Source organism: Mauremys mutica, chromosome 8 (assembly GCF_020497125.1).
Source record: "Mauremys mutica isolate MM-2020 ecotype Southern chromosome 8, ASM2049712v1, whole genome shotgun sequence".
In the NCBI taxonomy this organism is placed as follows: domain Eukaryota; kingdom Metazoa; phylum Chordata; order Testudines; family Geoemydidae; genus Mauremys; species Mauremys mutica.
In genome coordinates, this window is record NC_059079.1 from 28,614,025 (window position 1) to 28,722,925 (window position 108,901).

General features: G+C 44.7%; 2 protein-coding genes across 7 annotated transcripts; both read right to left on the reverse strand.

Moving 5' to 3' along the window:
- Nucleotides 1-396: 396 nt before the first annotated feature.
- LPAR3 (lysophosphatidic acid receptor 3) lies at nt 397-40,131 on the reverse strand. Of its 5 annotated transcripts, none has more exons than XM_045026907.1 (4): nt 39,928-40,131; nt 32,924-33,031; nt 22,429-23,185; nt 397-2,221 (listed from the first exon to the last, which is right to left on the reverse strand). In XM_045026907.1, exons 3-4 carry the CDS (start codon nt 23,162-23,164, stop codon nt 1,890-1,892), a joined length of 1,068 nt encoding a protein of 355 aa, XP_044882842.1. In that variant the 5' UTR covers nt 23,165-23,185; nt 32,924-33,031; nt 39,928-40,131; the 3' UTR covers nt 397-1,889. The 5 variants fall into 5 exon arrangements, with proteins under 5 accessions (XP_044882842.1, XP_044882840.1, XP_044882841.1 ...); XM_045026905.1 differs by having other exon boundaries at nt 32,924-33,042; XM_045026906.1 differs by lacking the exon at nt 39,928-40,131 and adding an exon at nt 39,464-39,530 and having other exon boundaries at nt 32,924-33,042.
- A 17,521-nt stretch (nt 40,132-57,652) lies between these two features.
- MCOLN2 (mucolipin TRP cation channel 2) lies at nt 57,653-105,744 on the reverse strand. 2 transcript variants are annotated; one of them, XM_045028914.1, is made up of 14 exons: nt 104,966-105,744; nt 94,841-95,000; nt 87,170-87,343; nt 76,681-76,834; nt 76,013-76,106; nt 75,828-75,924; nt 75,343-75,442; nt 70,947-71,059; nt 69,467-69,616; nt 65,922-66,023; nt 65,682-65,804; nt 62,049-62,255; nt 60,300-60,418; nt 57,653-58,267 (listed from the first exon to the last, which is right to left on the reverse strand). In XM_045028914.1, exons 1-14 carry the CDS (start codon nt 105,091-105,093, stop codon nt 58,231-58,233), a joined length of 1,758 nt encoding a protein of 585 aa, XP_044884849.1. In that variant the 5' UTR covers nt 105,094-105,744; the 3' UTR covers nt 57,653-58,230. The 2 variants fall into 2 exon arrangements, with proteins under 2 accessions (XP_044884849.1, XP_044884848.1); XM_045028913.1 differs by having other exon boundaries at nt 70,947-71,062; nt 104,966-105,743.
- Nucleotides 105,745-108,901: the final 3,157 nt, after the last annotated feature.

The following is a 108,901-nucleotide window of genomic DNA, read 5'->3' on the forward strand; positions in this document are numbered from 1 at the left end:
CTACTCCGGCCTGCTTAGGCCTCAACTGGAATATTATGTCCAGTTCTGGGCCCTACATTTCAGAAAAGATGCGGCCAAATTGGAGAAAGTCCAGAAAAGAGCAACAAAAATGATTAAAGGTCTAGAAAACATGACCTATGAGAGAAGATTTAAAAAATTGGGTTTGTTTAGTCTGGAGAAGAGAAGACTGAGAGGGGACATGATAACAGTTTTCAAGTACCTAAAAGGCTGTTACAAGGAGGAGGGAGAAAAATTGTTCTTTTAACCTCTGACAATAGGACAAAAAGCAATGGGCTTAAATTGCAGCAAGGGTGGTTTAGGTTGGACATTAGGAAAAACTTCTTAACTGTTAAAGCACTGGAATAAATTGCCTAGGGAGGTTGTGGAATCTCCATCATTGGGGATTTTTAAGAGCAGATTGGACAAACACCTGTCAGGAATGGTCTAGATAATACTTAGTCCTATCTTGAGTGCAGGGGACTGGACTAGACCTCTCGAGGTCCCTTCCAGTTCCATGATTAATAAGTTACATTATCTTTCAACATTACATCATCTGCTATTGAGTTTGTTCTCTGAAGGCAAAGGCACTCTGATCTTGATTGATCAGCTTAAGATTCTTTGGGCCTGATTTTCTGTAGTGCTGAGCACCCACAGCTCTGTTGACTTTAAAAGGAATTGCAGGGCTCAGTATTTCTGAAACTCAGGCCGAAGGGGCTTCAAAAGTTGGGCTCCCAAACACTGAGACATGCAAAAATTAGGGACCATTTCTGAAATAGGTGCCCTAGAACTTGAAATATGTCCCTGATCTAAACGAAATCCACAGGTAATCCAGCCACTTTTAAGAACACAAAGAATGGAAGTTATTCCACACATTAAATTTGATTAAAAATAAGAATTTATTAGTGACTAATCTAAGTCTTCATTGTCTGCAGTCTCCTGGCCTCTCCCACAAGATCCTCAGCTCTAAATCAGAGGATTAAATCTGGTCCAGTCTGATTTTTATACAGTGTATGAGAGATCCATTCATATTCTGGCTTGTATCGTTCCAACACACTTGGCTTTACATTCATATTAAGCAGGCTTTGTTCATGGTGTTTTTGTAAAAATTTGAAAGTGAAATCTATTGGGTGGGAAATGTGGCTGAAAATAATGTCCAGAATTCACATGTGCATGTGATCTTGCCCATTGGCCAGACTGGGGGGGGGAAGGACTTATTACTTCCAGCTAGTGCAATCACTCCTGCTACTCAAGTAGCAGTGGCTTGTGCTTTTGGTAGTGTTCTACCCCTGCCGACAACCCATGGTGGGGGTAGTTGCACATGCACACCATGGGTTGCTATTATAGACTTGCCCTTGACTGCCAAGTTGCTGGCATTAACTTGTTTTAAGGGAGTATAAAATTATTTGTGCTGAAGTGGGGGAGGGGTATGTATGAACTAGTATATACATTTTGTAAACAGAGGCAGCAAACAGGGCACATTTCTGGCCTACCAGCCCCAAAAGTGTCCCCTTGAGATACATAAAAACTGATCAAATACATAACTTCAGACAGCCACACATGCATTGTTTAGCAATTAATTCTTCCTGCAGGTGTCTAGCAAGGAGAGTTCCATTATATTGTTTGTATTTTGTTTCCATGCATAGAAAGTCTCTCTCAACAAGTTTATTCCTCTTATAGAGAAAACAATCTCATGTACTTAAAAAAAACAGCACAGAAAGTTTTTTTCTTCAATACAATGTATTTTCCCTTTGGGTAATTATTTACAAGGACTTCATGTAACACTGTGGAGTTTGGGCTTTGGAACAGAGTGAACATATTCAACGATCTCCTGTTACAAGCCACTCCCCTCCTACCCCATATCTCTTAGGAAAAGTATATCCCAGGTTAGCTCATGAGTTTCCTTTGCCACTGACAGTCCCTTGAATAATGCTGTCTTCAATATATTGACCGGTAGTATCTGTGCTCCTGCTGAGCACCGTTGAAGGAATCCTTGAAGATCGTCTCTCCTGGCTTTTATCATCAGAAGAGCAGCACATGATCCGTCTCATGGTGTTGGACATTTCATCATCTTTGTAAGAGTAAATGACTGGATTCATGACAGAGTTGAGCAAGGCCAGGAGAAGGAACCATCTTTTCACATGCTGAACCCCACAATGAGTGCAGTTCAGACCATCAAGCAGCAGAACCACCAACCCAGGGGTCCAACAGACAACAAATGCACCTAGAGAAAGAAAAAAAAGAGTTCAGACTTAAATAAATCCTGGCTTTGGGCACACAAGTATTTTTTCCCCTCCATGAGCATCCGATTAATTAAGAACAATATACACCAAATTGTACAGGGAAAAACAACAACAAAAATTACGTCTATTAATTTCCACGGAAAGCACTTAAAATGTAAGAGCTTAGCAAATGGGATGCTAAGAGTCCATTGCCTCTTACAACAGGCAGTGAACGGCCCTTATAACACTAATTTGGCCACTCTGACTAGAAGACACAAAGAATTCTTTGGCACAAATATAACTGAGCTGATGCAACTGGTGCTTTGGCAGGTAGAAGGAACTCCTGTGTTAATCACATCTCTACTCTGTATGCTGGAGGGAAAGAGACCGCCATGCTACACCCCAAAGAGACAGCAAATCTACTGCCTGTTAGACTACAACTGATTGTGTTTGCAAAGTATGCTGCTAATTTCATTCAATAGGAAAGCACATACTTTAAATATGCACAGGGAAATGGCCCAGCTACCCCAAGCTGCAGTGCTCACTGTGGTATAAGCAGTATTGAACCCCAGAACTTTTTGGGTACCCTGCCACACAGCAGCGTATTATCGCCTAGGCCAACAAAGCCTAGGCCTAGGGCGGCAAATTTGCTCATGCCCCCTCCCCAACTCTGCCCCTTCCCCAAATCCCCGGCCCGCCGCCTCCCCTAGGCCCGCCGCGCTTCCCTCCTTCCTCCCAGGCTTGCCATGCGAAAGCGCTGGGAGGGAGGGAGAAGCGAGTAGCGGCACGATCGGAGGAGGCAGAGCAGAGTTGAGCTGGGGCCCACGGGCGTGGGGAGTAACCCAGGGGGGCCGGGAACCGCTCCCCACCCAACTCACCTCCACTCCACCGCTGCCATCCCCCGAGCAAGCCACATCTCCCCTTCTCCCCCTTCCCTCCCAGGCTTACCGCACAAAAGCGCTGAGAGGGAGGGAGAAGCAAGTATCAGCACGCTCGGGGGATAGCGGAGGTTACCTGGGGCCGGCGGACACAGGGAGTAACTGTTCGGGGGGGGAGGGGTCAGGGAACCGTTCCCTGCCCCAGCTCACCATCACTCCATCTCCGCCATCCCCTGAGCGTGCCACAACTCCCCTTGTGCCCCCTCCCTCCCAGGCTTGCCGCGAGGGAGCGGAGGTGAGCTGGCACGGGGGTGGGGGGAGGCGGCAATTTTTTGTGGGCCTAGGGGCGGCAAATTTGTTAATCCGCCACTGCTGCCACACCATTCCATACTGGGAACTGTCTCTCCTCACAGCCCACTCTATGATCTTGTGCTATGAGTGCCAAGGCTACGGGCATATTTCCCTGCAGGATGAAGTGCATGCCAAGTACCTCCCTCATCTCCCTACCTATCTTTCTCCACAGGGAGCAACTGAGCCAAGAGGGAGTTAGGGAGGAGATTTTGAGAAAGGGCTCCTGGGGGTAGAGTGGAGAGACGAGGGTTGTGAGGGGAGGAATTAAGATCTAAAATGGGGGAGGGGAAAAAACAGAAGAGATAGAAGAGATAAAGGGAAGTGAGAAATGGGCTGGCCAGGAGACAAAGGTCACCAGAAAGAGGACAAATCAGGAATAGCAGAGGAATAAATGCAGATAGACCCCAACATTGAGGAGGGCGGAGAGAGAGAGAGAGGAAGGACAAGAGAACTGGGAATGGGAAACTATATGAGAAAACATGGGGAGGATGAGGAGTTATTTTATTGAAGAGAAAAAGGCAACAAAAGGAAGTGAATGACAGAGCTCATGCCAGGCATCTCCTCAGCAGCCAAAGTGATGGGACTGAGCGAGGAGTGAAGAAACCACACACCCACACCCAATGCAATGGCCACCCGTCCTCTACACAAATATGCAAAGCCAGTTCAGGGGGGAGACACTACACAGAAAGGAGGAGAAAAGAAGAAAAGGGGAAACATCCAGGAAGGATGAAAATGGGAGAGAAAGAGAAATTAAGATGTAAGACTTATTTACATCTCTACAGATTACTGCTATCCTTGTCAGAAGGGGCAGGAAAAAAAATCACACTTCTACAGGAGAAGGTGCAAGAGGAGGAGAATCTTCAGAGCGATTGTGGCATCAAACCAGTGATCTCTCTCCACCCCAACATGTACACTGCCAGCTTGTCATTCTTTGCTTTCAAGCCCAAGAAAAAGCAGCCATGTGTACCATAATACTAACCTAGCACAAGCCACAATTGCTGCCTGACTTGCAAAAATAGAAAATTACAACTCTGCACAAGTCACTTTGTGGATGACACAGTAAGGAAACTCTGCTTATGTATAAAGATATAGTTTCCCTTTTTTGGGCTTTAAAAATCAGCAAACAAATAAGAACACTTTTAGCATTTATGCACGTCCCTGTTGAAATGCTCTCCAGATGGTCTTGGTATCCATTCAACAGCTTTGACATTAAAAAGGAGTCACCTTCATTTTCATAATACTGCTAGTTTTCCTAGATATAAACTGTGGGTGATGGAGTGGACTAAGCCCAAAGGCCCCCTGCTGGACGCCTCAGGGTTCTGCCACACCATCCCAGGAAAGGAGCAGTAGAGAGGCTGCAGGGCAGGCGTCAGCAACGTGTCCATACACGGACACAAGTGTCCATGGTAAATATTTTGAGGTCTGTGGGGGCGCTTACCTCGGGCAGCTCCCTGTCCCTGCTGCTGCTGGCAGAGGCACGGCCAGGTGGCTCTGCAGGCACCCTGCCTCCATCCCCCAGCGCTGACGCCACAACTCCCAGCCCATTGGCCGGGAACTGCGGGGGTGGTGCCTGCAGATGGAGGCAGCGTGCCTGCAGAGCTGCCTGGCCCCGCATGCCTCCGCCAGCAACAGCAGGGACAGGGAGCTGCCCTGCAAGTGGCTCCCCATCCCTGCTGTTGCTGGCGGAGGCATGGGAGGCCAGGCAGCTCTGCAGGCTGCCTCCGTCCCCCCTCCCTGAGCAGTGACTCCTGAGCTCCCAGCCAATTGGCTGGGAACCACAGTCAATGGGAGCTGCAGGGGCAGTGCCTGCAGACAGGGCAGTGTGCAGATCCGCCTGGCCGTGCTTCCACATAGGAGCTGAAACTTGCTGCTGCTTCCAGGAGCTGCTTGAGGTAAGCGCTGGATGGAGCCTGCAAACGCATACACCCTGCACTCCACCCTCCTGCCTCAGCCCTGATCTCCCTCCCACCCTCCAACCCCTTGGTCCCAGCCTGGCGCAACCTCCTACACCCCAAACCCCTCATCCCCAGCCCCACCTCAGAGCCTGCACCCCTAGCTGAAGCCCTCACACACCCCCACACCCCAACCCCCTGCTCCAGTCTGGAGCCCCCTCCCTCACCCTGAACCCCTCATTTCTGGCCTCACCCCATAACCCGCATCCCCACCCGAGAGCCCCAACCACCTCCCGCAGCCCAACCCCCTGCCTCACCCCAGAGCCCCCTCCTGCTCCCCGCCAATGTCTTTCACTAAGTCCAGTAATTTTGCCAAGTGTCCATCATGCAACATGGTGGTACTGACTCCTGCTGCAGGAAAAGCAGCCAATCAGGGCCCAGCATGGCCATATAAAAGGAGCTGCAGAACAGAGCAGTAATTAGTTGCTACTTGGAGCTGGAGAAGAAAGGACTGCATGCCTGGCTGGAAGAGCAGGAGGACCACGGGCAGTCTTCTGGCAGGGACCAGGAAGCAAGAGGTTTCTGGCTGGCTGCTAGGACTAAGCCAAAGACAGTTTACTAGCAGAGACCAAGGGAGCAATGAAGTAGCTCTCGGCTGGCTACTAACTGAGAAGGGAGTGAGCCCGGGAAGGGCCACAGGAAGATAGTGTCTCCAGGGAGGAAGCCCTGGGGATACAACCCCATATCAGGGCCAGGACTACTTAAAGACTCAGCTCAGAGAGGGCTAGACAACCACCACCAGAGGGGTACTGAGATAAACCTTAGTGGACTGTATACCCCAGAAGGGGTTTGTTCTGGTTCACATGCAGATAGTGTGTGTGTGGCTCAGTCAGAGGGCTGAGTCACTGAAAACCCGCCTGAGAACCACCGAAAGGGGTCTCCAGACCTAAAGAATGCAGACACACCCAACCAGCAGGGGGCACTCATGAGAGGTGGGTGCCACTCCCGTTACACTGTGTAAATACAACACTGAGGATGTAGTGCACAGTTCATATCAAAGAACTGGGAAATGCAAGAGTTATGATTCTAACAGTAACATCAAAATACTGCATTGTACATACAATCCACACACACACCAAGCTACACAAAGAAGTACATGGCCTGATTTCAGAAATGTTGAGCAGCCATCACTCCCATTGTTTTTAAGGGAAACAGATTGCTCAGCACCTCTCAAGAGCAGGCCAGAAGAAATGAATTCAAAAGCTTTAATAAGTGTTACAATTTATGAAAAACCATGCACGAGGTAAAAATGTTGTAATAGTTGTTAGGAGACTGCAAAATACTTTCTAGACTGTCCTGCCACTAGAAACCACTTCCTAAAGTAAGGAAAGAAAATTCACCCACCAGATTTATATTCTTTTTTGGATAACATACCATGGAATGGAAAGATTAAAGGCTGGAGCTTTCATAAAAGATGCATTTAACTCTACTGTAGCTTGAGTCTGGCTTTTTGTGGCCCTAAATACCAATTTTATAGGTTAATTTTGAATTAGTGGTCAGTAGCAGTTATTTGTGAATTCTGATGCTAGAGGGTTATGAGTAGATCTCTAAGCAGGGTGTTCAGAGCTGTAGCTCAAAACATCAGTTCTGGTAATCAACTTTGCAGCATGGATTAGGGTTCAGAACCAGAACATTGCATAAATAGAGGTTTATTGCACTGAGTCTTGCCCAAAGCCCACTAATGTCAATGGAAAGCCCCCTTTGACTTCAGTGGGCATTAGAATAGGCCCCAATTAGGAAGAGACCACACTCTACATTGACATCAACTGTCATTGAATGTTTCTGGGCCTCTGGGGTCTCAGTGCAAATTTTTATGAAACATCAGGGGCTAAGGGAGGATGCCAACTCTCCAGCTCCTTGCAAAGAAATAGTTTAGCATGTGAACCATCTCTGCATCCAAGTAAAAAAGGGGGAAGCAGTTTACCACATTACTTATTCTTTACCATATTGCAGGACCCCATCCTGCTTCCACTGACATCAATGAGAGCAGGAGCAGGCCCCAAAATAGTGTATAAATGTGTTTTTTAAAAAGTGTCAGCTAGTAATATTTTGCAGACTAAACATATGACAAACTCTAGGAAATGCATCTACTTGCACAAACAACATTGTAAAGAGTGTAATGGCAACCACTGGACATAAAAAAAAATGTTCTTTGCAGAAATTTCTCTAGTATCTGTGTGATGCACAACATCCCCTCACTTCCCCGATGGAAAGTTGGAACTCCAGACATTTAGGCAAGGTCTACACTGTGAGCTAGGGGTGTGATTACCCTGTCCACATTCATGCTAGCTCTCATAGCATGGGTATAAATAGCAGCATAGCTGCAGCAGCTGTGCCAAGTTTCAGCCAGGTTCGTACTCGGCATGCCTAAGCCAGTGTCTCTGCTGCTGCTACCCATACGACCACAGCCACGCTGCTGTTTATACTTGTACTAGCTTGATGACAGGCATGTGCATGCAAGAAGGGGAATCACACCCCTAGCTCATAGTGTAGATATAGCCTTACACAGCTAATGAAATAAAGGCTGTAGTGCAGTACACGGCAAGGAACACCATTACAATTACTGGGCAGCTCTTTCAAGGGATTGTCTTACTTTGGATCCACTGCCACCAAAATACATTTAATCATGTGTACAAACAAGGTTAGTGTCACACCCTATCCTTAACATTGCACACACAATGGGTTATGGTCCAAACTTGTTTCCTTTCTAGGATCTGCCTCTATTTTTACCTTATGCAACAAAGCTTTCAGGCAGACTGTACTTAAACTGCAGCCGTGGCTCCCTATTAATTTGTCTGTTCCTAGGATTTTCACCCTACAGTATCTCTTGTTATTCACTCTAGGTCTGCCAAGGCAGAATCCCCACTCTGTCACTTCGAGTGCAGAAAGTGGGGGCCCACAAGGATTTTAAAAATTAATACTTGTCACTCCAGAATTGTATTAAAGTCCCAAGGTTACAGCTTCTCTCTGACCTTGCCTTGGTAAATGCTTCCACCACGGAATGCAAAAAAAACCTTGAACCCAGGAAGGAGAACTTGGGAATTCTTCCCTGTGAAGTACCCTCAAGCCCTTTCACCCACCCTCAGGGGAAGAGCTGAGAAAGAAAACAAAGGAGATTAGCTGTGGCTATCAGCTAATCAAACAACATGCACAAACCCCAGGACACTAAAAATCCAATCCTGTTCTTAAAAAAGGTAAATTTTATTAAAAACAAAAAGGGAAAAAAATACATCTGGAACTTAGACTTTTTGCTAGATCTTAAAAGAAACAATTACAAAAATTAAGCACCCAAAATAGCTTTCTTGGGGGTTCAGCTTAAAGGTTACAAGCAAACAAAAGCATCTGTGGTTAACAAAGAGGAGATCCACAAGCCAAATAAGAAATAAACCTGATAGCGTCTAGCTAAACATTCCCTATACAAATTATTTCTTCTAGGTATGGAAAATACTTACACAGCAAACCTTACACAGTATTTTTGCCTATAGCAATGCTGCTCCGTGTCCCTGCAGCCCAGAGCACAACAGACAAAGGGAAAGTTTCTTCCCCCTTTTTTAAAGTTCTAGCCTTCCCATTGGCTCTTTTGGTCAGGTGCCCACTTCCTTTTCTTTACCTGGGGGACTTTTAACCCTTTACAGGTAAAGCAAGCAGAGAACAGCTATCAAGAAGGATTTTACAGCTAACTGGCAGGTTGGGTGTCCATAAAAGGGAGCTACTCCCTGCTTCATTTATTACAAGGTCTAACATGCCTCAGAGAAACTTTCAGCTTTTCATACCTTTTAGTAGGACTTAAGAGAGCCAGCTGATCTGGATGGCAGGGTAAGTCAGAAGAATAGCTCTGCATCTCACATAGGATATGCAAGACTAGGGACATGTCTACACTTACTGGGAATCGACATTGCTGTGATCGATGCAGTGGGGTCAATTTAGTGGGTCTAGCTCTCCGGTCAACTCTGGAACTCCACCAAAACTAGAAGATTAAGGTAAGTCAACGAGAGAGTGTCTCCCGTCGATGCAGCACAGTATAGACACTTCAGTACATCGACCTAAGTTATATCGACTTCAGATACATTATTCACATGGCTGGAGTAGCATATCTTAGGTTGACTTAGCCCGGTAGTGTAGACAAGGCCAAACACCTGGTCTCAATGTGCCATTAATTGTGCTACCAGATCAATATGGGGATTTTCCACTAAGCCTACAGTGAGTTTCCTGTATATTGCATCACTTCAGTTGCAACGAATTCCTATACATCTGGAAGATCTGCATTTTTTATGCTTCTGCTGTGCCCTGCCATAAAGCTCTCCATATACTAGCACTGCCTTTCAGGACCTATGTTTAGGGCAAGGAAAAAGCTTTTTAAACAACTGCCTTAACCAGATGTGCATTTTTGGTTAAAATGGTAGAAGTTATAAATTTAAATTCTAAATGCATTAGACTAAAACCCCTGAACCTCAAAGTAATGAATGTTTCTGCTGAAATACTGGTAAGCTCGAATGAAGTTTGCCTGAACGAACTGAAAATCATGTATAGACTTGCATGGCAGTCATGCCCTTTCCTTTCAACATATGTATGTTTAGCTGGGATGATGCCACAAAATGAATCAGTGCGAGATTAAGCCTTTTTCAGACCTTCCATCTTCCAGTCTACATAAACCAGACACTCTTCAAAGCTCAGTAGGTCTGAGAAGGAATCATGTCAGCTGCTCCTATCAAACTCCCCGTACCGTACATCACCACTGAACAGATCGGCCTCAGTCACCTCCAGGGCCGGCTCCAGGCACCAGTGAAGGAAGCAGGTGCCTGGGGCGGGCAATAGAAAGGGAAGGCACTCCGTCCGTTGTTGGGGCAGCACGTCCAGGTCGGTGGTGGCAGCACTTCGGCGGCAGCTCAGTCAGCCCACTTCAGTCGTCTGCGGCAATTTGGCGGCGGATCCTTCACTCCCTGTCTTCCTCTTTGGCGGTAGTTCAATCGGGGTTTGGGGGGGGGTGGCAAAAAAGCTGGAGCCGGACCTGGTCACCTCAAATTATACCCAGTAATATTCCTCTTTCACAAGAGACAGGATCAATTGCCCCAAAGAAAAAAAAACAGTGAGTGTCTGCCCCCTCCCCCCAGCAGGGCTCAGGGAAAGGGCAGAGAACAGGAACTGGGTTGTCTTTAATTCTCTACTCCTGGGGGACATTTTTGGTGTGTCTGTATTGTTACAGACAGACATACTTGCCGACAGGTATTTTGAAATAAATTACCAAAATAATTGAAAGTGGTGTGACTATGCGGTGTTATTCTAACAACTAAAATTTGCAGAATTTTAAAATACTGTGCACAGAATTTATTTTTTGGCACAGAATGCCCCCAGGAGTAACACAACTACAAGCCATCTTCCCTTTGCATATCTTCTGCTCTCTGCTGAGCTGACCAGTAGGATTTCACTGCAGCCTCCCAGCTGATACTGACAGCTGCTTATTATGCTTCCTCCTGCAGCAAAGCGTATCTGAGATATCACAGCTAGCAGCATTGTGATGTCACATGTGCAGCACTATGGTTTCGCTGAGAGGTCAAATAGAGCAGGGGACCTGTGAGTGGAAATCAGTGTTTAAAAACACAAGCAGCTTTGTAAATGGCAAGCAGAGTAAGCAACGAAATCAGAAAACATGAACGTTCAGAGTGGTTTTTTATATCTAAGTCAAATATGCCTGAAGTTTCTCCAGCAGAAGAGTCCTTAATTAATAAGAAATCCAGTCTCCTTGATCCTGCTCACACTCAAATCAATGGCAGTTCTGCCACTGGCTTCAGGCTGAGCTGGACCAAGCCATTATACTGCATCTAGTTCAAGTAATTTGTACCAGCAAAACACAAAATACAGCATGCTAGGAATTATCTCTTTTTGTTAGGTAACGCAACACTCTGTAAAGAATGCAAAGACGTGCAGTAGAGCCTTAGCCAGAACAATTAGTTTTATGGAGAGGATACATACAATGTAATTATTATAAACAGTGCTTGCTAGAACCACTTCTAGTTAAGGCTGTGTCAGGCACTCTCTATTTCAGAATATCTTCAAGGATTTAAGCACATAGCCCATGGGAGTTATTTTTAATGCCAAAATCAGCACTAAGCATGGTGACATGTTGGTTCCACAATGTACAAAATAGCAATATTTAAACTATTAGTTGGGTAGATTATTTTGCACCTGAAAAAAAACAGGAAAGAAGTTCGTGATTTAGTTTCCACTACTTTTTGCATGGCACGTTTAAAAAATAGCCTGCCTGGTCATGACTGCATGTTTTAGAGCATCCTAAAAAATTATTTCCAAGATAGCTTTAAAAGCTATTTGTTGTGAAGTCAAATTTTAATTGCTGATTTGAAGGGGTGTTCACCATGCAGTACGATATGCTCACTACAACATGCTGATGTATATTTCCTATGACATCAGTTGGGACTCATGGTGCACCCAATGAAGTTAATGCCCAACTTGTTGTCGATTTCAATGGGAGCAGGATCTGTTTTACTTAAGCGATTAGTGAAGCAAACTGTGAAATGATACTCTTTACAATTATTGTGTAGCCTTTCTGAAATTTCAGGAATAGTTTTGTGCTGGATCAGAATAATATGATCCACAGTTGTGTCATCGTTACAGTTCAAATGGACAGCAGTAGGACCATATCTTATGAGTGATCTTAGCTGCAGAAATTAAGCTAAGAATTAAGGCCATATACTCACTGCCTTCCCTCCCCCACCCCAATGCTTTTTTGTGCTAGAAACAGGGCCGGCTCCAGGCAACAGCGAAGGAAGCAGGTGCTTGGGGCAGCCAATGGAAAGGGATGGCACGTCCAGGTCTTCGGCGGCGGGTCCCTCAGTCCCTCTCTTCCTCTTTGAGCTGCTGCCGAAGTGCCGCCGAAGAGGAAGAGAGGGAGCAAAAGACCTGTTGCCAAATTGCCGCCAAAGAATGAAGCAGCACGATTGAGCTGCCGCTGAAGTACTGCCGATCGGATTTCTCTTCCGCCCCCACCCCACTTCGCCACTTGGGGAGGCAAAAAAGCTGGAGCCGGCCCTGGCTAGAAACAAAGTGGCTGGTGCTTTCCCCACTCCCAGACAGTGCACATTTAAAAGCATCCTAAAAAATTATTTCCAAGCCAGTCCATAAAATTTTAACTTATCAAGTTATTCGTTAATTGCTGATGCGAAGGAGTGTTTCACTGTGCAGCACAATTTGCTGTGTGTTTTAAAGAAAAGGTGAGATGCTAAAACAATCAGTGGGACTAGACAGAAACAGGAGAAGATTCATCCTGACACAAAAAAACAGAAATTTAAACACATTTTATATGTCCCTTTTTTCTGGGCCTTGGGCCTGATCCTACAGGGTGCACTTGTGCATGTGTCTACCTAATTACCTATTTTATATGGTTCTCGTCACCACAGTATATGAGCATCTCACAACCGTTAATGGATTTTTATCCTCATAAAACCCCCAAGGTTTGTTAACACTACGGAGGTGGAATTGAGGTACCGAGTAGATGAAGTGATTTACCCAGTGTCACACAGAAAGCACATGGTAGAGACAGTTATTGAACCCAATCTCCTGAATCCCAGTCCAGTCCCTTATCCACTTCAAATTATGATCGCCTTTGGCAGTAATCTGTACCGGGACTCCTGCCCAGTGCCAGCTGAGGACTAGTGGTGGGAGGAGAACTGTGCCCCTTCTGCCAAGTCTTGTACCAAGCAATCAGTCTGAGCTGTGAAGAATCTGGTCCTATATTTTTTGCTGTGTACTACACAGAAGACAGGAAGCATCAAAACCTAAGAGTCATAATTTCAGGATTAAGCACACGCTGACTTATTTTGTTTTTGTGATGTCAAGAGAATATTAATATAAATGAGAAGCCTTTTCAGAGTGTGTTTATTTGTGTATGGCTTCCCAGAACGAAATGTGCAACTATGGCTTGGGCAGAAAGGTTCGGATAATTGCTTATTATGAGTGTTTTTAAAAGCAGCACTTATTTACAGTCTACTGCACAGTTAAGCATCTAGTCAAGATCATGTTTGGCATATGTTTGAGAACCTTGCAATGGCAATTTTCTCCTTCCAAATGGGAGGGTTTTCTAAGTTGAGCTTCATTTCATAAACGTCCCACAGAAAACAAGAGAGAAAAGACTTCACGCTGCTCCCTCAAAAAGAGTCCCATGGACTTTCATCAGAGCAGGATTGGATCCAGCATTTCATGCCATCGCTCCCAACATGTTGTAACGTGAAAGAAACATGGGAAAGTAACAGAGGAAAAAATGGTCTAACAATGGACGAGTGAGTCTTTGAAAAAAACATGAACTTTCACATCAATAAACCATTATTCTTTGCTTTAACCACTAGTCCATGCGTGTCCTGACAAAGCCCTGTGTTGTTAGGCTGGCTTACAGCACATTGATGTCCTTTCATGGAAGGTGCTATACACAGAAGTGCTAAATATTATTTTGTCATTTTCGCCATGATCACCAGGTGAACAGGGCGGGTGCAAGGATGTTTCACGCCCTAGGCGAAACTTCCACCTTGCACCCCCGATCCCTATGGCAGCTCTCCCGCCCCCCCTCTGCCCTGAGGCGCCCCCTCCACCCCACCCGTGGCAGCTCCCCCCAGCCCAGGGACCCATGCGGCAGCTCCCCGCCCCAGCTCACCTGTGCTCCACCTCCTCCATGAGCACGCCGTTGCTGCTCCACTTCTCCCACCTCCCAGGCTTGCGGCGCCAATCAGCTGTTTGGCGCCACAAGCCTGGGAGGGAGAGAAGCAGAGCGGGGCAGCGTGCTCAGGGGAGGAGGTGGAGCAGAGGTGAGCTGGGGCAGGGAGTGGTTCCTCTGCATGCCACACACACCCTTACTTGCTGCAGGCAGCCCTCCCCACGCCCCCTGCTCCAGGTCCCTCCGCCTAAATGCTGACGACGACCGGGGTGGCTGAAGATCCGGCCGCCGTGGTCACCGCCGCCGGACCTGAAATGCCGCCCCCCAAATGCTAGCAGGTGAATTTGTCTAAAAATGCCAAGACAAATCAGTAGCCAAGTGACTCCTGCAGGTACTGTGAGCTGCACAGTGTGATCCCTACATCCTTGTGGTTCTTAGTGCTGGATCAGAGTGTTAGGGTGTTACTTTGGGAGTTCAGTGCGTAAAGAAAGCAGCAGCATTCCTGATGGTTTTTACCCCAACATATATAGAGAAGACTTGGATTACAAGGATGACAAAAGATTACAATGGTTTAGGAATTTTCCGATGGATACAAGGGAAGTTAAACATTTAAATCTTAACTTCTTTTCTAATCTGACATGGTTTTATAGATAAATATTGCTTGATTTTTGGTTAAACATTAAACAGATAAAGTGAGCTGCAGGGCATAAGAATCAGAGGATTCTTTATTTTGCAGTCATTCATTCTCAAATATCTAAATTCTTCCCTTCTATTTATCTTAAAGGCTGGCTAACCCCATCTGCATGCCTATCCCCTAGAAAGGACAGCAGTTTGTATCTGCAGCTTAAAGTGATGCTGTTTTCTACCCAGCCAAGGAGATGATAATAAAAAGAGCCAGCTGCTTGCAACACAGGGTGTTTAAGCTAAATGCAATACCTTCGTGTCGCATGCAATCTCTCGCAGGCCGGAAGGAACTGATGTTACCCATCTGAGTAAGTGGGGAAAATATATTAAAGGGGACTGTGAACAGATGCTGAGTAGTTTCTGTTGAAAAAGATCTCCCTCTGAAGAGTTACTCTGTGTGTGCATAACATTAAGAGGTTGAAAGCTTTGTCCCCATGCCATTTATAACCCAGTGTTATGATTTTTCAAAGCCCAAACACAAATCATCAACACATTATTAGGACAGCAACAGTGTATTAATTACTGATTAACCTAAACTAGAAAGGGATGAATTAATTTTAACAACAGGTTTGGAGCAATATAATATTGGCCACAGATGACAAAAGCACTGTATTCTCGAAATTCCCTTGAAGGACTAGTGATAGATCTGAAAATCAGGTGTTATTTAGGTATATTTCCATATATGCATAATCCATGATATTTACCGCAAATGGTCCTTTAACACTACAACCTTCCACTTGGTGTTTCCACTAGGACCAGAGATGCTAGTGCAAATCAGACTGCCAGACTCTGTAAACAATGCCCTTGGGCACAGCCTAAGGAAGATAACTGTTCTTAGTTTGTAAACTTCTTGTGCTGGAGACACAGGCCTCCTCCATAGCATTGCTATCTGAGAATTATATAGTACAGACAGAAACTGTCTTCTTTACAACAAAGCTATTCCTTCTTAATAGCTGCTACAAGACAAATGCACTAAATACCATTATATGTGCAGGATGGTTATGAAAGAAGCTATTCATTGTTGGACAGATAAGATATATCTCTACCAGTTACTAAAGCAGGATGCTCAGGGTCATCTTGTTTTCCTTAGCATTCTTAAGCGCTTACTGCACAGCTTGTATCTGCAACTTTTAAAATCCTAGGAGCCGATTTATATTTGAAAACTGAGGAGTCCAGTTAAACAAAACATAAACCTGGCTTTTGCACTGCTACAGCCACTGAAGAATCACGGAACCACCTCCCACGCCCCTCAAGCCTCAAAACCAAATGTTCTGTGCTGTCTTTTATGGCATCAGAGCTGGACAAAGTCTTTACTAAGTCAGCCCCAAAGAAACGGAAAGCCTTATTCATAGATTTTTAAGTCTAGAACAGACCATTAGATCACCTACTCCAACCTCCTATATAATACAGGCCACAGAATTTCCTCCAGTTACTCCTGCATTGATCCCCATAACTTTCATTTGACTAAAGCATATCTTCCAGGAGGCATCCAGTCTGAATCTGAAGTTTTCAAGAAGATAAAGAATCTACCACTTCCCTCCATAGTTTCTTCTAATGGATAATCACCCACACTGTTAAAAAAAAATTGTGCCTTATTTCTCATTTGAATTTATCTGGCTTTAACTGACAGCTTCTTATCAGCTGGTTATGATTTAATTACTGGTGAATATAAGATGACTGAGCTATTAAAGCAGAATGGATATTTTCAATATCCTTTTAGAAAAAACAATTGTTGATTAAGTGACACAGAAACGGGATGATACAGGGGATTCATAATGAAATTCTGAGGCTGTTTGTTTCTGGGTCACTAGATAAAATCTGGCCCCAGTCTGTAGGAACTAAAAGTTGTTAAAAATTGATGGAGTTAGTGGAGTATTTGAAATGAGTTAGAGATCTCAGACTGGATTCCTCACTCTGTGAAGGCCACTTTGCATTGTGTAAGGAGATACCTGGCAATCTCAGCCAGTGGAAAGCTGCAGAAAGTGATTCCACTACCTGCACCAACTGCAATCTTCCTTCCCCAGTGGAAAAAGGGTTGCATTAGGGGCGGGAGAGCTGAGCTGTATCCTCCACGGGGTACAAGATAACCTCAGCACAGCACCTGTGCAACCCAGACTGTGATGGGATGGGCAGCCCTGACTCAGAGAACTGCAACTGGCTCCCTACAATGCCCCCAGACCCCTTCACTCCCTCCAGACGCAGCTTCTCCTACTACTTCCTAATTACACTGTGAAAGCACCATCGCCACTGAAGCTGTTTGGCCCCTGAACAGTGAAATTACAGAGGCAGAGATCCCAATAGGTAGAGTCTCTTTTTCTCATTTCCAGAAATGGAACAGGGCTCAGGTACATTGGTGGGATGGTGGAGGCTGATAATACCGGCACCCTCTGTCAGTCCCTTGTGGCCAAGTGGATGCAGTGTCACCAACTCTCCTGATTTCTCCATGTGTCCAGCTAAAGCTGGAGTCATCTTGCCAGGATGCCAGCAGCTCCAGCACTCCTGTGAATTTCAACCCTGCCTACGAGGAGAAACCCACTCTGATTGGCTGCCTTCACCACTTGCCCGGGGACGAGCAACCAATGAGGGCTGCTGTTGGAGGTATGTATGTAACCCCTTTGGGGTTTAGAGAGCATGGCCCCTTTAAATCTTTTTCCCGGGGAGAGGGGGAGAGTAAGAAAAAAGGAGGGAAACTCCAGGGGGCGGGGCTGGAGCTCCAGGGAGGGAGAGGCAGCCTGCAGGCCCTGGAGAAGGACAGGCCCGATCGGGGACAGCCCAGGACAGGAGCCAGGAGTAGCCCTGTGCCAGGGAGGAATCGCCCCAGAAGGACAGGCCGGAGCTGGACCCAGGATCACGGCTGCCCGGAGCTGCCTGGGGCTGTGAGTACTGGGGCTTGTGACTCTGTGCTGGGAACAAGGGGGGAGGTTGTAGCTAGTTAAGTGGGGAGGTGGTTGCTCTGCGTGGCTTTGCAGAGAGCGGCAGAAGAGGGCACCGGATGGGTTTGCTGGGGAGAGTTCACTGGCGCCGAAGACGACCAGGAGCCCCCAAGACTCACCACTGGACTGGAACTTTGCTCAGGACTCCTGAACTCTGTGTGCAGACACATTGCTCGGTGTCTGCCCTTCCAGACTGTGCTCCCACTGGGCCTGTGGGGCCTTGGCTTGGATGCAGCCCTGTTTTACTGCTCCCCCTATATTTCCTCCTGTTGTATTTCTCCTCTCATCCCTCTGTAAATACATACCTCCTTTTGTTATATCCATTGTACTTTTCCTGTGGGTGTGTGTGTTCACTCTGGGGGGTTTGGAACAGGTGCCCCTGGGGTGGAAGGGATTTCTCCTGCTGCATTCCTGCATGTGCCTTCTCTTGGCCAGAGCTGCCTGCAGAGCAGACTCCATCTTGGCCACGAGGGCACTAAAGTTACACTTGGTGGCCTGTACGGGGAACTCTGCAGTACACCCCCCCCCACACACACACACACCTATATTGCGCACCCTGGGCTCTCCTTCACAGAGCAAAGAAACTCCTGAGTGACTTTCATCTCAGTTTAAAAAAAAAATAAAAATGGAGAGAGGATTCTTAGAAGACCTGTGCTGAGGGGCACGAATTCCAGTAACCAAAGCTGTGCTGGTGGCAGGGTTTCCAGAAGAGATGGAACCAAATGAAATTGAGGAAAGCCTAGATGCAGCTGAAATCCTGGGGAGGGTAAAGGTCCACACCTGTATTTACAACCGCAAAGTGCAGGGCATGGTAGCACTATGTACTCACTCTAAGGAAACAGATCTTGATAAAGTGCCCAAAGAGGTGCAAGTAGAAGGTATCCCCTGGACAATTCTCGGGGCAGAGCAGTCCCCTCCTAGTGTGCCCATGTCACTTGAGGTGGATTCTTTAGCGCAGAAATTGCAAGCTCTCATGGTGGATGAGAAGCGGACAAGAGAAGAATTAATTTTGGCATTAGGAGGGGCTCCAACACCTATGGCACCCAGCCTGGTGGGATGGGCCAAAGAGCTGGGAAACGCTCTCAAAGATGCATTGAAGCCGGTATATGACAGTGCTCCATACAAGCGGTTACGTTCTTTCTCAGGGGTGTCACCTCAGGGGAGGATGATTACGAGACCTGGAGGGATCTTACGGTGCCGCTTGTCCAAGAGTGGGAATGCTCTGATGCTGAGAAGCGGAAATGTGTGCTTGAGAGTCTGAAGGGACCTGCCATGCGAATTATCCGAGCCCTGAAAGACTCCCAACCAGCTGCCACAGTGCAAGACTATTCAACTGCTCTTGAAAGTGTCTACGGTGCTACTGATAGCGGTGAAGACCTGTACTATCGTTTCCGCCATACCTATCACCAGCCCCATGAACGATTGTCGGATTTCATCAGGAGACTAGAGGATTTGCTACAGCAGGTAGTGCGGAAGGAGGGCATCCCCATCAAGCGCATTGATTCTGCTAGGTTGGACCAAATCCTTCGGGGCACCCGACAAGATGGGTTGATGTTGTGGCGACTGCAGCTGAGGGAGCGGGCCCAAAACCCACCCCCATTCCACAAGCTCATTCGAGAGATACGTGAAGAGGAGGAGCGATTGTTGCAAGTGGATGCAGTGGTGCAGCCAAAGATGGCAGCGAGTCACACCGCCACAGTGCTTGGAGAGATGGAAGACGCCCCATCAGTGGCAGCAGCACTGAGAGATTTGACCCGAGAAGTGGCCATGATGAAGGCTCAGGGACATACTGTGCCATCCTCAAGAGGGGAGAGTAGCAGGAGGAGTGACAGCTGGCAAGAAGGTTTCTGTTATAACTGTGGAAGAGATGGTCACTATGCCTTGGACTGCCAAAACAAGACAGATCATGCAAGGGTATCTCAGAGATTGCAGCAAACCATTAGGAAGTTTCAGGGAAACACCAACAGGGCTTGGGGAAGGAGCAACCCAAGACCCTTGAAATTCCAAAACCCCCCCAGAGTGAACACACACACCCACAGGAAAAGTACAATGGATATAACAAAGGGAGGTGTTTATTTACAGAGGGATGAGAGGAGAAAAACAACAAGGGGAAATATAGGGGGAGCAGTAAAACAGGGCTGCATCCAAGCCAAGGCCCCACAGGCCCAGTGGTAGCACAGTCTGGAAGGGCAGACACCGAGCAATGTGTCTGCACACAGAGTTCAGGAGGCCTGAGCAAAGTTCCAGTCCAGTGGTGAGTCTTGGGGGCTCCTGGTCGTCTTCGGCGCCAGTGAACTCTCCCCAGCAAACCCCTCCGGTGCCCTCTTCTGCCGCTCTCTGCAAAGCCACACAGAGCGACCACCTCCCCACTTAACTAGCTACAACCTCCCTCCTTGTTCCCAGCACAGAGTCACAAGCCCCAGTACTCACAGCCCCAGGCAGCTCCGGGCAGCCGTGATACTGGGTCCAGCTCCGGCCTGTCCTTCTGGGGCGATTCCTCCCTGGCACAGGGCTCCTCCTGGCTCCTGTCCTGGGCTGTCCCCGATCGGGCCTGTCCTTCTCCAGGGCCTGCCGGCTGCCTCTCCCTCCCTGGAGCTCCAGCCCCGCCCCCTGGAGTTTCCCTCCTTTTTTCTTACTCTCCCCCTCCCCCCGGGACAAAGATTTAAAGGGGCCATGCTCTCTAAACCCCAAAGGGGGTTACATGCAGAGCTCTCCTCTCCTACCGCTCAAGAACTGAATGGAGTTCTGGGATAGAAGAAGGGAGACACCAGTCTCACAGGAGGGGAAGGGGAAGCAGAAAGAGCCGAGCAGCTCAGGGCAGCCCTGCTCCATCCTCCCTCCCTGTGAACAGTGGGTCAGTCAGCTCTGTTCCTCCCTCCCCGCAACACCCAGCTTGGGAAGGGGGAGAAGGTGGTGCAGCACCCCCACCACCTTCAGAAGCTTCCAACCTCAGAAGTTTCCGGAGAAGAACTGGTGTGGGAACTGGGCAAATGTGGAGCCAGGTGGGAGGTGGACTGGCAGATGTAGGGGGTGAAAGCACCTGCAGCTGAGGCTAAAATCACTTTACCCAGCAAGATTTGGCAACCCTAACTATCACACACACACTGGGGATGGGCAAGAGGAGTTCAAAAATCAGATGACAGGCAAACACACAATACAGTAGAACCTTAAAGATACGAACACCAGAGTTACGGACTTACCGGTTAACCAGACACACTGTGAAATCAGAAGTCCTCAATCAGGCAGCAGTGCAACCACCAAAAAAATAAAAAAAGCAAATACTGTATTGCCTCAGGGCTTCAGCCACAGTGGGGTTCGGGCTACAGCCACAGGGTAGGAAGGGGTGGGGATCAGGGCTCTGGGCGGAATGGCAGCTCAGGTCTTCTGACCCTCATGAGTACCAGGGCTCAGGGGTTTAGACTAGGGGGCAGCACCGGGGCTTGGGGTTTCAGCCCCGTGGCTCTGTTCCTGGCTTCAGCCCGACGGGGAGTGCCGGGGCTTGAGCTACAAGGGGAGCACTGGTTTCAGCCCCAGTGCTCTCTCCATAACTGAAGCCCCAAGCCTCACCCCCAGTTGAAACCAGGAGAGGATCCACAGGGCTGAAGCCCCAATCCCTGGTGCCCTACATGGGGCAGAAGCTGGGAGTGGAGCCACAGGGTTGAAGCCCCAGTGCTCCCCCGCAGGTCTAAAGTGCCGAGCCCCAGTTCTTCCACAGGGCTAGCCCTGGCGGCCCCTAGGATCAGTAGCCCCCCCGCCCAGAGTCCAGCAGCCCCAACACCTCCATGGCTGAAGTCTGTAACGTCTTATTCAGAGTACCAGACCATTTCAAAGTTACAGACAATAGAACAATATACCCATAATAGGAGTATTGTAATATTTGGTGCCCTGTTCAATGGTGAAAACTTTCTCTCTCTATTTAAAAAGTGTTAAGAGAAAGAAAATAAAGTACCCATCCAGGGCTCTAGATGACTATAACAGTATCATTAAAATACAACATAAACCCAGCAGTTTTTCCAAAAAGGGAACCAATCCACAAACATTCCCTCAACATGCACTCCAGTACGAGCCCTTATCACAACTCCCCCTCTCCAAAAGCTTGGGCAAGAAGATGGGCCAAATTGTGTGTCCGGAAAGTCAGCAAAACTGAGCTTTTACAGATTAACAGTGGAGAAATTAATCTAAGGTTGAGCGCCCCACATTGAAAGCTCTCTCTCTGATACAGAGAGAGAGCTGTCAACTCTCTGTGGGCTATAGCTGTAGCAATATGGCACAGTGAGATAGGCAGGTCTCAAGCAGTTTTAGAGTTTCATTGGTCAAATCCTATACCTACAGGTTAAATACCCACAAAACTCACTCTCTGGCTGGGATTTTAAAATTCAATGTGATTTAGGCACCTAACTCCCTTAGATTCCTTTGCAACTCCAAGTTTTTATTATTTTAATCCAGACAAATATGTTGGTAATGTTGCTGTGAATTTTGTCAAACCTTCTCCTTCCAGAGACTTTTCCAAATTTTTTTTAACTACAGAAAAAACACATTTTGTAGCATTTTGCCTACAACAAAACTGTCTAACCAGCTACCAGATGAGGAGACATTTGGTCTACAACTTGATTGGCCCTATGCTTCGTAATTTTTCACGGTGTGACATCTTCTATCGCCTAAGCAAGCACTGGCATGTCAATATCCAAGAGATTTTAAGTTATTTTTGACAGGCACACGAATCCTTATACATAATTTTCAATATTGTCTTACCTAAGACGGTCATGACTGTCTTCATAAGCTTCATTGGTGTCCTCCTACGGCTGATGGATCCACTAGTGTGTGGAGATAAGACATTAGTTTTCCTCTGGACGTACATGTAGATTCTTAGGTAAACCACCACCATAATGAAGAAAACAACTAGATTGGAGACAGTCCAGAATATCAGATAACTTCTGCTATAAATAGGAGCCAGGGAAGAACAGGTTGAGATATTGCAAAGGCAGTTCCAACCCAAAGTAGGCACAGCCCCCATAAAAATAGCAACAGCCCAGATCAATAAAATTAAAAAAGTGACTCTTTTCTTTGTGAGGTTACTGTGAACCCTCATCCGCACTACTGACATGTGTCGCTCAACAGCTATCACAAATAAATTAGCCAGAGAAGCTGTCAGGCTGGTGTCCAGAAGCCCCTGACGCAAAAACCATCGGTTAACAGTTAGCGTTTTGGACACAGGGCCAGTGTTGAACATCAAGTATACATAGGCAATGCCAGCAAAAAAGTCTGCAGCAGCTAGATTGGCCAGCAGATAGTAGAAGGGGAAATGAAATCTTTTGTTTTTGACCACGGCTGCTATGACCAGTGAATTTGAAATAAAAATAAACAGGCAGAAGAAGGTCCCAAAACATAAAACAATAACAAGGTTTGTCCCTGACCACTCATCTACTGTGTCAGTGTTGCTCATGTTATAAAAAAAGTCCATACGTTTATCATAGTGGCATTCGTTCATCCTGGATCAGGGCCTTACATCCTAGGAGGGGAAAAGAAAACATGAATTAAATTTCATACCTTGTCTTTGCTTGAAGCACTGTGCTACAAATACTTTGACTGTAAATGTTCCCAGAGAATAATTTTCATATCAGGTAGAACTAGTGCAAAAGGAAATGCAGCCTGAAGGAAAAACTGCTCTAATATAGTCACTTTGATTAGGCCCCAATTAAAAAAAAATTAAATCACATGCTGAACTTGATCTTGATGTCAAATGTGACTTAAGCAGAAGCTTAAAGTTAAGCAAGTGCTAAACTGCTTTGCTGAATCAGGGACTTAAACATTAACTAGTTAACTCTTTTGCAGATGATGAAGCTGAAGCTCAGAGTTTTAGTGATTTGCTTGAAAATACATGGAGAGCCAAAAACAGAACCCTGATCTTCTTACTCCCAGTCCTATGTTTGAACCACAAGCCCATCATTTCTCCCAATACCCAGCTAAGACAGCAAAACACAGAAATCCTACATCTTTTCCAGTTTACTAACCTAGCAACATAAAACTTTTACTTGAAGTATTTTCCTGTTTCTGAAGCATGTTAATAGCTATAATATGTAAATATACACTATTTAAGGCATATATTCTCAATGCATGCACAAAACTCCTATCAGCAGTAAATTAGTTTATATGAATGGATTTAAAGGTGAAAATATGTTGTATTACATTTTAGAATAACTAGGTCCAAGGGTGCAGAGGATAGAAAACTGGTGGGGTAGGGGGCTTTGGTTTGTGAAAATAAAAGTGAAGTGTTGGCCATGGCTTCTGGATTGATAGCCCTGTAGAATAAAGTCTCCTATTCATCCACAAGGAAGGTGAAGCATAGGTAGCAGCAGTGGCATGAGCTTTCATACACTGTGTCAACACTGTTTTGGACTGATCGCTACTAAAGATGAAGAGAGGGATAGTTCATTCTCCCTATTACTTCTCACTTGGACCTGTCTGGGTTGACTATCAACATCAGCCAGGATAGTGTTATTGTGATATGTTCACTAGGAACTGTACTGAGCTCCAACGGATTTAATGCAGAAGATTATACAGCCATCAGATGGTACTGACTTTCAATAGTCTTGGCACAAAAAGTGGAAGTGTGCTAATAAAATTCAGAGGACACAGAGTTAGAAGGTATTGCCAATACAGAAGAGAAGTGGAATTTCATAAGATTTGGATGACCTTGAAAACTAGAACAACAGAAATGGGATGAAATTTAATAGTGCAAAGGGCACCTAGGGCAGGGGTAACTATGGCCGGTGGGCTGCGTCAGACCTTTTAATCCAGCCCTTGAGCTCTCACTGGGGAGCACGGTCTTGTCCCACTCCGCACGTGCCGTGGCTCCACACAGCTCCCGGGAAGCAGCTGGCATGTCCCCCCTTCGGCTCCTACATATTGGGGCAGCTAGGGAGCTCCACATGCTGCCCCCGCCCCAAATGCCAGCTCTGCATTTGGAGAACTGAACTGTGGCCAATGGGAGCTGCAGGGGTGGCCTGGTGCACAGAGCCGCCTGGCCACATCTCTGCATAGGAGCCGGAGAAGGGCATGCCACTGCTTCCGGGAGCTGCCTGTGGTAAGCACCACCCAAAGCCTGCACACCCCTGACCTCCTCCCATGCCCCAACCATCTGCCCCAGCCCTGATCTCCCTCTCACCCTCTGAACCCCTCGGTCCCAGCCCAGAGAACCCCTCATCCCCAGCCCCACATCAGAGCCTGCAACCCCATCCAGAGCCCTCACCTCCCCAACCCAACCCCCTGCCCCAGCCCAGAGCCTATACTCTGCACCCCAACCCCTACCCTCAGACCCCTCCTGCACCAATCCTGAACCCCTCATTTCTGGCCCCATCCTGGAACCCGCACCCCCAGTCCGGAGACCATACCCCTCAGCCCGGAGCCCCCACCCATACTCCAAACCCCTCTGCTCCACCCCAACCCCGCAGCCCCCTTCTGTACACCAAACCCGTCATCCCTGGCCCCACCCCAGAGCCCACACCTCCAACCAGAGTCCTCACCCCATCCCGCATCCCAACCCCCAATTTTTCATGGCCCACCATACAATTTAAATACCCTCAGGCCAAAAAGTTTGTCCACCCCTGACCTAGGGTCTAACAACAAGAATTCATGCTATACGCTGGGAACATATCAGTTGGAAGCGACAGAGAAGGAGAATGACCAATACACCCAAGTCTATCACAGGATGACTGAGTCACCAACATGATGCTCATAGTCATGAGAAAAGTTAATGCACTCCTAGGATGCATCAGGTGAGGTATTTCCAGTAGGTATAGGGAAGTGGTATTTCCATTATACAAGGCACTGGAGAGATCTCATCTGGAATACTGTGTGCCATTCTGGTCTCCCAGATTTAAGAAAGATTAATTCAAACTGGAACAGGTGCAGAGGAGGGCTACTAGGATGAACAGAGGAATGGAGAGCCTCCCTTATGAGAGGAGACTCACAGACCTTTGCTTGCTTAGCCTAACAAAAAAAAAAAAAAAAGACTGAAGAAAGATATGATTCTTTCTATAATACATCAGAGGGATAAAAACTGGGGAGGGACGGAAGTTATTTAAGGTAAGGGCCAATGATGGCCTAAGAAAGAACAGTTACTCACCTTCTCATAACTGTTGTTCAAGATTTGTTGCTCACATCAATTCCAATTAGGTGTGCGCATGCCAAGTGCACAGTCATCAGAAAGTTTTTCCCCTAGCAGCACCTGTCGGGTCAGCTGTGGAGCCCCCTGGAGTGGCGCCTCCATAACGCACTATATATGACCCTGCAGACCCGGCGCCTCCTTAGCTCCTGCTTGCCGGCTACTCCTACAGAGGGGAAAGCAGGTGGGTATTGGAATGGATATGAGCAACACATCTTGAAGAACAACAGTTACAAGAAGGTGAATAACCATTCTCTCTTCGAGTAATTGCTCATATCGATTCCAATTAGGTGACTCCCAAGCCTTACCTAGGTGGTGGGGTCGGAATTATGGAACTGCTGATTGGAGCACCGTTCTGCCGAAAGTTGCATCATCTCTGGCTTGCTGGATGATGGCATAATGAGAGGTGAATGTACGCACCGAGGACCAAGTTGCTGCCCTGCAGATTTCTTGGACTGGGACTTGGCCCTGGAATGCTGCTTATGAGACCTGTGCCCGTGTGGAGTGTGCCGTTAATGCAGACACTGGGATTTTGGCTAACTCGTAGCATGTGCAGATGAAGGACGTGATCCAGGAAGATATTCTTTGCGATGATACCAGGAGCCCTTTCATCCGGTCTGCCACCGCTATGAATAGCTAGTTCGGCTTTCTGAATGGCTTAGTGCATTCAATGTAGAAGGCTAGTGCCTGCCTAACATCCAGAGAGTACAACCTCTGCTCACAGTTACTGGCATGAGGCTTAGGGAAGAAAACAGACAGGTATATGCCTTGACTCATGCGAAAATGTGACACAACCTTAGGAAGAAAGGCAGTGTAAGGCCTAAGTTGCACCTTATCCTTGTGGAAGACCATGTAAGGTGGGTCAGAGGTGAGGGCCTTCAACTCAGACACCCTGCGGACTGAGGTCACGGCGACCAGAAAAGCTACCTTGTATGATAGATAGAGGAGGGAGCAAGTAATTAGCAGTTCAAACAGGGGCCCCATTAGTTTGGAGAGGACCAAGTTAAGGTTCCACGCAGGGACTGGCTGTCTAATCTGGGGGAGGAGGCGTTCCAGGCCCTTGAGAAAACATCCCACCATGGGGTTGGCAAATACTCCTGGGTGGAAGGCCGAGATAGCAGTGAGGTGTATCTTGATGGATGACATTCCCAGGCCTTGTTGTTTCAGGTGCAGAAGGTACTCTAGGATGAGTGGTATAGATAAGTGGCCCTGGTGGATGGTTTCCTCCTGCCAAGTAGGACCTCCCTTACAGGTTCCAAGCACAGATGTTCCATAGAGTTTAAACCATGAAGCTTCCAAGCCATGAGATGGAGAGACTTGAGGTCTGGGTGGAGCAGGCGACCGTGGTTCTGAGTGAGCAGGTCGGGGTGCAGTGGCAACACAATCGAGGTGTCCACTGACAGTTCCAAGAGAGTGGTGTACCAGCATTGTCAAGGCCACCAGGATTACCTCCGTTCTGTCCCTGAAGACCTTGAGAAGAACCTTGTGTGCCAGAGGGAATGGGGGAAAGGCGTACAACAGGCAGCCTCCCCAGATTAGCAGAAACGCGTCCATGACCGAGAAGCAGACCATCGGGCACTTCCTGTTGTTTTGGGTGTCAAACAGGTCGACCTGGGGAAACCCCCACCTTTGGAAGATGGAGTGTATGATGTCCGGACAGACGGACGACTCGTGATTGTGGAACGATTTGCTGAGGTGGTCTGCCAGGTCGTTCTGAGCCCCTGGGAGCTAGGATGCTTCCAGGTGAATGGAGTGGGCTATGCAGAACTCACAGAGCCTGAGGACTTCTCAACACAGGAGGAGGAACGAGGTCCACCCTGCTTGGTGATGTAAAACAGGGCAGTGGTGTTGTCTGTCCTCACTGCCACACACTGGCCTTGCAGCCAGGCCCAAAAATCTTGGCATGCTAGATGTACCGCCCTGAGCTCCTTGATGCTGATATGAAGGGAGAGCTTGTCCCAAGACCATATGTCCTGCATTTGTAGATTTCCCAAATGCACACCTCAACCCAGAGCTGATGCATCCATTATTAGGGACAAGAAGGGCTGGGGGCTGTTGAAGGGGACTCCTTCACACACTATTCGAGGGTCGAGCCACCACTGGAGGCACTCGAGTATGTGCTCTGGTACTGTCACTACTAAGTCCAGGTTGTCATGTCCCGGGCGATAGGCCAATGCAAGCCACGCTTGCAGGGGTCTGAGCCTCAGTTGGGCATGCCGGACCACATATGTGCAGGCTGCCATGTGGCCAAGGAGATGTAGGCAACCCCTTGCAGTAGTGGTCGGGAATTGCCTGAGGCCATGAATGATGTTTGACATGGCTTGGAATCATGTCTCCGGCAGAAATGCTTGGGCCTGCACAGAGTCCAGCACTGCTCTGATGAACTCTGTTCTCTGGGTCGGAGACAAGGTTGACTTGTTCACGTTGAGGAGGAGGCCCAGTCTCTCGACAGTAGATCTGACGAACCGGACCTGAGATTCCACCTGCTCCCTGATGCACCCCCTGAGCAGCCAGTCATCAAGATAGGGGTATACCTGTCTCTTGCAAAGGAAGGCTACTACAACTGACATCCCCTTGGTGAAAACTCAGGGGGCTGTCAACAAACCAAATGGGAGGACCATGAACTGATAGTGTTTGACCACGAACCTTAGAAATCGCCTGTGCACGGGGCGAATGGCTATGTGAAAGTACGTGACTTTCATGTCGAGGGTGGCAAAACAGTCTCCTGGATCCAGGGAAGGGATAATCGTGCTCAGGGAGATCATATGGAACTTCAACTTCACCAGGAATTTGTTGAGTCCTCACAAGTCTAGAATGGGTTGGAGACCCCCCTTTGCCTTGGGGATTAGGAAATAGCAGGAGTAGATCCCTTTCCCCTTAGCTCCTGAGGAACCTCATCTGCTGCCCCTCTGGATAAGGAGCTGCTCATGAGAGGGGTCCCTGAAGAGGGGGGTAGGAGGGAAGGGAGGGGAGGAGCAAATTTGGAGAGAATATCCTACTTCTACCATGCGAAGAACCCAGCGGTCCGATGTTATTTGGGACCAAGCACGGTAGAAGAGGGATAGATTATTCAGAAAACACAGGGAAGGATCCAGTGCTGAGATTGGTGCTCCATCCTCGGGTGCACCTTGAAAATGACTGCTTTGAGCCCGATGAAAGTAAAGTCAGGCCTTAGTGCCCAGACTGAGGATGGGAGGGCTTGCGCCTGCCTTTCCTGCCCCTGTGTCTGTAGGGATCCTGCCATTGCCGAGGAGGATATGACCGCTGTTGCTGCGGTTGGGGCTTAAAGGGCTTTCTTTGGGTTGCCGGGGTGTGCATATCCAAGGATTTCATTGTAGCCCTGGAATCCTTTAGGCCAGGGGTAGGTAACCTATGGCACGTGTGCTGAAGGTGGCATGCAAGCTGATTTTCAGTGGCACTCACACTGCCCGGGTCCTGGCCACTGGTCTGGCGGGCTCTACATTTTAATTTTATTTTATTTTAAACGAAGCTTCTTAAACATTTAAAAAACCTTATTTACTTTACATGCAATAGTTTAGTTATATAAAAAAGTTAAAATGTGTTACTGGCACATGAAACCTTAAATTAGAGTGATTAAACGAAGACCCGGCACACCACTTCTGAAAGGTTGCCAACCCCTGCTTTAGGCTATGCAGCCTGGAGTCTGTCTGTTCAGCAAACAGACCCACCCCATCGAAAGGCAGGTCCTGCATAGTTTGTTGAACCTTGGGCGGAAGCCCCGAGGCCTGCAGCCATGAGCTATGCCTCATGGCAATGCCTGAGGACAAGATGTGCGCCACCAAGTCCACAGCATCCAGTGAGGCCTGTAAAGAGGTCTGTGCAATTGCCTTGCCCTCCTTGACAATAGCCCCAAACTCCTCTTTGGACTCTACTGGTATGAATTTCTTAAACTTCAGCATAGAGTTCCAAGAGTTGGAAGTTGTATCTGCTCAGGATTGCCTGCTGATTGGCAATCCTGAGTTGCAAGCCCCCTGTGGAGTATACTTTGCGCCCGAATAAATCCAGGCGCTTGGCATCCTTGGATTCAGGCGCTGGGGCTTGCTGCCCCTGCCTCTCCTTCTCATTCACTGTAGCTACCACCAGGAACAGGGCTGTGGGTGTGTGAATAGGTATTGGTACCCTTTAGAGGGAATGAAATATTTCCTCTCCAGCCCCTTGGCGGTGGGAGGGATGGAGGCCGGTGTCTGATAAATGGTCTTTGCATTTGCCTGGATAGTTTTGATGAGTGGTAGAGCGACCCTAGATGGTCCCTCTGATGCCAGGATATCCACCATAGGATCCTCAGACTCTACCACCTCCTCGGCCTGCAGGTTCATAGTCCGTGCCACCCTCCATAGGAGTTCCCAGTAGCACAGCTATCTATATGGGGAGGCCCGGAGGTCGAGGTGCCCACCACAGCCTCATCCAGGGAGGAAGACGAGGAGGCCAGAGGAGGAACTGGGTCCTCCTGACCTTCCTGGTCCTCTGGTACCTCCTGTCCTGCCTCTAATCCAGGGTCAGCCACCCCAGGGTTAGGGTGAGGAACAGAGATGGGTTCCAGGGGAGGTGGTAGGGCTGGTAGCTCCTCCGCATCCCTCGGGGTGGGATGGCTGGCTGCTGCCTCCAGGACCCTTGCCTCGGACACCGCCGAATGGGGGCCTCTGGACTGGGTGCCCTGGGCCTGGTGGTACACCCAAGGGGTTCAAAATGGCCACTCTGCTGGCCCCTGACATCGCATGAGCCATGGTGCCACACGCCTGTCTGGTCTGCCCTTTGCTAGCTTGCATCGGGCCTGCTCCAAGACTTTAGATCCTGTCTCTGAGCATGAAGATGTGGACCGAGACCATGAGGGCCAGGGCGATGCTGAGTGCTGTTGGCCAGGGAGCGGTGCGCGATGACCTGGAACGGTCCCGAGACAGACTGTGTCGGGACCAGGAACTGCTGCATAACAGCGATCGACACCACGAATGGGAGCACTGGCAGGACCTGGAGCAGTGCCGCGAGTCACATTGGTACCATGAGTGCAACTAGTGCCACGAGTCTGATCGGCGCCATGAGTCCAAGCAGTATCTTGTCCCCGATGGCGCTGAGGGGAAGAGCATTGCAGGCTTTCCACAGGATGGTGCCGCATGCTGTGGCATTGGGATCTTGGTGCAAAGGGCAGGGAACCGTGGTGCCATCATGTCTATGAGGTCTCTCGTGGCATCAAATGTGTCTGGGATGGAAGGCAGTTTTACCTTCACCACCACCTAACACGGTGAGTCCAATTGCACCGAACTCAATGGCCCCCCCTTGCGGGACCAAAGTCGACAGTGCTGGCTCCAAAGTTTTGTGCACTGGGGGCTCTTCCCTGGCACATGCCCCACTGGCCAGTTCCGAGGGGTTGGGCCCTGAAGTTGGGGAACCACTCCTCACTCGTTTCCAGTGCCGTTTCTGACTCGGGGAATGGGACCGGTGCTGAGTCGTCTCCAACTGCTTCTGCACCAGAGAGTGGAGGTGCTGCGGGTCTCGACCAGAGTGCTTCTGTGGTGCCGTCTCTGCTACTGCTGGGGTACTACGCACTGATGCACTCGGTGCTGGGCCCTGCCGCACTGATGCTGGTTGCAGTCTAAGTGCCACCTCCATGAGGAGCTGCTTCAGTCTAAAGTCCTGCTCCTCCTTTGTTCTTGGGTGAAACCCTTTGCAAATCCTGCACTTATCCACCTGATGGGTTTACCCCCAGACATTTTAAGCAAGCATTGTGGGGGTCACCCATTGGCATAGGCTTGTTGCAGGACTTGGAGGGCTTGAACCCCTAGGACTTAGGCATGCCGAGTCCCCAGGGAGAGTGTGGTTGGGGTGAAAGGGAACCCCCCCCCAAACTCCCAACAGTGAACTATTAACACTACACTAACTAATAACTAACTAAAATAACTAAGGAAACAAACACTAAAGTAAATAGAGCTAGAGAAACATGGAGAACTTGCTGAGCAAGACACCAAAGTTCCAACAACCGTCACTGGAGGTAAGAAGGAACTGAGGAGGCACCGGGTCGGCAGGGTAATATATAGAGCACTATGGAGGCGCCACTCCAGAGGGCTCCACAGCCGATCCAACGGGTGCTGCTAGGGGAAAAGCTTTCCAACGACTGTGCACACAGTGCGCGCAAACCTAAATGGAATCGATATGAGGAATCACTCAAAGAAGAATAAATGGATATAAGCTGGTCATCAATAAGTTTAGGTATGAAATTTGACAAAGATATCTAACTATCGGAGGAGTGAAATCTGGAACATCCTTACAACGGGAGTAGTGGGGACAAAAAAATTGAACTTCTTTCAAGATTGAGTTTGGAAAATTTATGGAGGGGATGGTATGATGAGATTGCCTACAATTGCCTATGGCTCCTCTGTGACTGCTATTGACAAATATTGCTAACGGCCAGAGATGGGACACTAGAGGGGAGGGGTCTGATTTACTATAGAGAATTCTTTCCCAGGTGTCTGGCTAGTGGATCTCGCTCATATGGTCAGGACCTAACTGATTACCACATTTGGGCTTGGGAAAGAATTTCCCCCCAGGTCATATAGGCAGAGACCCTGGAGCTTTTTCACCTTCCTCTGCAGCACAGGGCATGGGTCACTTGTTGATTTGAACTACAGTAAATGATGGATTCGCTGTCCTTGAAGCCTTTAAAAATCAAGATTTGAGGACTTCAGTAACCCAGCCAGAGGTTATGGACCTATTACATGAGTGGGTGGGTGATGGTCTGTGGCCTGTGATGTGCAGGTCAAACTAGATAATGTTTCTCAAACTTTAGCAACCCGAGGACCCACATTTAAATTTTTTCACGGGCCCCCAAGCCACCTCGCTCAGACCTAGGCCCCGCCCCCACTCCACCCCACCACTTCCCGCAAGGCCCCGCTGCCCACCTCTTCTGATCACCATCCTCTTTATAACACTGCCCTAAACTAAATACCAATGCAATAATTCACTGCCATGCAGCAGAGCTGGAGACCAATGCTCCAGACTGGACTCAGGTTAAAACCTCCAGAGAAGTCAGGCATGAAGAGTGTGAGGGGAATAGAACTTTGCAGAGCTCACCAAGGCACGGTGCAGACTGTCACTCCACAGCACTCGCCACTTTGTGGTTTATTCAACAGCTTGTAAGTAAAGGTGTCATACGCCCAGGCTGTAAACTAGTGGAATAGGCTAGATTACCACTTTCCAGAGTACCCAAAAAAAAAAAAAAAAAAATCAAACTAAGGCCTGCCATTGCCCCTTTCACCAAAGCACACCTTTATGCTTTTATACCTCCTCTTACCTCCCTTCCTCTCTGCCTATTATTGCCATGGTCACAGGAGCCATATGCATGCTACTGTAACACTGCCAGTCTGTTCCTGTCCCCCCGCCACATTACTTCCCCCCGCACACACACAAATCACAAGCAGGAACCAGGAGAAAAAAAGCTCAATGTGAGGGAGAGGCTGAAGAATTGAAAAGCAGGGAACCTTGTTAACCAGAGGAAACTGAGAATGAACAAAGGATGAGTTAGGGGGAACATCTCAACTGTCCTTCCAGGCTGAATAACATGGCAGGATGGCCAACTGGGAAGAATGGGTGGAGAAAAGGAACACCCAGCCCGGGAGCTGGGTGAATACAAAGAAAACTCAATCCTTTGACTCCCACTGGCTGATTCCCCACTAGGGTTTACTCTCACCAGCTAACAACAAAACAAGGTACTTGTCTTCACAGGATTTAATACATATTCAACACGTTAGTTAACATGTTTAAAATGCACCTTTTTACCTAATGTAGATGTGACCTTTAATTTACTTGCTTAGCACTGTTACCAGATAAGATTGGAAGATATTTAGGTGGTGAGAGGCCAAAGCTATGGCTTGTCTAGTTGAGGGAATTTTTGACAAGGCTGGTTTAACATGACAACAATGCTTTAAGAAGTTATTGCACATTTATGCCCTTTGAGCATTTGATATTTTACGGCTTTTTAAAAAAAAATCTCAAGAAGGATGGAGCATTTTCTTTCCGCCATAACACACAAAAAAGTGCAAAAGGTCATTTTTGTGCCTAGAAATCTGCCGCCTTATGCTAGTTCTGAATCAGTCTCTCTCTCTTTCTCTCTCTCAACTTCTCAAAATAAAGGGTCTCCTTCCTACAGCTCTTAATTTGAGGATGTTCTCAATTTCTGGCAAGAGGAAGCCTGCACTAGGTCTACACCGCAGTCATGAGTTGAAAATTATGTCATCCCTATTCCCTCGTTCCATGGCAGCTAGCTCAGAAAAAAGTTGGAAACAGGAAGATTATTACAGCATATCATATTTTGAGGTCAAACCACCAATTTCTAGAGCTCAATACCTTCAGTGTTTTTTTTTCCGGATTGAGCATTACCTTCAGCAGTAGTACATGTTGCTCAATAGGATTTTTTTCCATATTGGAAGGACCATAACACAGCAAGAAAAAAAAAAAAGAACTATGAACTTGCAATTATCTAACAGATTAAGGAAGAGGAATCCTGTTTCTGATGGAGACTAATACCAGATGCTTCGGAGGAAAGTGCAAGAAACCTCACAGGACACATTCATGTAATAACTAGCCCCTTGAGGTGATTTCTTCCTAACCCCCCATCTGCTGGACCTTGGTTTATGAGCAGAAGCATGAGGGTTTTCTAGCCCTTTTCTTTTACCTATGTAATGTAACTCTGGATAATCTCATTGCAATAATAGTTTGGATAAACACAGAGTGCCCAAATCAGCTTCTCAAGCACGTTTAGCCAAATTCTCATTCCATTTGCACCAGCACAATCCCATTTAAAATCACCAGAATATATGTGGGGGGAAATTGTCCCAGTATGTTTAAGAGCTGTTGTAAGGCTTCAGTGTGGTTAAGTGGTTAGAAGACCAGAGTAGGAGCTCGGAGACAGTGTTTTATTCCCAATTGTGACAGACTCCCTATGTGTCCTCCCTCAAATCCTTAACCTCTCTGTGCCTCTGTTTCACCACCAGTGAAATGGGGATATCTATATAAAAATAGAGACATATATAAAGCACCTTGAAATCCAATAAAGAAATGTGCTTCACAAATAGAAACTATTATTTATGGCACGAGTTGTCTCTCTATTTTGGCCCAATAGCTGAGATAAGTCTCCTGAACTCTCATACCTCATGGTTCTTCTAATTAAGCTGTCATTGGAGCTTGCAAAGCAGTGCTGAGCACCAGTGATATCCAGCCACATATGTGGGTAAAGGTAAAACTGAGAAAAATGTTAACAGGGTGATGCAGATGGAGCTCAGAACATTATTACTGAAGAGATTGCCTAGGCAATCATTGCCCAAACTGTTATTGTCAGAACTTCAGGTTATGCCTTAGGGAGTGCTTCCTCAATGAGAGATCTTGCTTGCATAGTCATTCCCAGAAAAAAGGAGCTTTCTGCCTCTTCTACTTCACAAAGATATAATGTGCTTTCAGTCTGTAAGCTGCACTTCATTTTTCTGGTTAGAAAATTGATGTCATAGCTCCTTTACTTTCCAATGTTGTAAATACATTATAGAATGCCCCCCTCCTGAGACTGGTTTCAAAAACTGAAGTTTGGAAAAATGAAGACTGGAAATGAACCACACAGTTCAATCTACATATAAAAACAATATCCATTTACCGAAGTAAGTGTGAGCTAATGCGTTTTCTAAACTCCACCTGCACACATCTGAAATTGCATATGAAATAACCCAGCAGTATGATTGCACCAATAACCCAAGAAATGCATTCAGCTCAAAAAGAACAAGGAAGGGTGTGTAATGCAGCAGAAGCCAAAAATGTTAATATGTAACCATAACAGGGAATTTAAAGAGGTAAACACTTTGGGGTTTGTTTGGTTATTTTTAAAAGATCAAGTTAATTTTAAAAACAATCGATAGATTACAAGTACAACTGAGAGAGAAAGTCTCGAAACACAAGTTTCAGTTTACAAAAATCATGACCTATCTATTTTGAACTAAAAAAAAACATGTAAGCTTGTCCAGGAATGTCTCAGAAGCTTCGATAATGGCTTTTCTATGTTACTATCCTTGGGAGTTGACAAAACCTTTGTATGGAAGAATCTAGAGAGAAGCACAGGATCTCAGAAGATTCATTTTTAGCACCTAAGTTGATGCCCTTAGAATTCCCTGTGGTTGAGATTTTGTGAGACTTAGTCCATTTTTCATGCAACTGGGAATATACATTTTAAAAAGCATTATTTAAAAAACCCAGCTTGCCCAAATTGGAAAACAAAAAGGGCTGTAAAAAGTGTAACCAGATAATATTTTAAGCTCTTACTGCATGAGCAGCTAACCTTTTTATGTCCAATGTTGAATAGCTTTATTGCTGTTTCCATTAAAATGTTTCACCTATGTAATATTCATTTGGAATTATTCTCTAATTAGAGAGCCCTAGATTCCTGTGACAGCCCTATGCATTTCTGGGGTAATGCAGTTTTTTTTAAAAGGATACTTTTTTTTTTTTAGTTCAAATTGTGATGCCATATGGATTTGTATGTATGAGCAGCATAAGTCACTTGTCCTTGAGTTATTGCCTTTGGTGCCTAACATCTGAGGTTTTATTATTTACCAACAGCCTTGTATTGTACCCAAGATATGTCGAGTCAACAAAGGGCCTTAAGAAAAAAGATTACTAGGTTTCTATACCCTATTCTCTCCCAAGAGAGATTCGAGATCTAAAACTAAATATGTAATTGCATGGGCCGTCTGAGCAATGCTACCAGCCACCCACAGAAACTTGTACAGAAGACTGATGGATATAAATCATTAATTCGGGTAGCAACATTATTGGGACTCAAGTGGAAAGTCTATTCTGTGTGAATGATACTTCTGTTCCTTTATAGGAGGTTGCAGACGATGGAAGGTCTAGAGCTGCAAGGCACATTTAAAATAGTGTTTGTTACCAAGGCACAGCTAGTCTGAAGTTTAGGCTCTTTGAGCCTTTAAACTTTATTACGGTCTAGTTTAAAGCTACCTTATCAGAGTCATTTGCAATGCCCTGATCCACTACGGAAAGCTGTTAAGGACAGATACCCAGTAACTCACTAGTTACCACAAGATTAGGTTCCAGGCTTTGGTAATTTAAGATCTTCTGAAATTATGGTTTAGGAAGTCTCCATATGGAGTCCAAAATAAAAACTTCATAGCAAAGCTTTCATTTCAAGTCTTCCCGAATGGGGCTTTGAAAGGAGCTGGCAGGCTTTCCTTTAAATGTGGAAACAATCACAGCATTTTAAATATTTAAAAGCCAATCAGACAGCTTTTGTATTTTGTTACATTTCTTCAGGCATGTTTTACAAATACCTGTCCTCTTGCTTTCAAGCTGAAGAGCCCACATACCATTCTGTTCTTCAGAACTTTCTGCCCAGCTTACTGATGATCAACAATTCTAATTTTTAAATTAATTATTTACTGTTTTTTGCATAACTAATGTACAATGAACACCCACCCCAGCCAGAAACAAAGCCTCCCTTAAAAGAAAATGTAATCAGTACAATTAAGCGAACGTGATTCTTTGGATAGGGTTGCTTTTTATCATCCCTCAAGGAGCTGACTCTGATCTATGGTAGGTACATAATTGTAGGTGACATAACGTGCATGTCTCCTCAGCTCTGGCTTTTGCTCAGAATCATGTCATTTGAAATCAGAAGATATATGGCCATGAATCTGACTTATTATGAGAATAACTATAGCTCAGGGAGGAATAGATAACTTTTCCTTACATGCCAAAAGACAAACAAACAAAAAACAAAAGGACGATAAAATATGCAAACCATTTTCCAAAACAACTCCCAGTAGATTTTGTCTTACTGTGTTTATCTTCTGCTACATCATATACATGCAAGGGAAAAGATTTGTGTCCTGTGCAGCACTGATCTATCGAACTCAGAAGCTGTATTGGCATAGCTGATAATGTACAATTGTGTGCACGTGGGGGCACAGAAATGACTGGACTTCACAATAGCATCAAGAGGGCAGGCATGCACAGTCTGGTTTTTAAACACAGGTCTCTCACATTCATAGATGCTAGAACTAGGGGTGCTACCGCACCCCCTAACTTGAAGTGGTGTCCATCAGATACAGTGTTTACAGTTTGGTTCAGTGGCTCTCAGCACCCCTACTGTACAAATTAGTCCAACACCCCTTCTCACATTACTGGGGGGGGGGAACAATAAATATGATCCCTTCATGCTGATAGTAGCTGCCTCATTGTTGCTGAATGCTCCTGATTAAATTGCACTGAAATTAAAATAAAAAACATTGAGGGTGACCTAGCCAACTCTAATTTTTGCACCATATCACAACATTTGTTTTGCTGTATTTTCTGTCATACTTCGGAGAACTGCACAAAGGAGGACAAAAACCAAAATGCAGGCCAGTTTTCTCAGTGCTACAGCACAAAAGTTACACGTCTGGCTACAAATGGCCATTCTGGATTAAACAGCGCTCCAAGTGTAAGGAGCAATGTATTACAGCCCATACAATGTTCTCTTCTAAATTTTCATTGCAGCAGGATGGATATTATGCCTACCTGCCTGACCCTCCATTGCAGGGAAAAATAAAATACGAAGAAGCAATGTTTTCTCAAGTACACCCTTGACAAACACATATAGTAAATTAATGTCATTGCTTTTTTTCTATTTACTTTTCATTTGTGGAAACTTGCCACATTCTTTTATGAAGCCCAAACCTGAAGCAGCAATTTATCTAAAACAGCTAAAACATTTTATCTGGAGTAAAATAACATTTTTAATTAACATAATATTGTAGTGACTAGTCTGTTGATGCACGAGTTGTGGAAATGTGATACCTGTAAATTCAAATATTTGCATAATAGGCAACCAAAAAATATATGGTCATATTTACGTTACGTTGTGGAAACTAATCACTGTCACCAGCGATGGTAAGAGTGTTGCAACAGTTATTTGTGACAAATCATGCAATAATTTGTAAACAAAGAACTGTAATTTCACACTGATGCTAGTGAGTATAAGTCTTTAAAACAATGAGTCCCATAAGTGAGTTGCCCTTCCATTCACCAGTAAGTGGTATAGATTTCACAGTACATTAGTTCACATCATCTTTTAAAATTATTCATTTATTCTTAACAACAGGTCAACACAGGAAGCACGCATTTTGCTAATATGGCTTAATCGAGTGCTTACACTAAGTAGTTTATTTCATAGTCATAGCATTAATAAGTTTATCACAAAGGTACTCTTGTAATGTGCCACCCCTGCTGCCAGTATCAGGACAGGCTTTTCAGAAAGATAGGTTTGACATAAGGTGCGAAATACTTGCTCCTCTTAGTGAGATAATGCTTGTCTACCGTGACAATAGGCAAAACACTGCAGAACAATGTGTCTAGAATTACAGGTGATTAGATATCTGAGCACAGATATGAAAGTGATCTGAGAGCAGGTATTGATTACGCATTGCATTGCTTGAGCTATTTGTTCTAGCTATCTTGGTTCTTATACTGCACCCATCACTGTGGTATCACAACTGGACTGCAATAGCTAACAACAAACAGCATTTTGCAGCACAGAGATTTTGGGGGTCAATTTTCCGCGGACAGATCAGCCACTACCTGTGTTTGACAGCCAAGGCACGATAGTCAAAGGTTGGGCTTTCCAAAGCAGTGCCGGGGGATCTAGGTTCACAGCTCCGTGCCTGTGTAATGCCGGAGGAGGGTTAGCCCCCCTGCCTGGATTTGAAAGTTTCAGCCCCGGGGATAGAGGAATTGGGTGAAATGCTGGCCCCACTGACGCCAATGGGTGTTTTGCCAGTGACTTCCCTGGGGGCACGACCCCCCCCCTTACACCTTTCTACACGGCGCGCTGCGACCTGCCCCGGAGAGGTGCACAGCACATCCCACCCCCCGAGACCCGCGGTGGGGCAGGTCCCCGCGGAGCAGCGCCCCCCGGCCGGCTGCGGCCCCCGGGCCAGGCAACGCCCCAGCTGGACTCCGCGCGGCCCCTGCCCAGAGGGACTCTCCGCCGCTGGGCTCGCGGACCCCGCAGCCCAGCCCGGCCCGGCCCCGCCGCTACTCACCGCCGGCCACCTGCTGGGTTCAGTCGCCGTCCCGCGTGCCCCGCTGGTGGGAGCCCGCCCGGCATCTGCCCGCCCCTTGCCGGCCCGGGCATCCCGCGAAGGGGGCGGGGGCAGGACGGGCGGGGGCCGCCTGCCTTTGCAGAGCCCGGCGCGTTTGGCAGCGGCGCCCGGCTCCGTGAGCTGGCTGCGCTCACCCCTCGCAGCCCGGCCCTGCCAGCCCAGGCGGGGAGTTAACCCTCGAGGCGCCGCCCACGCCTGCGCTCGGGCTGCCTGCAGGAGCCCGTGGGCTGGGAGCGCTGGGCGTTCGACACCGCTCGGAACGGGCGGGAAACGCTGCGCCGTCTCTAGTGGCCAAGGGCCTTGCACGGGGCAGATGCCCCCTCGCCAGGGTGTTCCAAGCCAAGCCTGGCGCCCCTGGGTTGAATGGGCCGCCCCCAGCTCCTTTCCCAGCAGCAGGGTCCCTGACACCCCCACAGCCCCCTTCTGGGATGCTCCTCAGGCCCTGCCCAATTCTCCAGCAGCAACTCCCAAACCTAGAAGAGTAGCCAAAGCCCAGCCTTCCCTGCAGGGGGGTGGTGAAGGGTGAGGGACATCAGGCTTTGCTGGAGCCAGCCAGAGCAGAGCAGGAAAGTGGGACAGGTCTAGCTCTCTCCTAGCCCTGTCCTGTGAGAGGTGTAAGGTGGGGGGAGCTGGCTCCAGAAACTCAAAGCCATCGCTGTTCGCCGTAGTTAGGTTGAGCGGGAATTTACTTTTTGCTAAAATACAAGACAGCAAGAGCCTGTGGGGAGGGTGGTTTCCCCCTGCAGGGAGATGAACCACAAAGGGGCGGTATGTAAAGAAAGAGACCTGGGTAAACACCACAGCTTGTCTCTTTCGCCAACAGAACTTGGTTCAATAAAAGACCTTACCTCACCCACCTTGTCTCCCCAGTGTGTAAAGGCAGCCTAAGACTTCTCACTGAAATACTGAACAATTGGTCTCCACCTATGGACCTAGGAGGAGGGAAGAAGATACTTTCCCCTCCAGAACAGTCCTCTGTAGCTCTTTAAGGTGGGTACCTAGCACCATACTCATTTTACGAATGGGCTAAAAGCCTATGTTTTCCAAAGTGATCTACTAATATGTAGCCCTGACCCAGAGAGTACAGGGCAGAGATGGAAGAGTCCATTGCCCCCCAGCTCCTATAGGATTGTTCCCTTCATTATATTGTCCAGTCCATATCTAAAATGGATGGGGCAGGATTACTGCCCTGACACGGGGGTGGGGGAGAGGGGGGGGACTGAGAAAATGCATACGCCCTGGAAATTAAACAACTAGAAAATAAAAACTATACATAAAAAAATGTTCTGGCTTACTTTGAGATCTGTTATTTATCCTTTGAAACAGTAAGTGGTGGCCTGCAGTGAGGTGCCTGCTCACATGGTCCCTGCTCCTTGTTTCCCGCTGCTAAATTGCATTTAAAGATGCTACAATTACATTCAACACTGCTAATAATATTACTTTCCCTGTCAGCAATGGCTGTAGTTGTCACAGGGATGTTATGTGATCTCCAGTAGGAGGGGAGGTGCCTGCACAACAACCTCGCTATCAAGGTGTGGCACACCCTATGAAAAGATGTGGGATCCCCTGCTGTAAAAGATACTTGTATTGTTTTTGTTTAGTTAGTGATTACAAATACAACAAAGCACTTGGCAGAGATGAAGGGCTAAGAATTGTCACCTTATTGTGCAATATAAAACTACCATGTAGATACTACTCTGCATTTAATTTGAGTGAAGACGACAAGGGGGGCATGCAAGGCCCTATCCATCACTCAAACCCAAGGTTAAGGGCTCAAAGGGCGGAAGGTTCTTACACAAGCTTACTGCCCTGGGTTCAATTTCATCCCTAGAGAACAATCCAGTAATAAACCAAGTTTTTCTGAGACTATTGATTCTAAGGCAATAAGAATTCAGGGGTGGGTCCTGCATTGGCATCTAGGAAATAAACTGTTTTTCAGGGCACCGTGATAGAGTCCTTCTACCCCCACACCCCTCCCAACATAACTGAAGTTGCGTCTCTTGGGAATCCTTTCTGAGCATCAGGCTAGGACAGCAGGAGGAATGCAGTAGCATAGCATAGGCTTATACCACCTTGTAAAAATCAAAACACTAACAATATAGCCACAAGAAACTATGACTGAAGTCTGCATAAGAAAGAAACTTTGTTCAATGTTCTTGTTTTTACTCTTTGCTATTGCTCAGGACTCAGAATATCAAAAAAATGAGTAAGACCTTGTATTTAAACAAGGAACCTAACCCGACACCAGAGCTGGAATCCACAGGTTCACCTCCAGAAAACATCATTAGATCCATGGAAACAGAAGTTACAGCTAACTTAAAAGAAAACCTGGTGAGCAGCTAAGCTAGAATACCAAGGGCTGGATTTATAGCTTCCTTCCCTCTGTAACACCATTACATTGAAGGAAAGCAAGAGAAAATTTTACCATAGAAATCTAATTAGAGAAGCCATCAGATCCAAATCGCAGTAGTCATGCAGCTAAAATGAATACAGAAACAAGCTTTGGCATTCTAAAATGGAAGCATCTACCAACAGGATAAGTCAGAGACATAATGATGAAAGGAGATCTGATTTAACTAAGAGGTTAACGACATAACCCCATCCTGCAAACATTTATGCATGTGAATAACTTCATACATGAACAGTCCCAGTGAGCTCAATGGGGCTACTTACATGCACGTTTGCAGGATCGGGACCTTAATTCTTAGTTATTCAGCAACCATGGGAAGAGAAGAAAGTCTTGTAGAATATCTTTTCTGAATGCAGGTGCTCAGACATGATGGTGATGGGCACACTATAAAAACCTAGAGTTTGTTAAAGATCTGGCAGAAGCTTAAGGGCAGATTGTCACAATGAAAGCTATCATGCTTGAACCTTAAGCAGCCTGTTTCAAGTTCTACCCATCATTAGAGGAAATCAAGAGCTAATCCATCAGACTCTTCATCATCCCTCATTATCCACACACACACACACACACACACACTTCCCATGTCTTTTTTTCCTCACTTTCCCATGCTCATCTCTTCTTCTCTGCCTCTCTCTCACCTTCCTCAATCTCCCCCCTTTCCACTATTCTCTACTTTCCAGTTCTCTAAACTTTGCCCATCTTCTCACTTCCTTTCCATTTTTCCTCCCTCCCCACTCCTGTCCAATTCCTACCTGTGATAAACAAAATCCATTATTTCCAGAGCATACAAAGACAACTGGAAATGAAAGCTCATTCCCAGGCCCTTAGCAAATGGTTATATTAATGTCACCCCGCCCACCTTTCACCAATACTGTGCATCACCTCCCAGCACTCAGCCGGAGCACTCACTTATAGTAGAGCTTCTCATTTAAAGTTTTAATATTAAAGTATAGAATTAAGAGCTGGCATGTGCCAAGTTCGGAGTTCAGTTTCTAACTTCACAAAATGAAAAAGCTGATGATGAGCTTCAGTAATGTAGCTCAATTGATAAAGGACTATTCCATCTTTTCCTTAAAACAAAAAAGGGCAGGTGGTAAAAGGCACAAATTGGTTTCCGCAATACATTAGTGACCTGCTCTAATGTGTTATGGGTCAAACAGTAATCTAGCCAGTAACAAATACAATAAAAAAAAATCAATACTGGAGGAAAAAGCTTTATTACCACATTATAGAAATCAAGTTCTGAAAAGAACCATTAGAATGTTCTGCATTCCTTAGGTCAGCCCAGTCCCATATTTCTTGGCCTTTAGAAAGGAAATAAATATTTATCTAGGCCAAAGATTTGGCAGGTAGCAATCAATGTGCTACAACAACATGGAAAATGGAGATTGAGGCAGACCTCAGGTTCTCTCCCCATGGCACACAATATACTGGGTTACAGTTTTTCATTGTGTGTCTTCTGTTGACTACAGAATCAACAGATGCTATCACCTTTCTAGGCCTCAAATGCTGATGAGTGGTGTGGTGGCTGCTGCTAAAGCACACAGAGTGGGTATATGCATTAAAAAAAAGTGTCTACTCATACAATACAAGAGGAGGATGAAAATCCTACAACTGCCTATTTGTACCCAATGTTTGAGTAATCATCTAAACTCTAGATGGTGGCCATTTGTGGGGGAAAAAAGTCAGCTCAAGACACTCTTCCAAATCTAAACCTTGAATTTCTCCCTTCACTCAGGTCCAAAAGTCAAAGTAGCAAAGATGCCACAGACACAGAGGTTACCCTGGGGGTTACTTCAGATCAGGAGGTGTCCTAATCCTCCTTGGCTTCTGCTGGAGCTGCTTCTCTTGTTCACAGTGGGAAATCCAGCAGGAGCAATAGTCCAAGTCTGGAGCATTCCAGTGGACCATGTTCCATGTGTATGAGCACGATAGGCTGGTTTTCCAAGTGGCCTCAGAACATCAGTCTGTTTAAAACCAGATGGAGCTGGCAGCGTCTCTAACGAAAATACGTACATACAATTTAATGGAAACATTTCACTTGTCCCTAGGTTTTGCAAAAAAGAATGCACATGTGTGTACAAATCTGAAATTGACCTCAACGTGTCCCTTTAAATAGACTCTCAGCAAAAACAGCAATTGATTCTACAGCTACTAATTCTGGCCAGAATGCAAAAGGAGTCAATGTCCCAGGACTTTTCTCAAGCAAAATCCCACTGAAGTCAATTGACATTTGCCTCAGTAAAGACTCCAGGATTTGGCCTATGAAAAACAACACTGAGGGCCGCATTCTGCTTTTGGACATTTGCTTGGAACAGCCATTATCAATGGGATTGAGTACAAGAGAGGTCAGAATCACCGAGCCCAAATTAAGGGACTGCTGATAAATGGTGGTGCCATTGCCTATCTCCCAGAACACAGTGGCAATATGTGTAAGTGGGAAAGTAAACCTTTAAGTAGCCACTTATTGTAGTTGTTGAATCACATTTATCATGTTATCTACTTAACTTTACCCACAATATTAGGTAATGCATTGTTCTCTAATCATTTCTCCTTGACTTAAACAAACACCTCAGGCATAAACTGACTTGACTAAGGAAGGCAGCAGCTAAATGGTATGTTTAAAACTGTCCTGTTTTCATGCTTTCAGAAGACAAGACAAAAATTAATCCAGCCAAAGGATCTGTGATGCACCTAACTGTTGTTAAGTGTTTGCATTTAGAAGTGTAAGTGACTTTCTAGTGACATCAGATGACCATTCTGAATGTGGACATAAGGGCATCTTATATTTTTTTCCAAAATATTGTTATTAAATGGCTCCTGTCTGAATGAATTCCCTGTGCATCACCCAATGTAATAGTACATCCTGGTGGAGTGTGCGCAGGGGAGCTCTTTGTTAGAACTTCAACCCTTTCTGCCCATACTTGTAATTTCAAAATAATACAGAATAAAAAAAAATGTGAGAAGCTTGATTGTCCCTCCCCCTGCCCAATTTCTCAAACATCTGATAAACATTGGCTTCACTCTGGCAATGAAGTACATGGCTTTTTTCCCTAAAATGTTGTGTAATTCCCCAAATGGAGGCACATTGGGGCATGAGGAGGTAGGTTTCTATTTTACTGAGTTTCTTTTCTATTCCATTTGCTATTGTGTATGTGCAGTGGAGGCTAAAGTGATCTGAATTGTTCGGTGAAACTGACACTTAGGTGTGCACTCTGAGCCAGTTTACAGCAGCAGGTAATGATCAGAACGTATTTGATTCAAAACAGGAGGCAGCTCTGCCTGCTCAGAGGAGGCAGCTTGGTTTATGAATTGTTAAGTGTGGGGTAGTGGCTGAATTGCAGGAATACTTTCAAATATGCTGCCTTCTTTAAGTTTTGAGCCCAGAGACACTTTGGATGTGGGTACTTCAAGATTAAGAAGTCATTATTACTTAGACCTGGCTTATAATTAACCTGTGGAACTCATTGCCACAATACACTACTGAGGCCATCTGGTACTGATCTTTGTCAACGACAAGTTACCAAACCACTGGTCTGATTCCATATGGCAGTTAGTGACAATGCATCAAGCCAAACTTATCAGGAACACTAAAGATGGTGAATGTTAAACTTACCAGTAATAAGCAGAGGGGTTCTCCAAAGCAGTACACAGGAAGGATGCAGAAGAAAATAACTCCAGCAAGAGAAAAATATCTGCACAACACAGAAGAGGAAGCAGCAGAAACCCATACAGGAAGCGGAGGCAATATGAAATACACAGAAGCATCACTCTGGTTCCCAAAAATCTCCATGATGCAGACATTTTTCACAAGGCTATCAGCTACAGTTATGAGAAACCAAAACTTCCATTAGTTGTTAGCTTTGAAAACCACATCTTCACATTTTCATAGAACCGTGAGCATGACTATTTCAGTCCACCTTGAACCCCTTGGCCAATTGCCTGTTTGCAAAGGGTTTTGTATGCTCATGCCACAGGTATAAAACCTCCTCCCTGGTACACAGCTGGCAGATCAAATGCCATAAAATAAGCATGTTGGTTGACACTGGGAAGGGTATTTGTTTTATAAGTTCCTAGTCTCTCTTTTCTCACTGACTAAATTTATACTGGGAAACACATACTTTGTTTCTCATCCCCATTTTTGCCATTGTTTCTCCAGAGTTTTATTTTTAATGAGCAAAAGAATATATTAAAAAGAGACTTGACAAAGAATAAGTTTTCAAATCCACACACAAGATAGAAAATTGGGAAAATCTTTAATTCCTGACCCCACTCGCAGCAACAAACTGCTTTCTCTCAGAGTTATCCTCCCTCTTTCTGCCCAATTCATTTAGTCACACCATAGTCCGGCATAACTGATAAATCATCATCCTGGCAGCAGATCTGATGCCAGACACTAGCTGTTGGCTTTTGGGAATAAAATGGGCAAGAAGAGCATTGGCGCAGCTACAGGGTTTTAAGTGTAGAACTGCCCTCCATATATGGGCACTGGTGAGACTGATGCCAGAGTACTACACACAGTGCTCGTGTCCACACACTAAAAAGGATGTTGAAAAAATTGGAGAAGGTGCAGTAGGGAGCCACAAAAACGTTTCAAGGGCTGGAGAAAAATGTTTTACAGTAAGAGACATAAAGAGCTCGGTCTGCTTAGTTTATCAAACAGAAAATTGAGAGGTGACTAGATCATCATGTACAAGTGCCTTCAGAGGAAGAAAATACCAAGCCTTTAGTACTATCAGTTAAAGGCTAACAAATACCAACGGCTGGAAGCTGAGGCCAGACAAATTCACTGGCACAAATAATTAATATTGTTCCGATGTTTAATCGCCTTCAAATTACCAAGAGAAGTGGTGGACTATCTGTCTCTTGACATCTTCACATCAAGACTGAATGCTTTTCTGGAAAATATGCTTTAGCTAGACAAGTTATTGGGCTCCATACAGGGGTGACTGGGTAAAATGTAATAGCCTGTGATATACAGGAGGTCAGATTAGATGATCTAATAGTCCCTTCTGGCCTTGAATTACAGTAACTCCTCGCTTAACGTTGTAGTTATGTTTCTGAAAAATGCTACTTTAAGCGAAATGATATTAAGCAAATCCAATTTTCCCATAAGAATTAATGTAAATGGGGGGGAGATGGGGGTTTAGATTCCAGGGAATATTTTTTTTTGCCAGACTTTTTTATATTAATTACACACACACACACACTATAAGTTTTAAACAAACAATTTAATACTGTACACAGCGATGATGATTGTGAAGCTTGGTTGAGGTGGTGAAGTTAGAGGGTGGGATATTTCCCAGGAATGCCTTACTGCTAAATGATGAACTAGCACTCAGCTGAGCCCTCAAGGCTTAATACATTGTTGTTAATGTAACCTCATACTCTACAAGGCAGCATGAATGGAGGGAGGAGACACAGCATGGCAGTGGCTGCAAACATTCCCTGTGGAAACTGAACAGGATGATGTATCCATGCCATCCCACTGGCACACACCAATCCCTCTACTTTCCAAAGTGCCAGGGGGAGTGGTGCATGTGTGAGAGACAGACATACACACCATGTTTGTGTGTGTGCCCGCACCACACACACACACACATCCCGTGTGTGTGAGAGAGATGCACATTGCCCCTTTAAGTATGCTGACCCCACTCTAAGGGCTGGTCTACACTGGGTGGGGGATTGATCTAAGATACGCAACTTCAGCTATGCGAATAGCATAGCTGAAGTCGAAGTATCTTAGTTCGACTTACCTGGCTGGCCTCACGGCAGCAAGTCGACTGCCGCGGTTCCCCCGTCGACTTCGCTTACTCCTCCTGCTAAGGTGGAGTACGGGCATCAATTCGGGGATCGATTTATCGCGTCTAGACCAGATGTGATAAATTGATCCCCGATAGATCAATTACTACCCACCGATCCAGCGGGTAGTGTAGACATAGCCTAAGTACACTGACTTTTTAAGTACATCAGCAAGTTGAGACAGCAGCAGCTGCTGCCAGCAAGCGCCTTCCATATTGAGCCCTGTTGTGTTGCATCCCCCCTTGCTCTGTGGTGATGGGGTAAAGAAGTGGGGGGAGGGGGCACCCTGACATTAGCACCCCTCTTCCCCCCCTTTGCACAGCAAGCAGGAGGGTCCCAGAAGCAGCTCTAAGGCAGAGGGCAGGAGCAGCACATGGCAGTGTGGGGAGGGACAGCTGACAATTGCTAGCCTGCTGGGCAGCTGCTGCACAGGGAACTTAGGGGAGCTGATGGTCCACTCTGGTTCCAAGCCCTCACTAGCTAGCTACAATGGGCTGCTCTTTCTGCAGTGGACAAAGCAGGCGGCTGCCAAACAATGTTATAAGGGTGTATTGCACAACTTTACATGAGCATGTTTTCTAATTGATCAGCAATGAAACAATGTTAACCGGGATGTTAAGTGAGGAGTTCCTTTAGAATAATAGAATGTCAGGGTTGGAAAGGACCTCAGGAGGTCATCTAGTCCAACCCCCTGCTCAAAGCAGGACCAATCCCCAGACAGATTTTTTTCCCCAGATCCCTAAGTGGCCCCCTCAAGGATTGAGCTCTCAACCCTGGGGTTAACAGGCCAATGCTCAAAACACTGAGCTATCCCTCCCCACATGTTACTGTATCAATCTATGAACACACACATCTGTTTTCTGCTTTTGTCTATTTAGGCCCTGATTCTGCATTACAATCCAAATCAGGGGATTGCTGAGTCCATATGGGGCCTCACTGACTTTTAAAAGGTGCCGTATGGATCACAGTCAGGGCTTGGATTGTGAGTTGTTTGGGACAGTGATTGTGCCTTCCTAAAATGGTGATTTGATTTGATATAAACTGTGCCCGTATGTTCAGTAATAACAAACGCTACAGCCACCTGATTAAATTAAGACTTCAAGGCCCAGATTCAGATCTCAGTGCTTTTGCAAATATATCCAGGGATAAAGAAATACTGGCAGAGAAAGTAGGTCAATTAGTGAGGAGGATGCAGTTCATGACTACACTGACCGACACATTGAACTGTTTATTTTTTGTTAGCAGAGACAAGTTTGGGCAATTAAGAAGGGCAAAGACCCAGTAAAAATAGCTATTGATAAAAAGTAGTTAAGAGAACATGAAAAAATTGAATATATTAAGAAATAGGTCAAGATTTCATGCAGCATAGGCTAAGGGGCTCTACTAACAAAACCACCAAGTACTGTTATTAATATTAATTCACTGGTCTACAATTTTTCAGAAGTCGTCTGCTTCAGAGATAAAATGTGCTATTTACTATGTATTTTGATGTGCTGAATTCAAATATGACAATTAAAACAACTGATTGGCTACTGTTTCTAAGTTATGTAAGTTTTTACATTTTATGTCTATGTATATTGTGTAGATAGTAGAGTTTTAATCATAAATTGTAAACCTAGGTCTTTTCATGTGTTTATGGTTACTTTACATGATAATATTTCACCTGTCCTGTTTATGTAACACTTTAAAAATCAGCAAAAGGGTTATATAAATAAAAGTTATTATGAAACAAAAGGCAAAAAAATATTACATACATAGTTTAGTCCTATTCAGTGTCTACGCGGCACTTCTTGGCTTGTCTCTTGTATTCATTAAATGGAGAATCTCTTGTCACTGTCCAGCAATAGTCTGCAAGCATTGATGGGCTCCATTTGCCCTGATAGCGTTTCTCCATGGTTGCAATGTCCTGGTGAAATCGCTCACCGTGCTCGTCGCTCACTGCTCCACAGTTCGGTGGAAAAAAAATCTAGATGAGAGTGCAAAAAATGTATCTTTAGTGACATGTGCAACCAAGGCTTTTGTATGCCTTGAGGAGATTTTCCACCAACAACCTGTAGTTGTCTGCCTTGTTGTTTCTGAGAAAATGTATTGCCACTAACTGGAAGGCATTCCATGCCGTCTTTTCCTTGCCACGCAGTGCATGGTCAAATGCATCATCTCGAAGAAGTTCACGAATCTGAGGACCAACAAAGACACCTTCCTTTATCTTAGCTTCACTTAACCTTGGAAATTTTCCATAGATACACTTGAAGCTGCTTGTGTTTTGTCAATGGCCTTGACAAAGTTCTTCATCAGACCCAGCTTGATGTGTAAGGGTGGTAACAAAATCTTCCTTGATTCAACAAGTGGTGGATGCTGAACACTTTTCCTCCCAGGCTCCAATGACTATCGGAGTGGTCAATCTTTCTTGATGTAGTGGGAATCTCTTGCACGACTATCCCATTCGCAGAGAAAACAGCAGTACTTTGTGTATCCAGTCTGCAGACCAAGCAAGAGAGCAACAACCTTCAAATTGCCACAAAGCTGCCACTGATGTTGGTCATAGTTTATGCACCTCAAAAGTTGTTTCATGTTGTCATAGGTTTCCTTCATATGGACTGCATGACCAACTGGAATTGATGGCAAAACATTGCCATTATGCAGTAAAACAGCTTAAGAGTCGTCTTCGATGAATCAATGAACAGTCTCCACTCATCTGGATCGTGAACGATGTTGAGGGCTGCCATCACACCATCGATGTTGTTGCAGACTACAAGATCACCTTCCATGAAGAAGAATGGGACAAGATCCTTTTGACGGTCACGGAACATGGAAGCCCTAACATCACCTGCCAGGAGATTCCACTGCTGTAGCCTGGAGCCCAACAGCTCTGCCTTACTCTTGGGTAGTTCCAAATCCCTGACAAGGTCATTCAGTTCACCTTGTGTTATGAGGTGTGGTTCAGAGGAGGAGGATGGGAGAAAATGTGGGTCCTGTGACATTGATGGTTCAGGACCAGAAGTTTCATCCTCTTCCTCGTCTGACTCAAGTGAGAATCAGCAAAGAATCCTGTTCAAGTGAGAATGATTCTGGTCCATCAGGAACCGGCACTCCTTCTCCGTGGGGTACTGGGCGTATAGCTGATGGAATGTTTGGATAATGCACAGTCCACCTTTTCTTCTTTGACACACCTTTCCCAACTGGAGGCACCATGCAGAAGTAACAATTGCTGCTATGATCTGTTGGCTCTCTCCAAATCATTGGTACTGCAAAAGGAATAGATTTCCTTTTCCTGTTTAACCACTGGCGAAGATTTGTTGCACAAGTGTTGCAGCATATGTGTGGGGCCCACCTCTTGTCCTGATCTCCAATTTTGCAGCCAAAATAAAGGTGATAGGCTTTCTTAACCATAGTGGTTATTCTGCGCTTTTGTGATGCAAAAGTCACTTTACCACAAACATAGCAGAAGTTACCTGCACTGTTCACACAAATACGAGGCATCTCTGCTCACTTTGGCTAAACAGAAATGTGTCCCTTTGCAAAATCAAACACTGACAAATAAGAGAGCACGACACTGTATGATTTCTAGAGCTGATATAGGGCAATTTGTTCAGCAGAGTGATGTAAGCTTCGTTATGATTGTATCATCCATGACTTCTAGGAATAACATGATGCAATTCATATCATGTATGACGCAATACCAGCTTCAGATTGCATCATTCATTGTTTTGCCTAAAAAGCAAGTACTGTCCAAACCCAGTCATAGATTTATTCATAGATCCAGTCAAAGATGTATTTTAGTCATTTCTGGTTTAAATTGAGATCCCTTCCCTTTATAACTCACTTATCCTCCGCTATTCCCAAGTCAAGGGTCGTATATACTGACTCAATAGCATAACTTGAAAACTAGAGCCAATCAACAATTTTAAGCATCATTTTCGTTCTCAGTGACCCAGAATTAGTAAAGTTTGACTACATTTATTTCAGAAGCATTTTGGCTGTAGAGCAGTGTTATTTCTAAAGCCTTTCGGAAGACTGGGCAAATACAATACAGATGTGCAAGAAGAGAGACGAAGGGTGATCCTGGCAATTTCCATGTGGTAAAGTTTACTTCAATATTATGAGAAATTACATCTGTAATATTTGATAGAGTAAGGGCAGCACGAGCAATAATCACTCACCCAGATTAAGCAATATGTAGAAAACTGGGCTTTTAATATGTGTTTGATGAAAAATGCCACACACTTTTTTTTTTTTTAAGAAAATAATTTTTGAAAACACAAAGCCCTGGTTATTAGTTCTCTCAGTAGTTTGGGGCTTTATTATGATCTATTGTTTGTATTGTGGTAGCACCTAAGAGCCCCAACCATGGAGCAGGACCCCCATTGTGCTAAGGGCTGTACAACAGAATGAAGAGATGGTCCCTACTCCAGAGAGTTTACAATCCAAATAAGTTCCCACCACCCCACCCCAACTGCGTTACGCCAATGCATCTGTCTCTCTTTCCAGAATCAGCAAAGTAAGGAGTCTAAATTAAAATTTAAAAAGCAGGGCTTGGGGGCCAAAGAAATCTGGGAGTTTGCTAATGCAAGATGTAAGATGAATGGGGAAGTTTACACAAAAGCTGCCAGTTCTATAGTCCACCCTGCTGAAGCCAAAACAAAAGAGCAGAGCATTCATTTGCAGCATGAAGGCATCTTCCTTCCCAGAAAGGTGAGGAATAGGGAGATTTTCATGAAAAAAAGATTGTTTACAGACCCTGTAAATTGTGCTCTGCTTCCAAAAATGTCATGATTCATGACCAACCACCACTGAGGCATGAATATAGTTTAATTCTAAATAAAAGGTCCCATTTACACCTGTGCCATCAGCATAGAACATGAAGTAATACAGCAAACACTACATAAAGACTTTAAATCTGGGCACGTAGATTCCTTGTCCATCAGGTCAATAGAACATTTCATTGTAGATAGTGTAATACCTGGACACGATGCAGTGAGCTAAAAAGTTTATTCTCTCTTGCTGATATTTGTAGATCCCCAATCACAGTGATATCTAGGTGCTAGCTTTCAGTCCTACCACTGCCCTTCCTTGCTTTGGAGTATGTGTCAAACCCTATATATTTCTTTAACTTTAATTATTTATTGTTTTTCTAAGTAATATCCCAAGTAGCTTTGGGATAATGTTACCTTGCTTGGTAATGGATGAGAGTAACTTTCTTGCTGTTTCAGGATCAGCAGCATTTTACTTCTACATTAGGATGACTTCATCCATTATATTTTATTCCTAGAAGTACACTTAAAAAAAAATACCAATAATGATAAACCACATCATCAAATGTCAAATGCAGACTCTTACTAAACCAGGAATTTAGAAAGTTGCCATTCTTCTTAGCTACACACTGCCCTGCACTCCCCTTCCCGAACCTGGAACAATTAAATATTGATACCTACACCTTGTCACCCCACCCACAGACGTCTAGAGAAACCCATCACTTCATCCTGCTTCACAACCATCATTGTACTCACCTGCCAGCCAAGGCCACTGGAGACTGCAGAAGTTACTATTAACATCTCTTCAATATTTACCCCACCATTGCTGGAGAATAAGACCTTTTCTGCAAAGGAAAATTTTTCAGTATAATCTAAAGGTTTGAATTTAAACGGACAGTTATTCTGGTATAACCCTCTGTTGACACCCTTAGGCCAGGTCTACACTGGAAGCACTTTGCTGGCGTAGTACACCAATATTCGTATCCAGGCAAAGCCTTCTAAGCATAGGGCTGGCCTTGGTAAGATTATCGTGAGGGCTACTGTCCTGCAATTAATGGTGGTGGTGACACACAGACACACAGACACAGACGACACAGACACAGACACAGACACAGTAAAGGACTGCTTTAAATATTGGTCTTGTGGCGTTTGGTTCTTTCTGATGTATAAAGAAGGCCCAGTAACGAAACAACAAAATTATGATTCTGTGTGACTCTCTTACCTTAAACTCAGGAATGTGAAGTCTGGTCTTTGCTGGCAGACCACTGGAAGGTGGAAACGATGTTTATTGAGGGCTCTGAACACTGTCATTGAAGGGCTGCAAGTGTAACGCTTCCTATATTTAATGTGCTACTCATGGCAAATAGGTGTTAAAATGAAGTTTGACACAGTATGGCTAATAATCCCTTCCCCCACCAAATAGTTTAGTTTACACTCTCGTCGCTCTTGTGCTGCAACTCTTGCACTACTGTTGTAGCCATCAGAGTCTGCCAAAGACAGGATCTGAATTTCTAATATAAAAAGCAAGCAGAAAAAAGGGATTTATTTTTTAGAAATTCACCCTTTTGCTACTTCTTGATGCCTTAAGACTGTTAGCAATCAGGCACAAGCCCAGGTTTTTTTGTTCCTTTTCAGGACACTTTAAAAGTAAGGTATGAAATACTATTAATTTGGATAATTTATCTCTCAAAGGCAAGAATATGTCCAGAACCAACCTACGTGTCTCCCTAGTCCAGCATGACAGAGCCAAAAAAACCCACCTTTGTTTGTATATTTCTGTACTTACAAGAGATGCACAGAAGGCAGCCAATCATCCAGGGCAATCCAAGTATTGGGAGCATGGTGGGAAAAGATCTAGAGTCAGGAGTATGAGAAGGGTCTGTTGTGGCAGATGAGTTGAGGATCACAGGCAGATAAGTAGCAGGCGTGATAAGATGGGGCTTGGAGGCCAGAACTATCACATATTAGGATCATTTCACCCACTTTATATGGCAACAACTGTCATCAGTAGCACAACAAATGGATCAGGTTTTTTTTAAATTCAGTCTTTAAATGCCGAAGACATATTAGAAAGTTGTATATAATTTGACCTTGCCTTCTCTAACAAATTCATAGCAACATATATATTTAAAAAACCCCAAACCCCAAAACCTACCAAAACAAAAAACTTCACCACACATTCTACTACCCATTGGGAAAGGATGAGAAAACCACCACCCACCACCACCATCACATGACAGACATTTGGCATGTTACTTACTGCTCTACTGCAATGCCCTCATTCTATGGCAGCGGCTCTCAAACTGTGGGTCAGGACTCCAAAGTGGGTTGCAACCCAGTTCTAATGGGGTGGCCAGGGCTGGTGTTAGACTTGCTGAAGCCCAAGGGCTTCAGCCCCGGGCAGCAGGGCTTCGGCCCGGGGTGGTGGGGCTCAGGTTACAGGCCTCCCACTTGGGGCTGAAGCCCTTGGGCTTGGGCTTTGGCCCCCCTGCCCAGAACGGCAGGGTGGAGGCAGGCTTAGGCCCCCCTTCCTGGGGCCACGTAGTTATTTTTTATCATCGAAAAGGGGGCCGGGTGCAATGGAGTTCTCTGTTCTATGGTGATGAGCATGGGTATAAGAGCCTATAGGGAAGAGGCCAGCAAAGCATTCAGGATTTTGGTTATGCTCATTTTCAAACCTTCCTTGCCTCTCTCTCTCTCCTTCCTCCCCACAACCAAGAGCCCAGGGATGCTCAGCATCCACAGCACTTATGGATAATGTAGCTCAGTGGCAGGTCCAGCTGCAAATGCTGTAGCAACAGGGTTAGCTCCCACAGCGTGAGAGGAATTCTTTCGGGGCTGTGATCAGAGTGCCAGCCTACAGTTTAGGAGGAACAGAACTTAGCTTTATGTAGCTCATTCCATAGTCACCATTTCCATAAGGTGCTTTGCAGAGTGAGGAGTAAAGTTAATAAATCAATCTATTTTCCTAACTCCCGTAGTGGGTTTGCTGTGGGAGCATCCGTCGGTTAGGACCTGGGTTCAGACTATCACGGCTACCATTCACTTTCTACCAACATTAGATTGTAAGCTATTTCTAGGAGGGGCAGTAGCTCAAATCCAGTTTACAGGAGTAAATCCAGTGCAACTCCACTGACATCAAGGGAGTTCACTCCAGTTACACAGCATAACTGAGCACAGAATTTTTCCTGTACCACCTCACGTGGTATGTTCATAAAGTGCTGTGCAAGTTACCAGTAATTCAAACACACACACACACACAAAAAACAGGTTTGGTTTGATTTTTTGGCAACACATCCTGCAGTAACACCATCTTTGTACAAAGGAACACATATTTTCAGGGATTATTTAATCAAGGTGCTTCTGTTGGAAAATATGGTGTCTAGGCTGCCCAGCTCCAGAATTAATGTATTCATCATTTAACAGTCTCAGTAGAGTTTCACCCTTCGTCTGACAACTATTTGTAAATAAATCACAGCCAAAATTTCCTCTTAACTCACTAGACCATATTTAAAGGCTCTCACCAAGACCTGAGTTATAATCAAACAAAATATGGATAAACATTGTTTTTGAGAACTTTAACAGTAACTAGAAGTTTCATACACTGAATACTGATTTTAGCACTTCTTTATGAAGCTATTTTAGTAACAAACCTTTTTAATGCAAAGAGGATGGTATGTCTAACTGGGGGGAGACAGCTTCATAGTAAAGTGCCCATTGCCTATAAAACGTTTCATTTTTTATAGCAGCTTTTATCCAAGGCTGTCAAAGAATGTTTTACAAATGCTTTTGCGGGTCTCAATACTCCCGTTACATCAGATGTAAGCACTTTCCTTCCCACTGGGAAAGAGGACCTAAGCTCAATAGCAGAGCCAAGAACAGAATGCAGAAAACCCAAGTCCCAGTTTGTTGCTCTGATCATCAGAACATACTGTCTTCCTAACTGGTGACTAACCACCTTTGCCATTAGGCAGTGTATGCTTGCTCAGATTAATCAAGATGCTTGAAGCAGTAATCCATCTCATCCAGGGACAGCTGTTACAGCCAAGATTTTCAGAAGTAAGTAGTGATTCTGAATGCCTCAATTTTTGGGTACCAAACTTGAAACACCTTAAGAAACCTGATTTGCAGAAAGTGCTGAGAACACTCCCCTCAAAAAAATCAGGCTGCTTTAAGGTGTCTCAGGTTGGGCACACATATAAACACAAAATCACTAACCACTTGAAAAATCTTGGCCTGAATAAACCATCTTTGAATCTGCCACTATATATTCTCCTTCTTTCAACATGTGATTGGAACAGAAACATCAGTAAGTCAGTGCCCCAAGTAATGTACTTTTAAAAGGGATTTATTCAGTATGGAACTACCATGTCAAACCTGAAGGGTAAACCAGGCAGAACTTAGCTGGGTTTTCATTAAAAAGTTCTCTCTTGTGTGATATCTGTGGTTAAAGCTTCCATTCACACCATATGTGACTTTTTTTTTACCAATAAATAATGTGATGAAGTGCCCAAAAGAATATACTATGTGCCTATCATACACACTGAAGATTTTTGATATAATGGAGTAAGCCCACCGCCAGAAGACAAAAGGAAGTGGGCAACTACAAATTGCTTTTGTTTCGTACAAGATCTGGTAAGTAAGCTTAGTGATATATAAATGGCTTAACAGTTTTAAATCAATTTAACGCACATGAAGACATCAATTATTTTGCATTTTTGTGCAGCTCTGCATTACACAAAATTTATTTCAAGCAACTGAATCATGTTTTATACCAAATAGGAATTACAATCTCCATTTCCAATACATCACTTTAAATGAATGACCTGAAACACTCCTTACCAATAATTGCAATATTCAACATTCTACTTAAAAACAAGTGTGTTTAATTCTTTTTAAATATGTTCCTTAATATAAATATTTAAGAATCAGATGGTTAGTTTGGGGCCTGATCTGAAGAAGGTGCTGAGCTCCCACAGACAGCGTCTCTCAGGTTAAGGACTAAGACAGTAGAACACAGAGTGGGAATCGTCATCAGTTCTTCATAATTCTAGTCCAAATAAAGGTAGCTCTTGAGTTTCCAATGTGGTCAGTCAGCTGACACCAGCCATTAGCAGCTTTTTGCCCTGCTCGCCTCCCCAAACTACCTAATTAAATAGGGTCGTAATGTTTACAAGGAAATAGCCCCAAATGACAGATGATCTTGAAATTTGGGGGGTTGTTTTTCCACAACAGTTTGTTCTTTCTGAACATTCTTGAGCAGTGACTTTCAGCAGTAGGTTGTCAGTTAATGAGTATCAAGTTGTCATCACTTCCTCGTCTGTAAAAAGAGGTCAGAGAAAAAAAAGTTGGTATTTTTAAATTTTGTACTTAAACAACATAAAATCCTTGGTATATTTAAAGTTAACTATGCTGAATTTCCTATATATCTCAGATAATTAAGAAGGATCTACCTATACCCCTTGCCTTTAATTATGCTCTCAGAAAAAGCAAACAGGTTTTTTAGGGATTGACCTTTTGCAAGAAAACCTAATATGCTAAGTAATCATGAAATCAATTAGGTTCCTGTAATTTACCATGGTCACTAGCAATCTCTGATTAGACTGAAGTCAAAGCAACTTATTTTTTCATCTATCAGCCAGATGGATGTTCAGGAAGACAGAAAGAGGTAAAAATGACTAAGCCACACAACTGAGACAACAGATCCACCAGCCAGAACTTGTTATACCATTTAGGGCTCCCCTGACTGACATGCTCAACTAAAGACATGTGGCGGCATGTAGTTTAAGAAAATATGCCTTTCACTGGGCGGCAGTACTCAAGCCTGCCCATCCTGGTAAATGCAGCAACATGCCTTGCTCCCTACCTCCGGGGCAGGAGATAATCCCCCTCGTTCCCTGCTGTATTTTGTAATTTCCTACTTCAGTGCCTCAACGCCAAGCTCCGACTAGTTTCTGCTAACCAATAGCAAACAAGTGCACTGGAAATGCTGGGAAGCCAAGGAAGCCAAGTCCCTGAGCCCAAAAGAAGTTCCAGGTTTCAAGCCAGCTGCAGGTCCCCTGCTGTGGAAGCTGAACTTGTTTCCTTCTTTCAGTGAAGTCAGTTAAGGAGAAAAAGATCTATAAGTCTGCTTGCAGCCTTAGAAAATAGCTGCAATTAAGTTCACTGTACCTCCTACCTTTGAAGTGTCCACAGCAGCTATTCTCTCCCCTCAAGCCATCAGTTTCTCTCAAGTGTCTAAAAGACACTTCAGCCTCAGCCGGGGCACATCAAAAGCAGAAAGCTGTGGTTCACAAGAACCTTACTGTGTAAGATCCATTGTTATAGATCATTTAGGAACACAAGATTTGCCACACTAATTCGGGTCAGTTGATTACCCAGTTCTGCTACACTCCTCACATGACATCACTCCCTCAGGCTCCATCTGTCTCCAACTCTGCTATGCATAAACCTCAATTCCATTGCCACCAGGGCCTTGCTACAGTTGTCAATGCCAGCAGGCAGCAATCCACAGCCATCTACCTACCACTTTAGCAGGGATTAAGAGGTGGGAGTGATCTTGGTACTATAGGACGAATGGTCCCTACTCCTCTTCTTCCCACCAGGAGAAAGAACATGACAGCCTGCTACTGGCCCCTTAACCCCTACAGGGGTCTGAACCAGATGAAATGCCTTCCAGTCCCATCCACATGGTCCAAATACAGGCCCTGCTCATAATGGTGGGCACTTCCAGGCAGCTCAGTGGAAATGACCAAGGTTCTCAGGGAAATGCTCCCATTAAAACTAGAGGGGAGATTGCTGGGAATAGTTTAATCAGACAAATCTCAAGGTTTGGGATGAGGGATGGGTTACTTAAAATGAAAGAACAAGTTCTCTCTTGCTCCCTTCTACTGCTACCTGCCAACAGATCTCCTACTTGGAAGTCAAGATGGTCTTGGAGCCTAGCTTTGCTCCTAACAGTTTTCAGTGCTCTGTGCTTCCGTGACCTGATCAGCACAACTCATTCCTTTAGAAATATTAATGATGCTCTCATATATATATATATATACATATTTTGTATTTTGTAATATATATAAAATCTTTTTTTTCAACTGTAGGTCTCCGAGGGCTTTACAAATATTACAGCCAAACTCAAAAAGGTATCTTTCCCTGCCCTCTCCCTTTAACAAATTAGCTATTTTCTAATGCTAAATACAACAGAAAGGGATAAATATATTTAAGAGTCTGAATATGCTATAGTTAGATTTCTGGGCGTGCCTACCATAGTGAAACCCATACTTTCCAACAGACAGCTAACCTCATGGGTACTTATGAGAATTACATAGCTCATGGAATCGCACTGCCATACTGACCTCCTACAACAGCAGATGAAAGGCATGGAAGCCTGTGGTTCTTTGCTATAGTCTGTGCTACTGCATTCTTTAAGGAATTCATGAAGATCTGTTACTGGAAAGCCGTTTTGCTGGTATTTCTGAAAAACAGGACACCTCATTTACAGTGCATGAGAAATCATTCCTTGTGTCATTGCTCTAAACCTGTCTCCATTCTACACTGCTCTCCCACACTTTTATCAGCTCTAACATCTAGATTAATAGATGAATCAAACTGTCACTACTACAGCAAACAAAGCAAGGCCAGGAGAGTGTGGCCGTGGGAACAGAAGAATGAGCTATAAGAAACATATATTGAAAAAAGAAAAGACACTATTCAGTTATTCCTTTTCGCATGTTACTTGCATAACCATCCAGTTCATACCTGTGTGGTCCTATTTCACTGTTTTTATGTTGATTTTTTTCTCCTACACATTCACCATAAATAAGTGAGTTCTCCATAAATTAAAAATCCCAAGCTCTAAAGACCAACAGCTTTGAAGCAGAGATAGACGGCAGCCACTTAGAAGTTTAGTCAACATCTTCATTCAGATTAAGTGCTATATAAAACAGAAAATCAACCGATTCTTCTCTGGGAATTTTGGGGAAGTTCCATGGCCTGTGTTATACAAGCGGTCAGACTAGATCACAATGGTCCCTTCTGGCCTTGGAATCTTTGAATACAGAGCGGCTTCTCCTTTAAAACATTGGATCCACATGAGATGATTAGAGGCCAGGGGAGAGAGAGAAAAACAGAAGTGCTCCCATCTCACTTTGAATATCAACAAAATTACTGCAACCCTATACAGAGAAATTTGCAGAGTCCTAGGAAGTTGTGGTCCACATACTGCCAGTATGCTGCACACGTATTTACAAGAACTAAAACAAAGACAACAGCCAAAGGCCAGTTACTGGATGCAGCCTTCTCACTGGTCACTCTAACCACCAGGACTTAAGTATGGAGAAATATAAGTGACTAGAAATGTAAAGAAAATACTGATGGAGGGCAAGAATACAGGGAAGAGATCTAGAGAAGGGGATGTTTTTAATTCCACTCCATTTTTCACCGGAACTGGATGAAATGATTCTAGCTAGCAGTTCATTAGTACTAGACTCAGTGGGTCTCTTTCATACCACGCACCCTACTAATTATTGAGCCAGTAATTTCTGTGAAGCACAGGGAGCAGAGGTATTCAAATCTGTACTGCTAAGCAATTTTAACTGAATGGGTTACCCCCTTGCCTCTTTCTCCCCCAGCAGTGTTAACAGACATCTTTCAAACATCACTCTCCCCCAGCCTCAGAAAGTTTTTTTGATACTGCAGTTACACTCTTGCACTCCATGAAAGAATTCTCTAGCTGTAAGCAACTGCATTCAGTGATTTTAAGCTTAATATATCTCCCCACTTCCCACTCAAGTCACTATTCTGACCCAAATGTAATACAGCCAGTAGAATAAATTGGGGGAAATTGGGTGTCAGGGGGAGGGAGGTGTGATACCTTACGTAAGTTTTCCAAACTAATGCCTGGGTGGAAATCACTTAAGGGAAATTCTCTCTTCCATTTTTTACCAGATCTTAAGCTAAAAGCTTTGAATATCTTTACCATACATCATAATCAGTCAACATCTCAAGAGAGCTTCCATTTGTCCACCTTTATGGTTTAACTAACATGAAAGAATGCTAAATAATTGATTAGAAGAAAAAATTCCGCTAAAGACAAAATGATTTACCTTTATGGTGTCGTAAGAGTCTGTAATGAGTGCAATAAAAAGGCTGAGGATCATGTATATAAATAGACTAATGAAGGAATACAGATATAATCGACTGAACAGCCACACCAAGGTGCTCTTCTGCTGGATTTGAGCAAATGTTGCAAACATGTCATCACCATTGACCAAAGAAAACAGACATTCAGCAACTGTGTTCAGATCTTCAAACTAGACAATATTGAAAGAGACTAACATTAGAATCTGAACACCACATACAATCAGGTTAAAGGAGATAAAGACAGATGTTTTCACTAACAGTTTTCCCACAATTTTTTTTAAAAAACACAGAGCCACTACTCTCCTGCACCCCTCTACCCCCCATAAAAACCTCTCACAACCACAATGTCTCTCTTTTGCGTATTTCATACATTTAAGACTGGCATGATCATTTGGCTTGGGAGGCAGAGATAATTCCTTTTCCCTATGTACCTGAGTGTTTTGTATTGGCATCAGTTGTAGGAAAGGTGCCAAAGGGTTAAAGCATCTAACAAACAACCACCACTAATGTTTAACACTTTCATTAGAGGGCCTCAAATTGCTTTATGCATGCGGGAAAGTATCCCCAATTTAGAGATAAGAAAATTAAGGCACAGAGAGATTAAGTGACCAAGGTCACACAATGAGTAGGTGACAGAGCTGGGAACAGAATCCAGATCTTCTGATCCCCCAATCTCTTCTTATTCTTTCAATAAAAAAATTTAAAATCCCCTTCCAGCATCACATTGGTAAGCATCTGTTTAATTTTTTCTGCACTTGGGGGAAATAGGACACAAGTAAAGCCACTACAGTTCCTCTAGCCTTTCTTTGGCGAAATTATAGACTATACTTTTCTTTAACAAAAATACTGAGATTTGAAAGAATATTTTCCAGCTATATTTTCTCATTCCGTTATTTGGTGAAGGGGTTGGAGGTTATCTTGCAAATGATCAGGTACATTTGAATGATAAAAGGTTTTCTAAATCCCAATATAGCAGCAAGAAAAATAGGTATGGCAAATTTTAAAGATTTTATTCAGAAGGTTGGGTGCCAACAGCCCTCCACAGCAATAGCTAAAGACCAAAGGACAGTACGAGCAGCTTCAGGCCTTATATCAAGCACCACTAGGCAATCTCCTATTTTGCCTTTTCACTTTGCCTTAACCAACTCTACCTACACTCAAAACCTCCCCACAGTTTTACATTTTCTGGGTCCAAAAAGAATGCTGGATAGTCCAGAAACCCAAAGTAAATAGCATTTATGTCAGGCATTCAGAGTAGCTGGCTGATGCCATGTCAAACATGTCTTCAAAGAAGATCAAATGCTATATATGGGCAATTCCCAATTAAATGACCTATGAGGAATGGTTGAAAGAATTGAGCATGTTTAGTATAGAAAAAAGAAGGCTGAAGGGACGTAACTGTCTTCAAATATATAAAATGTTGTTATACAGTGAGCAATTGTTCCCCAGGTCCACCGAAGGTAAGACAAGAAATAATCTGGTTAGTTTGCAGCAGGGGATATTTAGGTTGGATATTAGGAAAATCTTTCTAACTATGAAGGATAGTTAATCACTTGAACAAGTTATCTAGGGAGGTTGTGAAATCCTGGTCACTGGAGGTTTTTAAGAACAAGTTAGACAAACATGTGCCAGGAATGATCTAAGTATATCTGGTCCTGCCTCTGCGCAGTGGGGGCAGGAGGAAGACTAGATAACCTCTTGAGGTCTCGTCTCTTCCAGTCCTACATAATCATAGATATGTAGGACTGGAATTCTATGAAGTGTGGGGAAGGAGTAATACAAATGTGCTCTAAGGGCTATTAGGAAAGGGTGATTTTAGAACATGGAGTGGTCCACAAGTGCCATCTAGAGATCCAAATTCAGGTCTCTTGATTCTGAGCTGGCAGGGCCGCTCAATGAGCCATCTAGCAAAAGAAACAGCTAGGAAGGCTTCACCTTGCTCACTGTCACTCCTTGTAGTTGTCACATGGAAAGAGCAGAATCCAGCTCTTCTCTGATGAGCAGAGATTCTCTCCTACATGAGGCCTGAGAGAGGCTGGGTGGAAATATAAGCATAACCCTTGGGATTTTGAAACTCGTCATGAAAAAAATTAAGAGGGAATCTGTAGAGTACTTTTCCCCACCCGATTCCAAGTGGCAAGGTCTGTAGCTGATTCAAGATGACTTGTGGGAGGACTGTCCTGTTTCTCTTACTTCTTTACCACTTATCAATCCTCCCTTATTTAAAAAATAATCTTCTACTACTCACTGCTTCACATGAAGTTGCTTGCCTTCATGTCCTACCTTTGCACTACACTTGGAGACAGCCAATTTCACTGACAAGCAGGGAGTGCTGCTTCTAGGAGAGTCAAGTTGGTGGGACATCAAACTACTACAACCACTAGATAGCATTAAGGGATTTTGTGCACAAAGCTTGCAGTGGCCCTCTTGGTTAGTTAGTATGTACAAGAATCAAGTCATTCCTACTTTAGGCTGCAGTTTGGAGCATTCAGAACAGAATGGGAATATCCTCCTTTCAATTCTGTACAGCAGACTGAGCGTGCAGCCAGTCAGCTGCCACAAAAAACACATGGTAAAGCAAGTGCCTAGAATAGGCTGTTCTATGCAGTACAATACTGCCATCTAGTGAGATATGGGGCAAGTTGCTAGAGCCTTAAACAAAATGAGCTGAGCCATAACATTTAATGACAAGAAAATCATACAAAACCAAGTTTTGACAACACAGTCAACCATCTCATTGACTATTCTTTCACTTACTCAGCTCATTAGATGCTTGCTACTTGACAGTTCGGGTAAAAGTGATATTTACAACGTGTCAGCTAAAAGGGACAGGTCCTCAAGGTATAATCTGAGGGATGTGTAGGGTATTACAGGATTTCTGCAGAAAATTCTGGAAACTTTTAGGAAGTATTTGGTCATCAATTAAAATGCATTAAGGGCAAAGGATAAATAAATGCATCTTATTACTAATGAGCATTAGTAACTATGCAAATTCTAAATGTTCATAACAGCAGTCTCTCTTCTCTAAACTTGAACTGTTCTTTCCTTTGAGAGGGCTTTCTAAAACATGCTAAAGCCTTTAGCTTCCCACATTTTTGAGTTATGCAGGCACAAAAACTTGGTTTGGAATACTTTTTTACTGTATATGTAATATTTTGCATCTACATTGAATAAGAAAAAAAATTACAAATGATTTTGATTAAAAACTTTCCAAATCACCCTACATTTGGGTCAAGATCAACTGTGCCAAGTTTCACCCAGAGGGGAAGGTTTGGAGAAAGCTATGAGTAATACAAAACCCTGCTGAGGCAACATGGAGGTGAAAAGTATCAGTGTTAGAGCGCCCACCATTGACAGCAGAGCTGGAGCGACACCAGCACTAGAACAATAGTAGGGGAATTTCCGAAAATCCTCAGTGTAGCGTTTGGAAAGGCAGTGAGAGTTTAACATATAAAACTTAAAGCTGTTGTTATGGCTTCATAACGAAGGCTGAGTTATGTTTTAAACTTAAGAAGCAGGAATTTCCTCCCCCAAATGATAGCACTTACTCTGAGTATGGAATGATTGTATATGCACATTTAGAAGACCTTACATACCTTTTCATGATAAGGCCCTAATACAATCCAGCCACAGAATGTATAGCCAAGATATATCATCCCAGCACAACAACAAAATCTTAGAACTTTGGGCAATGATGCTTGCATTGTTAAAATGAGCACCTGCAAAGGGTCGGGGAGAGGAGGAGAAAGAGGACAATATACACATTAAAGAAATTAGAATAAAAACAACAGAACTAAAATAAGTTTCAACTACTGAATATTTGATTCTAGGCTTACATTGTATGTCTGGAAATATCCTAAGTATCTGATGACTCCAACCCAAACAAACAAAGTCGATGTTCCAAGTAAGATGCTGCAAACATCATAACTTGTGAGGTTCTGAGGAATGCAAAAAAAAAAAAAAAAGCAGTGAGTGAAGTAACACCTGTTGATAGGTATCGCAGTTTAAGACTATGCAGGTAAAAAGATGGTACATGGAAATTTTTTAGGTCAGATTTTAAAATTTCAGTGGCTTCAACTGAAGTTGTTCTCAGTGGTAGAAGATGACAGAACAAGGAGTAATGGTCTCAAGTTGCAGAGGGGGAGGTTTAGGCTGGATATTAGGAAAAACTTTTTCACTAGTAGGGTGGTGAAGAACTGGAATGGGTTACCTAGGGAGGTAGTGGAATCTCCTTCCTTAGAGGTTTTTAAGGTCAGGCTTGACAAAGCCCTGGCTGGGATGATTTAGTTGGGTTTGGTCCTGCTTTGAGCAGGGGGTTGGACTAGATGACCTCCTGAGGTCCCTTCCAACCCTGAGATTCTATGATTCTATGAATTCTAGTGCCAAACGGACATCGCCACATAACACCAAGCCAATATGGTTGCTCAGGAGAGGTGCCTTATACAGAGAGGCAGTGGTATTGTGGAGATAGGCAAAGGTGCAGAATGATATAAAGAAATTTGCATGAAGCCTGCAAGCGCTGTGCGGATTTCACTTTGGTTACAATAGACAGTTTCAAAATTAAGTTCTCAAGGAAGTTCATTGTTTCCCATTTTTAATAATACGGCAAACTAATTTGCATTCACTACTTAAGCATTGGTTCACAACTAATAACAGGGAGACTTCATGACTAAGGCCCTGTTTATGCTACAACCTTAAACAGAATGTGTAACCAGCTGCTGGCTTGGTCAACTCTCATGGGCTTTCTGGCCACACACTTGGTTAATACTGTTCATAATCACAACAGCTAGTAGCTCATTGCCCTTTCTTCAAGCTGAGGCTGACACATGTTGGTAGCAAGTTTGTGAAACTTATTCTGCTGTATTTGCCTTACTGTGCCTGAGTAACTGATCTGGCCAATGCTTATTCCTCCCAGCTACCTGTGCAGTAGGACATTCTAGAGTGTGGGAGGCATGATCTATTGGCCCACATTTTTCCAGAATGCCCTGACACACACACACACACACACACACACGATTACACAAATTCTGTCGAAATATGGTTGGGCTGTGGGGAAAAAAAAAAACCTGCTGGGAACATAAAACCATATTTATTGTAACCGAGTCAGATTGACCAGTGTGTGGCGACAGACACTGCTATACTTGTAGATTTGACAGTCCATTAAGAAAGTGAAGTTCCCATTCCCACAAGCTGCTGCTTGGGGACAGTTTAGAGGAGACTCCTGTTTGTTGAATGTTTCTTGATTTTCTTCTTCAGGGCACAATCTGGGCAGTGTGTTACCATTAGTTTTTAAAGGAAAGAATTATGGGCAGCATTCATTAGCTAAGCCCTCTCGGGCAGGAGCCACCTTTTTATTATGCGCATGGTGCATGTACAGTTCCTATCACATGCAGGCCATGATCCGGACCTGTAGATGTGACTGCAAAAAAAAAAAATGCCATTTACAGCAACAGTTTCAGGAACAGAAGCCAAATAAATGAGATGGAATTTAATGAACTTCCAGATTCTACTGTAGCAAGAATTTTATGGAGAGGCAAACTGGGATCAGTTCTTCTCAAGAGATCCCGGGATCTTTTGGGTGAATGCTATTGGAGCCCCACTCTCTGCTCAAAGAGCAACACTTCTCTCACCCCAAACGAGAGATGCTGAACCATCCCTCTCCCTGAAAAAGCAGCGCGACCCTTTTGAGAATCTCCTCCACTCACATTTACCCTTCCTGTTTCCCTCAAGCCTCAGCTTAGGACTCTCCTGGAGCAGAGCCAGGTCTCTCCATTTCTTCTTCTTCCTCCCTATCTGAAGGCTGCTGCTGAACTGCAGCTTTAAAGTGTCTCTCTTATCTACGTGAACAAATTCCACATACACACGTGGAATTAAGGCAAGATTACTGACTAGACTCTATTCTATGGCTACTATAGCATCGTGGTTGGATTAAGCACTTTTTAAAGAACACAAGTGACTGCTGTTTCCTCCCACTCCTGCATTCATATAGCTCTTTCCTTCAGCTTTGGTAGCAAGGTCTGTTGTGCCCGTTTGGTACTTACCATTACATGGCCTAAGTTGCTGCGTCTTGCACTTAGGGGTGTTCTGCATTGCCATCCTATGTTATATGGCAAGTTTTGTTTGTCCATGACTCTATAATTTAGTGACAGATTCTTTTTGTGTACTTATATTATAGATAGCATAGCTTGCCCCCCCCACACACACACCATTTATAAATATTATAGCTTCTGCATTTTTTAATGTAGTTTTACAGATGCAATATATACATATGCGTTTTGTAAATTCGCTTTCTTTAAAATTACATAGGGATGTCCTTTTAGAAGAGTATGACCTATCTGTATTCATTATAAAAGACATTTTGTTTCCTGTTAACGCTGAGGATGTAAATAATGTAAGAAAAATACTACGGGTTTTTGTTTTAATTTGAAAACTGTTTTACAGAAATAGGAATTACAGAAGAAAACTTTTTGAAAGAAGTGCTCAGTGTCAGTACTGTGCACTTGGGGGGGGGGGTATGTCTATGATGGCCACTCAACATAACTAGCACCCTACCAAATTGATGGCTATGAAAATTGGGTCACAGACCATGAAATCTGATCTCCCCAGTGAAATCTAGCTATTGTAGGGGAAAGGGGGCTTCTACCGTGAGCCTGGCTGCAGCTGCTAGCCCTAGTCGGGCTGGGGAGGGACAGGACCACCTCCGGGAACCTCCTCCAGCTGCAGGAAGCTCTGCGCCTGTTGGCTAGGAGTCCAGCTCTGAAGGCAGAGCAGAAGTACGGGTGGCAATCCCACAACCCCCTATGACTCCCTTTTAGGTCGGGACTCTCACCATTATAACAGTGTGAAATTTCAGATGTAAACATCTAACACTGTGAAATTGACTATTTTAAAAATCCTATGACCATGAAAAAGACCAAAATCAACTGTGAATTTCATAGGGCCCTAAACATAACATACAGTAGGTGCCTTCCTGCCAGTTTGGCTCCAATAGCATTCACCCAAAAGATCCCAGGATCTCTTGAGAAGAACTGATCCCAGACTCTCTCCGGTCTCAGTTTGCCTCTCCATAAAATTCTTGCTACAGTAGAATCTGGAAGTTCATTCCATTCCATTCCATTCATTTGGCTTCTGTTCCTGAAACTGTTGCTGTAAGAAGACCCTCCAGAGTTTGACTGAACTGAGTTGGTGCCACTGACAGAGAGAAAACTAATATTCCAGTGATAACAGACAACAAAAGACCGGTAAGAGAAGAAGAGAGACCAAACCAAATTGCTGTGGCAAAAAGAGTTAATTGGTCACAACTTTGGTTTTCCTTGCATTAGTCTAATTAAAAGCATGCTTAAACAGAGTGAAGAAAATATTAAGATGTGTTAACTCTCACCTTGGCTTTTATTTCCATTTTCATTATAGATCCAATGATTGTCATCACATCACTAATAATCACCAGGACATACCATCCATTTATAAACTCCAGACGATCAGCATGACAGACATGACGTTTGTACTTTTCCAGGAAGAAATTCACAAATCTCTGTAGTAAACATTTAGAGATTTGGTTACAGAACCTACTTTTCTCCAGAAAAAAGGAAGCTCATACAGGTGCTTGAGTACTGCTCAAGTAGAGTACTTAAGTTGGGTCTGTTGGAAGGATATGCCCTAGCAAATACTGTAGAAATAATGTGTGAGCAGTATTAGCAATATCAACAGAAAAGAATTATGGAACATTCATATACAACTCTGTAAAGCAGGGGTCGGCAACCTTTCGGAAGTGCTGTGCTGAGTCTTCATTTATTCACTCTGATTTAAGGTTTCGCGTGCCAGTAATACATTTTAATGTTTTTAGAAGGTCTCTTTCTATAAGTCTATTATATATAACTAAACTATTGGTGTATGTAAAGTAAATAAGGTTTTAAAAATATTTAAGAAGCTTAATTTAAAATTAAATAAAATGCAGAGCCCCCCGGACTGGTGGCCAGGACCCGGGCAGCGTGAGTGCCACTGAAAATCAGCTCTTGTGCCGCCTTCGGCACACATGCTATAGGTTGCCTACCCCTGCTGTAAAGGGTGACTGCTATCATTACTGCATTATTACTAACTTCACTTTCTGCATCCTGCGTGCCAATCCACAGACTCTCTCCTGTCCCCCTACTGATGGGTCAGCACTGCTCTCTCAATCCCTCAAGGTGTGACAAACCCTTTGCTGAACTAGGTCCCATTACCCTTTTGACGGTTGATTAAGATAATTGGATATCATGTATCCTGTGCTCTCTTCTCCCCTCCCATGTATACACTTAGGAAGAGATTCCCTGACGAACGGACCATATCAGTGCCTCACATGTGTGTCGGGGAGGGTGGGGCAACAACATGACACAAAAAGCATGAGGCCCTTTGTGCTCAGGAATTTACCCAGTGAACATTTAAGTATCTGGCTTTTTTAGCCTTACAGAAAAAAAGTTAGTCATATTTGGATTTTGAGGGTGTATGATTTGCCAACTTCAAACAAACAAGGACTTGAAGATTTGGGGTGAAATCAATGGCAAAACTACATTGACTTCAGTGGGGCCAGAATTTTAACCTATGGATCTGAAATGAACATATTTGTATTACAGTATCATGCAGATACTCCAATCAGGACAGACTTCATTGTGTACTGTACAAACATACAGTAAACTTAGGCTCTTTCCTAAATATCAGGTTGGATATAATACAGATGCAATATACCCTTGGAGAGAGATTTTCCTAGAACAGAGTCACTTGATATACCTTGATAATCCAAAACATAGCACTGCTTAGTGCAACTAAAATATGGAAAGCAAATGGAAACATAAGCAGAGAGAAAAGGCAGACGAGGTTATACTTACTTTTTGCAATTTCAGAGCAAGAATAATGGATCGTGTGCAGAGTATAAGGGAAGCAAAACAGCTTACAATGACAAATCCATCAAAAACCAAAATATATTGAGTGTTTTTCTGAACTGCTATTAAAAAAAAAAAAAAGTACAATAGGAAACAGTTAGATCTTTACATATTTCTTCTGGCACAGAATTCTTTTCATAAGCATTTGAAAACTAACTATATAATAAAAGCTCTCTGCAAATTTATGATGACAAATTTGGTAACACTTGATATACTGTCATATCACTATAGAAATAAGGTATATAAAACACAATCAATACATACTGAGTACATTAGACACCTCCTGCATGTAGGTCTGTAATTCAAATCACTGGGGTATTACATGCAGAGGGTTTGTGGGACTGTGCCCCAAAAGTGAAATGATTTTTTGTTCTTTTTAAAATTTGAAATTAATAATTCGTGTACAGGCCAAATTCTGCTAACAGACCAAGAGAAATCTCACTATCTTATTGACTTCACTGAAGTTGCATAAGCAAGGGCAGAATTTGGTCCGTTGACACTGTTTACCAAAAGGCTTTTCACCAATGAAGACCTGCAATTAGAAGCCTCCATTTCACCAGTTGCCACTGAGAGCTGCTGTAGCAGTTAGTGGTAAGCAAACAGTATTCCACACACAGCACTAGAAGTAAGTGACAAACTATATCTTATCCAAGGGGATATGCAGCTCTTTGAACTTAGTTCTTTACAGGTAAGCAAAGGAGGGATGGATTTTTCAATTTCTGTACACATATATAGAATTTAAAATAGATTTTTTTACAAAATCTATTTATGTATTCTGGTAGATCCAGGATCTTAAACACCTTTTGTTAAAAAAAAAAAGATAGATAGATAGATATTAGTTCAGAGCAAAACAAGACAGTTATTTATAATGCAGGAATATTTTAACTCGGTGTTCTTTGATCAACTACTTAATATGCAGGTAGAGTACAAAAAGTGGCCAATTGAGACACCATTGTAAGAAGTGATCACACACACACACAAAATTATCTGGGTTCCAATATAACAGTACACAAATATAGCAAAGATTTGGCTAGGAGGAGAACACATTGTTCCTTAACCAGGATCCCCACAAAGTTTTACCAACTATACCAGAGCCCTATATAGTAATTGTGATGGCCCTGTTTCTTAACCATTAATGAAGGTGGTTATGTTATTTTGTCATACTGAATCTCGCTCTGAAGTGGAACCTTCAGTACTATTGTCACTTTATGAAGTGATCAGACAAAAGCTTAATGATAGAAATATAATGTGGATGCCATTCTTTATTTGTAAGGATCATCAAAAGAACAAGCAGGGACCACTCACTGGTTCTAATAAAGTCTTTAAAGACATAACAGGCTTCAACTAGTCAAAGAGGAATTATTCTGAAGTATAGGAATAAAGGTGTCATAGGTGTTTGAGTTTGGGTATTTATTATTGGTTAAAAGACCAGGCTAGAATTTGAAATTTAATGTATTAAGCTCATTCAGAGCAACAGAATGGTCAAAACCTATTTAAAAAATCTGAATTTCCCTTGCAGGCAGAGTCTTGGTAAATCCATTACTAGGTAGGTTATAGCAAGGGATATTTATATCATCTTGATACTTTTACAGAAGGGAGTTAAGCAGATCTGTTTCTTCATTAGAAGGCAGCAATGATTTGCTTAGACATTAATAATAAAAGCACACAAGTTGCAAGTCTTGGTATCCACTAGATATTAGCAAACATCTGTGCCTTCCTCCTCTAAACTCTTTTCACCTCTCCAGATAGGAAGTTGATGAGCTTCAGAAAAATATGAACAAAAACAGATTCTCAAGATCTTAGGATCTCAAGACAGTAATGTTTACTGACTGTTTGAAAAATATGTACGTTGCTATGTAGAAGATTTCCTGAACCCAGTGACATGACACGACACACTGGTTAAAATGAGTAAGCAGTCACCAACATGTCTGTTATTGTCAGAGAAGCAACAGACCGTGGCATAACCCCTTTTATGCAATGCGTCTGCATGTGTCTCAAGATCACTACATCAGCAAGCAGGGCCAATTGCTTATTGCATCATGTGGACACAGCAGGACAAACAGGGTAGATTAATAACGGTTAACCTACATGTCCCAACTACTCATCTGAAGTAGTGAAATGACAAAAATAACTGATGGAATAAAAATCTTATACAAGATCCCAAGTCCATCAACCTAGACCTTAGAAATATCTAAGACAGAATCACATACTTATTTAAATGTCTTTACTTGACTTGATATATTTCTAAATATAGTTCTGATAAGTAACAGTCAGCATGGATGTATCAAAAAACAAATCATGTCAAACAAATCTAATAGCTTTCTTTGACAGGGTAACAAGCCCTGTGGATAGGAGGGAACTGGCAGATGTGGTATATCTTGACTTTAGTAAGGTTTCTGATACTGTCTCGCATGACCCACTCATAAACAACCTAGGGAAATACAACATAAATGGAGCTACTATAAAGGTGGGTGCATAACTGGTTGGAAAACTATTCCCAGAGAGTAGTCATCAGTGGTTCACAATCAAGTTAGAAGAGCATATCGAGTGGGGTCCTGCACGGATCAGTTCTGGGTCCAGTTCTTTTCAGTATCTTCATCAACAATTTAGACAATGGCATAGAGAGAGTACACTTATAAAGTTTGCAGACAATACCAGGCTGGGAAGGATTACAAGTGCTTTGGAGGATAGGATTAAAGTTCAAAATGATTTGGACAAACTAGAGAAATGTTCTAAAGTAAACAGGATGAAATTCAATAAGGACAAATGCACAGTACTCCACTTATGAAGGAACAATCAGTTGCACCCATACGAAGTGGCAAATGACTGCCTAGGAAGGAGTACTGCAAAAAGGGACTGAGTTCATAGTGGATTGCAAGCTAAATGTGAGTCAACAGTGCAACACTGTTGCAAAAAAAACCAAAACCAAAACAAAAAAACCCACATCATTCTGGGATGTATTAGCAGGATAGTTGTAAGCAAGACACACGAAGTAATTCTTACGCTCTACTCTACACTGATTAGGCCTCCATGGAGTACTGTATCTAGTTCTGGACACCACATTTCAGGAAAGAAATGGCCAAATTGGAAAAAGTCCAGAGAAGAGCAACAAAAATTATTAAAAGGTCTAGAAAACATGACCTATGAAGGAAGAATGAAAAAAAAACTGGATTTGTTTAGTCTGGAGAAGAGAAGACAGAGGGAACATGATAACAGTGTTCAAGTATGCAAAAGGTCATTCCAAGGCGGAGGGAGAAAAACTGTTCTCCTTAACCTCTGATGACAGGACAAGAAGCAATGGGCTTAAATTGCAGCAAGGAAGGTTTAGGTTGGACATTAGGAAAAACTTCCTAATTGTCAGGGTGATTAAGCACTGGAATAAATTGCCTAGAGAGGTTGTAGAATCTCCATCACTGGAGATTTTTAAGTGCAGGTTAGACAAACAGCTGTCAGGGATGGTCTAGATAATACTTAGTCCTGCCATGAGTGCAGGGGGACTAGACTAGATGACCTCTCAAGATTCCTTCCAGTCCTATGATTCTTTACTTCTGTTCTGAAACAGTTCCTCAGGCTCACTCTGATGGTGCAATCCATCTCTAAAATAGCATAAACCCGTCCCTTAAGGATTTTCACTATACTGTCAGACTAACGTCCTCGGAGTGCAGGGGGGTGGCCTCGGTGTTCCTACACCCATGATGCCCACATGCAGGAACAGCATCTTGGGTCATAGACCAGGTGCTCTATTTCCTAGAGCTGTGGACTTGTTCAGATCACCCTTAGGATAAACGGTCCATAAAAATGACTTAAAGCTCAGCTAGATGGGAGGATCTGGTCTGTGGTTATTAGGCTTCTACTTCTCCCTATACTGATGTTAAATAAAAGTGGGTCTAACATTTTGTTACTGACATTGGAGAGGGCAAAAAGAGCAAACACCAATATCACAAGTAGAAACCGGAGAGTGAATTGGGACATGGTGCGAACACTAGCGGGGTCAGAACAAGTAATGCAAAAGGCGGTAATACACAGGCAGGCCCCAAGCCTGAACCATTTATAAAGCACATTAGATAATACACTAGACAGTGTGCTGCAAGGAGTACTCCTATGCATCATTTCCAGCTGTAGCTCGTATTATCCACTGGTTAAAGCTGCCCTAGCGTCCACGCATTTCAGTAACGTTTCTAAAAATGTTGACATGTTAGCCATTTATTTCTGAATATAGCCACAGTTCACATTTATATTTTTGTCTGTAGTTATCACATATATTCAGAAGTGGAACAATGATATAGATTTACTGGAAACCATCAGATTTTCACCATGCAGAACACACATGCACCGTACTTACTAGATCCAGATATATGCCAGTCTTTGCATTCTTGAATATCAGCATCACTATCAAAATAAATTTTTACTTTACCACTGTGGGCTCTGTTGTTGAAAGTAATCTGCAAACACAAGTGTAAAGATTTATCATTTGATGAAAGCAAAACTAGCAGAATTAACACTGTCCAAAAATGCAGAGGCAAAGACTAGACCGATACCCAAAGCTATCATCATAGATTAATATACATCTGAAACAATATGCAAGTGCAAAAGCAATCAATGATTTTACTTCTCATGAAGAACAAAACATTCAAAAAATTTGAAGAGGAGAACCATGTTTGAGGAAAATAGTTACTTGTTGTTATAAGAGGTCTGTCCCATTGACACCCAAGCAATCACATCATTTTGCAAGGGTGTCAATGGAGAGTGCCCACTGAATTTTTTCCATTTTGCAGTCAGGACACCAGAAGGAAATGTGCTGGACTCTGGAACACTTAATGCACTTACAGTATTCTGAAAGGCGTAGCAGTCAGGCAATTCTCTGGCATGAACAGTTTGTAGATCAATGCCTTTAAGTTGAAAGGAGATTTCAACCTGTATAAGCCTGAAGAGTAAAAATAAATGCAGTGAATTGCATACAATAGATTCCATTATTTTCATATGAATGGATGGGTCTTCAAAACTCACTTTACCTATAAAATTCGAAGTTGAAAAATGATGAATTTATCATCTTCAAATCACCAGACCTCTTAGTGGCTAGCATCTGTGGCTCCAGCTGAATACAGTCTATGGGGGGAAAAAAGATTTTTACAAGTTTCATTCAAAATGATTATTTTACAAATAAAGTAAGGGAGAAAACTGAGGTAACTGGATACTGGTGGACACTGACATACGTCCTGATCTTGCAAGCTGCTCATTGTGGGCAACTCCCTGTATCTGTGTGGAGCCCCACTCAAGTTAATGGGGCCATGAGAAGGTGCAGGCATCTTCCGTAGGGCCCCCAATACTGAAAGGTGCTAAATGTTCCCGCTGCAGTTAATGGTGGTTGACAGCATTCAACAACGCTCAATATCTGGCCTCTGATCAGCAGCTTCTCTCATACAGAAGGTCAACAGCTGAAAAAAGTCTTCAGAGAAAAAGTCTTACTATGGTGACCTACAATGCTTATGCTGTAAAGTAGTAATTTCTAGGTGGACATTAAAGAATAAAATAGGGGAGAAGTGGGTTACCTTTCCTAAGTTAAAGTATGATTGCCACACAAATAGAATACTAACTTACTGTTGGTGATTTGCCATTACAATACATAAAATGTCCATGGCAACACTTTTTTTTTTTTTTTTAATTTACAGCAGTACTGTACCTGTTTCAATGGTAACATCTATGTTCAGCGTATCATTGGAAGGAAGCATTGTGTCTTTCTTGTACTGTTGTTTACAGATCTGTAAGCCTGACACATCGTCTTCATCTTGTTCGTAACCAAGTGTGCCCAGGGATACATTCTTTAATTGGCAGTACTAAATTTAAAAATAAAAAGACACACTTTTTCAGTTAACTGAATTATCCTCACATCAGCCTATTCACAAAAAATTACTGATGCCCATAAATATGTTTTCTTTGCCCACACTCACTCAAATTTGCTTTTTTTCCCCCCCATTAACAAATTTCATGGTCCACAGTATCAGTTTTTCATATACACTTTGTATTTGCATGACAAGTTTGATTCGAGGATCTCAAAATTAGTCAAGCCTCAACAAGGCAGGTGAATATAATTATACTCTACAAGGACACTGTGACGGGTTCGGTCACAGAGACCCCTTTGGGACTGCCACCTGATGTGCTGAGACTACCTCTGAGCCCGTTTTCCCTGCCAGCTTGGCATTTCAGAACCCTGTCTTGTTGAGCTAGACACGTCAGTCTGCTGCAAACAAAGACCCAGGTCTGAACCAGGTCCCTCAAAGCTGCAGACTTAACTGAAAATGGCTTAAGAAGTGCTCCTATCTCCAGCACCCAAATACACAGTTCCCTATGGGATCCAAACCCCAAATTAATCTGTTTTACTCTGTATAAAGCTTATACAGGGTAAAAACTTAAATTGTCTGCCCTCTATAACACTGATAGAGAGATATGCACAGCTGTTTGCTCTCTCAGGTGTTACTTACTTACTCTGGTTAATTAATAAGCAAAGTGATTTTATTAAAAATAAAAAGTAGGATTTAAGTGGTTTCAAGTAATAACAGACAGAACAAAGTAAGTTACCAAGCAAAATAAAACAAAAACATGCAAATCTAAGCCTAATACATTAAGAAACTGAATACAGATAAATCTCATCCTCAGAGATGTTCCAATAAGCTTCTTTCACAGACTAGACTCCTTTCTAGTCTGGGCTCAATCCTTTCCCCTGGTAAAGTCCTTGTTCCAGCTCAGGTGGTAGCTAGGGGATTTCTCATGACTGCAGCCCTTTTGTTCTGTTCCACCCCCTTACATAGCTTTGTCACAAGGCAGGAATCTTTTGTCTCTCTGGGTCCCAACCCCTCCTTCTAAATGGAAAAATCACCAGGTTTAAGATGGATTCCAGTACCAGGTGACATTGTCACATGTCCTGGGAGACCCCAAGCCTTCATTCTTCCTGGCCTGACTCACAGGAAAGCTTGCAAGTAAATAGAGCCATTTACAACCAATTGTCCTAGTTGATGGGGGCCATCAAGATTCCAAACCACCATTGATGGCCCACACTTTGCATAATTACAATAGGACCTCAGAGTTATATTTCATATTTCTAGTTTCATATACAAGAACGATACATGCATACATATAGAATTAACACACTCAGTAGATTATAAGCTTTGTAATGATACCTTACAAGAGACCTTTTGCATGAAGCATATTCCAGTGACATTATACTCACACTCATTAGCATATTTTCATATAAATCATATGAAGTGCAACGTCACAGACATGTCAAAGGTCACACAGGTAGTCAGTAACAGGGCCTGGAACATATTCCAGGAACCCAGGCTCACAGTTCCCTGTGCTCCAGCTACTTAAACAACACTCTCCCCAGGTGCATATTATTATGTGCCTGCCTTAAAGGGGTGTTCAGAGAAGAGCTTCAAGATACTTTGATGGAAAGATGCAACTACAGAAAAAAGGGGAATTTAAAAGATTATAAACATAAATTTAAAAGAAAGTTAGTACAACCACCCTTACCATCCCATACTTTTAAGAACTTTCATAGGGTGACCAGTTTAAAAAAAAAAAAAGCAGGATACTAAACAGAATTTGTAAGGCCTTTACATTTTTATTTTAATAAGATTTTAAGTCCTGAAAAAAATAGAAATTTTAGAAAGTTTTAAGATTTTCCCCTGCCCCCACAAGACCTAGGGCAAATAGTTTTACTGCCCATTCGCTAGACAAGGTGGAAAGGAGTTGCTGCTTTGACTGCAAGTTAACAAAACCACATATATACTAGACAATATGCATCCAGGAGCACACACAAAGCTTGGGAAGATTCCTGTCACAAAGAAACCAAGTGCAGGGGAGCTGATCTTTTCAGGCACTCAGAGATGGAATTGGAAAATTGTACATTAAGAGGGAAAACAGCTTTTGACTTGGATTCAGCCACTGGAGAGTTCCAATACTATTTTTTAAAACTAAAAATCTCTCATTTAGAATTCAAGATTTGTTTACTAGGCTATGATAAAAGACAAGCTCTCCCTAATAACCTCTTAGGCCACGACAGAGCATGATTGAAAACCCCACTCTCGGGATCGCATTTTGTTCTGACTTACCTCACATACACCCATTACCATCAAGAGAGTTGCACAGGAAGTAAGTTCAGGGCCGCCCAGAGGGGGGGGCAAAGGGGGCAATTTGCCCCAGGCCCCGGGCTCCGCAGGGGCCCCCAAGAGAACAGCTGAGGCTCCCGCCTCCGCCCCTCTCCTGGAGCCTCAGCGCATCAAGCGCCAAGTCTCCGTCGGAGCCCCTGAGCCCCGCCCCGCTCAGAGCCGCGTGGTGAGGGGGCGGGGCTGGGAGCTCCGGGCTGAGCTCGGCTGCCTCCGCTCGGCGGGGAGCTCCCAGCCCCGCCCCCTCCCCACGCGACTCTGAGCGGGACGGAGCTCAGGCCCCGCCGGCCACACGCTGCAGCTGTTCCGGCGAGGCGCTGAGACTCCGGGTGAGGAGGGAGCCGGGGGTAAGAGGCTGGGGCCGGGGTGGGGGGGGAAGCGGGACCCGCCGCCGAAGCGCAGCCCGGTCTTCGGCGGCGGGGGGCCCTTCCGTTCGGGGACCCGCCGCCGAAGTGCCCCAAAGACCCGCGGCGGGGACCCCCCCCCGCCGAATTACCGCCGAAGACCGGGCTGCACTTCAGCGGCGGGTCCCGCTTTGGCGGTAATTCGGCGGCGGGGGGCTCCCGCCGCGGGTCTTCGGGGCACTTCGGCGGCAGGTCCCGGAACGGAAGGGCCCCCCGCCGCCGAAGACCCCGGGCCCCCGGAATCCTCTGGGCGGCCCTGAGTAAGTTCAGGCAGAATTTAGTCCCTTTAAGATATCCTTCATTGCAATATCAAGGTTCTTGGTTTTCTTATCTTTAAGTTCACCTTAATTTTCAATACTAACACAAAGAGACCTATACTGGTAGAGGAGATGAAATACAGAGGAGTACAGCCTAATGGACAATGGGACTGAGACTCAGAAGATCTGGGTTCTATTTCTGGCTGTACCGTTGGCTTGCTGAGTAACCTTGCGCAAGTCACTTCACCTCTCTGTGCCTCAGTTTCCCCTATCTGTAAAATGGGGGTAACAATACTGAGCTCCTTTGAGACCTACTGATAAAAAGTGCTATGTAAGAGCTAAGTATTGCTGTTGTTGGGTTCAACAATAATGAAGTCTGGAGTCATGCTTTCTAGGCTGGTAAGGGAGCTAGAACATTGGTGAGATGAGTAACTGGGGACACAGCACTTCATAGAATTCTTTAATATCCATACAGCTGAACTGACTATTGAACCTATGAAAGCAGCTGTTTGCCAACTCAACTAAAATGTCAATAGTAATTGCTCGAGAGACTCCCAATGGACAAGAAGTCCCTTAAATGGTAGAGGAAACCCAAGCCCCCAAAGAACACTGACTCATGTCCATCATGGATGGCAAAACACAATAAAGAACTCCTGAGCCCCTGGCCAATAAGCCAATACAATAGCCAACATCCTTTGAAAAGTCTTTCTTCCTGTAAACACTAAGTGGTCAAACCAAAGCTAAAATAAAACAAACAACCCCTCCCTATCTAATAATTTTCATCACTATCTAACCTCCCGTTCCTGAACAAGATAATTGAGAAGCTAAATAACCAACTTAGGCCCTGTCTACAGTGGCAAGTTTCTGCACAGTAAAGCAGCTTTCTGCATTGTAACTCCAGAGGTGTACACACTGCCGAGTCACTTAGTGTGCAGAAACCGTGCAGTTGTAGCGCTGTAAAAAAACCACCCCGACAAGAGGTGTACAGCTTTCTGTGCCAGTAGTACAGAACTGTGGTGCTAGTGCAGACACCGTGGTCAATTACAGTGCTGCGATTGGCCTCCGGGAGGTGTCCCACAATGACTATTCTTGCTTCTCTGGTCATCAGTTTGAACTCTACTGTCCTGCCCTCAGATGACCAACCGTCATCCCTACCCCGTAAATTTCTTTGGAATTTTGAAAGTCCCCTTCCTGTTTGCTTGGTGATGCGTGCAGTGGTCTCAGGGCATCTTTCCAGGTGGCCATGCCTGCTCCACGCACCGGGCGATCCCCCACTTGGAGCAATGCCGAGCTGCTGGACCTCATCAGCATTTGGGAAGAGGAGGCTGACCAGTCCCAGCTACGCTCCAGCAATAGGAATTATGATACTTATGGACAGATTTCACGATGCATGACAGAAAGGGGACATGACCGGGACACATTGCAATGCAGGGTCAAACTGAAGGAGCTGCGGAACGCCTACCACAAGCTGCAGGAGGCAAAACGCCGCTCTGGTGCTGCGCCCACGAGCTGCTGGTTCTATAAAGAGCTGGGCACGATACTGGGTGGCAACCCCACCTCCACTGTGAAGGCCACTGTGATACTTCGGTGGCTCACGTGCCAGTCGAGAGTGGACCAAGCCAGGAGGAGGAAGTCTTGGATGAAGATGTGGAGCGGGAGAGGGACCCAGAGGCAGAGGATGACTCTGAGGTCAGAGAGGCATGCAGCCAGGAGCTCTTCTCTACCCTGGAGGAGGCTAGCCAGTCACAGCTGTTGGTAAAGCGCAAACAGGAGAGGGGGCCCCTGGTACGTGGATTTGATTTGGGGAATCGCTGAAGCGAGTTGTTGGGGGCAGGACGGTTGCAGAAAGCAGGCTTGTGTCTGTATGTTGCGCATACCACCACATGCCTAGTCTGAGCGGCGGAACAGGGTGTTGATTGACTCCCTCACTTCACGGGAATCTGCCTCCGATCTCCAGGAAACTCTCAGAGATACTGTGCAATCCGCTGCTGCAGGTTCTTCAGCAGAGCTGCTTTGTTTCTTGCCCCATTAACGGTAACTTTCCCGTGCCACTGTGCCGTCACGGGGGGTGGGGGGAAGAGGGCGGAGAAGAACCACACAGGTGAGCCACATAAGGGCCAGGGTGGAAGCCGCAGTCTTGGAGAAGACCCTCCCTTGATTCCCAGCTCACCCTCAGCAGTGAGATATCTTCATAATGAACACATTCTTTTCAAAACGTGGGGACAGGAATGATTATCAGGCCCCCCCCGGCAGTGCTGGCTCTCCCCAAGAGCCATGTGTCCTGGAACACTGATTTCCCCTGCCCCTGCAGTTACTCACCATTCTGAGGGTCTTGTGGCTCATGTGTACTTGCCTGGGGTCAGCCAGTTAGTGACAGGTATGAGAGTACTGGCTATGTTTTAAATCACTGTTCTGTATGTTGCAAACAATATTGCTTCTGTAAAATGTTGCCTTTAAACTTCAAGGAGATGACTTTGGGAGCACAGCCTCCCTCTTTGTTATCGCCAGCTGAACGGCTGCGCAGAATTAGAAAGCATCCACAAAGAACTAAGGAGGACTTTCTGTGTGATGTTACGATGCACTCTGCAGCTGAAAAAGAAGAACTGAAGGAGTGGCGGGACAGCAAGAAGAAGCCGCTCTTTCCCATGCTCCCCCCAGACACCCCCCCCCCTCCACCTTATCAACCTCCTGGCTCCAGTCTATACCCACAGCATTCCACTCCTCCCCTCCCCTGTCACAGTCCAGCACTGCGGACTCCCAGTACCCACTGCACTCAACACCCATCCCTCTGCAGTTTGGCCCTGCTGAAGTACAGTACCCGCTGCATTGTACTCCAAAGGAGAAGGCTGGATATGATCCCTGGACATACACAAATCTTTAGCCATCCTGGGACACCACCTCCTCCTGGGACCTTCCCTTCCCCCCCCCCCCATCTCCCTCAATGCTGATGTGTTTTTTGTTTGACTCTCCTCTGGTTGTTGTTTTTTAATAAAAGTGTTGTGTTAGAATAAAGATGGCTTTCAAACTATTAATTGAAAGCAAACAGAGTCCTGCAAAGCAACAGACAGTTATGTTAAAACCTTTATATTGCATCGTCTGCCCCAATCACAATCACCACCTAGCATTACAAGCACTGCACTCCCAAGCACAGCAACAAATATTAGTGGCCTTCAACTTCAAATTGCTGCCTCAGGGCATCCCTGGTCCTTATGCCCGCGTTGCATCCCCCTAATAGCCCTGGTCTCTGGCTGTTCAAACTCAGCCTCCAGGCGCTTAGTTTCAGCAGTTCAGCCCTGAGTGAAGCTTTCACCCTTCCCTTCAAAAATATTACGGCATACAACATGTGGCTATAAGCATTGGAATATTGTCAACAGCCAAGTCCAGCTTCCCATAGAGGCAGCACCAGTGGGCCTTTAAACGGCCAAAAGCACACTCAGTCATTCTGCACTTGCTTAGCCTGTTGAACCGCTCCTTGCTGCTGTCAAGTTGCCCTGTGTATGGCTTCGTAAGCCATGTAATTAAGGGTAGGTGGGGTCTCCCAGGATCACAATGCGCATTTTGACTTCCCCTACAATCTTCTGGTCCAGGAAGAAAGTCCCTGTTTGCAGCTTCCTGAATAGGCCAGTGTTCCAAAAGATGCGTGCATCATGCACCTTTCCGGATCAGCTTGCGTTAATGTCCGTGAAACACTCACGGTGATCCACAAGCACCTGGAGAACCATTGAGAAATACCCCTTCCAATTAACGTACTCAGTGGTTAGGTGGCCTGGTGCCAAAATTGGAATATCCATGCCATCTATCGCCCCTCTGTAGTTAGGGAAGCCCATTTGTGCAAAGCCATCCACAATGTCATGCACGTTGGCCAGAGTCATGGTCTTTCAGAGCAGGATGCGATTAATGGCCCCGTATACTTCCAATCAACAGGAGTCCAACGGTAGACTTTCCCACTCTGAACTGGTTAGCTACCAATCGGTAGCAGTCTGGAGTAGCCAGCTGAGATCAATGTCGCACTCCTCTTGCCTTTGTAGTTTAAGGTACAACTCCACTGCCACTTGTGACGTGTTGGTCAGAGTAAGCAGCATACTGGTCAACAGTTCGGGATCCATTCCTGCAGACTGAAGAGGCAGAGCGCGCAGTACACGAACTGTTGAAAGATGGCACTAAATGTGGACGGAAGCACAGGGATTGCTGGGATGCGAAGCAATGCATCACAAGGCATTGGGACAGGACCCAAGATACCCCGCAACCTCCTCTGTCTTCCCACAACTCTTAGCGGCAGAAGAGGAAGAGATGCTCTGTGGGATAGCTTCCCAGAATGCACCACTCCGAATACCGCAGCAAGTGCCGCAAGTGTGAACACACTATTGCGCAGGCACCTGACAGTGTGAACACACAACAGCGGTTTCCCTTCAGCACTCTCTGAGCAGTGCTGCAACTCTGCCAGTGTAGACATACCCTTAGATATCAGCTTACTTTTGACAACACCCCAGACACATCCCAACCTGGTGTTAGAACAATTAGTATCAGAGTCTCCAAGTCTCCTACTTCCCATGGACAACATTCCACACAGGTCATCATGGAACACTGCTGGCACACTTGGAAGGTCTAGTAAGTGTCAGCTGCAGCATAAATCAGTCCTCAAATGGTTATGGAAACTGCATATTTACATGCAGGGCTCTCCTTTAAATGTGCTCCACAAGGCTCTTTCCATCCTGCTATTCAATGTCCACTAAAGCCACCAGAAGAGATCATGGACTCAAACCCAGTAACATGCCAACACTACTCAGCTCCACATCTTCTTTATGTCAAATGCAGACAGTATCATTTGCCAGGCGTCTCAGTACCCATGTGAGAACAATACCTGGATTAAAAGATGATGAATGAAGGTAAGTCTAGGTAACAAAACCAAGTTAGTGGAAGAGAAAAATATGAGAAATTAATCAACACCGTTACGTCTCCATCTATCGAAGGAATCAGTCCTCCAATTGTCAAGATGGTATGCAAATTAGGGGTCCTCTGAACTCCTCACTGTACCTGGATACCATCTCTAGCAGTGGTTCCCCCCCCACACACACACACACTCCTACAGTTAGCTATCCTCCTTATGAATGAATTACCCAGCCATGGTGATCCATGAATTCATCACCTACAGACTGGATCACTAGAACAGGAAGTTAAAGGAAGGTCCCTAAAAAAAAAAAAAAATTCCAGCATGTTGAGAATGAGCAGTCTGCAGAACCCTGTGTTGCTTTGAAGGCAAACATATCATCTTGGTGCTCCACGAAACTACACTTGTTACATTTGATAACAGAACATCTTTTTGACATAATTTCCCTATAATAATACCCATATTAGACAGAAAATGTAAGAAAAATCAGCAGAGAGGGTATGTTCTGTCTAATACTTATTCTCAGAAATGTGGAGAGAACCAATGATCTAGTCAGGGGCGGCTCCAGGCCCCAGCACGCCAAGCGTGTGCTTGGGGCGGCATGCCGCGGGGGACACTCCGCCAGTCACCGGGAGGGCGGCAGGCCAGCAACCTTTGGCGGCATGCCTGTGGAGGGACCGCCGGTCCCGCGGCTTCGGTGGACTTCCCGCAGGCGTTTTCATTTTTTTCATTGCAAAAAACATTCAGATATCATGGGGATTGTCCATTATGCATTTAGTCCTCCACAATTATGCAAGACTTAATTATTACTTTTCAACTATAGGAAGGCTGCATGCTGTTGCCTTGGAGTTACTGGATACACATGGCCAAGGTTTTTAAGAAGCTAGTGATTTTGGGTGCCCAAATTGAGACATCTACAAGGGGCCTGATTTTCAGGAAGTGCAGAACACAACCTCTGGGAATTTAAAAAAAAAAAAAAAAAGCCAAGCCAAGCCCTTTCAAAGTCTCAGTTTGGGCACCCACAATAACTGGCCTCTTTTTGGATAATCTCAGCCACATATATGTGCCAAACAACAAGTTGAAGTCACTCAACCAAAGGGGTTAAAGTCTGAAAACCTGCAAAGCCCTAACAAACCTAAGCCACAGTGACTGGAAAAAAAACTCCTCTATAAATGTCTACATTTATAGAATATAGACGTCATACAAAGAGACCTTTATATCTGATGCCTGTATCGCATACTTGACTCCTGCTCGATGAAATAAATCTATCCTTTCACTAGTCTTCTAGCTGGGGCTTCAAATCAGCCTTAGTGTCTACAAAAGAAGGAAGAAAGGAAGGAAGTAGTAAACCAAGGAGAAATAAAAAGCAAAGAAATAACAGATTAAAAGCAACACAATAGAAGAAAATTCAGTCACTATTTTACACAACACAGGCCAGACCCACTGCCTCATTCTGCCTATTTGAGCAGAAACAGTGGATTTGCTCTGCTGAGGATTTCCCATTGTTTTGGGGGTTGCCAGGAGGCAAAGAGCCCTGAAGTGGGGGCATGGCCAAAGGAGAAGGGGTATGGCCTTCGCTTTCCACCAATTCCTGACTGCTATATTGGCTGCATTGGGGGTTTCTGTAAAATCGGACTAATCCCGTAGTGTAGACATACCCTCTGCAAAATGCTGAGCAGCCCTAAAGCTGCTCTAAATTGAGCCTCAATTGGACAAGTGCCCATAGGTCTTCAAACTGGGCAGGCTCAAGTAAGGGTGACTTAAAGCTCCACACTTCTGAACTGTAGTGGACCACAGAAAAGACCTGGCCCTCATGTGATTTTTATTTTTTTTAAAAACAAGAAAGGACTTCCATTTTTTTATTTTCTACAGAAGCATAACCTTTTGTTTTCCCATCATTTTCTATTTTATGTGCATGTTAACACAAACTGTTTGCTGGAATTTTATATTTTTAAACAATTATTTAAGGGAGTTGTTTATCATATCATCCAAATTCCTTTTAAAATACCATACTAAACTTAAGGCTCTATCCTTTTATTCCTGGAAGTACTACATTCCCATGTTGAGACTTCTGGTAATTATGCGACAAAGCTGTGATTCACTATAGCTGTAAGCATGAATTTTTGGAATGTATCTATATTCAGGTTCATTTCTACTTAGAGTAAAACTCAATTCATCTGCCACAGCAAGTTTGGAAATTAATAATCTTATATGAACAACTTCCTTGTTTGTGTTGTGACTAAGTCAAAAAATGAAGATTAAGCATATACATGAAAATCAACACTGAGTGAAACTTAACTTTGACTGTTTACTTTAATCAGATGACCAGTTAGGACATTTGCAATCTGAATGAAACTAATCAGAACAGAAAATGGAAACTGAGCAACATCTTATTGGCTGTGACTTTTAAGCAGTACTCATGCTGTTTATTATATATAGAAACACACAAAACACTTACCTGATTAATAGCAAAAAAAATGCTGTCATAAACATCCTGCTGTGTGTATACACTGCAACTGTAATCATCTTCATCAACCCCTGAGTAGCCTTTCAGAAACAGATGCTTAAAGGCAACAGTGTTCTCCTCTTTGAAGGAAACCACCAACTGGTTACTCAAACCAAAAAGAATAAGCTAAAAAAAAATTTAAAAATTCAAGTTAGAATACAATTCCATCATTAACATACTAATGATAGTAAACACAGCAATTAACATCTTCAAGTTATAATTAGCACAAATTGCAAAGTAAAAAGTTTCTGTATTGTGTCAGTACCAGACCAAAAAGAAGCCTGCATTCATTCAAAAATAAAATAATGTAAAATTTTAGAGCCTGCAAGTCCACTCATTCCTACTTCTTGTTCTGCCAATCGCTCAGACAAACAAGTTTATTTACATTTGCAGGAGATAATGCTGCTCACTTCTGGTTTACAAATGTCACATGAAAGTGAGAACAGGCAGGCATTCTCGTGGCACTATTGTAGTGGGTGTTGCAAGATATTTATCTGCCGGATGCACTAAAGATTCATATGTCCCTTCATGCTTCAACCAAAATTCCAGAGGACGTGTCCATGCTGATGACGGGTTCTGCTCGATAACAATCCAAAGCAGTGAAGACCAACGCATGTTCATTTTAATCATTTGAGTCAAAAGCCACCAGCAGAATGTTGATTTTCTTTTTTGGTGGTTCGGGTTCTGTAGTTTCTGCATTGGAGTGTTGTTCTTTTAAGACTTCTGAAGGCATGCTCCACACCTCATCCCTCTTAGATTTTGGAAGGCATTTCAGATTCTTAAACCTTGGGTCAAGTGCTGTAGCTATCTTTAGAAATCTCACATTGGTACCTTCTTTGCGTTTTGTGAAATCTGAGTGAAAGTGTTCTTAAAATGAACATGTGCTGGGTCATCATCCAAGACTACTATAACATGAAATATATGGCAGAATGCAGGTAAAACAGAGCAGGGGACATACAATTCTCCCCCAAGAAGTTCAGTCACAAATTTAATTAACGCACTAATTTTTAACAAGCATCATCAGCATGGAAGCATGTCTGCTGGAATAGTGGCTGACACACAAAGGGGCATACGAATGTTTAGTGTATCTGGCACATAAATACCTTGCAATGCCGGCTACAAAAGTGCCATGCAAATACCTGTTCTCACTTTCTGTTGACATTGTAAATAAGAAGAGGGTGGAATTATCTCCTGTAAATGTAAACAGACTTGTTTGCCTTATGGATTGGCAGAACAAGAAGTAGGACTGAGTGGACTTGCAGGCTCTGAAGTTTTACATTGTTTTGTTTTTGAGTGCAATTATGTAAAAAAACAAAAACAAAAAAAAACTACATTTGTAAGCTGCACTTTCATGACAAAGAGACTGCACTACAGTACTTGTATGAGGTGAACTGAAAAATACTATTTCTTTTATCATTTTTACAGTGCAATTATAATTTGTAATAAAAAAATTATATACACTTTGAGTTCAATTACAACATAAAATACTGCTAATGAGTTAACTGTGATTAATTGACAGCCCTAATTACAATATAAGATCACAAAAGAATAGTAAAGGGTCTCTTTTGCCAAAGCCTGAAAACAAAATCCCACTTTGCATAAGCTGATGCAAGCTGAAAACAAGGAAATGAAAAATACCGTTTACTTCACTGACATGCATGCCATGAAATACTGAAACTCCTACTACTTTATTTTGGAGCTTAGCCTCTTAGCGCATAATCATTATTGAGTACAGCCCAGGAGATGCATTTTCACTTCTTTTAACTACATGCACAGTAACTGTATTCATAGTGCAAGCGCTTGAAACTATTTTAAATAGGCAAAGCTAAGAGTTTTGTGTGGAAAATGCAAAAGCAATTCATTCACCTCATGCCTTCCCTGAGTAGGAGATGTCATTCAAATCTAAAAAAATCACTTTGAATTTGAAGAGCTTTGATGATTAAAAGTACAATTATAGTAAATCAAGTTGATAAACAACATAATGTCGTTTCAAGTTTATCACACAAACACTTCCTTATGAAATCTACTTGGTTTTTTCTAACTCACCCTGAGATCTGAATGTCAAGCTGTGTTTTGTCACTTACATCACCAGTAATAAGGTTTCTATAATTAGAATTTAGCTGACAATTTTGTTGATGATGCAGGAGACAGAACAGAATCCAGTCAGCCAATCCATAGCAATGCAGAGCCTTTATAGATAACAATATTTAAAAAATGTTTTTTGTCTGTAATGCAAGAAGATAAGAATCTGAATACACATAGGGACAGAGCTATTGATCAAAAACTTGCTTTTTTTACTGAGCCAGTTTCCTATCATCACACTAACACCCCTTTTAAAAACAATTTTCATAAGAAAAATGTAAGTGTTTACTCCACATATATTTTGGCATGAAAGTAGTACGGTAATTGGAATCTCACAGTGGAGGAGCAGAAAAAGGAGAGAGCAAAGGAAGAAACCCAGAGCTTGAAAAATAAACTCTCTTACTTGTTAGTGACAAATATGAAGTGTTTGGGCCCATCTGTTTCTGCATAATCTAACCTTTCACTGAAGAAAAAGAGTACTAGCCTCAAGACAGAACTGCATTAAGGAGGCTGTCTTCCTGAGCCTGCAGGCTTCTCTCATTTGTCTGCTGCTAAGCACTGCACCAGAATGAAACAAAAACTATTCAGAAGCCCATGGGCACCACTGAAAGTGACAAAAATGAAGTTAATTGCATAAAGGTGCTGCTTGGGGAAGCTATAATTAGCAGCAGAGGCAGGGGCTGAAGTTGTTCATGGAGATTTATGTAAACTAGCAGAGATTCCCCATATCCCTTCTGTAAGTCAAAGGCCAATACATAAATGGACCCTCTGAACAGAGATCCCAAGTGATAGGAATCCTAGCACTCTCCCTAAACCCCACAGCAAGGGTGTAAGGGACCCAGGGTCCCACCAGAGCATTGTCTCTTCCTCCCTAGTTCTCATTTCAAGGTGATGAAGGTTTAGTTCTTAGGCTAGGCCATGTATAATTTTTCAAGATCTGCAAGAAACCAACCGAACGAGGGAGGAGAGGGAGAGTACACAGAAATCCCCACTAAAAGGGAAGCAAGCCCCTACTCTTGTTCCCAGCATTAACAGTATATGAAATCTGAATTTACTGTCTGACAGGCTCTCTTTAAATATAAAAATAAAATCTATTTTTTTTCCTCCAATGAGTACTTTCTTGTCTCTCCTAGATGGTAACTAGTTATCTCTGGGCTAAACGAGTACACAAAGCAATGCTATTCACAGTGAACTATTTATGTAATGTGGCAGGTTGCAGCCAGGATGACCAGAACAGGGGTTTCCAGGTCATCAGTGTCTGATTATATCCACACAGCCTTTAGAACTAGTGTTGAATTCTGGCCAAAAAGTTTGCAAGATTCTTCAGGGGATTTAGCAGGAGTTCTACTTAGATGCTCTTTGGATTGCAAAGCTGTTAACATAAGTCCTATGAATGAATTCATGGCAATTTCTAGCTATGATTCTAATATCAGTAATTAAAGCCTTTCCCCTGAGAACTGTAAGGGAAAAAGAAAGAAAAAAAAAAAAGGCTGTCAGTCTTGATTTGGGGGGCATGTGAAATCCTTAGGGGCTCTAAAACAACTTCACACTAAAATATACTGATACTTGGACAGAAGTCACTTCTGCAATCCAGCAGAGAAAGGACAAATTGCCTTCACCTTACCATACGGAAGGAGCCACTCCAATTAACAGGCTTAACATACTGAAATTCAGTGGATGCTCAGAGTCAGACAGCTAATGACAGGGACACTCTTGTAAGAATAAGCATAAAGTACACCAAAGTCACCCCTAAGGAGCTTGGCCTCATTCCAAAACTCAAGGATGCTCATTAGGACCTGCCCATATGCCTGCTACAAGTGTGCAAGACTGCCCCCTTTAAGTAGCAATGTACTTCCCTTCAGTGATTCTTTTGCTTCCTCACCCTGGCTACCCAATCAGCTGCTGAACATGGACCAGAAGTGACAGCCACTTCACTGCTGAAAGGTGCCAAAAAAGCCCCAGTACCTGAACTGGAGGTGGCCTCAGAAAGCAAATCAGCACTGCATCTCTTCTGCCCCAGGAGAGTCAGGCCCAACACAGAGACCAAGCAGAGGAGAGACTGGGACAGTAAGCATGGCAATCCAGAAGTTTAATCACCAGCACAGGCACTAATGCTTGTGGGTTAGGATGGACTTTGAGTGGTGGTGAAGGGTATAGGATGGGTTAGGATGGGCTTTGAAGCTGTGTGCTGCCTCATCCCACTCATGATTAAGCCCCTGTGTATAAGAGCTAGAAGGTAGTGTAATAACCGGTGTCTCCCTGACCTGGACGATGGGAAAAGGCTTTGACTAACAGCTCAGTAGAATCAAGACAATATTATTCTTGTGATAATATTCTGAAAAAACCTTGGTGGAATTGGTGCCATCATGGCTGTGCCCATACTAGTCTCCCCCGTGCCACCTCACCCACCGTTCTCAACAGCAGCAAAGCTCCACTAGCAATTGCAGGAGCACTAGTGTATACAGGACTTCAGTTACTGGTGTCATTTTAGCCTGTCTTGTCTAGACAGCATAGTTAGAATACCAACCATTGCCTGGAGCTCTGTCTACAGTAGTACTTCCTCCACAGCTACTCCTGCACTGATGTTTGCATTGATGGAGAATTTTTTTTTTGTTTTGTTTTTTTTAAAGAAAGGCTGAGATCACCCTCTCTGGCTAGAAGGGGTCTGGAGGATATTATCCATAGGTAATTGCTTGATTCCGGCAAGTCTGTTAATTTCAGATATTGACCCCTGCAGCTCAGTGTATACGGTAACTCCTTGCTTAACATTGTAGTTATGTTCCTGAAAAATGCAACTTTAAGTGAATCTAATTTTCCCCTAAGATTTAATGTATTTGCTGGGGGTTAGGTTCCAAGGAAATGTTTGGGGGGCAGACAAAAGGCATTACATATTGTACAGTACTGTACTGTGGTTGGGAAGTCCCCTGGCTTACCCCACACAGGCACAGCCCACTGTAGGCAAGGACGCTAGAAAGCCCTGTTGCAGCAGCAGCTTCCCCAGAGAAGAACAGGCATCGGGGGATGCTCCAGGCCCGCCTCTTCCCATCTCCGCTCCACTCCAGGCCCACCTCTTCCCACCCCCACTTCACCTCCTCTCCGGAGCATGCCGCATCCCTGGTCCTTCCTCCCCCCCCAGCCCGCCCCAGAAAGTTCTAAGTGCTGCCAAACAGCTGTTTGGCGGCGCTTAGGACTTTCTGGGAGGGAGGGGCAGGAGCAGAGATGCCATGCTTCCCCGCTCCTCCTCCTCCCTCCCAGGACTTAGGACTTAGTGCTTAGGACTTTCTCTGGCGGGCGGGGGGGGGGAGTGGAGACGCAGCACTTCCGAGCTCCTCTCCTTCCCTTCCAGAAAGTCTTAAGCACCTGGGAAGCGCTGGGAGGGAGGGAGAGGAGGAACTTGTGCAATGCTCCCTTGTAAAGTCACTGATCTTCCAAAGAATCTTACAAGCAGTGGACAGAGCAGGCAGCCAAACAACATTATAAAGGAAGCATTGCACAACTTTAAATGAGCATGTTCCCTAATTGAGCAGCAACGTAAGTTTGAAACAAGATTACGCGGGAGGACAGTTAAGTGAGGAGTTACTGTATTTCAGAGCTATATATTTAATGCCACTTTGTTAAATCTCACACTTGAGATTCCTGCATTTTAGAGATCAAAACAAATTGCTGATTTGACTATGTATCCAAAATAATGCACTGTCTGTAATCAATCACTTGGGGAGAGAGAGTGGCTCAGGATTTTAACTGCCTAGTCAACAATCCGCTCTTGCCAATCAGAAGAGCATTTGCAAATACAAACCAAACATTCAGAGTTGCTGGCTACATTAATAATGCAGGCTTTGCAGTTGCTGGATTGGCACTCTGGTGACAATACCAATACAAAAAGAACAGGAGTACTTGTGGCACCTTAAAGACTAACAAATTTATTTTAGCATGAGCTTTCGTGAGCTGCAGCTCACTTCTTCGGATGCATAGAATGGAACACACAGACAGGGGATATTTATACATACAGAGAACATGAAAAGGTGGAAGTATGCATACCAACAGGCAGAGTCTGGGTTAGTGTTTATGTTGTATGGTGTGCGGTTGCTGGTGAGTATTTGCTTCTCTCACAGATCTTGGGAGACAGGCCAGTCCTCGCTTATAGACAGCCTCCCAACCTGAAGCAAATACTCACCAGCAACCGCACACCATAGAACCTAACCCAGGAACCTATCCTTGCAACAAAGCCCGATGCCAGCTCTGTCCACATATCCATTCAAGTGACACCATCATAGGACCTAATCACATCAGACACGCCATCAGGGGCTCATACACCTGCACATCTACCAACGTGATATATGCCATCATGTGCCAGCAATGCCCCTCTGCCATGTACATTGGCCAAACCGGACAGTCTCTACGCAAAAGAATAAATGGACACAAATCTGACATCAGGAATCATAACATTCAAAAACCAGTGGGAGAACACTTCAACCTCTCTAACCACTCAGTGACAGACTTGAAGGTGGCAATTTTGCAACAAAAAAACTTCAAAAACAGACTCCAAAGAGAAACTGCTGAACTTGAATTAATATGCAAACTAGATACTATTAACTGTGGCCTAAACAAAGACTGGGAATGGTTGGGTCATTACACCAATTGAATCTATTTCCCTATGTTAAGTTCTCCTCACACCTTCTATGGGCCATCTTAATTATCACTTCAAAAAGTTTTTTTTCCTCCTGCTGACGATAGCTCATCTCAATTGATTAGACTCTGCCTGTTGGTATGCATACTTCCACCTTTTCATGTTTTCTGTATGTATAAATATCCCCTGTCTGTGTGTTCCATTCTATGCATCCGAAGAAGTGAGCTGCAGCTCACGAAAGCTCATGCTAAAATAAATTTGTTAGTCTTTAAGGTGCCACAAGTACTCCTGTTCTTTTTGCGGATACAGACTAACACGGCTGCTACTCTGAATACCAATACATTGGCCTCAGGGGATGTGGGGGTTATGTGCAGTGAAGAGCAGAAGGCTCAAAGAGCATGCCACAGCACTGCCAATGAAGCCAAACAATTCAGAACCATGTGATCCACAATGAGGTGCTTGATTTAGGGGGAACAAAATTGTTTTGAAACAGATGTCTTTGGCAGTATGTGACCTACTATTTCACTCTTAATCCCTCACTGAAATTGCTCCAGTTAGCACCAAGGTGGTGACCAAAGAACATTTAGGAGTTTAGTTAGGGTGACCAGATGACCCAATTTTATAGGGACAGTCCCGATATTTGGGGCTTTTTCTTATATAGGCTCCTATTACCCCCCACCCCATGTCCCAATTTTTCACTCTTGCTGTCTGGTCACCCTGTTTAGTTTATATTATTGTTTCCTCCCACCACATGCACTCCTACTCCTTTAAGAATGTTCTTTCCTCACCTCTGATCTTGGATTTTTTTTCCAGGAAGGACGTTTAGATAGTTAAAGAGTAACCAAGGGAAGCAACACTCCAAGATCATTGATTTGCTGCTCCGCCTACATGTGTTATTTTTTGTAAGAACATACCTGTGTGGTAACCATAACTATCTTTAGAATCTGCAAACCCAGTTTCCATGGGATTTGGCGTCTGGCTCTGTATTTTTCACATGGGTTCATGAAGTAAAACTTCAAATCCTCCTTTAGAGCATCCTCTTCTAGATCTGAATCTGGTTGAGCCATCATACGTCTGCCATAAATAATATGTTAATTAGAAACCCACAGAATGTCTTGGCAGACACTTTACATATATTACAGATTCATCTCACAGATCTCTGTTTGACTTAGAGGTCTATACAAACTGGAATGAAGTTTTTAATAGTAAAATTGAAGAGACATTCTCCTATTACAGTGTAGTTACCAAATCTATTTCATCACACTATGCTATCCCAACTGCACATCTCAACACAGCATTTAAACGACTATTCTCCAAAATACCTCCGCCCAATAAAGTGATTTGGTATTCATTATAGAGATTAGCAAATGTTTTTTTTAAATATCTATTTATTAAATCTAAACATATTGAAGCATTTTGTTTATATAAACCACAATCTTCCTTTAACCTTTAAACCCCTATAGAAAAATACTCAAAGACCAAAGGTCTATGCTTTGAAGCATAATGACAAAGCAGCGTGAGAAAACCTGCACTTTCACTTCCTGTGCATAAGTATATTTTTAGTTTATGGGCCCATCAGTTGGGCACTTTTTACAAGCACTAAATTCACTGTAAAACCAAACATCTCCAAACACACCAAAACATCATGTTTTAACTATAAACAAACAAGATGTACACATTATGTGGTGTCATATATAGTAGCACATTCAATTCACTTGTAGAAACTGATGGAGACTGAAAAAAAATGAGAAACTTTTCTTTCCCCTTCTCTTCTCACACTTCCTCACCTTTATTTCAAATGCAGCAAGTGCTGACTTCCTGTTCAAGTCTTAAAGATCTGGACTTAACTTGTACATTTTTTTTCGAATTAAAGACAATTTCATTTGTAAGTACAAAAAAAGTAACATGTTCTCTTGCTCCCATTAGACTTTCAGAAAAATATTTCCAATACCCAAAGTTATATATTAGGATAGCAATTTCCCAGTCTTGGTTGACACTTTAAAATACATATTTAAAAAGTTTTCAAACATGCATTCATTCATATCGGATCTTCTTTGATCTGGTCTATATGCAATGTATAGTGTACTTACAGTTCTGAATTCTATAACGTACTGTATGTTGCATGAAGTATACCCCCACAAAAACTCATGTGATTTGCAGAACCAACCCTCTTCTCAAACAGCAAGAGTGCAGAAGTAATTTTCAAGTCTAGAAGAGCAGTACAGTACCACTCCCAGGTAAGCAAGTAAAAACAGATTTTAATCACTGAAGCCCAAAGGTTAGGTTTATTACATAGTGACTGATTTTATGGTTCAATTAAAAAAAGGAGGGGGGAGGAGTTCAGTCCAGAATTACAAAGATGCTAAGAGAGCTTCAGAAACATCGGGGGGGAGGGGGGGGGCGAAATCAGAAAAACTATTTTTAAAGTTTCACTAAGAAAAACAAGGCACCAAGCTGGGCTAGTTTTAACCATGTTAGGAAAGTGGTTGAAGGGATATCAACATGAAAACACACATTTGTGCCTGGAAAATGTATACTTAGTGTAGTTACCAGAAACACTTAAAAAGATTGCTTTTAGATATCATGAATAGCAAAACAAAAAATTGTTTTTTCAGTTTGCATCCTTTCGGCATTTGACAGCACTCTGTGTCTAGCAGAGGTGAAAGTAAGCCAGTACAGTCCGGTACGGCGTACCGGCAAGAGCCAGCACGCCGTGCCGGACCGCACCGGCTTCCTCGGCTGGGCTTTAAAGGGCTCAGAGCTCCCGCAGCTGCGGGGAGCCCAGAGCCCTTTAACACTCTCTCTCTCACACACACACACACCCCCGCAGCTGGGCTGGGGCCAGGATTTAAAGGGCTCAGAGCTCCCCCGGCTGCGGGGAGCCCAGAGCCCTTTAAGCCCCACACCCCCAGTTCCAGCAGCTGGGCTGGAGCCAGGATTTAAAGGGCTCAGGGCTCTGCAGCGGCCGGAGCCCCGGGCCCTTTAATTTGCCCCTGAGCCCTGTGTTGATTTAAAGGCCCTGGGGCTCCCAGCCACAGCCGATGCCCCAGGGCCTTTAAATCTTGAGAGGCCACCCCTCTTCCGGTTGAGCGCCGCCCCCCGCCCGCTCCCAGGATTCCAGCAGTACCGGTAAGTCCTGCAAGTTACTAGACACCAGGGGTGAAAGTAAGAAACTGAAAAGAGCTTTATAAACATCAACAAGGTCTTTTTAAATGAATATTTCTTTAAAACCTCAAGACATACTATTTGGAGAGAGGTTCTTTTTGTTTTGTTTTATGTTCACCTATCTAAAAAAAAAAATCAAGTTGATTAATAAATAAATAAATAAATAGCAGCAGCACTTTCACTCTTTTGTAGCTCTTTCCAGCCAATAATCCTTAGCCCTAATCACCACAGATGTTTTACTGATATCATCAGCTTCCCTTATCAATTGTCTGCATTTTCTAACTGCTGGCTTGTAAGGTTAAGGAAAATAACAAGGTGTTGTGTATTTGGTTGTCATGGTTTTGTTGCTATGGCAACTGAGTTAGATTATTATGGGTTAGCTCAACCGGTTTCAACCGGCTGAGGAGCTCTCTGTATATATGTAAATAAAATGGTGGTTTGTTAGCTGTCAGCTCTCTGGCCTCAAGTGATTTCTTCCTAAACCGGCTGCCCCCAAGGATATAACAAGTGGCGACGAGGGTGAGACTCCGGTGCTGCTCCAGTAACAGAAGGAAGTAGAAGTCAAGGTAAAGAACAAACAAACAAAAAAGCTGCTTCTTTGCACTGACTGTGAAAGTGAAACTAAAATCATGGCTACTCTGACCAGGCCTCTGGAGCCTTTTGATGAGAATACAGAGCAGCGGCATGTGTATACTGAGCGTTTTGAGCTTTTTTTTATTGCAAATGACATTACAGAAGCAAAGAAGGTGCCAATATTCTTAAGTGTTGTAGGAGCTAAAACCTACTCCCTGCTACACAGCTTACTACACCCTGTTAAGCCAGCAACTAAATCTTACAGTGACATTGTGGAAATCCTGGGGTCCCATTTTTCCCCAAAACCACTGGTAATTGCTGAAAGATATAGGTTCCACAAAAGAGACCAAAAGGAAGATGAAACAGTTGTACAATTTGTAGCCATTCTAAAAAAGCTAGCAGAACACTGTGAATTTAAAGAAATGTTAAATGATGCCCTGCGTGACAGGTTAGTGTGTGGCCTGTACAGTGAAGCTATACGGAAGCGCCTACTGACAGAGGCTCAGCTTACCTTACAGAAGGCTGTTGATATTGCTGTCTCCATGGAACTGGCTACAAGGGAGGCACAATACATCGGTGCACCCCCTAGGGTGCAAAAAGTGTCACAAGAACGGACCCACAGAACTGTGCAGAGTCAAGAATGTTACCGCTGTGGTAAGCCAGGACACCAGGCATCAGAATGCTGGTGTAAGGACCTGGTGTGTCGACACTGTGGCAAAAAGGGACACATTGAGTGTGCCTGTAAACAAAAGAAAAAGAGGCCTGTGGTCTGGCCGACAAAAAGAGGAACCTTGCATACTCTAGAGCAGACCCAGGATGATCAAGGAGACACCTCATCACAAGAGGAAGTGCCACTGCATGTTTTGTCTTTGGCAGCGGGCTCACATGAATACTGGGTAACCCCCTTATTGGAGGGCAAACCTATACGCATGGAACTGGACACCGGTGCAGCTGTCTCGCTGGTCTCTGAGACTGTGTATAAAGAAAAGCTACAGCATCTTCCGCTTAAGGCAACAAAAACTGTTCTGAAGACGTATACGGGAGAAGCTGTGCCCATGGTGGGCACTATTGATGTTAAGGTGGAGCTCAATGGACAGGCCACTAGATTGCCACTGTTTGTGGTGAGAGGTAACTACCCAGCCTTAATGGGTAGGTCTTGGCTTGGGAAGATTCAACTGAACTGGGCAGAAGTGCACCGGATGACTAAAGAAGAAACCAGTCTAACCCCTATACTAAGGAAACATGCTGCTGTTTTTGGAGATGATTTGGGAAGTATGAAGGGAATCACTGTGACATTGAACATTAAACCTGGCAGTCCACCAAAATATCTGAAAGCCCGAACTGTGCCATATGCCATCAGGCCAAAGGTTGAAGCAGACCTGGAGCGCCTGGTCACCAATGGAGTCCTAATACCAGTTACCCATAGCTCATGGGCCACTCCTATCGTTCCAATAGTGAAGAAAGATGGCTCTCTCCGGATTTGCGGGGATTTTAAAGTCACTGTCAACCCAGTGTTGTGTGCAGAGCAATACCCGCTTCCCCGCATCGATGACCTCTTCGCAGGCCTGGCTGGGGGACAAAAGTTCAGTAAGATTGATCTGAGTCAAGCATTATTTACAGATGCACGTCGATGAAAAGTCCCAAGAGCTGTTGACTATTGTGACTCATAAGGGGCTTTATCGATACTGTCGTCTACCCTTCGGAATAACATCTGCTCCCGCCCTGTTCCAGAGGGCTATGGACCAGATCTTGTGTGGCTTGTCAGGAGTTCAGTGCTATCTGGATTATATCCTGGTCACTGGAAGAAATGAAGAGGATCACTTAAAAGAATTTAGAGGCTACCCTACAAAGACTGGAAGAGTATGGCCTACGAGTTCGCAAAGACAAGTGTGAATTCTTCAAGCCCTCTGTTGAATATTTGGGACACATCATTGATTCTGCAGGTCTTCATAAGGCCCCTGCAAAAGTTAAAGCTATTGTGGAGGCTCCCCCACCTCGAAATGTAAGCCAGCTGCGCTCGTTTCTAGGGCTCCTGAACTATTATGGAAAGTTCATCTCACAGTTAGCCACACTGCTAAAACCACTTCATGAGCTCCTTGGGCAGAACAAGGCCTGGAAGTGGACTGAAGCCTGTGATGTTGCGTTTAACAAAGCTAAGGATGCATTGCTAAATTCTGAAGTTCTAACGCACTTTGATCCATCCTTACCACTGCAATTGGCCTGCGATGCCTCCCCTTATGGAGTGGGAGCAGTCGTGTCATATATTATGCCTTCAGGAGAAGAGAGACCTATTGCTTTTGCTTCACGCACTCTAAGCAAAGCAGAAACTAACTACGCCCAAATCGAACGTGAGGCATTAGGAATTGTTTTTGGAATTCGGAAGTTTCATCAGTACCTGTTTGGGCGAAAATTTACTCTTCTCACAGACCATCGACCTCTGACATCAATTTTTGGACCTTACACAGGCATTCCCCCATTAGCTGCTAGTCGTATGCAACACTTGGGCATTGTTACTTTCAGCACACACATATGAAATCAAATATCGGAAATCCACTCTACACGGCAATGCAGATGGCCTCTCAAGGTTGCCTTTGCCGGTCAAACACCAAGATAGTGCCCACAAGGAAATCTTCTACTTTGAACAGGTAGAGAATACACCCATCACTGCTACTCAGATAAAGAAGGCAACTCGCGTTGACCCAGTATTGTCCCACATTATGGACCTGGTGATGCATGGAACATCTCGACAAACCTCTCCGGTCTCATCCGACCTTGTTCCCTACATGTCCAAGCGGACGGAGTTATCGGTCCAATCTGGTTGTTTGTTGTGGGGGAGACGTGTCATTATTCCACCACCACTGAGATCACAGATGTTAGAACAGCTACATTCCGGTCACTGTGGAATAGTGCGCATGAAGGAAATTGCACGAAGCTATTTTTGGTGGCCTGGACTGGACAGCGCTATTGAAGAGAAGGCAAAAGCTTGTATGTCATGTCAGGGTGTGAGGAATGCACCCCAGTGGGCACCCCTACACCCATGGGACTGGCCTGAAAACCCGTGGCAACGTATTCACGTTGACTTTGCTGGCCCCCTTGAAGGAAGCATGTTCTTGGTGGCAATAGATGCCCATTCTAAATGGCCAGAAGTCTCTATAATGCAGTCCACTTCTGCAGAGAGTACTATCCAAAAACTACGAGGACTCTTTAGTCGTTTTGGTCTGCCAGAACAACTTGTGAGCGACAACGGACCGCAGTTCGTTTCTCAGGAGTTTCAAAATTTTATGAAAACAAATGGGATACACCACATCACGTCAGCACCATATCATCCGTCCACCAACGGATTAGCTGAAAGATTTGTGCAGACAATGAAAAACGCTTTGAAATCAGCAAGGGGACAACACTCCATTCAAAAGCGTCTGGATACCTTTTTACTTTCCTACAGACACACACCTCATGCTACGACCCACGCATCTCCGGCCTTTCTAATGATGGGATGACAGCTGCGCACTTGCTTTGATCTGCTGAAACCTTCTGAACCCCGACAAATTGTACAACATCAGCAGCAATATCAAGTCATCAGACGGGCACCCAGAGCAAAAGACCGAACCTTTAGCCCGGGACAGCCAGTTTTGGCTCGGAATTATACTTCCAGAGCTAAATGGGTTCCGGCCACAGTCATCACTCAAACAGGACCTGTTTCCTACACAGTCCGGACTGCAGAGAATCTTACCTGGCGGCGACATGTAGATCAGCTGTTGCCAGGTCATGCCAGTCCTCAGGACCCATCTGCAGTTGAGGGGTCTGACTTCACCTCTTCTGGTGAGGGATCGAATCACGAGTCACCTGTTTCTGACTGTTCTCCTCCATTACTGCCGGCGGCTGAGATACCCCTTTGCCCAGCACGAGCTGATACCACCTCCTCACCTGTTCGTGCTGCGGACCCTGAGCCCCTAGTGCTTTCGGGTGCAATAACACCAGTAGTTCGCCGTAATCCACCTAGAGACAGAAGGCCTCCTCATCGGCTGGATCTTTAGCTAGGGCGAACCCACGGTTATGGGGCAAAATAATCCCCAGGGTTTAGCCGGGAATGGAGGCAGTCTACCCTCCTTCTCTAGTCTAGTGTGTGTTTTATTTAGGGGATGTTCTTATTAGGGGGGGAGGAATATGTTGTGTATTTGGTTGTCATGGTTTTGTTGCTATGGCAACTGAGTTAGATTATTATGGGTTAGCTCAACCGGTTTCAACCGGCTGAGGAGCTCTCTGTATATATGTAAATAAAATGGTGGTTTGTTAGCTGTCAGCTCTCTGGCCTCAAGTGATTTCTTCCTAAACCGGCTGCCCCCAAGGATATAACACAAGGAAGTCTTTGAAACATATGAAACCTATGGAACATATGAAATCCTACCAATGGCACTGGTCCAATACTAGATAAAGACGGTAAAATTGTCTATCATGATGAAGAAAAGGCAGACCTATTCAATACACATTTCTCTTCTATATTTTGAAAGAAGCAGGATGCAGTATTCATATTTTACAGTGTTAGTGAAATACTTACTAGGGAGGATGTTACGCAGCAGCTGTTATAATTGCATATTTTAAATTTTCACTACTGGATAACTAGCATCCAAGAGAATTATAAGAATTGGTCAAGGAGCTCGCTGAACCATTAATTTTTTAAATACGTATTGAAGGAGTAAGGAAATTCCAGAGAACTGAAAAAAACTAATCTCATACCAATATTTAAAAAGGGAACATTACAAAGGCAAAATATTGGAAAGAGATACAGAACACAATTAATAAAGAATTACATAATTTTTTTTAAGATCACAAATTGGGTTGACAAAGGTAGCCATGTTGACATAACAGATTTCTGTAAGGCATCTGACTTAGTCCTGCATGATGACTGATTAAAAAAAATTAGCACTGAAAAATCAGTGAAGAGGGTGCTTCTAGTGGGGTTCCAGAGGGATCCCTATTCTTGGCCCAATGTTATCCAATATCTTTATCAATTATTTTGGAGAGAACATTAAATCATTGCTGGTGAAGTCTGTATATGACACAAAACTTGACAGAGTGGTAAATAATGATGGGGACTGCTCAGATACATAGACTGACCTCAATCGCTTGCTAAGATGGTCTCATTTGAGCAACATGCATTTTAATACAACCAAAAATCAAGGTCTTATATTATATCTAGATACAAAGAGATTTTGCCCAAAGTCTCACAGGTAATTCTGTGTCAGTCAGGAATAAAATGCATGTCTGCTCTTTTCTAGTCTTATGCATCAACATGACTGTCCTCATTAATAAATACTGCCATGATAAGAAGTTCTGTGCGTAATGATTTTAAATAACATATACACCCTCCCGCCCAGACACCAACCTAGTACAAATGGATTTGTTTACATTACAAAATTTTATCATGTTCAAACACAATTATGAAGAATTTAGACAAGCTTACAGAATCCTAACCATAATAATAGTGATGACACCTAGCTCTTATACTGCACTTTTCATCCCAAGATCTCAAAGCGCTATACAGAAAAATTGACGCACATAGAGGTGAAGTGTCCGTGACTGACAGGTTAGCATAGCGCAGGGTATATCACGTTCAATGTCAGCTAATTGTGATTAAATGCAGCTAGTCACTATTTGCCCTGATCTATGAAGACCACTCAGTCATAGTCACTGTTGTATCAAATAATTCAACTTTTACAGGGCAGACGAGGTCAGTGTGGATAGAGCTGTTTCAGCATCAACCGTGGCAGTCCGAGACCACCTTTGGCAGGATTCAAGCCTGGTTTCCAGACACAATTGTAATAGGGTTTGTAATGGTGTTGCATGAACATAAGGAATGTTCTAACTTTTTTTTTTAATGTTAACCGGAAGTTTTAAACACAGTGTGACAAATCCTAAGGGGGATGGGGCCTAAGCTTACTGCAATCTTAATGTCTGCAGTACAAAACAGAAATGCTTCGAGATATTATTGTCACTCTTTAATTAGTTTGCTTTAATCCTCTCTCACAGTACATTTGACTATAAATAGCCAATAAACTGAACTACTATGAACATCCTCCTGGAAGAGAAATTACTGGATCCAAAGGTCTCCATGGGTGTGTATTAGCAACACAAACAGAGGTGGCCACCTATCTCATGACTGAAAATATTACACTGAAAGAGACAACTCTGTTCTCTGGTGTTAGAGAAAACAGTGGTTTCCGCCAACCCTCAAATAAGTGTTAACACAGCACTGGCTCATCTCCTCAGCCCCACACAAGAAGCTGCTTTGAACTGAAGCCTGCAGCAATACAGCCATGGGTGAGGGGCACAGGGATGAGCCTGGATGGATGCAGTATGTGGAAGGAAACAGACCCAATGGGCAGAGCTGCTCTGGTAGAAACAATAAAATTGTTTCAGGAAGGTTAAAAATACATTGGCAGAAAGCTTTTGTTGTTGTGGTTGCTGCCGCTGTTCAGATGCAATTCTTAGAGACGATTAAAAGCCCTTTGCATTGCCTCTAACTTTCTGTCACTTCGGCAAATTTCAAATGCCTTGGGCTGCCCAGAGAAATGTCAGAGCATCTAACCAGTTGCAGGGCAACCTTGGCATCTGCACAGTGAGGGCTTGATTCTGATCTCTCTTACACAGTTCTTATGCTGGTTCCAACTCCATGGACTTCAGTGGAATTACTCCTGCCTTGTATCAGCGCAAGTGAGAGAAAAGTCAAGTGCTGAGTCCTTCAAAGTGCCAATTAAAATATATCTACCACCACCGCCACCCCCCGAAAAAATCCACTTTTAAAAAAAATGTCCTTACCCCTATTACTAGCAATAATTTCCGTTCTAAAAGCTGCACAAGTTTTAAGGCGCATTTAAAAGTCTTGTTTCTCCTCCTTTTGGGTTTCATTTACTAGGTGCATCATGCTCAGCTGGGGACAGCAAAGCTTAGGACACTGCAGGGGACCCTCCTGCCCAGGCACTGGAGAGCAGCGTTATGATAAATAACATCAGCTGCTCAGGTTTGCTCCCCAAGTTCCAGGCACGGGTGGGGGGCAGGCGGGATTTTAAAACCCAAACCTCTGAACTCTCCCTGATGTAAGAGTCAGGTCAGGCAGCTTGGGCAGCTTCAGTGGGAAGAGCGACGGGGAGGCTCCGCGAGGGCCCCTCAGTGACAGCCATGGGGGTGACGGGTCCCCAGCCCTCCGAAGAACTGGGGTGCTCCCTCGCTCGCTCGCGCCAGGTACCCTGATCCCCGCCCACCCAAGCGCCACACTCCCAGGCAGCCCCCAGCCGCCCGCTCACCTGGTCAGCAGCGTCCGGCCCCTGGCCACGTACCCCACCGACAGGTCCATGGCGCACGCCGGCCGCGGGGCTCCGCTGTGGCCACTGCTGCCCGGAGCGGCGCGCTCGCAGCGGGGCGCGGGACCCATGCAGCTCCCGGGCCGGCGGGCGGGAGGGAGGGAGGGAAGCAGCCGAGCTAAGCCACCGCAGCCGGATCCGCGGTCACGTGGCGCCCCGGGCGAGTCCGGAACGGAGAGCGACGGGGCGGAGGCGCCTGGCGCCTGCAGCCCTGGGCATTGGCGGGGCGGCCGGCGGCGCTCGGGGCTTCCGCGGAGCCGGAGAATCCCCCAGGCCCCCACCCGCCGCGCTGGGTTTTAAAGCAGGAGCCTTGAGCTGGGGCTCGCAGCGCTGGGACGCGGTGTGCGGCTGCCGGGGGCCCTTGTTTCCCACGTGCTGCTGGTGCGGCTCGCTGGCCCCTCAGACCTGCTGCCTGCGCCGCGAGCGGCAGCCTCGCCCAGCGCCCAGGCCTGGGGGTTCATTTCCGATCCCCAGGCCCCCCGCGCTGCACCTTCAACAGGCGCAAATCCGCGCTGTTAGCAGCGCTAGGGGCTGGTCGGCGCTAGCACATCAGTCAGTCAGAGCTACTGGGGCTTGGCTCCCCTGCAACAGGCGGGACCCAGAGTGTTCCAGTCCCGCTAGCCTGGGGCCGCCAACTTCCAGTCACAACATTTGCACGTGGCAAGCCTGGGCCCAGCAGCCAAGCTCAGTAGGTGCCCTGGGAGAGCACAGGGAGTAACCACACCTCCAACCAACACTCCCGCTACAGCCTACACAGAGCGATTGGATTAGCAATTGGTAACTCAGGCTGCAGCTGGAGACTGGCTCTGTCCCCCCCGGGCAGCACTAGCTGGCTAAGATTATGTCTTCACTAGCAAATGTTGCAGCTGTACTGCTATAGCACCTCCCCAAGAGGCGGAAGCTACATTGAGGGAAGCTTTTTTCTGTTGTCCTAGCATTGTGATGACCAGGGATAGGTGGTCTTAAATATCTCTCTCAGGGGTGTGGATTTTTCACCCTCCTGAGCGACATAGCTGGGCAGGAGCGGCGCCAGAAACTCTGGCCCTGTAGCTGGGTCAGCCTAGGGTTGCCAACTCTTCCGGATTGACCAGGAGTCTACCGGAATTGGCACTGATCTCCTGATGACTATTGAAAGCAATCTGGGAGATTTTAATAGGTCACTAAAAGTCTGGTCAGTGGTACAGCAGGGCTAAGGCAGGCTTCCTACCTGCCCTGTCTCCACGTGACTCCCGGAAGTGGCCGGCATATGCAGCTCCTAGGTGCAGGGGCGGCTAGGGGGACTCCGCACATTCCCCCTGCCACAAGCACTGACTCCGCAGCTCCCATTGGCCAGGAACCGGAGCAGCAGGGGCGGTGCCTGGAAGCAGGGGTTAACCCACACACCTAGGGGTGGTGTTCTATCCCATCTAGTGGCACCATGACCAGTTAGAGCAAGGGAGGGCAAACTACAGTCCATGGGCCAGATCCAGCCTGTCAGGGCTTTCAGTCTGGCCTGTGGGATTGCCAGCTCCGCGGCACAGTGGGGCTAAGGCAGGCTCCCTGCCTACTCTGGCCCTGCACCCCCCCCCACAGATCCCATTGGCCAGGAACAGGGAACCGCGACCAATGGGAGCTTCCAGGGGGGTACCCAGGAGCCACTGCTGGACACACTGGCCACTTCTGGGAGCAGAGCGGAGCCAGGGCAGGCAGGGAGCCTGTCTTGCCCTGCTGTGCACGGCTGCCACCCCGGAGCTGCTCGAGGTAAGCAGAGCTGGGCTGGACCCCTCACCCCAACCCTCTGCCCTGAGCCCCTTGCCGCACCCTGCACCCCTACTTCACCCCAACCCCCTGCCCCAGCCCTATATTCATGGCCCTGCATACAATTTCCCCACCCAGACGTGGCCCTCAGGCCAAAAAGTTTGCCCACGCCTGAATTAGAGAAAGAGATTAATGAGTTTGCACTACAGCAGGGGTTCTCAAACTTAATTGCACCATGACCCCCTTCTGCCAACAAAAATTACTACAAGACCCCAGGAGGGGGGGACCGAAGCCTGAGCTTGTCTGAGCCCCACCGCCCCGGGCCAGGGGGCCAAAGACAAACCCAAGGGCTTCAGCCCTGGGGAAGTGGGACTAACCCGAGCCCTGCTCCCCAGGGCTGAAGCCAAGGCCTGAGCCCTGCCACCAAGGGCTGAAGCCCTTGGGCTTTGGCCCCAGACAGTGGTGCTCAGTCTTCATCTTCAGCCCTGGCGACACCATTAAAATGGGGTTGTGACCCACTTTGGGGTCCTGACCCACAGTTTGAGAACTACTGCTCTACAGCCTTAGTTAAGGGCCACCTGGCTTTTAGCTCATGCACTAAGCTCCAGAGGCCCCGGGTTCAATCCCGCCCGCTGATGACGGGTCTGTCAAAGTTACAGGGGCAGCACATGAAGCCACTTAGCTGCCCCTGAGCCTAGGAGCCAGAGGGACACACTGGTTGCTTCAAGTGCCACCTGCTCCTCAGCCCCCTCTTGGAACCCACATCCCTCACCCCTCCTGCACCCCAGCCCTGAGCCCCCTCCTGCACCCAAACTCTCTCCCAGAGCCAGTACCATGAACCCCCTCCTGCATGCCAAACTCTTCATTTCTTGCCCCACCCTGGAGCCCTCACCCCCTGCCATGCCCCAATACCTTGCCCTAGCCTGGTGAAAGTGAGTGTGGGGGAGAGCAAGCGACGGATGGGGTGGGGCCTCAGAGAAGGGGCAGGTTAAGGGTGTTCGGTTTTGTGTGATTAGAAAGTTGGCAACCCGAGGTCAACCTAATTTTTTAGTGTCAAGCTGAGCTAACTAGCTCCAGTTTAAAGACTCACTTACTTTGAGCTAGAAATTTGTGTGTGGATAGGAATCAGGTTTCTGGGAAAACCACGAGCTAATACTTCAACAAAGACAAATAGCTGGACTGCGATCTCTTCGGGGCAGGGGTCGTGTTTTGTTCTGTCTTGGTGTAGTGCAGGGGTGGGCAAACATTTTGGCCTGAGGGCTACATCTGGGTATGGAAATTGTATGGCAGGCCATGCATGCTCATGAAATTGGGGTTGGGCTCCAGCTGGGGGTGCAGGCTCTGGGGATGAGGAGTTTGGGGTTCAGATTAGTGCTCCAGGCTGGGACTGAGAGGTTTGGAAAGTGGGAGGGGCATCAGAGCTGGGGCAAGGGTGGGGTGTCTCGGGGTGCAGGCTCTGGCCGGCGCTTACATCAAGCAGCTCCCAGAAGCAGGAACATGTCCACTCTATGGCTCCTATACAGAGGCAGGGCCAGCTGGCGCTGCTGTATGCTGCCTAGTCCACAGGCAGAGCCCCTGCAGTTCCCACTGGCCGTGATTCATGGCTAATGGGAGCTATGAGGGTGGCAGCAGTGAGCGGAGCCTCTGGCTGACCCTATGCATAGGAACCGGAGCCAGGACATGCCATTGCTTCTGGCAGCCACATGAAGCAGCTCCCACCCCTACGCCCCAGCTGGAGCAGGGCAAGCCCCAGCCCTCACTCTCCAATGGGAGCTCAAGGGCTGGATTAAAATGGCAGGCAGGCAGAATGCAGCCCATGAGTCGTAGTTTGCCCACCCCTGGTGTAGTGCCTAGCACTGGGGGGTGCTCATCCCTGAATGGGGGTCCCAAACTCTATTACAACAGCTGAATAAAGTGTGCATTAAAACATGATTTTGAGGAGTCTTGTTAACAGTTTTGCAGTCAATGGAGATGGTGATATGTCTTAGTTAATTTTGTCAGGTAGTTGTGGATAACTCTATGGTGCCATTATCATTTTGTTGATATGTTACAGCCAATCATTGTGCTTATTTAATATAGTTAGTAGCAGGATTCTAGTTCAGGTCTAATCTCTATTCTGCCATCATCTAAATGTTTAGCCTG

Bases quoted from the DNA above. Each gene is read 5' to 3' on its own strand.
- LPAR3 (XM_045026904.1), bottom strand. From the start codon at position 23,164: ATGAACGAATGCCACTATGATAAACGTATGGACTTTTTTTATAACATG. The intron at 2,222-22,428 runs GTAAGACAATAT...TTCTTTCTCTAG, and splicing joins GACAGTCATGACCGTCTTAG to GTGCATTTGTTGTCTGTTGG.
- MCOLN2 (XM_045028913.1), bottom strand. From the start codon at position 105,093: ATGGGTCCCGCGCCCCGCTGCGAGCGCGCCGCTCCGGGCAGCAGTGGC. The intron at 76,107-76,680 runs GTACAGTACTGC...TTCCCCCCATAG, and splicing joins AGATGTTACCATTGAAACAG to ACTGTATTCAGCTGGAGCCA. The intron at 75,925-76,012 runs GTAAAGTGAGTT...TTTACTCTTCAG, and splicing joins TTCAACTTCGAATTTTATAG to GCTTATACAGGTTGAAATCT.